Here is a 144,179-nt window from a genome sequence, read left to right as displayed (position 1 = left end):
ATCATCAAACTTTGGCCCTTTGAATCCCAACCCCATCCACAAAGTAACTATATAAATGTTTCTTTCCTATATAATCCTCAGTATGTTTATAGCGGCAGAAATCTTGAAAACAAATTTCAACTCATTTTACCTTTTTTTCTTTCTCTGATGAGGTTTTCTTTCCTTCCAACCTGAAAAAAAAAAAAAAAAAAGAGAGTGCCTATGTAAGGTAAGTAAAGTATCAGGCTTTTCTGTCCTCCCATCTTTAGGACTGATGATGGATCTGTGGTCTGAATGCATGCCTGATGGCCAGCACCTGGGGTAGGGTGTGGGCATATGTAAGTGGGTACACCTGGGCTGAGAAACTGGGCTTATAAGGGCGGCATCACAGGGACGCCAGCAGAAGAAAGAGAACCATCAACAGAACAGCAGAAGGAACAGCAGAGCGAAAGGAGGAGAGAGCAAGGCCACAAGAGAACGCCAGAGAGCCCAGAAAGAGTGAGTGAAGACTTGCTGGGGTCCAGGAGGCCTGCCAACCTCCGGCCCCCAGCACCCCTGCCTGCTGTGTACCGGGTAAAATCCCAATAAAAACCTGCAAAAGCCACTGAGGGCTCCAGGACCCTCCTTTTCCTGTCTGCTTGGATCACAGAGATCCTGCTCTGTGCCTTTCCTGCCCCTTTGCCTATTGTAGGGGCAGGACAGGCCACAGTGCAGGTCTCCGATCCCATGCAGACTGGGTAAAGGAGGAGTCAGAGTCCTCAGTGGTTTTGCAGGTTCTTTATTGGGGTTCACCAGGCATACGGCAGGCAGGGGTGATGGCTGGGGGAGTGGGAGGCTGCCAGGCCTCCCAGCCCCCAGCAAGTCTTCACTCTATCTGAGCTCTCTGGAGTTCGTTCTGCTGCTTCTCGGCTTCTCTTTCGGCTTCGGCTTCGGCTTCGGCTTCGGCTTCGGCTTCGGCTTCGGCTTCGGCTTCGGCTTCGGCTTCGGCTTCGGCTTCGGCTTCGGCTTCGGCTTCGGCTTCGGCTTCTACCGCTGCTGCTGCTGGCGTCCCCGTGACGCCGCCCTTAAAAGCACAGTCTTAGCTCAGCTGAATCCCATCTACCTATGCCCACACCCTATTCCAGGTGCCCGCCATCAGGCATGCATTCAGGACAAGGATCCATCATCTATCCTGATGGCGGGAGGGCAGAAAAGCCTGACATTTTCTTTACCGTACACCTATTAACAGCAGAGTTGGTTTCAGGAGGGCTTTTGGTGTGCTTGCTGTGACTGCCAGGGTAGTGTTGACTAGCATCTCTCAGAATCTTATCTATATTGACTGTGACATGGTCTATGCATATAATTTCAGAGAGAGTCCTTAGAAAGTTAATTAAGCTGGCTAAACCTGAAATTTCTCATTCATTATTAGATAATGGGGATAATCTCTCTAGCATATTGGAAGATTGCAAAATTCCATCAAAATAATTTGTGTGAAATTATTTTGGAAATCTTGGGGTCAAAGTGATGCCAGTAATGATATCAGATGATTTGAGGATTAGGACACTGTTAAATAATAATTTAAAAGCGTTTTAATGTCTTTAGGTCTGGCATGCACTCTTTGACAACAATATCTATCTACCCCACTCAATTGTCATCTATCTCTAATGTCTTACGCATTTATATTATCTGCTTGCATACTGAGAGCATCTGAATTAGTATCCCCTGATGCAAGCCTTAAAGCAGAATTATGGTTACGATATAGACCCTAAGATATACTTTCAACACAGTAAGTTTAAGCTTTTGAAAATTATTTCTATGGACTCGGAAGTTCTATTATCAGATTGCATGTTATTTAATATTTCATTTACTGGTAAATGCTCAGTTTTGTCTTGTTTGCCAAAAAAAAAGACACTAAAGATAAAATAAGGTAATGTATAACATTTGAGTCCCATCATCATGATCCTGAGAAATAATTCTAACCACTACTTTAATATGTAGAAATCTCAATTCAATAAAATTTTCAAAAGATAATTTGTTCCTTGGCAACAAGTATTTGTAAAATCTGATATTAACAATTATAGTATTTACTGAATCCTTTGTATTTGATATGATATTTTGATTTCAAAATATGTAAAAGTTGCTTTTTGAGATTTTGTTTTTATTATAAGGAAGCAATAAATAGGCTCGCTATCCCCAAAATTCAATAGCAATTTGGAAAGAAAGAAATCTGATGCAACCTGAAGTAATTTTAAAGATATATATTTATTTGAACATATAATTAATTCCTATATAGGTAAACTCTTACAGTTTGTATTTTGGATGAATGGGAAAGGAGAAATTTAATTTTGTGTTTTATGTGAAGTTATTGTACCAGAATAAATTTTGTTTAATTGATCTGATGCAAGTAGCTACTATCAAAAATTGCTACTTAAATCATATCTGGTTATTAGTAAAATAACATATTTTCACTAGGTTATCTTGTCTCATTTTATTTTGGCTTTACAGAAAACTTGCTTAAAATATGCAAAATAATTATCTAGGAAAAAATAAGAAAGGGTTTTACAAATGGAGTCAACTTAAAATCCTGTAATTAATAATGAAAACTGGAACTTGGACCTAGGGGGTAGAGCTTCAAATTGGAAACAGTTGAAGTCCTCATATACAATTTTAAGGATTCAAGGGATTTGGGGGAGGGCAAGGAAAAAGTTCTAACCTAAGAGGCAGTAAGACTGTTGGGAAACACTTGGATCAGGGTGCGTGAGAGAAAAAGTTCCAAATAGTAGAAGTCTGGCTATAGGGTATAGTATAGGGGCACTACTCAGGAGAGAGGCAAAGGGACTTCCCAGAAAGAGGAATATCAGAGTGGGTTTGTGTTCAGATGATGTCACATTGCAGCATTGCAGGGAGGAGTTAGGTATGAGAACTCTGAAGAAAAAAAAATCTCCTTTGGGCTATTTTTAAAATATTTGGTTGTGTAAAAATTTGAGTTGGCACTTGCAGGCATTTGAGCTAACGAGTCAGTCTGTAGTGAGAAATAAACAACCTAGGGTTCAATACATGGAGGCCACCTTTGACTCATTGTTTAGAATAAATCAAGACAGAAACATAATGTCTACTCTATAAAGCCACCTCCATGTAACACAGGGGGGACTGAATACTTTGGGTCAAGAAAGTTGAGAATTTTAAAAATGTTCCTTTCTTGAGATGGATGGAGCCACCTGAGAAGAACACACAGCCAGTGAACAGACACCGAGAGAAAGATGTCCTTGGGTGTCAGAGGAAATGAGAAACCTCAGAGTGAGTGGAGAAGAATAGGTGAGAGGGATCACAACCTAAAATTAAACTACATTTGGGAACAGCTCATGTAAGAAATTACAATTTAACGAAGTGAGAGGGAGGGAGGACAAACGGAGGGAAAGAGGTCGGGAGGGGAAAAATCAGACTCACGATCATTTTGCATTTAAATATGCACAATACATGCAGTCATTTTTGAAATCAAGAATGGGAAACCATGTAACTGAGACAGAGGTTCTAGAGTAATATGTGGGAATAGAGGTGCTTGGAATACTGAGCAGGAATTTGGGCCTGATGACTTGAAACACATGTAAGTCAGGGTCTCAAATCAAGAACTATATGTGGACTGAGGATGGAATGTGCTTCCATTGTGAAGTAGAAAGCAAGCCTATACTGAGTGAGGCCCCACATAGCTTGTTCCACTGCCTGGAAAGATAAAGAAATGAGCTACCCACTCTGGTAAGAGTGGAAGGAGATTTCCCTTTATGAGTTCAGAAACCATCAGATCCAAGATTGAACTTCAGATCAACCTTCCTTTATGACCATGGTAAGGGCAATTGTTAGCTGGAGGTGTTTCCCAGTTTGTGTATGTGTGTGCCTGCATCCATGTGTGCAAAATAACATGGCTTCATCAATTTATAAATATTCTGTAGTAGGAAATATTGAAGACATTTTTTTATAAAGTTTACAGCTTTTCAAAAAATGTTGACTTTTGCTATTTCAGAAAGAATCTGATATATTCTTAAATTTCTGTTTCTCTTCTTGAAGTAAACTGCTAGACTTTAGTTTTCCTGCAACAGCAAGCAGTCCTAAAATTATTCCTGTCTTCTTTTCTCATGCTGTTAGTGGAGGCTGCTATCACTTAGGATAAGCTGTCAAAGTGTCTTTGTGTTTGAGTTTATGGACCATCACTGTGCCAATCAGTTAAGATGACCCCAACTTCTATACTCTACATCAACAAAGGGTTTTCAAATAAAATGTTCTTCACATTTCTCACACCCTGTCCTTATTTACAAGGCTCATACTTGCAAGTTATAGATTTACCCTTGATGAATAGGGTCTCCTTACTTGTCTCCAAAGAGACCACACTGCTTTCTTGAAAGGTGAGTAGCTAGTTGCCTGCTGGATTATTTGCTAAGATGTCCATATTAAATGTAGTGTAATTTTTAAAATTTGAGTCAAAGCTTTCCTTATTTTTAGTGCTAATGGATAGTTTCCTTTTTTAAAAACATCTCCATGCTAATTCCTATCAAAATTGAGTATCAAATGGGAGGGGAGGTGGTAATAATGCAACATCTGTAATTATTTGACATCTTTATCTTGAAAAATTTGTTACCTAAAACCATATTTACTAAACTTACTAATTATAGAATTAATTAGAGCATATAAACAAGTGGGAAATTAATTGAAAACTAATAACCAATTTCACACCCTTAAAAAGAGGATATTTGAAAGCAATTTTGTTCTATTGTAAATTAATTGATGTTAATATTACTTTTTATAAGTCCTTGCTTGCACTGTGAATATTGACTACAGTTGATTTTAGAGAGGTTTCAAACGATACGAACATTTTGAAAACACTTTGATACACATTGAAAATTATGTTTTTGATGGACGATATTATTATTTGCTACTCCTTCCTGTAGGAGGATTATACAACTCTGTTTCACTGACATCACTGAAGACTATCACATGCTCTTGCTGGGGGGATTATTCATTATTTGTTAGTATTTCCCTATATCCACAGCAGGTTTGGCCAAGTGACTTGCTATGTAAAAACAACAGATATATGGTCTAGACATAGGGTACTCCAACAGCTTGTGTCCAAAAAGGAAGATAATATGGACCTGAGTTACAGCCAACCCAAAATAGATGGGTAGGGGATGTGAAGAGCAATCATGTGTTTTTTTTTTTTTTTTCAGTTTCTGAGATGCCAGACTATTTATTACCACACCATAACCATTGATTAGCTAGTAAATATATGAGAAGAGCTGTACCAATCTTACTCTAAAAGTAGAGTGTAAGTGTAATGGCTAAGTTTGATGCGTTGACTTGGCTAAGCTATGTGTCCAGTTATTTGGTCAAACAGTAGTCTGGATATTGTGATTTGCTGTGAAGGTACTTTGTAAATGTGCTTAAGATCTACAATGAGTTGACTTAAAATGAAGGAAATTATCTTTGATAATGTGGATAGGTCTTATCCAAATCAGCTGAAGGCCTTAAGAACAAAAGTTGAGATTTGCCCAAGTTTCTAGCCTGCCAAGCTACCCTACAGATTTTGAACTTATCTGCCCCCACATTATATATTCCAGTTTTGTAAATAAATATTATTGGACACAGATATGCTACCCTACAATTGGTTCTACTTTTTGGAGAACTCTTGATGCTACAAGAAGTATCTGAAACTGTGGATTGTGTTTGAATCACTGTTACATAAATTGATTCAAAGAAATGTAGATGATGGATATAGAAAGCTATGCTAAGGCAATATTGAGATAAACCCTGAACAAGTAGCTTAGGTAACATGTTAATTTATTTATTTTTGTAGGTTTTTTTATTTTTTGAAAGATTTATTTATTTTTTTATACAAGCACTGGGTACAGTCAGAAGCGTGGGAGGGTGAGAGAATTCACCAGAGCCAGAGCGGGAGCAGAACAGGCAGACTGACAAAACACTCTGCTGAGGGGAGCAGCGGGTGCAGCAGGAGAGGTCTGCGTGCCATGTGGGACCCTAGCCAGCGGCCAGGGATTGAACCGGCGCTGGCGCTGCAGAGGCTGCGGGCAGCTTCGCAGCCCAGTGCTCGACCACTGTGCCACTGGGGAGGCCCGTAACATGTTAATTTAAACTTAAGTTTAATGTAGTATTTTCAGTACTATAATTGCTCTTTTAGGCTATGAAGAAATACAGAGAACTACCAGTAGTTTATAATGATATGTAAATCTGGTAGAAAAAGCCTAGTGCTGAATTACAGATGGTTGACAATTATTACAGTACATGGGAAAATTCTAAATAAGCTAATAAATAGGAAGTCATAGCCAAAACTGCAGCAAAATAATTTACTTAGCAATGTCAATTTATCTAAGGAATGAAAAGTTTAAACATTAGGAAAATGAGTTTTATGACTATCTTTTCCATTTCCTATGTTCTAGAAAAAAATTTTCTGCATCTTTTTAAACAGATTTATTTATTTATGCATACAAGAATGGGGTACAGGCCAGAAGTGTGGGGGGTGAGAGGATTCACCAGAGACAGAGTGGGGAGCAGAATAGATGGATCTACTGAAATTCACTGCTGAGAGGAATGGCAGGCAAGACAGGCGAGGTCTGCTGGACCATGTGGGTCAGCTCCCTGGTCAGAGATCAAACTCATGCTGCAGTGGCAGCTGATAGCTTCGTAGTGCTAAGACTTAACCCCTTGCACCACCAGGGAGGCCCAAAAATTTTCTGCATCTTACCCTTGAACTTAGACTGAGACTAAAATAGCTCATTAAAAGTGATACACAGGGTAGTCAGATTGGAAGCAGCAGAGAGGATTCTCTGTAGGTGGGGCTCTCCACAGGGCTCACTGACTGTCCTCAAAACATGTTTACTTGCTTTTCTTAGAGCAGCTGATCCACGAAGGAGAGCAAACTATTCTTTTAACCATTAGATATATTGCCACTCAGAAGCTATTTGCCTAGTCTCAAGTCACATGGCATCACTTTTACCACATTCTTTTATTATTAAGGGAGTCACTACTTCCAGCCCATATTCAGTTGGAGAGAAATTACCTTCACCTATTGATGGGAGAATTGCAAATGAATCTAAGGAAACACTTTTTAAATCATTACACACAGGCACATAACAGAGAAGGATTTGTGTGTGTGTGTTTATGCTATGCAATATGCTATAAAAAGTTCTCAAATTCTTTATTTAGCAACATCTGTACTCCTTAGCGTGCTTTCACTTTTGAGATGCAGAGTCTATATGAGAAATGTAAAGGTGTACTGAATCTTGCTTAATAGTGAATTCAAGGGCTTCCCCTGGTGGCGCAGGCAGTTGAGTGCAGTGCTATGAAGCTCTCCGCTGCCTCTGCAGCGTGGATTCGATCCTGGTTCGGTGAGAATCCCGCGTAGCTTGGCAGACCTCTCCTGCCTCGCCCCCTGCTCCCCTCAGCAGTGTATTTCAGTAAGTCTGCCTGTTCTGCTCCCTGCTCTGTCTTTGGTGAATTCCCTCAACCTCCCGCGCATCTGGCCTGTACCCCGGTTCTTGTAAGCATGAATAAATAAATCTTAAAAAAAAAAAGTGGATTCAAGCCTCAGAGTTAAAGTACAGTTGATTTATGTGGTTGTTTTCCATGATTCAGATGTTGCTATAATATCTACCTTCCTCTCTCATTGCCACTCACTTTTAACTCTATAAGATAATCAAAATTTTATGTCAAACAAGTAAACAAAATAAAACACACATTCCCTTCCTCATTTAGGAGTTTGCATATGCTAGTCTCTTCACACAGATTTTTTTTCTCACTTCCTTCACCTAGTTAACTATAACTCATCCTCTTATTCCGCTTGTTATTTTTCTTCCAGAACCTTTCTCTTGTTTTACATCAGGGTCACAGGTAAATACACTCTGACAGTTTGCATGTGGAAATTTATTCGGGGATGCTCTCAGTATCAGTGTATGAAAAGGTGTGAGTAAAGCTGGATTAAACACAAATTGTATGGTTTGGTCATTGCGTCAGAGACCTCAGAGAATCCTACAGAATGTTGTAATGGCCACAGATTAATGTAAAGACGCCAGTTCTTTGTACCCTCCTAATCCACATTGTATTTACACCCAGAGAAGAGTGTAAATATGAGCAAAGAAGCCCTTTGATCAAGGACAATTCTCAAACATGATCGTAACAGTAACCTGTCAGTCGCTGGCATACAGTGGATGATTGAATGGGAGTCTCAGTCCCGAAGGATGTACCTGGGTGTTGTACACAGCATCCTTGTGCTTTCTCTGCCTTTATTGGGTAATTTGTGCCTCCATATAATACCATATATTTCCCCTTTGTAGTACTCTTACACTATTTGAATTGCTGATTTATTTCATGTAATCATGAGCTTTCAGGACTATTCTACCAGCTGCACCAAACTCTCATATGAAGGTTCTTGGTAAATACTGATTAAGTAAAAGAGCAGATAAATCAAGTCACACTGGAGGTGAGATGTGAGATGAATGGGAGGATTTTGTCAGATGCACTAGAAAGGGATGACACACTAAGCAGAGAAGAGAGGAAGTAGTCCCAGAGGCATGAAAACAAGACATATTCAGAAAACTATTAATAAAATGGGTCACTGTGGCTGAGATAAAATGAAAGATGAAGAAGTGGCAGGTAAAAAGGCTTAAGAGTTGGGCAAAGGTCAGAACATAAATGGCCTTGTAAACTACATAAAGGAATTTATATTTGTCCTGTAAAAATCTCCATTGAAATAGCTTTTGAAAAAGTGCCAGTAATCCTGTGTTCATAAATAATAAAACACAACTTCTTTTCCTCCTCTGAACCTGTATTTTGCTCTGTGCTCTCTACACTATTAACATTCAGCACAAGAGCATACAAAAGATAAGATGTAGGGCAATTCAGATGTAGGGCAATAGATATCAACCCAACACTACTACGTTTTAGTAGTGAAAACACATAATGATATATGCTGTATTTTTCATGGAGTGTAGTAGTGGAATTATTTGGGTCAGTTCACACTGACCTATGAACTTGTTATCCCAACCAAATGTCAATGTGATATTGGAATGCTAATTTATTTAAGCAGATCTATGTCAATGTCACCCTGAAACGAAAGCAATTCTATTCCCTTGCCAACAAAAGTGGTTAAAAAAGCAAGAAAACAATAATAAAGCCTCCACACTGACTTCTCTATAAAAATTCCTTGGTAGATGTTTATTTGGATAAAGTGTTCAGAGTATTTGTCAATTGACTGGATGCTACATGATCAGCAATAACTTTAGAGATATTAAATTCATATAGTCAAAATTTAAAAATATCATTTGATAAACCATTTGGTTCTTATCCCCAGAGTAACCATTTGTATTAAAATAATAGCTACATGCTCATAACATTTGCATAAAAATATGATCAAAATGACAGATCTTTGAGCAAATGCACAGCTTCCAGCAGAAATAAACCATGTTCAAGAAATAGACTATATTGTGATTTCCTTGTTGAATTTAAAAACTCAATCTTAGTAATGATTGAAAGTCAGAACATTCTAGGACTATAAAGGACTTTGAGGATAGTTCAGTACAACCCTTATTTTAAAGTTGTGGAAATTAAGGCCTTGAAATATGAAATGTCTTACTCAAGGACTGCAAGTTCACAGTTAATCCAGGAATAAGTATTGAATTCTGAATTTGAATCCAGTTCTCTTTACATTTTCCACATTGCTTCCTAGCCTGCTTTTATAAATAGTTAAGCAAATAAGGGCTTATTCTGAAGGATATGTTACAATTTTTAGCTGGGATAGTTTAGCTGCAAACTATTATCAAGTAAAATTACAGTAATTAGGCATTTCCCACTCATGATGCAATCACTGAAGCAAAAATGCTAATCCACAGTTGACACAGGTCAATGTCAATTAAAATTATGCCAATTTTCAATATGACACATTTCATAGTGTGCCAAATAGGAAGCAAATTGATGATGCTAAGCATGCAAGTATGTTTTAGAGGCATCTGACTGAATTTAATCAGGGTGCAGAAGCCATGAGACCTTTATTTAAATACAGACATTTAAAATCCTCTTGCCTTTTCCCAAAGCTTCAACTGTTCAGTAATGTTTTACTGGCATGCTTTAAAAATGATGCTTATTTAATCTTAGAATGAATAACTTCCTCCATCCCAGGTCAAATTCACCTGGTACTAAAGGCCAGTATCTTTAATTGTAACTACAATGTATGAAAAATGTTTAACTACAAATCAAACACCTAGGAGAAAAATGATTGTAGATGCTAATAAGTGTGAGTTATGGAAGACAACTGAAGCTAGCAGAAGCAATGACCTTAAGTTAGCATAAACAGCAGGTTTCTGCCTAATACTTATAGAACTTTGAGAGGCTAATGATCTCTGGATGACATACTAGCTTTATGAACACAAGATAAAGATTGAGGCTTTTCTCTGGAATATACAATAACCAAATTACATTTATAATATGTGCTATTAATGTGTAGTACACACCTGCTGTTATCCTCATGATGTGCTACCAGGTGATAGAGAAAGGCTAGTACTAAAAAAGGTTTCTAATGACGACATTAGGAGAATATTAAATTTCTAAAACTCTAGACTTGACTTGTTTTCAGGTCTTTATGTGTATATATATATGTATATATACATATATAAAATGAATGTGAATCTTTGAAAATTAGTAAATCGGCTATGAATATGTGAGTGTAACATATCTGAGTGCATTAGATGACTAACTCACTGAAAATCTAGTTGAGTTTTGCACAGTCTGTCAGCATCAAGCATCCATTACCCTATGTCAGATATAATTTACATGAATTCCTTAACTGGTGACCTGCTTCCTAACTTTTCATCTATCCAAGAATCCTAATGAAATAGATTATATTGGTGTCTTCTGTGTCAAAAATGTACTGACTTGGAGACACAAAAGTTATGAAGGTAGTAATAGTAATATTTTTGATATATAGTGAAAGTATGTTCTATTTTAATCTTTTTAATGGATTTTGAGATTTGAGCAATTGCTTTACTTTCTGGAAAACAGCTTGCCATAATGTCTGTCTTGTAAAATTCAAAGAAAATAAAAGCAAATAACAAGATTAACTTTTAAAGGAGATTTTGTATGGAGAACTTTTGATGTGTGTTCCTATTTGCATTCAGTAACTTTGGCCTTTATATTCTTAGATATTGCACTTAGTATTTAAAATTTCATAAAATAGTTATAGTAGGGTTGAAAAGTCTTTAGATTTACTTGAAGCAAACAAATGCAATTAAACTATTTTCTACTATTTGAACTCTTTCATTTTGAAGGGGTTGTGCTTATGTGCATGTATGAAATATCTTTAAGGTGCTCTGTCCCTTAAGGCCCTTGTAATCCTAAATTTCATCCCATTCTTTGAATTAACACTTGTTTTTATTGATGCTAACCAGAACACAGTTCCTAGACACATTAAGGAGTTTTCTGTGTCCCCACTCATTTATTCTTTTAGTTAAAACTGTTTATTGACAAGCTACAATGTGTCAGGTACTGGTTTAGGAGGTATACTGGGTAAAACAGATTATGCCCTTGAATTCTTAATATTAAGTATAGTGAGCAGGGCCTCCCTGGTGGCGCAGTGGTTGAGCTCTGGGCTGCAAAGCTGCCCGCAGCCTCTGCAACAATGGTTCAAGCCCCAGCCACTGGCAAGTGTCCCACATGGCGCACAGACCTCTCCTGCCACTCCCGCTGCTCCCTTCAGCAGTGTGCTTTGTCAGTCTGCTTGTTCTGCTCCCGCTCTGACTCTGGTGAATTCTCTCACTCTCCCGCGCTTCTGACTGTACGCAGTGCTTGTATAAATAAATAAATCTTTTTTAAAAAATAGTGAGCAATAAGGCAATTATAACAGAGTGGAGAGTACTAGAAATTAGAGTGTGATATCCAAATGAATTTTATAGAATGATATGGTTTTAGGCAGAGCAGCAGGGACTGAAGAGCTCCACATTATTGGGCTCCCCACTATCAAAGGCCTAGAGGTGTAAGAGAGCAACGATCCGTTCTAATAAGTGAAAAACGACAACTTTGCTTAGAAGGCAAAGTGTAAAATGGCAGTGGTGAGAAATGTGGCTAGAGAGATGCAGGGGTCAGAGCTTGCTATGGTGTATTGAGAAGCTGAAACTATTAAAAATTTTATTAAAAAGAAATGTATGATGGATACTCAGATTGAAGTTTAAGAAAAAAGTTCTTGCTGCTGTTGAGAGAATCGATTCAAGGGGAAAAGTCTGGAGACAGGTAAAACCAGTTAAGAATCTTAGAATAATCCATTGTGTAGCTCCATTGAGCAAAAATGATAGTGGCTCACATTAAAGATGTAACTGGGGCATAGAGATATGTCAGGTTGGAAAAGAGGATTGAGAAATAGAGTATATGGACTTCTGTGATTTATTGAAACTGGAGAATGACATAATATTGTAAACAGGCTATTACCGAAGTAGATACCCCAGTGTAGGAGAGGGAAATAAAGTTGGAACATTTGGGGACTCCGTGGGTCAAGAAAGCATTTTTGAAATAAAAGAAACTTAAGAATCCTACCCAGATTGCTGTCTGAGGGCTTAAATTGATTAGACATATTGGAATTACAGTCCATTACTGAATTGCATTTTTACTAAGTCAATAGGAACCAACACTTGTATTCTGAAATAAAATGATATCATAGTCATGTTTGTATTGTAATTATTATTAATTCATAGTCATTCTAATTCCAGGATGCTCATGGATCGACAACAAATTGTACAGAGGGTCACTAAAATGTCATAATAATAATATTAAAAAAAGTTATTCCCAAGAAACTTGCTGTAGGAGGCAAGAATGGACACGGTGCAGGTTTTCTAGGATCCAGCAGACCGGGTAAAGGAGGAGTCAGAGTCCTCAGTGGTTTTTTGCAGGTCTTTTATTGGGATTTACCCAGTACAAAGCAGGCAGGGGTGCTGGGGGGCCGGGAGGCTGGCAGGCCTCCCAGCCCCCAGCAAGTCTTCACTCTATCTGGGCACTCCGGCCTTCTCTCTGCTTCTGCTTCTGCTTCTCTTGCTTCTCTCTTGGCTTCTTGGCTTCTGCTGGCGTCCCTGTGATGCCCCCCTTAAAAACACAGTCTTAGCCCAGGTGAATCCCATCTACCTATGCCCACACCCTACTCCAGGTGCCCGCCATCAGGCATACATTCAGGACCGCAAGGATTCGTCATCTATCCTGATGGCGGGAGGGCAGAAAAGCCTGACATTTTTCCTTACCCTACAGTCCACCCCCTCAGGGTTTTCTGCCATACAATCTACATATATACAATTTTCTTAGCAAACATAAACAATGCAGCCATGGCCCACAAAAGCAAATACATCACAATATAACAACAAAATACAACAGAACACAAATAAGTCCAGGCAGGGCCCCAAACTAGTGGCAAAAGACAATTATTGGTACCAGCAGATGAGCCACCACATCTGCTGCCAAAGGCACTGCTCATATGAGGGAGGGGAACCACTCACGGCATCTACTCTAACATGCCAGGAGCCGTCAGGTTTCCTGACCTTCTCTGGCTGTAGTCTTGGCTACAAGCCGCACACCGCATCCACCCACAGGATGCACTCACTCTGGGATTGGGGATTCTATTCTGTTGGGTGTAATCGCCAACCCTCAGGGTTTCTGTCTGCAGTCGCTCCAACACTCGGCCTTCATAGCCATCAACGCGACTCACAGACCCCTGCACTCAGGCCAACCCACTGCACAAGCACATGGGTCGGGGACCCAAACTCTACATTCGGCTTGGGCTCCCCCCCAAGCCACGTTCCCCACCCGTCCCCCAAGGATGTGTTTCTCAGCTCCTCACCCTCACTCGACAACAAGCAGGGCATCACCCACAGGTGATTTTACGAGACTCACAGGTCTTCAGCATACTCAGGCTGCTTAACAGCTGCTCAAGGCTTCCCAAACTTAGCATCAGCACCAGCTTTTGCCTTCAGTTGGCTTTTCTCCTCTGCCTGGCTACTGGGCATACACAGGCTGCTTTTAGCCATCAAGGCCCACTGGCCACCCCCAGATTCTCAAAAAAAAAAAAAAAAACCCAAAAAACCATAACCTGCCAAGGTCCTCCGCCTTCTGGCGGGATTGTCTGTCCAAGAGGCAGGTGGGGATTTAATCGGCACTAAAGAGGCTGCGGACAGCTCTACAGTGCTGCACTCAACAACCTGTGCCACCAGGGAGGCCTTCCAGTTCAACTCTTACAGAAATCTTCCACTCTTCTATCTCTCTTACAGAAATCTTCCACTGAGCCCATTCAGCTGACAAAGTTGGCAGCTTTTCCTGAGCTTACCGTGCTTGGCTGTCAGTGCCTAGGAGTTGTGATCTGTGAAGGTTTCTTGCAAAGCTAGGGCCCCCAACATTTGATTATTTTTCATCATTGAATGAACATATTTTTAGACTTCCCTCACATACCTTTTTATTGGAAATTTCTTTTCTAGGTTCCATTCTACCATATCTATGGCCTTGTTATTTCTAAATATTTTCTGAAATTCATCAGTTCTCATGTTGAATATCTTACTGATTTTTCAGGAGAAATCTCAATTGTACCTCTTCCAGGAAAGTTTTCTTTATCTCCTCAATTAGGTTAATTAACCTTTAAGCAAATATTTAATATATACACAATACACCTTTAATTTATAGCCAAAGTAATGTATTTCACTCAGAATCAGAGCAAAACTTATCAAAATATATTTAAGAGTACTCAATGCATCTATAGTAATAAAACAAATTATAACAGTTGACCCCATTTTTTGATGCACTACGGGTTACAACTATAGTTGAAGGAAAGTTAGAAGGTTGTGCTGTTTTAATTGTCCTAATTCCTCACAAGTGTTCCTGCCCTTTCTGCCTACTCCCCGTAGCTTATATTTCCTTTTCATTCATGCAGGTACTTATTATGCACTCCCAGTTACTAATCTCTCACACACATAGATTTATGAGGTCTTTCTATAGTAAAGAGAACCCAACTCACATTTAAGAGGTACCAATTTTGAACCTGTTTTAAATTCAGACAACGAGTGAGCCAGTCTGAGAAAACATATAATTCATCTAAGTTACATATCTTCCATGAATACAAATCCTACCCCATAGATGTGAACTAGTTCTAAAATTTCCACTTCTGATTCCCAAATGATTTGTCAGCTTGGTCCAAAGAGTCTATAGGAGATGCTTGTTGAAAATACTCACATCACCATATGTACAATTAAGATGATTTATTTCTTCAGTATTGTTCCAAATACAAGGGTTCTAGTTTTGGTGAGGTATTATTTTGTTTGCTTGGCTCTGCATTTGCTTATTTTTGCCTTCTAGATTGCTTCCTAGTCCTCTTGATTTCAGGGTCAACCTGGGGGAATAAATGTGGGAGGGAGATTCTGCACTCCTCTAGACTATTGATAGGATAACCTGCCATTGAATTATCTTGATTGCATTTCCCACCCATATACTAGTGTTGCCTCTAGCTAACCTGAACAATGGCTTTCCAATTGCTCCACATTATTGACTGAAAATTCCTAGAATTATTTCATCAAATATTTTTTCCAGAAATTTCATTAACCTGTAAATCATTTACATATATTTATGAATATATGGTTTTATATGCTTTAACCAGGACTGCATGGACAAGTTGCAGGTGAGCTATGCAAACATGATCTTTAGCTTAGCTAATACTTAGTTATACCAAGAATCTTACATTTGGTACATCCTGTGATGTATGAGTCAATGAAAACAACACCTGTAGTTGAAAGTGTACATTATGGTCTAGAGCTGAAGATCCTTCAGTCTTAGCTCATTTGATGGGTCTTCACATATGTGACTATTGGAGATGATATTTTTGAAGCCAATTTGATCATACATAAGGTTTTATATATTTTCCCCCATGACTAGAATGGGAAATATATATATATATATATATATATATATTTCACAAAATAAAGGCTCAATTGGATCTTCTAATTTTGTTAATCTGGTGGTATGACTACCAAACTTTCTTCCTAATGTGCATATAAGAAATTACTACTCATGGTTCTTAAATTGGATCACTGGAAAATTTATAACTTTTGTCAAAACATATGCTTTCTGATATCTTTAAAATTTTATTTATTCTGTGTAATCTAATGTGAAGTTAATTGTTTCTTGGGACTCAAGAAATCCCTTATGCTGGGGCTTTACCTGGAGGTACTAGAAAAGATGATTCCATGTGGAATCTCTTGGTCAGCATTAATAGAGAAAATCTTTATGAAATCTGTATATAAACAGAATCTGAGAGCTACATGGTGGTGGAAGATAGTAAAAACTCAACCAAAAAAGTGTAATTTATTTCACATCCCTGTACTCATACTTTATATTAGAAGTATACTACAATTAATTTTTTACTGTTTAAAAACTTCTTATGATAAAGAACAGAAGTTTTCAAACTTAAGTGTGTCAAGGAATCACTCAGGATGCTTATTGAAAATGATTATTTGTGTGTTCTGCAACCACACGTTTTGTTTGAAACTTCTTAGAATGGGCTCAGAAATGTATGTTTTAATAAGGACTTCAGTTGATAATTCTGGATACACATGTAGTAGAGAAAAAACTGCCCCAAGCCTTTGAATTAGGATGCAAATGTTCGGAGAAGAGTGGATTTTGCTTCATTATCTGGGGGGACAAATTTGCTCTCTTGTAGGCATTAAATTGTGAATTTTCTCAAAGTTGTACTTACTTATTCGACTCTAGAGATATATTTTTAGTGGAATTTACTTCAAGAATCTAGAGAAAAACTTACCAGGATTATTTCTCAGTACTCTGATGAGATTTCATCTTTCAGTGTCCTCATTGGTTTAGTTATGTGGAAATTTTGAAAAGACTGAGTCAACTGGCTAATTAGATACTATTTTATTTTATTTATTTATTTTTTTTTTTTTTATAGAGGCATGCTTTATTTATTTGTTTGCTGGTTTGTTTGCTTGTTTTGTTTATACATGCACTGGGTACAGTCAGAAGTGCGGGAGGGAGGGTGAGAGAATTCACCAGAGCCAGAGCGGGGAGCAGAGCAGGCAGAAGGACCGAAGTACACTGCTGAGGGGAGCAGCGGGCGGCAGGAGAGGTCTGCGCACCATGTGGGACCCTCCTCCGTTGGCCGGGGAGCAGCCGGGGATTGAACCGGCGCCGCAGAGGCCGCGCGCAGTTTCGCAACCCAGCGCTCAACCGCTGCGCCACCGGGGAGGCCCCTAGATACTATTTTAATCAGAGTCTGATCTCTCTTCCTCTGAAGGTTCTTCCAAGATCACTTTGATAAAAAAAAACATCTCCTATGAGGTAAGTGGACTATTAATGAAGGTATCTTTGCACCTCTTTATAAAGTTGCAGCGAATCATTCAACCCTTTTTCTGAAGGTCAAGCTTCATGCTAAGAAAATGAATGATTTCCATTGCTTCATCAGAGAGCTTTGAAGCCTGGAATAGTGTTTTGGAGACAGCCTCATATTTATTCTAATAACTTTCTTTTACGCCACATCATCACTCAGTGATGCCAACCATGCTTTGAAATATTTCTCTGATGATTCCTGAGAGTAAGTGTCTGGTAGGTAGGGGATTTGAATTGACTTGACGCACAACCCAAAATTATGTGAATGTTTCAAGGTCTGAATCTATTGCCATTAAATAAAAATTGTAAGCATTAAATTTTCACTCATAGGTTTAAGAGCACACAATTATTTTACTCATACATCACTTAATTTTTGTCAAAGCGAAACTATTCTTTCATTGTAAATTCAGGATTATTTATTAATTAAATCTAGTCTATGGCTAAGCATATATCCTTCTTTGGTAGCTCTTGAATGCTTGGACCACATGTTGATCCATAAAGTGAGGAATAAAATCTTTCTTGAAGGAAATGAAATCTCGAACAAAAGATAAATATAGAATTACAAAATGTGAATAAGAGAATTGCACAGATGTAGCAACACTGATGCAATTTTTCTGTTAAATTATGTTCACTTACTAAATCAAATATTTTAATTATGTCTTCAAATAGGTAAAATAGTGATTTAAAAAAAATTAACTCAAGGAATATGAGTATTTTTCTGTTCCCCACAAAATATATTTAGTATTCTGTAAAATTATATGGGATTTTTCTTGAAGTCCACTGAATCACTGACTCTAAAAATAATTAGCTTGAGCTCTGCAGCTTTACAGCAATTTTCCCCACTTTCAAATGAATATAAATTATACAATCAATAAGGAGCTTTATAATAGACCAATCTCATCAATGCTGAAGATGTGTTCAGGAAAATAACACATACTCCTAATTATCTTCACAAATATTCAGTATTCTTTCATGTAGCAGCAAGATGTTGGTGTTACCTTCTCTATTACTTTCACATTTTTATGCATACCATGGCACTTGCTAAAAATTTCAAGTCACCAATTCCCTCCTTGAATTTCTGGTACACTGATGTCTCCTGAAGTTTTAATGAACTCTATACATCCATTTTTCTAGCTGTAGATTATATGTGTATTAAGAAGCATTTTCTAGTCTATCACTTTTATTTAAGTATTTTCTACCTTTTGTCATTTTTCTTACTGTTTATATCATTGAGACTAATACAGAGGCAGTTTTGTTAAATTATTTATGTCATGAGATCTAAAATCTTCATTATATGACTTACAATTTTATGAATCCAAAATAACTTTCAAAAAACTTTGTTCTTTTCATTACAAATAATCTGGTCAGAGGTTCTATTTGCTGTGTATATATATGGAAAAAAGATATATGTTTTTATAGTTATCATACTTTTTTCCTTAGCAATTTCTGTGTTTTTTTTTTTTTTCTCTTATTAACTTGTTCACATGCCTGAGGGGTTGTCATTTATTAACCTGCTATTTTTAAAAATTTAAATAGGGGCCTCCCTGGTAGCCTAGGGGTTAAATCTCAGCGTTATTACCTCTAAGGCCTGAGTTTGATCCCCAACCAGGGAACTAAACCACATATGGCTCAGAAGACCTCTCCTGTCTCGCCTGCTGCTCCCCTTCACTGTGAATTTCAGTAAATCTGCCTGTTCTGCTCCCCACTCTGTATGATGTATCCTCTCACACCCCCACACCTCTGCCCTACACCTCAGTTCCTTGACATATAAATAAAATAAAAATTTAAATAGTATATAATATTATGAATTGTTAAGAAATAAATAGCATAATACATAACATTTACATTTTATGAATGGAAGGGTGCTTTTGGTTGTATGTATACTTTGATAATATTGTAAAATAGTAGGAATGTATATATTCACATCAATGAAGATGGGAAGGAGTTACACTAACATAGTGGAGAAAATACACCTTTTCTTTCTTAATCACCTTTTCTTTCTTAATTTTGCTTATATATATTGTGTAAGTATTTATTCTGGGCATGAGGACTTTTATAAATCAGCATTCTGAGGATGCTGCTGCTGAGCTGGAGCTGTGCTTACTCTGTACACTAATATCCAGAATGGTCCAGAAAATCCAGAAGTTCAGTATTTCAAAAATATCCTCATTTGGGATCATCATGAAGACCACAAAAAAATCTGTAGAGGATGAATTTTACAAACTGATGACAATATACAAGCTTCATACCACAACTGGAGTAGTTTTGTTCATTCTAGAAACTTATCTAACATATGACTTATCTACAACTCTCTTCTCTTAGGTTTCTGCTTATCCCATCAGCAACAAAGATAGTTCTTCTACATTGCTAGAGCAAAATATTTAGGTAGCATATAATAGATGAGGTATTTTTAGAAAAGGACTTGTTTTTGTAAATTGTTCGGCATATGCAGTCAGCTTGCATTTCAAATTAATAGAAATGGCTGAGTGATACCGCAGTTCTCTTTCTCTGTAATAGGCAAGCTTATATCATTATGACTATTTCCTAGAATGTGAATATCATTTGTAGCATGATGTTATTTTCTGTTCTGTGATATCAATACCTAAGCACCACATAACTATGCTTAAGAGAAAGGGAAAAATAGTTTGTGTGGAGTAGGGAGTTCATTACTTTTAAGCTTTTTCTGTGAAAAGTGAAAATACCTATTAAATGAAAAAACAGTCTCTTTAGTCCTTTTTATTTATTCATTTTTTTGACTTATTATATTGATAGTGGCCTAAGGAAACATTTGAAATGAGCTATGGCAAGCTATATTCCTTTGAAGTCTGTCTAAGTACAAAGGATACCCCTGAATCTTTCAAAGCTATTTTTCAACCAAGCCTATTTTTGGGCCATTTGGATAGCATTTAGAGGGTTTTTTCTTTTCACCACTGTGCATTTAAATTGTATAATTTCCATGTAAATTGACATTACTTCTCTAGAAACTCTGTGCACCATGTTATGGTTTGAGTAACAAATTTATATCAGAGGAACCTGGTTCTGCTTGGCTAAATTTTTAATTTTTTAGTTTTTTGCTCCACTGTCCTTACCTAGAGATTAGCTGTACTACAACCAGCCTATCAGAGTCCTAGGAAGAGGGTGCGGTTGGCAGCCATGGATTATCCTTCCAGGAAGATATGCAACTGTGTGGCTATAGCAATATAATAAAAGTAGATCCTTCCTAAGGTGTAACTTATGAATTGCAGAGCTGTGAGTTCATTTAGGCATTCACAAAGTTGAAATGGATTATTATGTGAGAGAGGCTATATGGGAATGGATAGGGTAACTTGGATCATATGTTCTTGAAAAAAGTCAACTTCTAAGCCTTAGGATTGAGAGGTCATTACCTCCTCCTGTGATACCCTTGTTGGCAGGGGTTAATGCAATCTTCTAACATTCTAAAAGCCAGATTGATCTTTGTCTTTTAAATGTCTCCTGGGGCTTCCAAGATCTGAGTTGAGGACTAAAAGGAAACAACAATATATTTTCATGAGAGAGAGTGAATGTGACTGATTGCTAGCACCACAGGTAGAAGAACAAAGGTGAAAATGAAAGTGACTCAGAGGTACATCCCATACAGAAAAATGACTCATTTAGACAGTAACTTAGATTTTTGCACATTCACTCTTTTTTCAGAAATCTTACTGCTAAGGAAAATGTATAAATAAATGAATCCACATATACTTTTAATTTCCAGTAAGATAACTCATAGTTGGGAAAGTTTTAATGTACATGCTAGTGTATAACAGTTGGAGGAGTTTCAAATTTACCACAAACTAAGTGCTACTTAAGGCAAGTCAATGAAACCCTCCAGTTCTTTCTTACCTCTACAATGTAACAGAAAATTTAAAGGATTCCTTTTTCTGAAAGCAGCCAGTCATTCCCAAGTTATCTGGGTGTGTGTTTCTAAGTGTGTGCTTTAATTTACAATGTTGATAAATTACTGAAAGAAGTCTAGTAAAACACAAGGAAACATTCTAAAAAGGAGATCTTGTTTATAGATGCTAATGTACATACTATATTAAGTATATAGGCACATAAATGTTTGTTGTAAATTGATAAATCCATATCAACAGTCCATTTTCAAGAACAAAAAATGTTGGTTAAAAATGTATTTTGAATAAAATGGCTATCTGTATGTACGCCAAACAAGGCCTATGACAGGTGATATATAAATGTTAGAATTCAGTAACATCTCCCATTATTTAGCAATCAACCCTGTACAAGATTATTTATAATCTGTTGTAAATAATTGTTTACATCATAGTAAGCAACAGTCACAGCCCAATTACTTGACTATTATTATTCATCAGAAATAATGATGCTGCCTCCACAATTTCAGTTTTATTCATCCCACTTCCTGACCAACACTTCCTATGTTACTAGCTCATCTGCTGTATTATACCTCTCTCTCATTTGATCCCCACATTTCCTGCTGGATAACATTGCATTTCACTGGTGTTTTATAGTAGCAAAGATTTGAGTACAGTTAGTTTTTTTCATTTCAAAGTCTTCAAACCACTCCAATGTAGCTACAGTCTTATAATGAAGAAAAAAAAAAAAAACACAAAACACCTCGCTTACAGGATTAGTGTGAATATTAAATGACTCAATATTCTAAACTAAGACTTCGAGGGAAATTTAACCTATAGCGAGTCCTCATTAAACATTACTTAAAAATTGTAAAATAATAAACACTGATATAAAATATGTATATATCCATATATAAGTATTAACAAAAAGGAAGAAAAGTAAAAGTCATTTACATAATTATCATTATGTAATCAGAATCACTATTTCTCTTATCAGGATTGTTTTTTGAGTAAAGATCTCCATGTTAGCCAGGATTCCTTAATGAATAATTACCATGTTTATTTATAGTTTTAGTTCTAGTACTGAACATATTCCCTGAAAGATAGTATAAACTCAATACTATTCTAGTAGTTGCGCAAGTGTTCAATTTTCACATTAGCATGTGATATTTATTCATTTGTTAAACATTACCATGAAATGTGATCATTTAAATCAGACTTAGTGATCCCATACCTCTAAGTCATGTACAACATTTTAAGTCAATGTTGTCTCAATAAAAAATTAAAAATAAGTACAAAGACATAAATCAGACATAAATATAGGGTCTTGTAAGATCATGAAAAACAATCTTGAAGTTGAATCTGTTCATAGGATGTTAAGAAAGTCATTTGGGAGAAAAAGCTGTAGTTGCTATTAAAATGGTTTTCAAGGAACAAAAAAAATCAAATATTTGGGAATAAATCTAACAAAAGAGGTAAAGGACCTATACAAAGAAAACTATAAAACACTGTTAAAAGAAATAGAAGAAGACACAAAGAAATGGAAAGACATCCCCTGCTCATGGATTGGAAGAATAAACATTATTAAAATGGCCATCCTACCAAAAGCAATATACAGATTCAATGCTATTACAATCAAAATTTCAATGTCATTCTTCAAAGAAATAGAACAATTATTGATGAAATTCATATGGAATCATCAAAAACCCCAAATAGCCAAAGCTCTACTGAAAAAAAAAAGAAGGAAATGGAGGCATCACACTCCCAGACTTCAAACTATACTACAAAGCCATAATCATCAAAATGGCATGGTATTGGAACAAGAATAGACATACAGACCAATGGAATCGAATAGAAAATCCAGAAATAAACCCACAGATTTATGGTCAACTAATCTTTGACAAAGGAGCAAAGACTATGCATTGGAGCAAAGAAAGTTTGTTCAATAAATGGTGCTGGGAAAACTGGGTCTCTACATGCAAAAGAATGAAGCTTGACCACTACCTCACACCATACCATACACCATACAAAAATCAACTCAAAATGGATTAAAGAACTAGACATAAGACCTGAAACCATAAAATACATAGAAGGAAATATAGGCGAAACACTACGGGATTTGCACATCAAAGACATCTTTACAGACACATCACCCAAAGCAGTGATAGTGAAGACAAAGATAAACAGCTGGGACTACATCAAATTAAAGAGCTTCTGCACAGCAAAAGAGACAATAACAAAAACAAAGAGAAACCCCACCAATTGGGAGAACATTTTTGCACCCAACACTAATGATAAAGGACTGATCACAAAAATCTGCAAAGAGCTGATGAGACCCAGCAACAACAAAGAAAATAATCCAGTCAAAAAATGGGCAGAAGAGCTAAAAAGAAACTTCTCTGAAGAGGAAATGCAAATGGCCAACAGACATATGAAAAAATGTTCAACATCACTTGTAATCAGGGAAATGCAAATCAAAACTACCATGAGATACCATCTCACACCAGTGAGAATGGCACATATTAAAAAAACTAGCAACAACAAATGTTGGCGAGGGTGTGGAGAAAAAGGAACTCTTCTGAACTGTTGGTGGGAGTGCAAACTGGTCCAACCACTATGGAGAGCTGTGTGGAGATTTCTGGACCTACTAAACATAGAGCTTCCATATGATCCAGCAATTCCACTCCTAGGTATTTACCCAAAGGACACAGAAACATCAATTCCAAAGAACACCTGCACCCCTATGTTTATAGCAGCACTGTTTACAATAGCTAAGCTTTGGAAACAACCCAAATGCCCAAAAATAGATGACTGGATCAAGAAGATGTGGTACATATATACCATGGAATATTACTCAGCATTCAAAAAAGATAAACACATGCAATTTGCAGCAACATGGATGGCGCTGGAAGGGATCATGCTCAGCGAAATAAGCCAAAAAGAAAAAGAAAAATACCGGATGGTCTCACTCATAGCAGGAATCTAGAAAACTTAAATAAGGGACCAGGAAAATGAATATAAGAAAGTGAAAAATCAAAATCAACAAAAAACTATGTACCAGAGACACTTTTTGGGGGGTGGGGGGTGGGAGGGGAAGGGTTGGGGTCTGAATGGGGCATTTGCAATTGTATGGGGGAATATAAAAATAAAATTTATTATTTAAAAAAATAAATAAATAAATAAATAAATAAGAAAGGATAAAAAAAATAAAATAAAATGGTTTTCAAGGATGGTACAAGTCCAGACATATGCTGATCTCTTAATAGCACTCTACCAACACACATATTGAACACATTATATAAGTCAAAACTATACTAGGATTGAGAAACAATGGTGAATAATGTGTAATCCTGAGCTGCCAGCAGTTTATCTTCAATTACAGAAGAAACTAGGAATAGACAATTACAACAAAGTGTGATGAATGTGAGGTCTTTGGATTCACACAGTAAAGGCATCAACTGATGATAATGAGGTCCCTTGCTATAAGTGGGAAGTTAGGGAAAAATTATTGACAGAAACAGCAGCATATACAAACATCTCATAATTAGAGGGGAGGATACTTTAACAGGGAGACTACTTATGGATTTGTGTATTTAAAAACTCAAGAGAGTAAGTAATGAGAGAAGAACTTGAAGAAAAAATGTTTTAGTGAAATCAAAGCATGAGGCTTGTCAATGAATTCCAAACTTATCCTGAGGACAACAAGAGTTAGATCAAAGAGTGACAATAGAATTGATGTGTTATAATGAACACTGACAGCGATAATTGTGTATATGTGGGGGGAGAGGAGCAGGCAAGGCAGGAAGCAGAGGAGTTGGGAGGCTGTTGCTGTGATGGAGGCAACAGTGGATGGTTGCTTGAAATAAGGTAGCAGTGGTGGAGATAGAGATAAAAGAATGGATTTGAGAAATACTACAGAGAAATGTCAAGTATTGTGACAGATATTTTATGAATAGTATTGACTTAAGAAAGTCAGGAACTGTAGGAAAGTAGTGATATTCAGGCTATTTTAATAAGCATTACTGGTTGCCAGAGCTGAGGAAAGCGGGAAATCACTTTCAATTCTTATCTGACAACAGTGACTAATGGGAACTGAATAGAAAAGTGCATGTTTATGATTGTGACTGCTAACGGTACTGCCTGCTAAGCAGTTAATATTACAGACACCGGAGCAGGGGCAGTACAGATTGCAATTAGCATATGGTAGACATTAGCTCATTAAAATAGGCAAGCAGATGTACATGTTTCAACAGGTTAGGGAAAATATTAATTTTAAGAATTAAAAACTCAGCCTTTGGAAGTTTTTGAGCTCTTGTTACTCAAATCTCTGTAATGGGGAAATTGCAGGCATTTCATTGACTGTCAGTTCAGATACTTCTGATTATAGCAGACAAACTACAAAATAAGGCAAATCTTGGAGAAAAGAGAATAAGGAGATAAACATGCTGTAAAATCCCTGTAATTATACTTTAAGCATTTGGAATGAAGACACACTACTGCAAGGTCCTCTACCTTTAGAAGACATTTTACATTAAAGATTTTTAAAAAGTCTTAAAAATGAAACTGTGGACATAGATCAAAAGTTATTGTTTGATACTGTGTTCAGAGGGAATGACAAAATCTTATTAATTCCACAATCTATGGCAGACAAACTTTTCTATTGCAACTCTCCTTCTAGGAAAACAAAGCTCAAAGGCAATTTAATGAGAAAATTCCTTAACATTCTAATCAAAATAAAACCATAGAATTTGACAAAGAGTATAAGAATCAGTTTCAAGTCAGTTTTTGTTTAAATCGAAAAAAAAAAAAACATTTTCTATGTGGAAGGGAGATGAATGAGCAAGAGAGAAAGATTAGAAAATAAAGTAAAGGAAGAAAAAAATTGAGGAAGGTAAAAACATTTCCTTATGTACTGTATAAAAGGAAAGAATGATCATTTAACACTAGAAAGCAGAATTTATATTTTAGCATATTTATTCAATTATCATAAATAATAGTGTTTATGAAATAGTACAAAAAGGAGTTGAGATCAGATGAGAGCTGAATACATTTAATTCCCTCACTTACACTAAATATATACATATATGTGCAAAATACATATACACAAACCAAATATACAAACATGTATATATGTATATAGTAATCTATATGGAATTGGGTAAATATTGTCATATTACCTGTCATTTTTATGTTCGTGTGTGAGCATGCATTCACAGTAAATCTAGAAAGAGTATTTTCTTCAATCAATAGACAGCAATTTTGAGGCATCCATCCTTGAAATCAAATAGCAGATGAATCTGATTGTCAGAAACAACCATTGTCAAAAAATGTGCCCTTGAGGGAACTATCTACAATAGGACCAGGATTGAAAGCCCATGTAGCTGGAAAACAAGCCATTTGTATAACTTAAGGAAAATCTACTGATGGACTTTGTAGTAATCTCTAAGACACTAAAGCCAGCAACACTCTAATAAAAAGCACACTGATTTTCAGCAGCACAGGAATTATCATTCAGATGAGGAAATACATTCCAGCCAGTTAAACTGATGAACCTCTACTTTTGTCTATAAATATGAACAGATGATTAAAAATCACCAAATATTTCTGGAAAATAAAAACAATAAACAGAACTAACCCCAAGGGTAAACAGAAGGAAATACTGAATTAAGAGTAGTATCATCGGAGAAGGCATTAATGAATAAAAAATTAACAGATTGCCAAACCAAAAAAAAAAACAAGCAATTAGGTCTCTTTATGACATTATGAACATATTTATTGACAAAAACTTCACTTTAATAGATGGAATGACTAGTAGAATAGAAATAATGGAAAACTGAGTCAGTGAACTGGAACAGGAACCAACATATTCTTTCCGAAGTTGTTCTAAACACAAAGAAGAAAAGGTTGAGACAAAAATAGTTTCAGGAGCTTGAATAGTCATTTAATAGAAAAACCAGAAAGAGAGAACAAATTAAAAATTGAAATAGGGTTGGGGAAATTTGATAATAAAGTAAAATAATAAAATTTCCCTGTAAGAATAAGGAGTCATTTTTTATGTAAGAGCCTTTTAGTTGCAAATGAAATATTAATATGCAATAATAAATTTGAAAATCTCATGCTAGAGCTCTCCTGGTGAAATTTGTCCTCTTAATATTTCAATATACATATTTTTAAAGTCTTATACATGTGTTACACTGCAATTTTAGAAATTCAAACTCATTAAAAATTTCACAGGAAGTAAAATTTAGTGGAAGTAAATTAAAATAAAACAAAAATAAAATGATCTTTAGCTTTACTGTAATCAGGAAAATGCAAATTGAAATGAGAATTTGACCAAAAAAATTTTGTAATATCTTGTGTTGGCAAGAGTGGGATAATCAGGCATATACTGAACACAGCTAGTTGGAAATGAAACGGATAGAGCCAAATAGAGAGACAGACACATATACTCACTCATACCCTGACATAGTTTAACCTCTATGAATCTATCTATAGAGCTACTATACACTGCAACAGAAATACTTTCATATATATATATATATATATATATATATTACATTTGCAAGTTTGTTTCAGCATTCTTTGAAAGGCAAAATGTGAATTTAGAAAAACATGCATTTCTGCCAAAATAATGTTTAAATAAATTTTTTTTAAAGATTTATTTATTTATTTATTTATACAAGCACTGGGTACAGTCAGAAGCGTGGGAGGGTGAGAGAATTTACCAGAGCCAGAGCGGGGAACAGAACAGGCAGGCCTACGAAATATACTGCTGAGGGGAGCAGCGGCCGTGGCAGGAGAGGTCTGCGCGCCATGTGGGACCCTCGCTGGCGGCTGGGGATGGAACCGGTGCTGCAGAGGCTGCGGACAGCTTTGCAACCTAGCGCTCAACCGCTGCACCACCAGAGGAGGCCCTAAATAAAATTTTGATACATACTAGGGAATAATATGCAGCCATTAAAATAAGTGTTCTAGATACTGTGACCTTAAGTGACTTAGTAAGAGACAAAAGTTAGTTGTGGTGTGCTATGAATACCCATATACATGTAAATGAACAGGAAAAAATAGAAAAGATGCAGAGCTGATAGGTAGCTGTGTTCACTTACAGAAAATGAAATGGGATTTGGTGAGTTAAAGGCTGAAGGGAGATATTAGGTAACTAAGAACCTTGAGATTATTCATCAGTCTTTTTTAAAATTAAAACAGGAATTTCAGTTAGTGTCCTACCACAGAGGCTAATGCAAAAGTAATGAATAGAACCATACTTTACTGAACTGTCCCTTCACTGAAAATCAACAATAAGCCAATATATGCATGCGTTTCTCTATCATCTATCTTTTTCCCTCCTTATTTTCTTTCTTAGTTATTCTTTCACTTCCAATCCTTAGATTAGTTTGGGTGCTTAATTGACTTGAAAAGCAGTACACGGATAACTTTCCATCAGAATGCTTCCTGAGAGGATAATTATATTGATTTTATTACTAGGAAATGGAAAATGAATTAGAAAATGTGAGGGTGTCTCATCATACATGTAAAATTTCCTGTTTCCTCAAATATATGCTTTAAATACACAACTACAAATCTTTCTTTCTTCTTTTTCTCTACATCTGAAATCTTCCCTTAACTCAACACCTCTGTTTTTCTTCAAAACAGATTAAATATTGCTTTGACTCCAAGGTTGTCTTTATTTAACCCTTTCAGTTACACTTAAAATTCTACCCCACTTTATTTCTATGGTATTTATATGTCATTAGGTTGCTCATCAAATTCAACCTTATTAAGAAAGTTAAAATAAACTAAGCACTTGTTAAGCACTCACTTCCTGAGTGTCATCTTTTAATCTTCACAAGAGTCCTATGAAATCTGGGTTTAGAATTTATATAACAATATCTTTTCAAATAACGTTTTTTTTTTTTTTTTGTCTTTTGACTCATCTAAGGAAACATAAATGTTCTCTTCATCTTGCTATCCTCCATCTCACTATCTAGCTAAAGTCTGGCCCTAAAGATGCTTATACAGTCTTTGTAGATATCCTCGTTGTCTGCCTTGTGACTGACAAATGCTCCTCTCAGTCACCATAGGAAAGATTGCTCCACAGTATCCCCAGCAGCAGAGCATACAGGTTCTGAACCCATATACTCACCAACAGCTGTTTTCTGATTTAATTATTTTAACCATTCTAGTGGGTATAAAGTGGTAACTTGTGGGTTTGATTTACATTTCCTAATTAATGATATTGATCATCTTTTCAAGTGTATATTGGACATTTATATATATATTCTTTTTCAAAAGTCTTTTCATATCCTTTGCCCATTTTTAAAAATTAGGTTGTCTTTTAAGTAAGGGTTGTTTATATATTCAGATACAAGATATATCGATATATATTGTCAATTATTTTCACTTTCTTGATAGTATCATATGAAACATGAGGGTTTTTAATTTGATAATGTACAATATATCTATTTTTTTGTTACTTGTTCTTTTGGTATCATATCAGAAATTATTTGTCAAATGCATACTTTTACCATACAATTCTCACAAAAACTGGGTGAATTAGATATTACTGATTTCTCTATTATTAAAAAGCAAAACAAAACAAACACAGAGCAAACTCCCAACTTTGAGAAGTTAATAAAGTTGCCCAAGGTCACAAAATTCTGAAGTTCCTGGACAAAAGGATATTTAACATCCTAATTAAATAATAACATACATTTCACTTGCTCTAATGAATATTGAAATAACTTAAATCACAGCCATAAAAAATAATAAAAGTCACATGAGAAATGTGGATTGGCTTACCTGACTTGGAGATTTTTAAAAGTTAATAAAGATAAATATAACATTTTAAAAATCAGATACCAACCATTATCTGTATTATAATTATTTCTCCACCTATAAATTATTTAAAATGATCATTGAATGCCCAACTATCTGAAGTATATAGATTGGGCAATTTGATTACATTTAACTAAGGAAAAGTTCAAAGTTTTGATCCCACAGTTTCATCTTCACAGAGACTTTTGCAGTTTAAAAGGCACAAGAGGCTTTCTTTTCTCCAGTGCATACTCTTGGCTCATCATTGCAGATTAACTACCTATATAAATGTGCATTTATTTCTGGACTCTTAATTCTAATCCATTGGTCTGTGTGTTTACTGCTATTTGAATACCATGTTTTAATTAGTACAGTCTTGTAGTATAGCTTGAAATCTAGAAGCATGATATATTTACTTCTTTTCTATCAACTTGCTTTGCTATGCAGGGTCTTTTGTGGTTCCATATAAATTTCAATAATGTTTGCACTACTTATTTGAAGAATGTTATTGACATTTTCATAGAGATTGCATTGAATCTATATATTGCTTTGTGTAAGGTAGACATTTTAACAATGTTAATTCTTCCAGTTCATGAACATGAAATATCTTTCCATTTCCTTGTCTCTTCTATTTATTTATTTTATTTTTAGCAATATCTTATTGTATTCATTGAATAGGTCTTTCACCTCCTTTGTTAGTTTTATTCCTAGAAGTATTTAATACTTTTTGATGCTACTATAAGTGGGATTGTTTTCTTTCTCTCCTCATGTTATTTGCAGATAGGGATGCAAGAGACTTTTGTGTATTGATTTTATAGTCTGCTTTACTGATTTTACTCTATTGTACATTTTACTGCACTGATTTATTGTTTCTAATAGTTTTTTAATGAAGTATTTAAGATTTTCTCTGTATATGATGATATCATCTAAAGTATTGTAGTTTTAATTCTTTTCAAATTTGGATTCCTTTTAAATCTTTTTCTTGCATAATTGCTCTAGCTAGGATTTCCAGTACTATGTTGGATATAAACGGTGAGAGTGTACATCCTTGTACACCTGATCTTAAGGGAAAGCTTTCAGTTTGTCACCACTGAATATGATGTTATAAATGGGTTTGTCATGTATGGGCTTTATTATATTGAGGTATATTCCTCCTATTCCTAACAGGGCCATTTTAAGCTTGTAATCTCAGAGTGAAGAAAAAAGGTTAAAAGTAACCCTTGACACTTCATTGCAATCTGGCATTATTCACTATGGTCTGGAATCCACATAAGAGTTTTATGGCAATAGTAATGAATAAAATTGTAGAGGTAAAATTCGTTACATTTTCTGGAGTCTTCATACTGTGTATTTCCTTTCGGATTCTGAAATGGTTGTAGGTTGCTGGCAAAATGTTCAGAATTTGAACTCTTGGCCACCTCTCCATATGTTAAACACACAGTATGTTGATCTCATTGAAAATTCTCCAATTCTATTTTTTAAAGACCAACTATCTCTGTTCTCTCATATCATATAATCTTTTAGGACTAAAGGATTCATTAACACACAAAGAAAATAAAAACTGGTTTGGGAAATCACCCAAAAACCCTTGGTGTGCTCTTTTTATAAAGTAACTGAACATGGCACACACTACAATGAAATCTATGCTGAAATTCTAATAGCCAAGGGACAAAATGTATATGTGTGTGTGTGATATGTGACTGTGAGACTGAATTTTCAATTACAGTGTAATTTATAAAATAATATATTCTACTGATATTGTTCTAAGAAGAAACTATATAGTAAGGAATTGCAATTTTTGAAATTATAATTAGTTTAATTTAAACTATAACTCAAAGAAAATTGAACATTTTGGTATAGTATCATTTCTTTTTATTCTTAATTACAACCGGGAAATATTCTGTTATTTTTATATATTGTTCATTATTCTAGGTATTTTGAGAGAAAAATAATAGAATGTAAAAAAGAAATGGGAATAAAGTTCATTAAATACTTATTTTATTTTACTCTATTTTGAAATAATTGGCAATTCTGTGAGTCTCATCTTACTAATGAGGAACACAGTTTATAGTGAATCAATACATTTCACAAAGTTTTGTAATTTTTAAGTAGTAAAAACTAGATTCAATTCCAAGACCGATTTTCTCCTTATCCATTCATTATCCAAAATGAATCTAGGTTTTTAGAAACTTGACTTTTAGAAAATTGAAATTACTAAATAAAACCCAAAGACTATAATGGCAAAGACAGAAAAAGGAAGGATATAATAATAAAAATCACCATTATATATCTACTTATTCTTTTTGGGTGAGGGGAATTTTTTGTTGTTGTTGAGGTAACATTTATTTTCATCTATTCATTCATCTGCTTACGGAATTTTAACTGAATACCTATTATTGTGATCTCTCATCTAAGCATAAAGATGGAATCAAGAATAAGAAATTATTTGTCATAATGAGATTGCATTCTGGTAGGGTAATCAAACGATTAAGATGATAAAATAAGTATATAATATAAACTTCTATATAGGAGCTAAGGAGAAATATCAAGCAGGTACAACACACAGAATGACGCCTAAAATCATAAGAGCCCAAATCTTGAAGATTATTTCTTGCTCATTCTACATGTCTTTCTTTTTTTTCCCTCTCCTTTTTTCTCTACATGTCTTTTCATGTCAGAATCCAGAATGTCCGTACATACACTACCTCAAATTGTGGTAAGTCCAAGGGCAAAAATAATTTTAGGAATGTCTTAAAAAGGCAATTAAAGGACCTCCCTGGTGGTGCAGGGGTTAAAGACAGTGCTATCAAGCTGTAGGCAGCCACTGTAGAACAAGTTAGATCCCTATCCCTCGCCCCGCATGCCAGGGAGCTAACCCACATGGCGCAGCAGACCTCTCCTGTCTCACCTTCTGCTCCCTTCAGCAGTGTATTTCAGTAGATTTGCCTGTTCTGTTCCCCACACTCTCTGGTGAATCCTCTAACCCCATGCACCTCTGGCTTACACCCCAGTTCTTCTATGCACAAATAAATAAATCTTTAAAAAAGGGCAATTGAATCTTCTGACCTGGAAAGAAATAAAACAAATTCATAACACATTGGCCAAAAGTTCATATGTCTTTCCCTCCATACCACAGCACAGGTGTTGAGAAGCACAATGGCTACAATAATGGCAATTGGGAGAATTGGAAACTTTTGGTGCATACCTCTTTGGAGTTGAATTGTATATCTATATCTTGAAACCCTTACCTCTGGTATTTGTGACTTTATTTGGAAATAGAGAGTTTGCAGATATATACAAGCTAAGATGAGACCATCAGAGTAGACTGTAATCCAATATGACTAGTGTCCTTATGAGTCTAATTGGAACACAGAAACACACAAGAAGAATGCTCTATCTGTGTGGGGGAAGACTATTAGAGCACTCCATCTACAAGCCAAAGATTGCCAAGAATAGGCAGCTGTGCCAGATGCTAAGAGAGGCATAGAATATAGTCTCCCACAGACTGTTCTCTAAGAGCCAATCCTGAAGAAACTTGTTTTCCCATTTTAGTCTCTGAAGGTGTGAGGTAATACATTTCTCTTGTTTTATGTCACCCAGCTTGTGGTACTTTGCTCCAGCAGCTGCAGAAAATCTATAAAAGCACTGATTATTATCAAGAGAAAAATATTTAGCACCAAGAACAGGTAATGAGTACTCAGAGAGGTTCACTTTAAGAAGGTGCTATTTAAGCAGAAACCTGAAGAAAGGAAATGAACCTTATTAAAATCTGAGGAAATGTGCATTCAATGTCAATAACTTTGACATTCTTATTAATCAGACTCAATTTACTGCAAAAAATAAGAAATAAAAAAAAGAATCCACAAGCTATATGGTAGAAAAAAGATCTTAAACTTTCTAGACTTGTACATTCCAGGAGGGCTTAGGAGATAAATTGCATTGGTTTGGTTTCTATCTCACAGTCACTGAATTGCTGCTGGTAGATATTAGAGGTCAATTATTGTTTATTCCTTGGGGGTCAAGTATCTCAAATACCTTTGAAGAAACCTTATTTTTTTAATTTAAACAAATTATGATGATGTAAGCCAACCTCATTAAGGGATATGTGCTCCTCAAAAGGCAAAGAAATAATTCATATCTAGTCACCAGAGAATTTGCTCATGTTATTATCAGATAACTCAGGTTGTTGTTGGTATAGTTAGGTTGATATAATGCAGCATCAGACCTTAAGAAGAACAGGATAGTGCCACTGGCTAAGTCAGTGCTATTCAGCCAAGGCAGGAGATTTGCAACTATAATTGTTCCTACTGCTTCTGGCAGGCAGTGCACTGGTTTTTAGGAAAATGTGGTTGTCTACTTATGAGTTACTGTTATTTTTTTTAATTCCACTTACATGCAAGAAAAAATGGTTCCCAGAAACAGAATTTCAGTTCAACAACCTGCTGCAACTCCTTAAATTTTAAAAATAAGATTACATAAGCAATCATTTTCTGCATAAGTGTTTTCTGTAACACAACCTATTTTTTTTTGTGAGTTTCTGTGTTTTAGTGTCAATTCTCATTTTAATTTTTAAAGTTTTGTACTTTTACAATTATATGTTAAAACTGGGATTTTCACTGGTTGGAGTTCCCATAGAGAAATGACTATTCAATAACTATTACAAAGCATGACTGTACTGTATTAAAGCTGCACTGCATTGACCTTTGGGTTATAACTGATGGGGTAGTTATTTCTAAGGATGTCTTGTTAGTTGGTTCTTAAGAAGCCGTGTTTCCTGGTATTCATCTCCTTGAGTCACAAACTGTCCTAGAATTTGGTCTGGGTATATAATGTGCCTCATCGGAAAAGATGTCACAGAGTGAAACTGCCAATTACAGACCTAAACTTCAAATGCCTAGTAGCTTCTACTTTTACACTGTTGGCATCCTCAGCACTCTCATGTGTGAAATTTTTCTATCTTATAAGAGAGACCAACTGATTCAAATAAGCTTTGAAGCTCTGAGAATTTGAAGGAACATGAACAAAAGGATAAGCCCAGCTCCCCAGCATCTCAGTTGAATCTCCTATTAGCTGAGTGAATCCATATAGTGGCCACTGGCTAGAACAAAAACCTGCCCAGTTGAACTCTGATTGCCCAACCATAAGCAAAGAAAACAGTTTAGAACCACAAAAGGGTGTGGGTTTTAGGCAGCAATTGTAAAACAAAACAGCTGCAGTATGGTATTCGAATTTAAGCACAGACACTATGGAATAATTATAAAATCATGAGCAGTCTTTTAGTGGTGTGGGGTGAATGAACTAGTGAGTTACTGTGGATTACAGTCTAGCTGGTAAAGACAGAATTTATCAGAGCAAGCAATGTCCTCATTCATTTATGCCTAACAAATAAATAAATAGATGCCACATAGGTTTTTCTTTGGAGGAGGGGGCAGAATGTCACTTAAAAGAAGATGAAACATGCAGAGATGACTCCTGCCCTTGACAATCTCAACTGTGGGAATGGTACCCAGATGGGATCCATTACACACATCAAAGAACCTGTTCTTTGTTTAAAAATGTGTTTAATGGGATGGTTAAAATGAGAACAGAGATCTATTTGGGTCACAGCATAATAAGGGAAATGATTGAGAAAGCTTGTTCTAGATCTGTGTAGATTTTCTTGTCTAGGGGAGGTAGAAGTCAAAATCTTGAGCCCAGGATGAAACAGATGTTTTCTGCCAAGGACAAGCAAAATGTCTTACAGAGGAGGGTGAAATCCAAGGAAGAGTCAGTGTATCATTATTCCCCAAAAAAGCTTGTTTAGCAGATATTATTTAAGGATAAATACAGTGAATTATTTAAAGCATAAACCATACATATTTTCATTGCACATATCAGGACCTTGATTATTCAATAAAGCATTTAGTATGTGCCTGACAATGCTTTATACTTGGAAAGTGAAAATTTAGAATTGGGAGGAGAGATTTGTGATGATTAACCATTTGGAAATCAATCTATTAGCCAGGGTTATAATTTATAACATTAGAGGAAATACAAAGGGCGTCATAATCAATCTTCTTCAATCTTGGTTGTAGGGTAAATGATTGTCAGGCTTTTCTGCCCTCCTGCCATTAGGATTGATGATGGATCCCTGGGGTCATGAATGCATGCCTGAAGGCAGGAACCTGGAGTAGGGTGTGGGCATACATAGGTGAGTACATCTGGGCTGAAATTGGGCTTATAAGGGCGGCATCACAGAGAACAAGCAGGGAACAAACGGAACCAGCAGAAGAGAGAGAACTAGACCATGAGGGAATGCCAGAGAGCCCAGAAAGAGTGAAGATTTGCCTCGGGATAGGAGGCCTACCAGCCTCTTCCCCGGCACCCCTGCCTGCCGTGTACCTGGTAAAATGGCAATAAAAGTCTGAAAAGCCACCGAGGGCTCCAGGACTCCTTCTTTCCCCGGTCTGCTCCTATCATAGAAATCCTGCCCTGTTGCCTTCCTGCCACTACATTGGTCCAAAATTTCCCCCCCTCAAAACAGTAGATATTTTTCCCATTTATTTCCTTTACTTAGTGATAGAGACACCCCAAGGAAGCCTGATTTGTGTCCTTTTGTAGATAATCAATATTTTGCTGTATGATATTTTTTTCTGTGTCAATGAATAATACAAGAAATAAGCAGCACTGGATCAGAGATACTTTTACCTCATCATGACACCAGCAATCTGACCTCTAAAGAAGCTAGCACATGATATTTTTGCTACAGGTAACTTAAAATCATTTTAATATATCTATATATCAACATCTTGAACCTCTTTAGTAATTTTCCTGCTATGACAGCATTGAATATGCTGCTATTTATATCTACCTATTTGCCTGCATCTGAGTTCTCAAAATATGTAATGATGCCAAAACAGAACAGATAAATTGTCTGCATGTTAAATCTGATATAGACTGTCACCTCCCTTCATTTCAGCACAATTTCCTAAAATTGAAAAGACTGTATGCAATGCTCTTGTTACATTAACTGAGACAGGTAAGTCATTTTCCACTGTTGGTAAACAATTTAGAACATTACTTTGATAATCAAACAGTACATATATAATAGGAAGTTGAGTGAAAGTTTGCATGATTTTTAAGAAAGTAAACATGAGGTACAGTCTGCTGCTTTAGAACATGTCCTCATTCTCTGGGGATATACTTTCATTCCATTTTGCCATTGGGGTTTTTCTATGCAAAATTTGAGAATTGTTCTAATTAAGATCAGCAGACAATAATGCTAATTAATTAAACAAGAAGACCATTATACCAAAATGACTCATGCCTTGGTGGCCTACATAAGCAAACTCAGATCTAAGCCAGTAATTGACTCAAAGTTACATTAGGGACAACTAGTCAGTAACATCCAGCTGAGCTCTAAACTATGGCCAAATGATTTCTTTTCTTTGCTTGGTCACTTTCTCTGTAATTCCTTCACAACTTCCCATCTGCAGCTGCCTCCTTCCCACTATAGGTCTGGTGCTTCCACATTGCAATCAAGGTTTGCTCAGATAAGCTTACCTTGTACCTGTTGTTCTAATGGATTCAGTAATCAGTTGTATTTCATGCACCTCAATTTATCAGGTCCCTAGCTTGTTTTCAGCTGAAATTTGCACCTTGCCTTCTAGTGGTTTTAGGGGTCAGAGGTCAGATTTTTTTTAAACAAGGGTCACATTCAACTCAGAGGTGAAAATGATTTGCTCATGAGACTGCCTGAATGCCAGCCTCACATGCTTTTTCAGATCACCTGGGGTTTTTTTTTTTTTTTAAAGATTTATTTATTTATTTATACAAGCACTGGGTACAGTCAGAAGCACGGGAGGGTGAGAGAATTCACCAGAGCCAGAGCAGGGAGCAGAGCAGGCAGAAGGACCGAAGTACACTGCTGAGGGGAGCAGCGGGTGGCAGGAGAGGTCTGCGCGCCATGTAGGACCCTCATCCGGTGGCCAGGGAGCAGCTGGGGATCGAACCGGCGCTGCAGAGGCTGCGGGCAGCTTCGCAACCCAGTGCTCAACTGCTGCGCCACCAGGGAAGCCCTCACCTGGGGTTTTACAGGTTATGTTGAGAGGCCCCACAGCCTGACCACATTGCTGGCTGGCTAAGTTTATCTGACCCTGATATTCAATTTTTGCAATTGTGGTTGAATTTTTTCCAGACCTCCAGATGGTATTTGATTATATAGATCATAAAGAATAATTGGTAAGTAATCATGCACCTAATGCCTTTTTTACCCTTATTTTGCATGGGACACAAAGATTGGTGCTTCCATCATAATGTAGAAATTAGAAGTACCAAGGCAGAGATAATGTCCTATTCCTGCTTTGAATTAAAATGAGGTTTTGAAGAGAAATGCAGGAATATTCTTAAAGTCCATTTACATATCTCTAAAGGATTGTTTTCCCACTGGATAGGTGTTTTAATATTAATTGATACTCTCTGGATTGGTAAAAAATAGATTAAGAGGATGAAGAAGCATAAGGACCCATTAACTTCCTCCTTATTTATTTCCTCTTAAAAGATATTTGCCACTCCAAACATCATTCTGTATCGACAAGCATTTATTAAACACCTTTCAAGGAGTGGCTCCAGTGATTCAGAATGATGAATCGGACATCCCCTTATGCTTGGGGAGTTTGGTACATAGTAAGGAGGACAGGAATGTAAATAAGTAGGTTCAATATATGACAGATTTGTCCAAAGCCCACATTAGCATGGTTTATTGGACCTAAACCTGAGACCAGAAAAGACTTTATAGAGTGAAGCTGTTTCATGCAGCTTTCTGCAGCGATGGAAAGTTCTCTGCCTGCATTACCCAGGGAGCAATTGGCCTCGCCAAGATATTCAGAACAGGCATCCCCCAAGTGTGCCATATTGGCACATGGATTACTCCAGCTGAGGTCAACTGAGGACCTGCAGGTTCATGAGATACCTTTACAACTATGTTAACTACCTAAAGAATGAAAATTGGGAATCTCATGATAAATTAGGGTTATTAATAGAAATGTGCTTTCTATGTGGGAAACCTATTGTAGAGGCAGGACAGGACACAGTGCAGTTTTCTAGGATCCCATGCAGACCGGGTAAAGGAGGAGTCAGAGTCCTCAGTGGTTTTTTTGCAGGTCTTTTTATTGGGGTTACCAGGTACATGGCAGGCAGGAATGCCTGGGGGCCGGGAGGCTGGCAGGCCTCCCAGCCCCCAGCAAGTTCTTCACTCTATCTGGGCTCTCTTTCTTCTCTCTCAGCTTCTCCTTTGGCTTCTGCTGGCGTCCCCGTGACGCTGCCCTTATAAGCCCAGTCTCAGACCAGGTGAATCCCATCTACCAATGCCCACACCCTATTCCAGGTGCTCGCCATCAGGCATGCATTCAGGACCACAAGGATCCATCATCTATCCTGATGGCAGGAGGGCAGAAAAGCCTGACATTTTTCCTTACCCTACAGTCCACCCCCTCAGGGTTTTCTGCCATACAATCTACATATATACAATTTTCTTAGCAAACATAAACAATGCAGCCATGGCCCACAAAAGCAAATACATCACAATATAACAACAAAATGCAACAGAACACAAATAAGTCCAGGGAGGGCCCCAAACTAGTGGCAAAAGACAATTATTGGTACCAGCAGATGAGCCACCACATCTGCTGCCAAAGGCACTGCTCATACGGGGAGGGGAATCACTCACAGCATCTACTCTAACACGCCAGGAGCCGTCAGGCTTCCTGGCCTTCTTTGGCTGTAGTCTTGGCTACAAGCCACACACCGCATCCACCCACAGGATGCACTCACTCTGGGATTGGCGATTCTATGCTGTTGGGGGTAATTGCCAACCCTCAGGGTTTCTGTCTGCAGTCGCTCCAACATTCGGCCTTCATAGCCACCAACGCGACTCGCAGACCCCTGCACTCAGGCCAACCCACTGCACAAGCACATGGGTCAGGGACCCAAACTCTACATGCGGCCTCTCTCGGGTCCCCTCTTTGGCTTGGGCTCCATCCCAAGCCACGTTCCCCACTTGTCCCCCAAGTACAGGTTCCTCAGCTCCTCACCCTCACTCGACAACAAGCAGGGCATCACCCACAGGTGATTTACGAGACTCACTGGCCTTCAGCATACTCAGGCTGCTTAACAGCCACTCAGGGCTTCTCAACTTAGCATCAGCATCAGCTTTTGCCTTCTCAGTTGGCTTTTCTCCTTCGCCTAGCTGCTGGGCATACACAGGCTGCTTTTGGCCATCCCACTGGCCACCCTGAGATTCCCAAAAGACATAACCTGCCAAGGTCCTCCGCCTTCTGGCAGGATTGTCAGTCCAAGTCCATTAATCCAAGTCCATCAGGCCTCTCCTTGCATTCGCACCAGCGAGCTCCAAATCGTGGTCCTCTCCTCCCTGACTATTCTGCTACCTCAGGGGTTGTTGGCTGGTCCTCTCAGGCGTCTCCTCCTCCAGTCGTGGAGAATAAGAATTCCATAGCTCCCGGACCTTGTCCATCAGTTCCTCCAGGTCTTTGGAGGGCTCCATACCTGTCTGCATGGATCATCCTGCCGACTATGCCAATTGTAAGGTCAGAAATGACCACTGAGCAGGTTTTCTAGGATCCAGCAGACCAGGTAAAGGAGGATTCAGAGTCCTCAGTGGCTTTTTGCAGGTCTTTTATTGGGATTTAGTGGGTACATGGCAGGCAGGAATGCTGGGGGGCCGGGAGGCTGGCAGTCTTCCCAGCCCCCAGCAAATCTTCACTCTATCTGGGCTCTCTGGCGTTCTCTCTGCTTCTGCTTCTCTTGTTTCTCTCGGCTTCTGTTTTGGCTTCTGCTGGCGTCCCCGTGACACCGCCCTTATAAGCCCAGTCTCAGCCCAGGTGAATCCCATCTACCTATGCCCACACCCTACTCCAGGTGCCCGCCATCAGGCATGCATTCAGGACTGCAAGGATCCGTCATCTATCCTGATGGCAGGAGGGCAGAAAAGCCTGACATTTTTCCTTACCCTACACCTATATTAATGGCAGTGCAAACATCTTATCACAGAGCATCTCATCTTCTTATGAATTACCCTCTCGCTCCTCATCCGTGAGTCCCCCTCACATGATCCTCACATTGTCCCTAGGCACCTAATCCATTTGTTAGCTCAGGAGATATACCTCCACACTGCCTCATTGCTTTTGGAATCCTTGTCTATAACTGTTTCCAATACATATGAGATTAATTTTTCCCCTTATCTGTCTGATGCTAATCTAATTATTTTTTCCAGCTGGAGAAGAAACATGGGAAATTTCTCCTTTCCCTGATAGCAATTACCTTTTATTATTGAACACTTGAAATATGCAATTATGACAAAGAAACTTAATTCTTAATTTCATTTAACTTAATTAATGATAATGTAACCTTAAAGAGCTACATATGGCTTATGACTACTGTATTGGATAGTGAGTGATAGGAGATAATCCATGAGTTGAGTTCTTTTTGTCCTAATTGTCATTTCTTCCTTTTTTGTTTTGTAAATATGTATCTAAGGCTTGGCTAGAACTCTCAAGTAGAAGGAAAAAGTTCACTACAATTTAAAAGCCTGTTCTCTGTTTTGTTAAGAAAAAAGTGGTTTGACTATAAATGTCTTCACTGAACTTCACTCTTCTAACTCACTTTACTGGAGGCAGTTCAAATTCCAGTCACCTGGATTCGTTGAGTTCTATTTAATATGGGCAGTACAGTGTCTGACTGGGAATGATTCCAAGATTCCTTATTTCCCATAGCACCATGATTATGTCTCTTCGGGATAGTAGATTCCTTCAAAGTTTAGAAATAATTGCAAGGTGTTACAATCTAGAGAGAAAAATATACTGAAAACTGGAAGTTATTTATATGATTATTCTTACCATCAATTTCAATGGACTTTTGTATTCCTCTTTCTGGCAATGTCTCAAGATTTGGTTCATTGCTGAATCTTGGTATTTTTATTAAATTAAGAACTTCTGAATTTCCTTTGTTATATATGATACAAATATGTTTACAGTTTGTGCTTACATTTTGTCAATGGTGCATTTTTTAATAATAAAATATTTCTAAATGTACCTACTGGTTGTCTAAATCTAGTATCTGATATTTTTCCTCGCTCTGATGTCATGCTTAGACATGTTATACTATACCAAGATTCGATTCCTTTTTAATAACACTTTTTCCAGAAATGGTTTCATTTTTTACATTTAAAGCTTTAATTTATCTGGCACTTACTATTATGTATGATGTGCAGTGTGAATCTAATGTTACTTTTCTCTCCAAATGGCTAACCATTTGTCCCCAAAGCATTCATTAAAATATCCATCATTTTCTCCACAGTGATATAAAATGTCACCTTCATCATAAGCTAAGTTTATTATATTCTTGAGTAGTTTTTGTATTTTCTATCTAGTTTCATTGATCTGCCTTTTTCTTTTCCTGCATCAGATACAACTATGTATTTTTTACTTTATATTTTCAGTGTCAAAGTGAGATGGTATCCTTTCTATCACAAACCTTTTTAAGACAAGTAGTTTGTAATGACTTAATTTTTAAAACATCATTTTCCTTCTCTCCCTTTACATATTCTTCTATGTCTTTTGATACAATATGAATTTTAAATGCATTTAAAAGATACTTTATATTTTCCATTAAAATTAATGTTGGCATTTATATTGATTTTAATTACAAGATTGAGAAAAATTATGTCATGTATATATATGCATATATAAAGTATGTATACAAATACATACACATAATGCTTGTATATAAATATATATGCATGTGTACACACATACAAACATTTCTAGGTTTTGACACTTGTCACAAATCCTTTTAATTCACAATTTCCACTTTATTACATTCATATTTATAGTTCTTTTCATGTTCATATTTCATTGGCTTTATTCAAAAATTATATACAACTGAATTTATTTATACTACTTCCATGTCTAAAAGAATTGTTCATGTAAAATGTACCTTGACTTCACTTAATATTCTTGAATCACAGGCTTTTTTCCATTTAAAGCTGGAGGTGTTTTTTCATATATGTCTCATACTTAGATTCAGTAGAGAACAAAGACGTAAAACTGATTTGTGTACTTTTATAGATAATTTGTATTTGCTCATTTACAAATTTCCTTGGTGGTTCAAGTATTCCAGAATTTAACTGTTTATGATATTTTTTTAAATTGAATTATTATGGGCTATGACAATTCCATACATTTTTTATTGATGGTTTTTTGAATGAAGAACTTCTCACTTATATTTTTGATAATTCTTTCTATCTTGTTTTTTTTTATTTTTTATTTATTTTTTTAAGATTTACTTATCTATGCATACAATAGCTGGGGTATAGGCCCGAGATGTGGCGGGGGGGGGTGAGAGGATTCACCAGAGACAGAATGGGGAACAGAACAGGCAGACTGACTGAAATACACTGCTGAGGGGAGCAGCAGGCAAGACAGGAGAGGTCTGCCTCGCCATGTTGCTCCCTGGCCAGTTGGGGATTGAACTCGTGCTGCAGAGGCTGCGGATTGCATCATAGTGGGTGCTTACCCTCTTGCACCATCAGGTAGGCTCCTTGTTTGTTGTTTTAATTCCCAAAATATTTATGACTCTCCCTTTGTGTTCCTTATTTCATTATCGTATTTCATAATACTCTTTATCTGAATAGATTTTTTTTAAGTTTAATCTTGATTATATAGCTTTTTTAAAAAAATATTTAATTATTTATACAAGAATTGGGGTATAGGCCAGTAGCGTGGGAGGATGAGAGGATTCACCAGAGGCAGAGCAGGGAGCAGAACAGGCAGACGACAGAAATACACTGCTGAGGGGAGCAGCAGGTGAGACAGGAGAGGTCTGCTGCACCATGTGGGATTCTTGCCAGCCAGCATCGAACCCACTCTGCAGAGGCTGCAGACAGCCTCACAGTGTGGCACTCAACCGCCTGCACCACCAGGGAGGCCCCTGAATAGATATTTCATCTGAATTATTCCATTATCAAAACTGTAGCTTGCATGAATAACTCAACAGTCAATAGAATCAATTCCTGTTGACTATTGTTAATATATATGTTAACACTTCTTGCATATTAAGAAATTATTGTTTATCACATAATTCTAATAAAAATGTTTTTATTTCCACATGTGAAAATTAACATTATTCAAGACTGTCTCAGAAACTTAAAAGAATATTTTTCCTCTTTAAGTAATTGCATATACTTTGTCATAATGCTCAGAGTTTTTTGTTATAGTTTCTTTGTTTTGCTTGCCTTATCACTTGCATTTAATCTTAATACAGCTTTTTTATCTAAGCTTTTTCCTGATCATTAAAATATTGTCCCTTATAATATTATGTTTATTTTTATCTAGCTGTTGACAAAAATCATTGAGCATGAAATGAATTTGTACAGACACCTGAATGTTTCTGCATATTTGCAAAATACATGTTATTGTTCTAGGTTCACTGGCAGCCAGCTGAAATGTTTTCATATGCTGGCTGTGCAACAAAATGCTATTTGCTATTTTTTTAATCTAAGGAGTTTCCCTGTGACACAGTGTTCTCATCTTCATGTGAAGCTAATGGGAGTGGCTACCTTTTAGTAGTATTTTGAAGATTAAATAACGTATATAGAACTCTCGTAAACTAGGTGCTCACTAGATATTATCTGTGATTATTTTCCACATACATGTTATGAGATTCTTTCATACATTGATCCAGAACTTATTGTTGAGTACCTACTCTATTACAAGTTTTATTCTAAGCACTAGGCATAGACCATGAATAGAAAAGACCAAATTTCTGTTCTCAGAGTTTATTCATGTCTGGAGGTAAAAAAACAAAAACAAAAACAAAAACAAAAAAACAAAAAAAAACACAATAAAAATTAAAATAAAATTAGGATTCTGTCAGGGCACAGGGGAAAATCCTCTACCTACTCTGCTGACTTCTGGACTAGACAAGTAATCAAAAAGCATCAGATGGGTTAGCAAGGCAAAAATCAATAATATGTACAGAGAATTTACACAATTGTGAATTCTAAAGAAAAATAGAGCAAACCAGGGAACATCAAGGAAAGAAAAAGGAAGCCTTTCCATCACAGACAAGAAGGGGGTGGATCAGATGAAAGACGACAATCTCAGAGAAGGCGTGCTTACAGATAAATCTACACTGGAATGATCTTCCCACAACACATTCTTCTGGATACTGATTACTTTTTTGACTAGGGAAAGAGCACAACCTTTGGGAGCGATCATCTCTTTTTCTATTAGGGAAGGGTGAAGGACTCAGGCAAGGACAAAAGCCTCTCTTTAGTCTTTAGGGATTTTACTACTCTAATCTAAAACTAATCTGTATTCATTAAGTAATAGTAATGTCTTGAGGTTCACAGGGCTTCACTTGACCTTTAGTTCCCATATCAAGGTGATGCTTACTTAGAAGAGGCCTATTCTGGCATATTGAGAAAAATCTACCTGACACTTCTGGGGTAAATGATCCCACAATTACTTCAAGATGCTGAATTTAGTCACAAATACAAGAGGGAAATTGATTCTTTAGCAATTCCTACATATAAGAATTCAACAACTATCACCATTAGCAATGTACTTTGCTATAATCACACCGGAGCACCTTTTTTTGGCAAATTCAGAGGAGTGTGAGTTTGTAACTCTGACTCCTATTCCCACCAAAAGGCGCTTCAAACAGGTCCCTAATGGCCTCTATCAGGCATTATGAACAATGGAGCAATTGTCCAACTAAGAGAAGAAAAACGCAATTCTTCAGAGGCTTTGGGAGCTGTAAGGAAAAGAACATGCACCCAGGAGTAAGGGGGTGCATGAAGAGAGGATAGCAATTCCCTGTAGATGTTCAAAGAAGAGTCAGGGAATCCTGGCATATGGTTGTAACACACAATATGTGCCCTTTTTGCCAGTGAGTGATTGCTGAAGAACGTTTTTTTTATTGAAGTGAATTGTAAAAATTAGCAAGGTTATAGGTGATATGGGAGATATCGCTGATAATAAGGGAAGTTGAGCATCATTTACTGAGGTGTTTGACTTTTTTCTAGATGATCCATCTCGTCACCTTAATTTATTGTGACTATAAAGCATAAGGCCTGAGATCTTACCTCTGTCAAACTACTGAAAATGAACTGTATCATAAAGGAAAACAACTGTTGTTAAGGAATTCATTGACATCATCCTCCATCAGCTGAATGGTAAAGATTAACCCTATCCTAATAGTCCAATCATTTTCAGATACTGTGACAACTTTCCTTGGGAATTCATTGCATTTTAGAGACTAGCAAATAAGAATTATACCTACTCTGGCCACCATGCTTTATAATGGATAAGGGTTTTATTTTGTGTCTTTTAAGATTGTAACTTTTTGAGATAGTAAAATATTTTCTAGATTGTCTGATCCATTTCGTCAACATTCTTGCTCAGAAAGACAAATAGTTGAAAAATGCTTATGTAAGAAAATAAGGTATAGAAAATTAAGATACCAGCAGAATTTTAAAGAGCATATGTTATCAAACACATTTATTCATTCCAAAATAGTCATAAAGAATTCTTCATAAAGAATTCATATTCTTAAAATCTTCAAAACCTGACATGCAGGTATGTAAATAATTGCAATTCATGTAATGATGGCTCTGGGTACTAGAGGGGTTTAGAAGAGGAGGAGTAAGGCAATTTTTTTCAGTGGCCTAAGAAAAGGGATAATATAGATAGAGATCAGTATATGCAAATTATTATCCAAGTAGATTAATATCTAAGTTTAGGTCACTGAAAAGAATGGTGAGCCTGAATTATAGGGTTCATATAAAGAGATTGAGGGAGATGAAAGTCTCAGTGGAAACTTAATTAGTTGGAAAAGTGTATGTCACAATCTCAGTTGTAGGAAGCTACAATGAAGTAACATAAGAACATGTTCATTAGTGAAATGGTTATTGTCTCCCTCACATCTGAACTAAACATATGTGCACATCAGTCAATAAGGAATATCACAATACATTATTTTCTTTGTTAAAAAAATCTTTCATTCCCCCCAATTATGTTAATTTGTCAGTTGTTTACATAATTATATAATGGGGGGGTTACATTTTCATAGCTCTTTATGCATACATGCTTCATTTACTCTCACCAAAACTTTTTTTTTTAAAGATTTATTTATTTATTTATACAAGCACTGGGTACAGTCAGAAGCGCGGAAGGGTGAGAGAATTCACCAGAGATGGAGTGGGGAACAGAACAGGCAGACTGACGAGAAATACACTGCTGAGGGGAGCAGTGGGTCAGACAGGAGAGGTCTGTCCAGCCATGGGGGACCCTCTGCGGTGGCAAGGGATCGAACCAGCACTGCAGAGGCTGTGGGCAGCTTCGCAACCCAGTGTTCAAACACTGTGCCACTAGGGAAGGCCCCACCAAAACTTTTGAAAACACACATTTTCTTGAGACTTCAACAAACAAGATAATTTAATCAATGACTGCTTTTAGATTTTAATGGTATGTACCTTTTTGAATTGTCAATAACATCAGAATAAGAATTGTTCTTACAACTTACTTTCATGTTCACAATGTTCATTGACATATTTTATTTATTTACATCTTGGTTAGTTTTTGAATAGTATTTGGTTTCTCTCCTGAGGTGTAATTCCCATGGTTCTCCCACCACCATATCACCCATAATTCATCACCACAATCCCTTGTGCTCTTCCCCGTCCTGTTGCGACCCCTGAGCCTCTTCCTCCCCTGCTGTATGCCTCAGATAATTTAACTTGTTTCATCATCATTACAATTAAAATGAAAGAAATTTATATTGAGAAGTGCTTACTATCCAGATGTAGCTTGGGTTTATATATAATGTATTGATAATGTTAACCACTATTACATTATTTTTTCTCAGATTCACACAATACATAAGCAGTATATTGATAATCACTTGCCAAATAAAAAAAAAAACCTTAATTTGTACCATTTGTTAATTTCTTTGCTCTATACACTCACACTATGGTGATTTCAAAGTAACAAAAGTTTGACAAATGGTCAGTAAAATTTCAGAGTACTTTCCAATTGTCTCTCCAAAACTGGTATTTAGTTGGTCCAGCACATCAATGCATGTAGGCACAGATTAGAGATAGTAATATTCACAATAAATAATATAATCAGAGTGCTGGTATGTTAAAAACTGTGCTAAGTGCTTTATAGACTTACCACAAAAACCCTATGAAGAGGGGATTATTATCACCACCATTTTTAAGATCAAGACCTATGGTTTAGAGTGATGAAGTAATTGACTATATATGGTATATAGAAGAACAGAATCAGGTTTTTTTTTAAATTAATGATCTACCATTATATAAACCCTTGTTTGTTTAGACTTAGGATTTGAACCCACTGTTGTTTTTTTTTTTAAGATTTATTTATTTTTATACAAGAGCTGGGGTATAGGCCAGAGGTGCGGGAAGGTGAGAGGATTAGCCAGAGACAGAGCAGGGAGCAGAACAGGCAGATGGTCTGAAAGCACTGCTGAGGGGAGCAGCAGGCGAGGCAGGAGAGGTCTGCCATGCCACGTGGGAATCTCCCTGGCCAGCCAGGAATCAAACCCACGCTGCAGAGGCTGCGGACAGCTTCACAGCATGGCTCTCAACCCACTGCACTACGGGGAGGCCCTGAACCCACTGTTAAGGAAACACTGATGAGTCATTATAACTTTTCTCTATCAAAGGTCATGCTAGATAGAAACTGGAAGATCAAATTGCCTGTGTCATATTGTTTATAAATAATGAGAAAAAGACAGAGGGAGAGAGAGAACACAAATAGAGAAACTGTTCTTGCTTAACCAAGTGCATACACAATTTCAAGAAGTATATGGAAAAAGATTTGTAACTTGTCCAGTAGTGAACACACCCTATCCGTGATAGAGAAAAACTGAGGCAACATAGGCAATAACTCTTTCTAACCAGGTAACTAGAGATTCAGAAGATTTGTACTGTCCAATAATGAACCTATACATCTGTATTAGGAAAAAGAAAGCAACAAAGGCAATTATTCTTTGACGTATCAAAACTCCTGGTCCAAACAAGAGGGTGAAGTTCTTTGGAGAGTACAAGTGTATGGTAATGAGGAGTGGAGGTTCAGTTTGTAGGTTTCTGGTTATCACAGGGATATTTATCCAATTACTGAGCTTTGACCTTAGTTTTTTTTTTTTTCCTCCTTTGGATAAAGAGTTATAGATACCCAGGTAGGACAGATAAATCTTTCCCCAAGCTGCCTCATTTCATTCCTTTATGCATTAAAGAGACTGTCAACCTTGCTGGTGAGAATTCCCAAACCCAAGGCAGAGAACAACGTTAGTGATAGCATAAAACATGATTCTTATTTTGATATGCACATCCCAATTCCCACTACACAGTTTCCTGTTTTAAAAGCCTGGATGTCAAGCATGTTTAATGTGATCAGTTCATGCAGGTTAGGAGGAAATTAAAGATCTTGGTAAGGGGCTGAGAGCTATAAGTCTTCATTAGTGACTTAGAACTACCCTGGGGTTACAACAATCTGTTATAATATCCATGAGTTAGAGCCAACTTTATCTTCCTCTTCTCTGAGGAGGCAATTGAAGCTTAGAAAAGTTAAATAACTTTTGCAAAGTCACATAGTAAGAAAATGTCAAAGTGGACAGAAATACAACATCTTCAATATAAAATACAAGGTCTTTAAATTCAAATAACATTCCTTCCTATTCTGGTTCATGGAAACCATAAAAGGATCAATATAGGATACCTTAATGCACATTATTATAATTAATCCCTGGTGAAATTTTTATCCCATAACTATGGGGGCTGAAAATTAAACAGGTTGTGATCAACTTAAATTTGAGGAATTTAAGGTGATTTGATGATATTTTTGTTAGTCTATGTGCTTTTCTGCACCACATTATTGATTTAATAAACACTATTGTGTGGCAGATTTTGTGTCAGAAGCTGATGAATCATACACAAGAAGAAATCAACATTTGGGGCCTCCCCTGGTGGCGCAGAGGTTGAGTGCTGGGCTGCGAAGATGCCTGCAGCCTCTGCAGCGCTGGTTCGATCCCTGGCCGCCGGCGAGGGTACCACATGGAGCGACAGACCTCTTCTGCTGCACCCGCTGCTCCCCTCAGCAGTGTGTTTCACAGTCTGCCTGTTCTGGCTCTGGTGAATTCTCTCACCCTCCCGCGCTTCTGACTATACCCAGTGCTTGTCTAAATAAATAAATAAATAAATCTTAAAAAAAAAAAAAAAAAATCAACATTTGGACATAGATGCCCTTAACAACCACAGGATAATATGGGCTGAAATATATAATTTACAGAATGAGCAAATGGAGAAAATTAGCTTTGCCTTGAGGATTTGAAAAAGACTTCACAGAAGTTATGGCATTAGCCATGGACTGTAGGCAAGGAGGCGGCATCCTTAGAGATGAAGAAAGGGAGTTTCCAGGAATGGTATAGTTAAGGCATGAATGCATCTATGGCAGGAGAAAAGAATTCCTATGATGAAGAATGGGCTGGAGAGTTACTCTGGTTTTGATGAATCTTTTGTACTGCATTAAGGAGTTTGACTATAAACAACGAGACATTAGAAAAGAGTGAAATCATGCTGTTAATTTTTTCCATAGGTATTGCAGTGTTTCTGTTATTGCATGATATATATTAAAATACCACATACCTTATATTTAGAAAAATATGTTGTGCCTTTTCCCAATGCCAAGTATCTACTTTTTTTCTTCCATCTAATGGAAGCACTGAAGTTGCTAGATAGCACTGAAGTTGAGCTAGAATAGAGGAGTACTTGTAAAAGAGAACCTAACATGTTAAAATGCTTCACAATTTTTCTAGAGAGAAATGATGTTAACTAAAATGTAGCATCAGTGGTGGAGATGGAAGGGAGGTCAGCATTAGCTTTTCAGATTTGACTTCCAGAATGTTGAGTGTTAAGGGAAATAAAAACAGAGAATGGTTTTAGCTTCCAAAATTGGAAAATCCTAAGTGCCAGCAATCAAAAAGGGTGGTAAAAATTAAAATGCATATTCTGATCTTAAGATGGTAGGTAAAGATGCAAAAAGTATATTTATTATAGTTTGAGCCTTAAAGGTCTCACATTTTATTGTATGAATGTCTTCCTTCATAAGGTACTTCAAATTAATATCCTATTTATATAAGTTAAATATTTTATGTTATTAATATTTATACTTTGGAGTTAAATGATCAAAATGTATGTTTATGTGGACTCTAATTGAGCAGCAAGTAGGTTCAATATGTAATTAACTTAATGGATTTGGCTATTAAATGAGCCCACCATTAGATGACGAATAAAAGAAGGATCAATTACTTAACACTGAGAATTTTTAATATAATTATGTGAGACCAACTAAAATCTTAGACTAGGTTTTCTGTAAGTGAATAACTATAAAACTGGAAAAATAAATAACTGCTATATTAATTACCCATGGAAAAAATTCAGAAGAAGCATAGATTTTTACTTCACATTTGGACTAGATAATCCCGAAAATGAAACACTTTTGCTTTAAGCTTGGATCCACATTATTGGTCTTAAAAGTCATACTTGTAAACACCTAGTAATTATGTATCTAGTACAGATTGGTGAGGAAGACTGATGAAAATTATGTGTAAACATTGTTAATCAACAAAGCCTTTGGATGGATTTATTCCACAATTAAGTCACACCCAGGATGTTGTGCATTTAATGAAGAAATGCCGCGGACCAGCACAGCAGTAGACGATGAGGCCACCTCAGGGTTGAGAGAAGCGTGCAGGGTGGTCAGGGAGGTGATCTACATAACAAGCAATGACCATTATAGAAGAAAGGAGGGAGTTTAGAAAGACAGATAAGGGATCAAAGTTTGTAGTTCTAGGAAGACGGGATAGGATTTTTAGCATTCTTGTAGTGGTTCTTGGTGGTCATTGTCTTTTGATAAGCTTCTGCCTTTTCAGGGAACTTCTGCTGCACTTCCTCTGCTTCAGGCTGTTCTCCCACCGCGCGCTGGTGCCCAGCCGGATCTAGGGACCGTGGCGAAAGCCATTCGATCTAGGGACCGTGGCGAAAGCCATTCCTAAGATCACTGCGGTGGGAGGTGCAGCAGGTAGGGTTTTGCTGTTCTCCCCCTGCGCGCTGGTTGCCCAGCCGGACCTAGGGACAGTTAGCCCTAAAGGTCACTGCAGGGGGAGGTGCAGCAAAGAAACACTGGTTTAAGAAGCAGAACATCCAGGTTGCAGTAATAGCGCCATTGCTGATTAGCCTAAGATCTTTGTCAAGGTAAAAGCTGTCTGAATCTTAATTACTCCATGTTTAAGTTACAAACAATGATGCCTACCTTACCAACTAAATAGAGACTGCACGCCAAAGTCATCATATATGAAAGTTTGTAGAATTCTAAAAAACACTAGTATGAAATTACAATGAGAATACTGAGCTAGAAGCTCAGGGTCTGGCAAGTATTGGGAGGAGTAATTCCAACTCTTCTTATTTCTGCACTTTCTGGGTTGGTTTGTTTTGTTTTTGCTTTTTAAAAATCTACTAAGATATACTGTCCCGTGTTGACCCTTCTAGACCAAATATTCAATCTTATTGATCCTTTGTACTTTCAGAGGAAAATGATCATTTAGGGCTTATTTGCTTATGTTTTCATTATAGCAAACAAGTTCAGCATGAGAAGTAAATAACAATAATGAGCAATAATTGTAGGTAACTATTGAGTATTTTTTCTATGCAGGTACTAAATATTTCAATATAATAACCAATTATGTTTTCTTTATAACCCAGATTATTGAAAAGATTCACTCTCCACATTCTGTCTTTATGGATGACATTTTTTTTCTGTGTCTTTTGACTTGGGGGTTGGTCCTGCAAATGGCTTTTACCACTAGAATGTTAGCACATGTAATGTGGCCAATGCTTGAAAAGTATTGATTATTGGACTTGCTCTTTCTTTTGCTTCTCTTAAGGGGAGAAAGTTACATGCTGCCTGGTCCTAGGAGGAAGGTAGTAGATGTGGAGAATACCAACAACCCAGATGAGCTGCCACTGGGTCTCATCTAATCAGCCATCTCCCAACTGACCACAGAATGTCAGCTAACTAGATGCTTATTGTACTGTGCACCGTTTATTTTTGTTGCTGTTGTTGATTGTTATGAATCACTATCTTATCAGTGTTAGCTAAAACAGACAGGCACTGTTATTATTCCCATTTAACTGATGAAATTGAGACAGAGATTAAATAATTTGCACAAATCATATAGCTAAAGACAAGCAGAGCTGGAATTTGAACTTAAGTAATTCAGCTCCAGTTCTATGAAAACCAGGAAATTAGTGCATGATATTTGGATTCCACTCTTCTTACTGGATGTGTGCAAACTCATAACCAATTTGTTTATAGATTTTATTTATTTTTCTTTTAGAACTCTTATACTGATTTAAAAAATTCCCCAAAGGATATCAATAAGAAAGACTGATGTAGAATTTACAGAAAGGTGAGGATATGGAGATGCTTTAATATGTAACTAGTATTTGGGATATTATCAGTATAATGATTAAATGTTATATTTACTATTTTAATATTAAATGTTCCTACATTAGTAGGACACTTTTTAACTTACATAGCTATACTTTATATTGTTGTTTTGGATAAATTCAAGTCCAATTTCATTCTTTTTTACTATTTGTCTGCACTATATATATTCATCCATAAAATACTTTGAATTAGTCAATACCCCATTTTTCCTCTTCTTCCCCAGTAGAAAACATAGGATTTTTATTTATTAATAATCTCATTATAATTTTAAGTTAATTTGGGGAAGCCTTTAAGAAACTTAATTTTCTCATCCAGAAAAATAATTTTCTTCATTTGACTTGTTTAGTGTTGTTACATAGTTTTCATAATAAAATTTCACTGAATGTTTATAAAATTTGCTACATTTTAATGTTCATTTGGGGGTTCTCTTCCCTTTCCTTGCTCATTGCTTTATGTCCTTTGTTATTCTTGGTATATAGAAAAACAACTGATGACTCTATATTTGACCTACAACTAGGATGACAAAATCTCCCTCCCATTTTTCTGGCCATAGCACCATATATACCTGCTGTCTTGATGTAATTATTAGATCAGTCCTTTTTACTCACAAAATATTCAGTTTAGATAATAAGTTAGTTAACATCTTACTGATATTTAGTTCCTTAATTTGCCACTGAATACAATTATTATAAAATTATCTTTTTCATAGTTCACATATATTTCTTTGATGTGTCTTACTAGATTAGAGCTATTAATTCAACTATTTTTATGTTATTTTTATTTTTCATTTACTGAACCTATCACTTTCTGCTTAGACTTATTTAGCATATTCTTTATTCATATTAATTATATTTTCTCTCAAAATTGTCATCTTTGATCTTTTTTGCGTTATTGAGCATTCTGGCATTTGTCTTCCATATCACATCTTGGCTTCATCAACTTTGTTCTTGTTTTTACAGTTTCAAATATAGATTGTCATCTTGGCTTTATAGCTTTTATGTACTTGCAATATGTCATCATTTCAAGCTGCTTCTTTCCCCTTCTTTACATTATATTTTTTTCTTGTAATATTTTCTACTCCAAGCCTATTAAATCAATGCCTTCTCATGCTATTGAAATTGACAAGTTCCTGACTTTTTTTCCAGATTCCTTAGTAGATGAGTCCTTAAAGGTATTCATTCTTTTAAATGAAATTTTTGGTAGTTACTGCTCTATTTTCTTTCCATAAACACATTATTTCTTAGTTGTATTCCTTGAACATCTTTGAATGAGGTAAAAAATATACAGATTCAAAGACTGTAGGCTGACTTACATACTCTAAAGTCTATTTGGGTAATTATTGAGTCTGTTTCTCTGATCTAAGGCAAAAGAAATATTTATAATCCACACATTCCAAACTGTTTCCCATTCTACAGTAGCTATATTCATTTAAGTTAACCTTTTGTTCTGAGATGAAATAATCTTGTCTATTTAGTCTTTTCTCTGAAGTTTTACTCTATTAGCAAACATATCTATTATATATAATCATATATGTATGATTTAAGTTATATATAATTTATAAGCATATGTGTATTTTCTATTCCTTATTACTGCTATAATTTTCTGAAATTCTATCCAAAAGGAGATTCCAAATACTATTTGTGATTCTGTTCTGGATCAAGGAGTACATTTTGTTCCTAAAAGTAATCAGAAATTTGATCAGGGAAATGTTTGTCAGCTATCTTTGTAGTCTAACCATGGTTGCCTATACTATCCATATTTCCAATCAGAAGGCAGAAAATGGGTGAGAAAAAAGTGACCTTCAACCTTTTTCCTGAAAATTTCTGTTTTTAAGAAGTGAAATATGTGTTGCCTTGAGCTAAAACCAGTGGCAGTTTTTACTGCCCAGTTCTGTTTGCTTCTTGGTTAGTGTTATTTCCTTCTAGAACCTGGAGTAGAATTTTGCCACGTTAAACTTTTCCCCCCGAAGATAACAGAATACATATTAGTTGAAAAATAGCAGAGGCTGCTTTAGGGCTAGATAGACATTCTGTTAAACTGCAGGTCTGGAGGTGTTTTTAGTATTCTACTAATCTTTTCTAAACTGCAACTCCTGTCTTGTCTTCTATGATTATTGAGTAGAGAAACATTAATTCAGAAATCACATGATTGCATCTGAAGAGCAGAAACATCATTGCTAACGTACATTACTTTAACTGCTTTGGTAGTTCTAGAGGTGAAAAACTAGGAATTAGCAGGTTATCTTCTTCATTTTATAGTTGGGAAAGAGGTAATAGTGAATCATATGATAAAGCAAGTTAGTATCAAATCTGGACACCTAATCATTTAATCCAACTTGATTTGAAGTTCATATGTTTTTTTCCATTGATTGGGTAAATAATACGGGGAAGTAACTCTACTCAGAGGATTAATACTGTGAAAAAGAAGGAGTTTGAGATACATGGAAGGCATGCAAGTGATGAGCATACAACATACTAAATACACTTTGGGAGAACGTTAAATAAGCCTCATCTCTTCTAGTGCTGACAAACGCCCTGTGAAAATAATATTTCTCTATTCAGAACATTCAATCACTTCTTCAAGGTCATACACCAGTGTATTCAAGTCTTATTTTAATCTAGATTTAGAGAATGTGCTGAACTCCATTTCCCATTTTTAGACATTGTTTACTTTGTTAAGTTACATGCACTCCTGAAACTTTACTTTCTGGATTTGTTTAAAAGAAAAGGGATAAAACAAGATTATGAGCTATCTCATAAAATTGTGGCGATGGTGAAATTGGAGAATGAATGTGGAAGTGCTTTTAAAATCATATTGTGCTATACAAATGTTAGATATTATTTATATCCTCTTAAAGTAGTCATCATCACCAGGTTTTACCATCACATTTAGCACTTAAAGGCAGTCAAGCATGACAGAGTTTTGTTCTGACAAGGGAAAGATAACAGCAGGCTAAAATGAATGCTCCCTAATCCCTATCCACTCATCCACGGTTGCTATGAATTGATAATACTCCTCTGAATTTTCCACAGTAGTTTGCTAGCATCAAAAGTCTGATGAACGAGTGAAGCTGTTCAGCCCCAAGCAACATTTATCTGCAGAGGTCCATATCTTTGCGCTTACAAAGTTGTAAAAACAACCTGCCAAGATGAAAGACATAAAATATTGCCTTACATTCAGAGTAGGTTATCCTATGCTGCAGAACCCATTCATGCTGATAGAACACCTGGTGGCCACTGTTAAGTGTGAAAGTGGAGGTTTTGTCAAATCAGGATGGGAGCGCAAGACAGTTTGCTTTTTCTCAAGGGAAATGAATTTAAAAATAAAAATGTGATTAGGCTGTTTTGTGGTGTAAAATAATATTGCTATTTTTAAAGAACAGATGCATGATTATACTTGGCAGGTAAATATAAATATAATTGAGAAAATTCTGAGTAAGGGAGTTTTGTCTAAGGCTTAAAATGATCGTATATATTCTTAAATATGATAAAAATGACAAAAGTAAAAAGGATAAATATTAAAATAATATTAGCAAGATATTTCATATTCTGCAATATATTGAGGAATGCTATTATAGAAAAAGGACAAGTATGTAGTCCTAATAAACATATAAGAAAACTGAGGCTCAGAGAGATGATGTGATTTCTCTATGTCTCACACAATTTTAAATTATGAGTCAGGATTCAAATGTATGCATGGAGAAGAGAGGGAAGAATTTTTATTTACTATACATTTTATATATTCAGAGAATTTTCATTTTGGTAAAACCATTAGGAAGTTAAGCATTTTATACAACCAAATTCCCAGATAATGAATTTTTATCCCTTTATATTCCAGCCACCCAAATCTTTAATTTTAGCACTTAGAAGAAAGTTAACTAGAGATGAGTTTAATAGTTACTTTAACTTTTTCTTGATCGCTCAATGCTATTATCATGACAATGAATGGGCTGCAGTTCAAAATTGCCTTTAGAATCACAAGGGAAGGGCCTCTCCAGTGGCAGGTGGTGCAGCGGGTTGAGTGCAGTGCTGTGAAGCTGTCTGCAGTCTCTGCAATGCAGGTTCGATTCCCGGTCGGCCAGGGAGAAACCCACATGGCACATCAGACCTCTCCTGCCTCATCCACTGCTCCCCTCAACAGTGTCTTCGGTCCATCTGCCTGTTCTGCTCCCTGCTTTGTCTCTGGTGAATTTTCTCACCCTCCCGCGCCTCTGACCTGTATCCCAGTTCTTGTATAAATAAATAAAATCTTTAAAAAAAAATAGAATCACAAGGGAAGCAGAGAGAGATTTGCCCCTACAATGAGTGGTCTGCTGTATTTTTGTATTAAGCTGAAAGTGCTTTTCTGCTGAGTTACTTCTTTTTTCTCTTTTTGACATATAAAAAGGTCCTTGCGTTTATTAAGATGAGAGTGAAATGAGAAACCTGACTGGGTATCTGTCCTGATTTTATTTTTTCCTCCAGGATTGTAACATTGGTTGAAACTACAATAAATGAACAATGCTAAGTTTTTAATTATCTATTTCCTGTATGTCTATTTAGGAATGAACATTCCTCTATCACCACACTGGGATTTCTTTTTTTTTTGTTTAGATTCTTTTTTTTTTTTAATTAATTAATTTATTTATACAAGCACTGGGTACAGTCAGAAGGGCGGGAGAGTGAGAGAATTCACCAGAGCCAGAGCAAGGAACAGAACAGGCAGACTGACGAAATACACTGCTGAGGGGAGCAGTGGGCATGGCAGGAGAGGTCTGTCGTGCCATGTGGGACCCTCGCTGGAGGCCGGGGATCGAACCGGTGCTGCAGAGGCTGCGGGCAGCTTCGCAGTCCAGCGCTCAACTGCTGAGCCACTGGGGAGGCCCCACACTGGGATTTCAATCCAAAGATCTACTAAGTGAAGGCACTGGGGGAAAAGTGTCTCTGAACAATAACAGAAGAGCAGTAAAGGGGAAGGAAGAAAAGCCAGAGAGAAGCATCCTCCAGCCTATGAGAAAAGGAGAGGATGAGCCTGTCTTTCGGGGAGGACTGAATTTCTGACATCTCTGTGATTTGACACTCTAAATAGGTGTAGAAAAATATTAGCAGAAAATATTACGTGTAGTAAAGAAAAGCTTTAATTTTACTTCAGGTTCTGTGGCTGGTCTAATAATTAAGTTGATATATATTAGCAGAGAAAAAATATATTTCATGCATATGGAATTCTCAAAGACATGAGCCCCAAACAGGCCATTATGTTTATGTGCCATCTTGAATTAAAGAAAAAAGGGTAAGGAACTGGGACTTCTAAGGGGAAGAAGACAATTCATAGGAAGATGAGAAGAGCAGATAAGTCTTTCTAATAAAAAATTATGTTTGTGTTAGATCTCCCCTGGTATAGGTACCCTAACTAAATTCTTTTAGGTAGTTAAGGTGAAAAAATAAACAAAAAAAATTTCTTGAGTCAGCTAGTCCTTAGTTATGTAGGGAAGCAAATATCTGCCACCCTAAAATATGTCTTTGGCAAAGGTTGAGTTCATGGGAGGTACTTGAGGGCTATGTGGAGGTTGCCTTCATAAAAGACACTTAAGGGAGTCTCTCCTTTCTGACTGGGAAGACCCATCCCCTTCTTTTTTTTCAATGGAGAGGGCAAAATTTAAATTTCTATACCTTTGTTTATTGTGCCTTCCTTGCTAAACCCCCTGACTTTCCCCTTTCTCCACCCCACCCTCCCTTGTCTTAGCTAAGCTATTTAAGATAGTGTCTGAAACCATATGGCAAGTTATTCAGTCATGCTGGGTCTTCCCCGTGTACACAGGAGTGTACATGTTATTATTAAACTTGTTTTTGCTGTTTTTTTTCTCTTATCAATCTGTCTGGTACTTGTTTGATTATTTGCCAGCCTAGAAGAACCATGAGGGGGTAGAGGATGATTTCTTTCACACACTGACAATTGCCTTCAGCTCAAAATAATCCTCATTCTGCTCCCCCTCAATGAACAAAATCTTATTTCTGCCCAGAAAGTGTACTAACCTTTCAAGGACAGGACGGTGCATAAAGAATGGATTTAAAGTCTTTTAGAAGATATGCAAAATGTCAGGGGGTAGTTGGAGGACTGCCTGCTTGCTCACTGTTTTACTTTTCTACATAAACCTCCATAGAGAATTCAGTCTCTGTAATGACAATCTAATCTGTCCTACCTAGAATTTATTGAGTCTCTTAAGCTTTGCTAAAGAGTTAGATGGATGTTCAGGACACCTTCAGCAATGTAACTATGTGTATCACACAATATTTCACTCTTGCTTACTTCTCCTTTGCTTGTAAGTTTCCTACTATAAGCTCTCAATTTTTATATTTTATATTGTAAAATAACTTTCTCCTTTGACATCTTGGCACTGACAACCATGTCTACTTAAGGAAGACTTTTAAGATAGTTTCCATAAGATGAATTAACATTAACACATTATTTGTTAAAATAATCTTATTTTCCATTTACATTAAAAGAAAAAAAAAGCTATTATGAAAAAGTGCTTACTGATGGGGGGGCATTCTCAGAAGAAGTAAACATAGAGGCCCAGCAAAAAGTATTCATACTGTGAATACTCTGAAATTCCACAGACTCAAACCTTGGAAATACTTCATAAAGTTAATTTAGTAAAGTTAAGGACAGTTTAATAGACTGTGTATCTGTGTAATCGTATGCAATTCCTTTTACATTTTTGCTTAGTTTTTAGTATGAAAATTCTAGAATATGCAAAGTAAATAGTATAATGACCATCATTCAGCTTCAAAACCTTTTGACATTTTCTACAGACATTTTATCTATTGCTCCACTTTTTTCTTTTACTAAGACAGGTCAAAACATTTCATCCTTAAATTCCTCAAACTGCATTTCAAGGAAGGGGTTTTGCAAATCCATATGTGCCCTATAACATCTTAGTTCTTCACAGAAATGGTTAATAACATTTAATACCCAATACATATCTCTAGTTGGTTTAAAACTGTTTCTTTTTCATACAATCAGCATCCAATCAAGGTCCATTATGTCTTCTAATCTGATTCTGTTTTATATATGCAAATTTAACTGTTTTATTTTAGTTTTATATTCTTGAAGTAAATCTGCTGAAGGCAAAATTCACATAGAGCAGAAGGAAGTGCTGTGGATCCCAGAAAAAGAGCCAGTTGTGAAGAGGGGTAAGAGAGAGGAAGTGTATCTTAGAAAGTACAGTGACGGCAAAATACAATTTTAAAGGTGGGAACATTGCCTTAGAACCTGTGCAAATTCCACTGTAGGCTGTTTTTTAAATTTAGAACTTATTTGAAATTCTTTTAGTTCACTTTAACTTTTGGGTTACTGTTTTCATCCTTTTTTATGCCCACATTTTCCAGATGTGCACTACTTTTCTCTTGGGATTTTACTTATTTCAAGGTGAATTTTATTTTTTGGAAGCACATATTTGTTTGATAATCCTAGGATCCTTGACAGCTAAACTGCCTTTAGAAATGTCTGCATTCCCTACCACTCCTTGGCGAGTCTCCTCATTCTTTTTTGTTTATCCCAAACATGGTGCTTGTAAGAACTTTCTTCAAATATTCCCAGTTGTTCTCAGATTCCCACTCCGTATACTATCTTTTGGGGAGGTGAGTACTGGGAATCTTCAAGGAATTTCCCTCTTCCTACTCATTGCTCTCAATACTGTACAGTTGCTCATAAGACTTGAGAAGCTCTGCTCATATTCATCCATATTTAGTTTGTGGTGATTACTTTGTCACCTTTTTCTGCTTCAGATATCATACTTTTTTTATTATTTACACTTTTCTAATTATGAAGAGCATTTTGAGAGACAGATAAAGTGTGAAGTTCCTATCAGTAGAAGTTTCTTGATACAATTCATAAAAATTATTCACACTTTGAGACTATTTGTTAGTTATTTCTGATAGTTCATTAACATGTCCTTAGAGAATACAAGTTTCATGATAAAACATGCCAGAACAGAAACACCTCCAGTCCTCAATCTGTGTGTTTGTGTGTTACCATTGGAGGATATAATAACTATTTTTTTTTAAGTTAAAGTTACTGTTATTCTAACAATGTTAATGTCACATTATAAATTCTAGATAAATAATGACTTTCAGGAATGTCACTGGAAATGACTCTATCACTTTGTTACAACTCTTCCTGTAAGGAAGGAGCAGGACAGAAGTAGAGGCATCTTTTGCCAGAAGTCATGGTGCTGGGCCACAGTTTGATGTCAATATGATCCCTATCAACATTATATGATGAGCAGTTTTCTATCCTCACAGAAATTAGGGGAGATAATGACTTGATATAAATATGGGAGGACAGTGGCAAGATTTAATCTATCAAATGCTCTTACTAAACTACCTATGGATTATAACCAACGATCGATTACTATCACCAATCTCTTCCCTGGGTACTTACTGATATGCCTGCTGATAGGATTTAGGATTGAATCTAGGGTAGCCATGATTAAACATGACTAAAAATAGTTTATGGATGTTTGTCTAAACATTAGTGTCAGTTTTCTACTCATTCTAGTTTGCTTTACTCACACTGGAATCTTTTTGTTTTATTCTAAGCCAAAGACTTCTTTTTTTATAAAGATTTATTTTATTTATACAATAGCTGGGTACAGGCTGGAGGCGCGGGAGGGTGAGAGGATTCACCAGAGACAGAGCAGGGAGCAGAACAGGCAGATGGACTGAAAGCACTGCTGAGGGCAGAGGGCGCTACAGGAGAGGTCTGCTGCACCATGTGGGCCTCTTGCTGGCCGGCTGGGAATCAAACCTGCACTGCAGAGGCTGCGGAGAGCTTCACAGTGCTGAACCCAACCTGTAAGCCCGTTAGCCAAAGACTTTTAAGATGATGGTATAATAGACAGAATCCAGAAAATAGTCTGGGTTATATACCCTGATTAGATGAATTGTTACCATAGTTTTTCTAAGTTTAAGATGCGATTGGCTGATGTTGAGGCAGTATGAAAAGGATTTTGGGCAGTTAGCTTTTGCTTCGCTTTCCACCCCAAGAACATAGAGACACAGACTGATTGCCCCACAAACTTTCAATGCTGTGTCTCATCAAGTCTGAGAGGCCTTAAAAGAACTCCTTCATCACTACTGAAGTCCTCACTCCGTTGATTTCATCAGATATCCCATTTTCCCCCTTTTTTCATAAGGAAAATATTGGTACTTACTTTAAACAAACATTTGTCATTATTTCTCTTGAACAGTTTAAAATGGCTGAGCAACTGTTGGCATAAATGCTCATCACTATCTACCTACTGACCCATTGTTTTTTTGTTGTTTTATCTTTGCATTACATAAATTGTTATGATCACTATGAGTTTCAATTGGTAGCTGAGTATTTCAATCCATTAAAATTTGTATTGAAAATAATGCATATGGAGTTTCAACATCTTAACCCACACACTTAAGTAATAAGCACCTTTGCAAGAATTTAATTCTAAATTCGGATATACCAACTATATCACAACTTTCCTAGTTACTGCACATACATGGTCTTTTGAGAGGGTGTTATTAAGGGCCAAGGAAGTGTAGGGAACTAGATGCTTTATAGGTAGATTACAAAGTAAAGACAAAAAATATATACAAGCAACACACAGTTTCCTTATAATGCCATTTCTTGCCTAGAATTGTGTGAACCATTTTCTACTTGCCTACTTGAATTTATCTGGAGTCTCGGTGCCCATTTAGTGGAATTGTAGATTTTGCATTAAGACTAAGTTATTCTCCAGTTTTTCAGCATTAGAAATTACAGTGAGATGCTTTGTTCAGACTAGGAATTTTATCAGAAAACAAGTATATTCCACAGCCATCAAAGGCAGCCTCCAATTAAAGTTTTTTTTAATAGAGGCATGTTTTATTTATTTATTTATTTGTTTGTTTGTTTTCGTTTTATACATGCACTGGGTACAGTCAGAAGCGCGGGAGGGCGAGAGAATTCACCAGAGCCAGAACGGGGAGCAGAGCAGGCAGAAGGACCGAAGTACACTGCTGAGGGGAGCAGCGGGTGGCAGGAGAGGTCTGCGCGCCATGTGGGACCCTCCTCTGGTGGCCGGGGAGCAGCCGGGGATCGAACCGGCGCCGCAGAGGCCGCGGGCAGTTTCGCAACCCAGCGCTCAACCGCTGCGCCACCGGGGAGGCCCTCCAATTAAAGTTTAAGTAAGGCAGAGAAAAAGGGCTTACTTAACCAATGAAGTAGGCTACTCCTCAAGGCCATCTGTGCTCCTCTCTGGGATGTGGATTAAACTTGTGATATCATAATACCACTGATATATATATATATATATATATATATATATATATATATATATATCCCTTTTCTGGCAAGCTGGATTATTTGAAGACTCAAAGAAGGGAGCAGAAGTGAGGACTACTCAGCCCAAATCCCATATTCCACAGGTAATTAATAGTGAAGATTTACAGCTATTGTTCTCTCTAATGGTAATTCCTGGGAGGAAGTGTCAATTAAGAAAATTAAGAGGATTGAGTAATGAACATATATTTTCTTTGCAACAGGAGTCACTGTTAGGGTTTTATGTTAACAAAGAGATAAATAAGAAATTAAAAGAATATAGAAGGAAGACAAAATTTTACAGGAAGGACCTATCCAAATGCATGAAAATTACTTGACTGATAGCCATAAAGGCATGAGGTAGTATTTAAGATTAAATTAAAGGATGGCAGTACCAAATAGTTGATAATTCTAACAAGAGTATCAAGTGATAAGCCCTAATGTCATTTCCTTCAGTTACTGATTGCTACATTTTTTTTCCCCTAGGAAGGAGGTCATACTCAGAAAGAATTGTGAAATTACAGTAGTTAATTGGATTTGCTACTATTTAATTAAATGCTCAACGTAAATTTTCAATCAGATATGGAAACTATAATTGCTAATTTGATTTGGATTGCTAATGTTGATTTTGGGTATGGGGTCCGGATTATCTCAGCAACTATAGAAGGATGTGGCATCTACATGATGTTTGTTATCTTTCCATGAGTTCTGAGTTCTATAGCATTCAAAATGAATTTAATATCTCTACTTGAATTCACATTTCTTTTTTTTTTTAAGATTTATTTATTTATACAAGCACTGGGTACAGTCAGAAGCGCAGGAGGGTGACAGAATTCACCAGAGCCAGAGTGGGAAACAGTACAGGCAGACCGATGATACATTGCTGAGGGGAGCAGCGGATGGGCAGGAGAGATCTGCGTGCCTTGTGGGACCCTAGCCTGGCGACCCAGGATTGAACCTGCGCTGCAGAGGCTGCAGGCAGCTTCGCAGCCCAGCGCTCAACTGCTGCGCCACTGGGGAGGCCCTGAATTCAGATTTCTTGAACATCTTAAATTCTAGATACTCTTGTAGTCACTGAAAAACTTATATAAAAATAAGCATATCATAGTCTAAAGGGAAACACTTTTAAATATACATTGAATTTATATAAATAGCTTTTGAACTTACAAGCTGGGTAAGAGAGTAAGGGTCCTGGACAGGGATAAAACATTGTTGTTCCTATGTGCCTACTTGGTCAAACAAAAGGTTAAACACACATTTTGATTCTTCACAAAAGATTCAGACATCTGCCATATATTTCTTTGGCCCAGTGTTTTTTATTAGTATTTCTTTCCCCTGCCTGTACATTCCAGAGCTATCTCTTTAAAACTTATTGAGTTCCCTTGTGGTTGCAAAAGAAGGGGGTTACAGACAAGTTCAATCTGGAACTTTGGGTATACACATGTGCACAACCCTCAAGAGATGTTCATAGGCCCTGACTGGTGCCACAATTAGAAACATAAATGGGCCACACTTGGATGAACAAATGGACTTTGGCAAAGTTCAGTTTCCTTGCTTGTTCTGCCAATAAAGTTTAATTTCTTTGTTCTCAAACTCCAGCTCTGAAACCTATATAGACCCCAATCCCTGACAATTCAGGGAGACTCATCTCAAAGAGGTCTCCCTAGACTCTCTCTTTGCTCTTTTACTAATCAATAAATACTGATTCCTTGCCTGTCATCATCAGTATCTGTGCAGTCTTCTTTCAATCTTCACTAAAGTATCATAAAAGTCTCTCACAGGCTTGAGAGCAGGGCCCCTTGGTCTAAGCATCCAATTTCCAGCAGGTAGAGGAGCAGAAAGTGGCTGACTTGCTCTGCACTATTTACTTGGATTTTTGGATGGTAAAATTGGACCCAAGGGACCTCTGGGTCACCTTCCTTGTCTGGTGACATTACATACATATCACATTTAACTCTTAAATGGTTGATTTTTGACCCAACTTCCTGGCCTGTGAAAATAATTTGAAATCCTGATTTTGTTATCCAATATATTAGTTGCTATATCTTTGTTCCTTTTCTCCAACCAGCTTATTTCATCTATAAAACTGATAGCCACTTTATTTGCTATCATTGAAATAAGTGATAAGTAGTTGAACAATATAGTTGTTTGATTTTGTAGCCAAGCAGAATTTCTTTTCCTCAAATTATAATCAGTAAAATGTAAAGAAAATGTACCAAATATTCCTTATTTTCAGTCTGATCATATGCAAAATAGAAAAAAATATCTCTAATGGCTTATATGAAAATTAAATTGATATTCCATTACATTTAAACTACCTGACACATTATAGGAGCTAAATAACTGATTAACTAACCAACAAACTATAGCAGAGGACCAGAATCATGCTTTCTAATTGTTATTGATTCATTATTCAAACATCTATTTGATACCAACTCTATTTTCCAAGTATTATACCAAAGTCTAAGGATCTCAGGAGCATTAAGATGACTTTTCAAATTTACAATTAATTATGTAAGACAAATAATCAAAAAGTCAAATTAAAGTAGTTGTATCATTAAGCAAGATATAACAGCAATCAATTTTATCCATATTTTTTATATCACTCACAAATGTGCTATCAAATGCTTTATAATTTTCAAGAACTTGAGATCTAGGTCCATTATTGAAGTTCAAATTTCATATGGTAAAGATCAAGACCTTTTAAAGTTCAACTTGAACTTATCTTTCAAGCCTTAATATATCCCCCATGCCTTCCATGTAACCTATTCTCTAACCAAACCAACCGTTCACTGTTTCACCTAAAACTATATTCCCTTTTGCACAATTTTTACAATGCACACTTTTCTCTCCATGTCTACAATTCTCTCGCTATCTTTTCTTTGTCTACAAATTCATATTTCAAGAATGAGTTTAAATGTCTCTACTTTTATGAAGTCTGTCTGATTTTCATAGAGAGAGGGGGAGCTTGGCTCTTCTATTGAGAGTGTGTATTTTCTTCTTTTGAGTGTGTCTTTTCTTCTTTTCATATGCCTCTTCTCTAATTAAGACAAATTTTAATTTTTTCTCATGAAAAGTATTCCAACTTATAAATATTTAATTTACCGAATTTTACATTATTATATAATTAAAATTTGCCTTTATTTTTTTTCTTTCATACATATTTCCTCATGTAGTTTTGAGGTAAATGACAAAGGTCGACTTACTTGGTCATCAGTGCATTGTTATTTGTATCTATTTTCTGTCATATTGTTAATTTGGCTGATATTTAAATACATTGAAATATCTCAGACTTGAAAGAAGATAGCCACTTGTGAATAAAACCATATTAATCAAATACAATAATCACCATGTTTCTTTCTTTTAGTCTTAAGTTTGCTTTTCAATATATACAGTGTGTTTAATTTCAGAAGTTGACCATCTGTGTGATATCATCCCAGCAGCTGTTCTATCTTGCTCATTTTGGGTTTGATTTTTCTAAACCAAGAAAGGTTCTATGCAATTAATGATGCACAAACAACATACCCTCCCTTTAAAGCAAAAGTCTTAGAATTTACATCTTTAAATGATTGCCACATCAAAATTTTTATCTTGAATAAATGGTCAAAGATCCAAGGATACTTCCATTACTCAACTAATTTTGGTTTATTTGGACCAATATTTGAAGACCGTTTAAAAATTCATTAATTCACATTTATTCCTCTTCTTTCTGACTAAATAATTTATCACCTCACTGATAACTTGCATTGTAGACCAAGTTGCATTCTAATTGTCCAAAGCTTAAACATACCTGCAAACTCTGAATGCTAAATATATGTCTGAATATGAAGGACTTTCAAAAGAGGATTTTTAATAATCTTTAAGCACCACTGAAGCAAGCAGCATCTTTTAAAAGGACTGCCTAAAAGATGACACAACTCACTTTTTTCATTCATTGTGAATCTACCAAGAAAATCTACTTTATTGTCTTGGTTCTCTATATTTATATGGCATTTCACAGTTTTTAAAGGACTTTCACTTACTGTGTTTCATTTGACCCTCACAAGAGCATTGTAATGTGGATAGTTACTAAACATTCTTATTTTACTAATGATTTTGTGACTCTCAAAGATTTTTGTGCCCATTCTGATATCAAAAGCATGGTAAGCAGTGAAACTGAGATTAGTACTCAGGCTCTTGATTTCTAGTTCAGTTCTCCTCCTCAGACTGTCTCCAAGATGACAGGATCCTTATGTGAAAAAACCTCCAGAATTGTGAATTAATTAATAGAACATAGAAGGAGACTTTGTAAATCTCTATATTTAGTAATAAGAGCTCTCATGATTATAGAGATATATAATAGACTTCATTTTCTACTATTTTCGTATAGTTTCCAGTAGGCAGTATATTATCTTTAATAATGAACTCTAAGGTTTTATTGCATGTGCCAACAACTCACTAAACTTACTGTATTCTGGGGTTTTAAGCACCTTGAATAGTCTTCTGACTAATTAATTATTGAGCTAACTGTTGGTAGTCCCCAAATAAGACTTAGTATCTTTCCAAGTCTTATAACAAAATTTTTATCTAAGGATAAATATAAAAGATTAAGTAGCAAATTGCTTATTGTTTCATGATTCTTAAAATACTGCAGCCACTTAATGGCACTATTTATACAAAATGAGTTAGGACAATTGATTTATTAAGTTCCATTTTTAGGTATGTAACATATTGAATATCTTCAAATAAGGTCCTGCAGGAATAGTCCTACTTAGGATGCTCAGGAAAGTTTGAAATCTCAAAGGCAGCTTTAGAAAGTTCCATGTTATCTCAGATGGCTTTCCAGACTTCTTAAATTTTTTATAAGATTCCCATGACCCTGTGAGGCAGATCAGAAGTTTAAGTTGATTTTGGATCCCTTCTGCTACAGTGTACTTTTGACTTTCACAAACTTGTTTCGATTCAACTTAGCAAACACTTCACACTTAAATGCCAGACCCTGGGTAGGAATGGCAACTTAAAGGTGAATAATACAGGACCCTTGACTTTAAGGATCTTATCATCTAATAAGGGAGATAGTAGGTTAACAAACAAAACAAGTATATGGTGGAAAATAAAGACTGGCAAACCGTACAAAACAACTTCCACACTAGCCCTGCTAATCTCATTTTTTTTAATATGGAGCAATTTGGGACTAGGAATCACATTTATCCCACAAATTGTTCCATTGATTTACAAAGCATCAATATACATACTAGTATGCTGAGGTTTCTTGGAACATAATATTGCCCTAGATTTTTAGACCCTGCAGATAATCAGAACACCCCATTTAAAAGATGCTCTTAAACCCTTGACTTTAGAATTGGATTCCAAAAAAAACATTTTTCCCTTTTGTTAACCATTAGAGATTATCTTTGTATGGTTTCATCAAATATTTCCTTTTAATGTTAGCTTATTTAATGATAGATAGCATAGAAACAAACATTAGTCAGGGTTTAGTTAGAAGTACAGACACATTGTTAGCTATTCTGAATAGAGAGAGAAATTAAAACAGGGAAATAGAAGTTTATGCTGTAGAAATATTGGAAAGGGCTGTAGAAGTAGAGGTGTGGAATGCTACCAGCATATAATCAGCTTTTTGTACTGAAAAAGTGGAAGATTCTCAGGAAAATCCCTGGAAACCTAGGGGAACTACAGTCAGCTTATAGATAACACTTGAAAATAGTGATTTGTCCCTCCTCCTTTGTATTTCTAGGTCTTCTTCAAATGCTTTGCATTGACAGAATCTCAATGGGAACATATAGGAAATGGGATTTCAAGACAACTGGGTCATATTCTCCCTTGCTTTGCAGTAGATATTGTCCAGGGCTTATGCTGTGTTGACAACACCCCCTACTGTGCACCTGTCAGATTACCCCAAATGCATACCTATAACTTAGATTACTAGCTTGCCTTTTATTAATTTTTAATTGTTTGCATATTTATATTGCAATTTTAAACAGAATATATATGGAAAGATAGGCAAGAATTTCCATATAAATGAAAAGCTTAAGAGTTGGCACTTTATTTTTTTGTGGTTAAGTGACAGTATACAAAATGATTCAGAGCAGAAACTAAGATGAGACTAGACCTAGCTTTCAGTTAGTCCCATTTATTAGCTGCATGGCTTTAAGCAAGATATTTAATTTTTTTAATTCATGGCTTTCACATCTTAAAAATAGGGGTAACATTCTTTAAATTGCTTGGGCAGATTATGATAAATAATACATAAAGAGTACTTAGCAGAGAGCCTGGGATGTAGTAAGCACTCAGTAAATGACAGAAGTTATTGTTGTTATCATCATCACCATTATCATATTTGGTGAGCAGAGCATAAATTGTTTGACACTCAACCTCATATGTAATCTGAAAATATGCTAAATTTAAAATAAAATAACAGTCCCTAAGGGAAATTAATGTATTAAGTTGAGGTTTACTTTTTCAGGAGAGTGGGAGTATGGAGACACTGCATAGAATATTTAGCCAATTAAAGAAGTAAGTGTGTGTGTGTGTGTGTGTGTGCATGTTGTAAATGTTTGAAATGCTGTCATAAATATCAAGGAAAGTATGTTCAAGCTCAGAGATGTGTGAGAAGATATTTTGGGGAAACTAGAAATAGTTCAGTTTAGCTGAAGTTTAAAGTTTGATAGAGGATAGTATATTATTGCCAGGGTTTTCCAGAGAAACAGACCAACAGGTGATATATTAAAGTTTATTTTAAGGAACTGGCTCATACAATTATGGAAGCTGAGAATCCCACAATCTCCTATCTCCTTCCTGCACGCTAGAGACGAATGAAAGCTTGTGGTATTAATTACAGTCTGAGAACCAGAAACTTGATGGTATAAATTCTTTTCCAAATGCGGGAGAAGACCAATGTCCCATTTTGAAGATAGACAGGTAGAAAGTGATTATATTTCTCTTCTCTAAATTATGAAGGTCAACCTGATTCATTGCGAAGGACACTCGCTTGACTCTCAAACCTTCAAAAAAGACCTGGATTCCTATTTCCAGAACCAGACATCTGTTCTCTAATTCCAGAATTAGAAGTATTGTCCCATCTCTGCACCATAGTTGAAGTTATTTCAGTTTTTTTTTCCCCCTCCAGGGCTCACAGAGCTGCCAATATTCTTCCTTGTCCTCGTCACTACCCCCTGCTTTCCTCGTTGGTTTCATGCCAAAGTTCCATGATGACTTCTACTCACAAAGGATCCTCTAAGTGCTTCCCCAGAGCATAGATGCAAGCTGATTTTCATGAGTCTGGATATATAGGTGGGGGTTCCACCAAATCAACATCTACCATCTGTTCTTTGGAGTGCATACAACAGCGTAAAAATGTCTAATATTTCCATTTAAGTAATAAGGACAGAAGGCTTATACACATCCTAGTAGCTATAATAGCTAAAACCAAATATTGAGAACCTGAGAAAGTCTATTGTAAGTTGGGTCCCAATTTAATAAAATGGAGGGAGGGATATGCTAGACACAGAGAGATATCATGCCTTTCTGCTACTTCAGTGGGTGTGTGAAACAGAGGTCATACTAGTTCTGGGAGAAGACAGCACAGTTACAACTGCTAGAAAGCATGCCAGAGAGCAAAGTTACAACCACTGAGGGGAAGTCAGTGGGAAGAAAGACTATGAACATCTATACAAAAGAACTCCCTGGTAAATTGAAAGGTATAAAAGTTGAACTGATGGAATAATAATCTTCATCCCTAGAAGTTTAAGCAGAGACACCTGTCAGGAATATTATAGATAGTACTTCTACATTAGATAGTGAGTGTTTGGATAAACTTAAAAAAAAAAACAATTTTTTTAGGTTTTTGATTTAAAGAGTTAATGCAGCATAATGAATCTGGTCTTGAATCAGATAATCTGGCAACAGTTCCTAGTTCTGTAATTAATAGAGTGTGATGTTGAGAAGTCATGTAGGATCACAGGACCTCATTTCTTTCATCTATAAAATGATGATAATAACATCTACCCACTGGGGCATGGGTAAAATTACAGAGTGTGTGAGGCACATGGCACATGGTAGGTACTGAACAGATCTTTTTATTAGTTCTTCAGGTGTTGATTCTGTAACAGTTTTCACTGAAGCAACAATCTAAACTCAGGAGAAAGACAGAGTGCAGGAAAAGTAAGATTTTCAGGAGACCATTGGCAGTAAGTACTCCTCGACACTACCGTGTGGATTTTCTATTTCTAATCCTACCTGTGCCAAGATAAAATCGACAAAGTCAGGACAGGCAGATTCCTTGTACTTTTAGTTCAGATGCCAGCTACTGAATTAACCATAAGGCAATAGATATGCATCAGACATGCAGTTCATAAACTTGCTGAGTGCCTTCAAGGAGCCAAACACAGTATCCCAGCCCTAATAAACACAGGCAATAATACCTATATCTCAGATGCAGCATGTAGAATAATGAGTTAAGTTTATAAAGTTTATCTCAAATTTGGGATGCTTTTCTTGAAATTTAAAATAATCTTATTCTTGCTTTCAACATCTTCTTGGAGATCATTACAAGTGTGCATCATGCTTAATTACTTTAAAACTGCCTTTTTGTAGGCAGCACATTAATATGTATTATTCCACAGTTGTCCTCAAAGTGAAAATGAAAGTTTTACCTGGTTTTCTTCTTGTTATCAGAGTGAATTTTTAACAGATTTTTTTTTTTGTTGTTGTTGTTTTTCCTTTAAAAGTACACAAATGCTTAGGGAGAAATTTAGCATAACGAGTTCACAAGTTCTCAGCAAATTTGTTAGGAAATATTCCAAAAAAAGACTTTCTACTATTTTTTTTTTTTTTTACTATCGGCAAAATACATCACATAAAATTATGTTTATGTCTTTTAAAGACGGTATCTGTAGGGACCCAGTCAGGACTCAAACCACAGATTAGTTTGAGCAGGAACTTTTATATGAAGGACGATATGATTAACCAATTAACAGACAATTAACTATATGTGGGGATGATAATTCCAAAATACATAAGAAAAGCAGATGTAGAAACAGTATGCACCTTAGGGCTGATGCAGAATAATCAAGGAAAGAAAAAATGTAGACAAGACCACCCCCAAGACTGAGATCCAGGTCTCATAGAAGTGGCTGTGGTCCACTGAAGGTGCTGCAGGTTGAGACTGGCAAAACAGGGACTGGGCCCCTAATGCCAACAAAACTTCCTAGGAGGCTGTTTCAGGAGCACTGCTGCATTGCTAGTGCAAGCTGGCACTAGGGCACCTTCAAGACTGGCAGGGAGGGAAGCCAGTGGCGGTGCCAGTGGGATTTGCTGGGAACCGTACTGTGGAATTGGTACTGAACTTCCTGGGAATAGATAGTGGAGCTGGTGGAATTTTCTGAGAAGTCTGCCTACTGGAATTGCACTGAACTCTCTAGATGCCAGCGGGGGTACTGACAGAACTCTGGGATGTAAAAACCACTGGGAGGAAAACACCACTGCGTCCTTCTGCTGCGGCCAGTGTCCTGCATACTGACCTCTGAAGCAAGAGAGGAGCACAGTAAGATCAGAAAGAGAAGCCTCTTCCTCTGTAGTGTCCTTCCAGCATTCTCTGATGACAGAGTTTAACATCATGCCAGCTGGCAAAAGAGAAATCTTTACAGGGTCTGACTCTGTTATAACAAAGCAGGACAATAAAGAATGGATTTGTTGCTGAGAGGCAAAACATTGATAACTGGCATAAAGGCCATTAATAACTTTCATCTTCAGAAATGTGGGTTGGTTGCAATGAATTTTGCAAATTAACAGAAGTCTGCAGTCTGAGAAATAGAATAAATTTAGAGCTAAAACAAGAATATTGAGTACAGGTAATGCTGAAAGATTAACCTTGCCAAAAGAGAAGGTTGGCCTTTGCTCCTGTCTCCTTGGGAGGCACCTTTAAGCCGCTGAGACATCCTGCTCAGTAAGTGTCTTTGTTTATCTAGGGGCCCTGGGCCACACTGGTAATTCTATGCTAACAATATGATTTATGTTGGCAGCCTTAAGTCAAACAGTATTAGCTTGACCTCTGGAGAAGATGGAGACTAAGGTCAGTCAGGCAGGCAGTTCTCATGTCTATGTGGCTACCCCCTAGTAAATTTCTAGACACCAAGGACTGGATAAATTTCTGTGGCTGACAGTACTATGTGCATATTGTCATACATCATTGAAGGGAGAAATAAACACTGTTCACACAACTCTACTGGGAACAACTTAAAAGCTGCTCTGCACCTGGCCTTACCTGGACAACATCCCAGGTACCTTTCCTCATTGCCAATTTTAATTTGTATCCTTTTGTTATAATAAATCATAGCTATGAACACAATAGCTCAAGTTGAGGGGAGGTCACTGACTTTCAAAATACATATTTATTAGTTATCTGTTGTTTCATAACAAACGCTCAAAATTTAGAAGTTAAAAAATATATTTATTATTTCACAAATTCTTTGGGGCAGGAGTTTGAGCGTGGATTAACTGAGTCCTTGGTCTAACAAAAGGCAAAACAGATATGTGTTAAGGTTCCATGGTCTCAATTGAAGACTCACTTAGTTTCCCAGTTAGTTCACATGACTCTTTACAGCATTAATTTTAGCAAGCATTGTTAGAATGAGGGCCACAGATTCTCACTGACTGTTGGACTGTTGGAGAAGCCACCTCTGTTTTATTCTTTTTTTTTTTTTTGCTTTTAACCATACTTTATTTATTTGTTTATACAAGAACTGGGTACAGGTCAGAGGCACGGAAGGGTGAGAGAATTCCCCAGAGACAGAGGAGAACAAGCAGACGTACCAAAGACACTGCTGAGGGGAGCAACAGGTGAGGCAGGAGAGGACTGCCGCGCCATGTGGGTATCTCACTGGCTGGCCAGGAATGGAACCCGTGCTGCAGAGGCTGCAGATAGCTTCACAGCGTGGCGCTCAACCCACCGTGCCACTGGGGAGGCCCCACCTCTGTTTCTTATCACATGGCTTCTCCTGCCACATTGAACTGAAAACATGGCATCTTGCCTCATCAGTGCAAGCCATTTGAGAAGAGTCAGAGAGTGAAGACCAGGGGGAGGAAGTTCACAGTATTTTAGAATCTAATTTTGAAACTGATATTTTATATTTTTGTCATATTCTATTAATTTGACGCAAGTCACTATTCCAGCTCACAAAAAGGGAGAGGCTTACACAAAAGCATGAGGAGAGGGAGATTATCGGAAGCCCTTTCAAAAATTGTCTATCCCCATTACTGCCCCTGCCTACCACCTATCTTATGATTGAATAACATAATGGCTATAAAATATTTAATATAGAAGGTGCTTTTGATAATCCTTAGGGTTATTAGTTCCACAAGATACAGTTTTTTCCTCTGATCTCTAATTTGAATTTATGTGCAAGTAAATTACCTGGTTCTCCCATCCCATTTTATAATTGAAGTTCAGTTGACTCTGGCCAGTCAGTCACTCTGGGGATTCCTACAAACCCCCTGAATACTAAGCATGTAGATTTACGCAATTATTTCTAATATCAGGCATTTCAGATTCTGTCTGCCATCCCATTACTGTCTTATTTATTGGTTTTGCCACTGGCTCTGTCCCAGAGTCAACCATTTGCTGAACCACTGGAGACCATACCTTGTCTATTAAGCCAAATTCCTATGGTGAGCCTTTTGTGAAAGTACCTACTTAACTGAAGACTTATTCCCCTGTAATTAGAGTTTGTGTCCTGGGGTTTGGGGAGACTTATGCCAAGCCATATTCCTACCCTCTGTTTAACCAATGTTCTAGAATTAGACCTCCTTGCTTGTGGCAAAATGGATAACCAAATGATTTTTAATTCAATGTTTCAGACAGAGAAATGTAGGATGAATCAGTGGAACTGAACACACATACACACACACACAGCACCTTTTGTTTAACAGTTTCTCTCTCAATTCATCTTCCTTGCCACATATTACTATAAGTAGCAAAAAGAAACCAGGTAGCACCTTTACACACTTTGTTTGGAAATCTTAGCTACTGAACCAATTTCCTTTTCTCATATGTATATATATAAGAGACTAGGAGAGGGAGGAAAAAGCACACGTAGGTTTTAAGAAAAATAATTGGTGGTTCTGAATCAAATTTTATGTGTCTTAATTGAGAAATTTTGCCATGGAATTTAAGAATGACTATGAAGTTGGGAAGATGGTTCAACAAAGGAAAATATTCAGAATGATTAACAGGTTTTTCTATAAAAAGTAAATCCAGTCTCTCGTGCTTCTGGAACTTTGTCATTCTCAAGGTCAATTCCATTAACCCTGCTCTCTTTATTCCATGCTAGACAATTGTTCTCCACAGCAGGACAGGAATTTGTAATGTGCAATAGCTTATGAAGATTCAGTCACATAATTGGAACTTTACATGCATGTGGAGTTCCTTATCCCACTCACAGTTCTAAGAACATAATCCTCTATGGTTGTAGAGGATTTCTTTAGTTTGTAGAGCTTTCTTTAGTTTGTTGTATGATTGTAATAATTTTAATAATATCCTCCTTTCTCAGCTCAAATTTCATACCATTGTTTAATATACACTGAAAACAAATTTCTGATTATTTAAGTTATGAATGACAAGGATTCAAACTTTGGCAAGATTTTAAAAATATTTACAAGGAGGGCCTCCCCAGTGGCTCAGGTGGTTGAGTGCTGGGCTGCGAAGCTGCCTGCAGCCTCTGCAGCGCCAGTTCGATTCCCGGCCTCCGGGGGAGGGTACCACATAGCGTGAGAGACCTCTCCTGCTGCCTGCTGCTCCCCTCAGCAGTGTACCTTATCAGTCTGCCTGTTCTGCTCTCCAATCTGCCTCTGGTGAATTCTCTCACCCTCCTGCACTTCTGACTGTACCCAGTGCTAGTATAAATAAATAAATAAATCTTTAAAAAAATAAAAAATATTTACAAGGATATTTTCTCACTCTGCTACTCACGGCTTGGTTTTTGCTTTTCTGGACTTACTCTGACAAGGGCTACAGGAATGATGCTTCTGGTATTAAGGGATACATTTGACTGATTAAAGAAAAAATGAGTCTTTCTTGAACCCTTTCCACCTTGTTAGAATCCAAGTCAAATTACTCCAGTAAACCAGGCTACTAATAAATTCAGGAAAAAGAAATGATTCATTCCTTTGTTGAAAAGAACACCATCCCACTTTTCTCCTGCAGTTATGTGGTAAACAAGGAAATTGGTTCTGTGGCTAAGAAGATTTCCAAACAAAGTTTTTGAAGCTGCTACTGATTTTTTCTTGCTGCTTATGGTAATATGTGGCAGGGAAGATGAATTGAGGTACCAACTGTTAAATAAAAGGTGTTAAGACCAGATAATTTTGAAAATTCTCTGCCTTTCTGGATATCAAAAGATAGTAAGAGCCAAAAATGTCAACTGAAATGGTGGCATAAAGAAAAGTCTGAGTGTGTATCTATACAATCTTTTGCTAAAACTTCTGAAAGATCAAAGGTCAGAATATGCAGTCACATAAAAGGCCCTTTCCTTGAAATTAAGTGCATATCTTTCACAGAATCTTCAATCAAACCAGATGACCACTAGGAAATTTAAGTGCATTTAACCCTCAGCCATCACAGTAGGAGACAGACAGAGGAAGTAATATTTTGAAAAGATTTGTGGATATGACTTTTGTAAAATGGAATGAAACTTAGTGAAAATCCACACAAGAGTCTCAGACTTCTTGAGAAAACTCTTTCAATAGAAGACTGCCAACCTGAACTAAAAAGGGCAGGTAGTAAAATTAATGGAGACTGTCAGAATTCCAAGATTCTTCTAGAAGGAAACAGGCTACTAAAAGGAATGACCCCGATCAGATTCAAGAGTCCTAAGGGTGAAACTCAAAATCATGGAGGATAATTTCCAGGATTTGAAACCTGGTCAAAGAACTCTTGATTTCAGAACTGCCATGGATCCCTTCTGACATCCATTTTTGTAATTTTTTAATTGGAATGCTCAAAGCTACTATTTCATGTTTATTTTGTCTTACCATTATATGTTCACCATTGGGGGTTGGTATCATGTAACTTTAGTTTCACAGTGTGGAAATAGAGAGGACTTGAGTCCCAGGCATTATACCTAATATTACATCAGAGTTGGGTAGAGGCTCATTAATCACCTGGATATGAGTCAGAGCATGAAATTTTGAACTTTTGCTTAATGCTAAAATGGGATGAGGTTCTTAAGAACCTTTGGATAAACGTATTTTGCATGTATGAGGGCTAGGAACCATGGGTTCTAGAGTCTGGACTTTTATAGGCAAAATTCTAAGATGACCTTCAAGATTTCAGTCCCTAAGGTAAAAACTCTGTAGAGTATCCTTCCTTGAATGTGAGCAGGACCTGTGTTCAGATGGCTAACACTTTCATTAATAGATTATAATATATGGTGAAGATCAAGGAATTTTTAAAGAAGTAATTAAAATTAGGTCAGCCTGACCTAATCAATCAATTTCTTTAAAAGAGGGTCTTAAACGTGAAAGAGATTCTGCTATTGATCTTAAAAATATAAGGTGCTAGGTTGTGACCTCAAGTTGCTGAGAGCAGCAAGAAATGGCTAGCAAGAAAATGGGGACATTGGTTTTATAATTGAAAAGAAGTGAATCCTACTAATCACCATACGAAATGGAACCATAATGAAGGCGGCCTGATAATACCTTGATTTCATCCTTATGAGACTCTAGCAGAAAAACTTAGACTGTGCCTGACTCCTTGTACACAGAAATTGTGAAATGATAAATGTATGTTTTTTTAAGTCATGACTTTTGTGTTTGTTCCATGGCAATAGGAAACTAGTTCTATATAAGAATTCAACCAGAGGAGCAGAAGCAGGTTAATTTGGTTTATGCAATAGTGGGGGATGGGAAAACAAATCTGTAGGACAGGCAAGCAGGAAGGGGAGATCATGAATCAGATTGAAAACATGTATTGAAAATGTCATCTCCCACTCTGTGGCTTGTCTTTTCATCTCTTGATGAAATTGATCCTTTTTTTCTTAATGGTTAGTGCTTTTTGTGACCTATTTTTGATATCTTTGCCTGGTCATCTTTTATATATGTTGCCTTAAAAATTTTTATTTTACCTTTCACATTTTGATGTATACTTCATCTAGAATTTGTTTTTGCATATTATGAGATAGCAATACTATTGTTTTCCAAGTGTTCATTCAATTTGTCTGATACCATTTTACTAAGAAGAAGGTTGTTTTTTAGTATTATACTGAAGTGATGTGTTTGTCATAAAAGACCAGTTGGTCGTGTACATGTGTGCCTACTTCTAGCATTTATATGATGTTCCTCATGACTATGTGTCCATCTTCATGTTACTGTCTTAATTACTATAATTTTGTAATGTGTCTGATAACTATCAGTGTGTATCCTACAGCTGTGTTACAGTTAAGATAGTCTTGGTTATCATTGGCTCTCTGTATTTTCATGTCAATTTGTCAACTTCTACAGAATATGTTGGGGTTTTGCTGGGTTTTACAATGAAGCTAAAAGATCATTTTGGGGATATTTTACATCTTCATAATGTTGAATTCATGAAAGTGATATATCCTATTTATTCAGCTATTTGTTCAATTCTCTCAAAGTTTTATAACTTCTAGTTTTCTGGTCTTATGTGACTTTTTTTTTTTTTAAAGATTTATTTATTTATGCATACAAGAGCTGAGGTACAGGACAGAGATGTGGGGAATGAGAAGATTCACCAAAGACAGAGTGGGGAACAGAACAGGCAGATTGATTGAAGTACACTGCTGAGGGAAGCAGCGGGCAAGTCAGGAGAGGTCTGCTGCACCATGTGGGTTGCTCCCTGGCTGGCCAGAGATCGAACTTGTGCTGCAGAAGCTGTGGATTGCTTCATAGTGTGGTGGTTAACCCCTTGCGCCACCAGGGAGGCCCAGTCTTATGTGACTTTTTAAAGATTTATTTCTAGGTATTTTGTGTTGTTGATATCTGTAATTGGTACAATTTAATTTTTTAATTTTTTATTTTATTACCTATTTATAATTGTACAATTTAGTTATACATGTACCACTTGTAATAGTTAAACCATATTTTTTTGTTTGCTTGTTTTTTGTTTTTTAAGATTTATTTATTTATTTATATAAGCACTGGGTACAGTCAGAAGCACGGGAGGGTGACAGAATTCACCAGAGCCAGAGTGGGAAACAGTACAGGCAGACCGATGATACGTTGCTGAGGGGAGCAGCGGGCGGCAGGAGAGATCTGCGCGCCATGAGGGACCCTCACCTGGCGGCAGGGGATTGAAGTGGTGCTGCAGAGGCTGTGGGCAGCTTCGCAGCCCAGCACTCAACTGCTGTGCCACCGGGGAGGCCCCATATGTTCTTTTGGATATATTACTATAAGAGTATTCTTGAATGATGTGCAGTAAGTCAGTTGCATTCAAAGACACCAAACTGAGAGAATAAGTGAGGCTCTGTGGTTATGATTTGTCTTTCACTTGCAGGAGGGGGGCACAAAAAGTACAGAATAAATAAAAATAATGATAAAAATCATTAAAAAATCATATAGCTCTATGCTAATAAGTTGAAATCCAGGAAAATAACAGGATTTTGTGGGACATATGTGTGTTCCAAAATTGGCTTAAGGATTTCTGGTAGCTTACCAGGTATGAGTCATGTCAGCAGGAGCTGGTTTAAAGATACACCAGGTACTAAATTTCACCATTCATAACAAGGCTACTTCACTAATATGTATGCTTCCTTTGTTGTAGAGTAGCATAGATGTTTTTTCCTCCTACTCCTCCACTTCCTACCCATATATATATATATATATATATATATATATATATATATATGTAATACTTAGGGGTGGGGCTGTTTTTATTGTGATCAGGTGGTGGTGCATGTAGCTCACCTATACACTTCAACTATTAGGTTATTGCTACTTCAGAGAATTGTGTGCTTTAGGCTATTTACCTACTGCTAAGTTCTCATCTGATAAACCCTATTTTGTATGTACAATGCATGTAGAATTGGTGGATTAGCAAATAAAACTGAGAACTGCCAGTTCAATTTGAATTTTAGCTAAATAATTTACAATACATTTTCAGATAAAGCACAAAAAGGACCTTTTATTATATACATGTCCATGCAATATTTAAGATAAATGTGCTAAAAAAATTGTTTATTTGAAATTTAAATTTAATGGGGCATCTTATATTTTATCTTGCAATCTTAACTACATGGCTATAGTGCTATGTGGCTTCAGCCTTTTATATGAAATGATACCACATACCCTCTTTCTTATTTCCATTTTTGAGTATTTGGCTTGTGTTTATTGATAGATGAGTTATTATTTCATTTTAAATTTATGATTTGTTTATTTTCAATATACTATCCATCGATTCGATGAATGAATTCCACTCTTTTATACTGTCTCTTTCTTTTGTGTCTTATTATTGATTTCTTCTCTTATTCTTTGATTCTTATATTTTGTTACTACTTCTATATTTGCAGATTTAATTCATTTTTAAAAATGTTTTATTCATTAATAAAAGTATTTCCTATCAAGAACTGTTTCATCATATATTTATATATTCATTTCAGTTAGATTTTGATAGACTTTTGGAATTCATTTTCTCTTAAATATTTTATTTTTGTGATTTTACTTTCTCTTTTCCTCAGCTAGAGCTGAGGTTAATTTTAACAGAGATAATTATCACATTTAATACTTATTCTTTTTTGAAAACACAATCTAATGAGATAATTTAAATTTATTATTACTTAGATAATTCTTATCATTATATATTTGGTATGGATAATACAAATTGCTAAAGAAATTTCTATCCTTGGCTAATATTATCTAGAATAGATGACTTACTGGTCATCTTTTATATATTTCTAAGAACAGACTACATAAACTCCTTCGATGTCTCCAAATTAATACTTTTTAATAGTACTGTCTCTGGTAATTCAGCTATATACTCCCAAATGGCACTTTGGTATTGCCTAAATAGTTAATGAAGAAGGAAAAATCTACTAGGTTGATTCTTTTTGTGTAAAAGTCAATTTTCTTCCTTTTCCCACATTTTAGTGTTGTGTATGACTTTACTGTTTTCAAAGCTTTTTAATCTCATGTCATCATCAATGAAAATGAGCAGGGAGGAATGAGTGAACCAAGATTAAGTGAGAGAAGAGAATCTGCCCAAGGTATCCAGGTAATTATCAAACTTACTAATATGGTGTCTACCATAGTAGCCTGCCTCATGCTACTCCTTTATATAATTTCAGGAGTCAGTTCTTTGAGCAATTTTTAATAATAGCGATAAAGAGCTATTTCTCAGAAAAATGACTAGAAGCTAACACTCAGCAAATTCGTAGTTTAGCTTGTTGCTTTTTTTGTTTGTTTGTTAACTAGACTGCTACACTTAAAATTAAATCCTCTCCTGGGCTCACAGCTGGTTCTGCAAACACTGCTAATTGGACAGACTGAAGTGTGAAACTAAATATACATGTTGTCATTTTACTCAACAGTTTCTGGAAAATGTATTGCAGGTAAATCAGCAGGCGTTAGCAAAGCTTTCAAGAAAGTGTACACGAGCATATTAAACCTTATGATGGATATGTTTCCTTGCTGGAGCAAAGCAAGCATCTGACTTTTGTGGCCATTACTGAAGCAGCATAGATTTGTCACTCTGAAAATGAATGAGAATTTTCCCTGATGCAATTTTGAATGTTTTGATTGATTTTTGGATAATAGCCTTCCAATTTCTTCCTGACTTTTATTCTCCTTCAACATTATGTTTCCCTCCCTGTCCTAGTATTCCTCTTATCAAATAATTCAAAAATATGGTTTTAAATGCCTTTCATTATGTCAATTATGTCAAGGAGGAACTTGTGAAATATGTGCCAAATGGCCAAGTAAATAGATAACTGTATTTTATTCACTTTGTTTTTCACTGTGGAATCTTACTCAGTGAGACAGAATACTGGGAATCAGGCAACTAAATACTTAAAAGGAAACAAAAGTCTCATCAGTGTTCCTTTGGGACCCAGTGTGAGATCTACTAATGTGATAAGATTTTTCTTTTCCAAATCTTTTTAACTATTTTTAACTTCCAACTGAAATATATCACCGACTCACTTTTAACTTAGAAGAGATCAAAGTTAATGGCAATGCTAGTTTTTTTCCATGTGACAATCTTGATTCATTTTCATTCTTTTCTGCCCTGCTCTGTAGTATTTAAGAAAAAAAAAAAAATAAAAGGCAGCATGCAGGCTCTCTCAACTTCTGCATCCATTTGGTTTTATCCAGGAATATGCATTGGCAAAAGAGTAAAAGGCAGGAAACAAAATTGACTGGGCATTTGTTCCTTCTCTATCAGGCCGGTTTTAACATTGGTCCTATTCATCTAGCAGACTTAGTCTTTATAACAACTCCCACTCCCATCAGACTGAATCCCAGCTTCTTCCCCTTGCCCAGTCAGGCATAGTGATACTACAAAGTCAAGGCATTGCTAATATCTGAGCACTTTACCATTTGTCATTGTTTCCTTTTTTTTTTTATAAATTTATTTATTTATGCATTCAAGAGCTGGGGTACAGGCCAGAGGTGGGGGTGGTGAGAGGATTCATGGGGATCAAACTCATGCTGCAGAGGCTGCAGATTGCTTCACAGTGTGGTGCTTAACCCCTTGTGCCACCAGGGAGGCCCACCTGTACTCCTCCCCATGTATCTATGAAATAGTTGCATTATACTTCCTTTAATTAAAATTTGAATGTGAAATCTGATTTCTGATAAAATTCTGATAAATAATTGGTAGCATGGTTCACACAAGAACCAAATGCTCAATATGGGATTCTGGGTTTTGTTGTATGTATGACAATGGTAATTTATGTTCTGTAGCGGTAACGATTTTTTAAAAAATAATCACTTGGTGGGCCTCCCCGGGGGCGCAGCGGTTGAGCATGGGTTGCGAAGCTGCCCATGGCCTCTGCGGCACCGGTTCGATCCCCGGCTGCTCCCCGGCCACCAGAGGAGGGTCCCACATGGCGCGCAGACCTCTCCTGCCGCCCGCTGCTCCCCTCAGCAGTGTACTTCGGTCCTTCTGCCTGCTCTGCTCCCCGCTCTGGCTCTGGTGAATTCTCTCACCCTCCCGCGCTTCTGACTGTACCCAGTGCATGTATAAACAAACAAACAAACAAATAAATAAAATACATGCCTCTTTAAAAAAAAATAATCACTTGGTAGCATCTAATGGAAAATAGGTAGAGGGTAGGCCACTGGAACTACAGTGACAAAGTAGGTTACACATTTATATTTCCTTTGTTCTCAACATGATAGTTTTTAAAAAAATTAAATAAAAGAGTGATGATAGAATTTGAATGGCAAAAAGACTGGGCTATACTGACTCTTTTCCAGTTCACCTGCCTATCTTTAATTTGTCCTTCTGTACACTGCCCTGTGTTTTAGGAGACTGACTTCTACAGATTAACCACCAGCTCTCCTTGCCAGGTGGCTATTGTTTGGGTTCAGCTGATAAGGGGCATTAGTAGAAGCTCAGAGGGTAAAGAAGAGAGAGGTTGGGTGTTTATGTTTTATATCTTCCCTATTGGCTATGTCTTATCAATGGCTACATTTGTCTGCTACTCCAATTTGTCTCTGAGGCTTTTCTTCCATAGTATAGAATCTTCCAGGTTCTCAAACCTATTCTCTAACTTTCAGGCCAGTGGGTGGTAGCACTATGGCAAATCCCTTTGTGCTGCATGACCTCTTGCTGTCTCCCTCAACTCTGTGATTCAGCTCTATTGCTATCCTTTCACTGAATTCTCTTTGATTAATTTCTCTTATATGCTATTTCTGTCTGCTCCCTGACTGATAAGAGCGAAGTCCCAAACCTACAAGATGGAAACATTGGATCTTCTTGACTTTGCTAGTTGGTAATCTACATTATATTAGGAGACAGTGAGCCTGATGTCAAGTATTGCTCCCTCCTTTGGGTAATTACTCTGTGTCTTCATTTTGTTTTCTGTTAGCAATGGGCCCCTATCATACATCCACTTCCAAAATTTGGTATGGGAGCCAGCCAGCAGAGAACAACAGTGACAAAAACTCCTTTACTGCAAGAAATCAGTTTTTAAAACTGTGGCCATACCATTTTTTAAAATTAGTGATATATTCCAAGAAAGAAGAGAACATGCCTAGAAATAAGAGATAAACAAGATTCTGTATTTTAGTTCTGGACACTGACTGACAACTGGTGAGGAAGAAAAACTCTGAATCTGGCAAAAGTAGAGGTTTCATGTCCCAGTCCCATGAAACATTTTTCAAGTTGCAAGAAAAAGAGTATGCTGTGAAAAGATAAGGAAGTCTTTCCTTTTGCAGTGTATGAGAATCATAACAGCTTAGAACAAACCATTCTGAAAACCAACATTGGTAACAGCAAGAAGAGTCAATAGTATAGCAGTAGGGGCCTCTTATCCCTTGGTGGCGCAGGGATTAAAGACAGTGCTATCAAACTACTGCCAGCCATTACAGCCTGAGTTCGATTCCTGGCCTGCCAGGGAGCTAACCCACCTGGCGCAGCAGACCTCTCCTTCTCCCCTCAGCAGTGTATTTCAGAAGATCATCCTGTTCTACTCTCCACTCTCTCTGGTGAATTCTCTCACCTCCCCCCACCCCTGGCTTACACCCCAGTTCTTATATGCATAAATAAATCATTAAAAAATAGTATAGCAGTAGTAGGATGGTACAATTTTGGTACTGGCAAATTGGTATTGGCACTAGCAAATGGAAAAATCAACAAGGACATAAAGCAAGCATAAGCTGCAAATACCCATTGCAAAAGGAAAACTCCCAGTAAGCTGTAGTGCTCTATCTGTAATACTGTTGGAGGGAACAGAGTAAACATTACCACTTTTGGTATGGCCTGGGGATAATGTTCTAGATATTGATCATTACTACTGTACTAGTGTATGACACTTGGTATACTTTTTAAAGTGCTTTATGTGGAGGGGGCGGAGCAACATGGCGGCGAGGAGACGCTGCGAGTAAGATCTCCCATTAAAAAAAGTTAATAGGGAGGAAAAGCGGCAGGTCCCAGTGAGAAATGGGACACGGAAGATAAACGGACGACTCCAGCAAACTGCCCAAAGAAGAAAGTTGCCATAAAAGAGGACCAGAAGGGAGGGAAGCGCAGAACCCTGCTCCCCTCCCCCGCCCACAAAGTCGGCACTCTCCAACCGGCAGAGAAGAGGGAAACAAAAACCAAAACGGCCAACAAGAACAACGAACGCAGCAAGTGGGAATGTGAGTGGAAAGGAACTATTTCAGCCACCACACCCCGTGAACGGGAGCTGTGGAGAACCCTGCAGGATCCGCCCCGGAGGTGAGCTCCAGGCGCCATTAAAGAGAGCCCCGCCCCCCAGGAGGAGACCAGCACCAGCACACAGCCCGGGCCGCCCAGTAAGCTTGCGCAGAAAGCGGCACGCTGAAAAAGCAGACACGGATCCTGATCGGATCGCAGCTGCCCAGGTACCCGCGCCTGCGACCTAGGCTTGCAGGGAGACGCGCGGAGGCCCTCCCTGAGTGAGCAGGAACCAGGCGCCCAGGCAGGGGAGCGGGATTCAAAAGGCGCCATTCCCGCGCCACTGATCTGGGCTACAGCCCGCGTCCTGGAACTGAGGGCTTTGGAACTGAGACCCGGGGCACGAAATTAGGGGCGTGGGTTCCCTACGACGGTGGGGCACAAGGCAGACACAGCACCCCAAAGCCATTGAGGTGTACCCTACCATCCCTGCTCTGCTCCCTGTCCCACGGGGTGGAAAATCAGCTCCCCAAGGGCTCTAGGAGAGATCTCTGGCACCACCTAGCGACTTGAAGCCAGCAGAGGCTCCTGAAGGAGCTAGTGGCCAGCTGGGGAGTTAGCCCACACCGGGCCCCTTCCGAACAAGTAGTCTGAGCCCACAGGGAGAGCGAGCACCCACAGCCGGGGCAGACCAGGCGCGCAGAAGAGTGTGCCTGAGACCAGACGCGCAGGGAGTGTGTCCCACATCACCATTTTAGAACAGGGACATTTCTTCAGTAAAGACTACCTGCAGAAGGCTTCCTCAGGAGCCAGAGGTGAGCGGGGGAAGTTCGCCCACGCCAGACCCCCTCTGGCCTGCAGTCCAAGCCCAGAGGGGAGCAGGAACCCACCGCCGGGGCAGACCAGGCGCACAGGGGAGTGTGTCCCCACATCAGCATTTTAGAACAGGGACCTTTCTCCAGTAAAGACTGCTTGAAACTGACAGATGACTCCTGGAGGAACCAGAGAGGAACAGAGAAGCCCACCCAAGATGCCGGCCAGTCCCAACAACACAGTGTCCCAACGCATACGGCAAATTAGAAAACAGACAGTAGGGAGGAGAAGAACCACACGCAACCTAGCAACTCTCCAGAGAAAAAGCACACCACAAAAAGAAAGCCAGCCCCCAGATTGCAACGACAATAACTTGGAAGAATTTCTGAGCCTTCCAGAAAGAGAATTTAAAATTGCCGTGATTAAAAAACTGACAGAAGTCATAAAGGAAAACAATGATAAGGGAAAAATAATCAACGATCAGAAGAATGCAATTGAGTCCCTAGAGAGGGAAAACAATGGTCAGAAGAAAGAAATTGAGTCCCTAAATAGGGAAGTAAAAGAAATGCAGGAGATCAAAGAATTAATGGAAGAACTAAAGAATTCTGGGAAAAGCAATGAAAGCAGAATAGATGAAATGGAAGAACGAATAAGTAATCTTGAAGACACAGAAATAAAAAGAACCAAAACAGAAAAGGAAAGAGAAGTACGAAGGAAAAAGAACGAAGAAAGACTTCGGGAACTATCTGACTCCATGAGGAAAGGAAATATAAGAGTTATAGGAATACCAGAAGGAGAGGAGAGAGATGTAGGAACAGAGAAAATATTCAAAGAGATAATTGAAGAGAACTTCCCAAATGTGAAGAAGGAGCTGAAAATTGATATACAAGAAGCAAGAAGAACACCAAACCTCCACGACGAAAGGAAAAATACAGCAAGACACATAATAGTAAAGCTCCCAAGAATCCAGGACAAGGAAAAAATAATGAAGCTGGCAAGAGGGAAGAAACAGATAACATTCAAAGGAAAACCAATCAGGCTGACATCAGACTTCTCCGAAGAAACACTACGGGCAAGGAGAGAGTGGAGGGACATAGTCAACAGACTCCAAGAAAACAGATGCCAACCAAGAATACTCTATCCCGCAAAGCTCTCCTTCCTCTTTGAAGAAAGAATATGGACCTTCCCAGACAAACAGAAACTCCGGAATTTCATTGCAACTAAACCCCCACTCCAAAAAATACTACAAGGAGTCCTAAAGCCAGAACCTCAGAGGGACGAATAACAATGAAAGAAGGCCAAAAAAAAAAAAAGTTATTAAAAGAATAAATAAATAAAATCAAAGGAAAGACAAACACAATGGCAAATACAGATGTTAACATATCAATATTAACTCTAAATGTAAATGGACTAAACTCTTCAATAAAAAGACACAGAGTTGCAGCCTGGATTAAGAAACAAAACCCAACCTTTTGCTGTCTCCAGGAAACACATTTAGCTACAAAAGATAAAAATAGGCTCAAAGTTAAAGGATGGAAAACAATCCTACAAGCAAATGGACCAAAAAAGAAAGCAGGAACAGCTATACTTATATCAGATAAAACAGATTTCAAACTCAAAAAGATAAAAAGAGACCCCAATGGTCACTACATTATGATCAAGGGGACAATACTTCAAGAAGAAATAACACTCATTAACATATACTCACCAAACGAAGGAGCACCAAAATATATCAGACAACTGTTGTCCTCTCTGAAAACAGACATCAGAGAAAATATATATGTAGTGGGAGACTTCAACACACCACTATCAACAATGGATAGATCAACAAGACAAAAAATAAGTAAAGAAACCAAAGCTCTAAATAAGGACCTAGAGCAATTGGGCTTAACAGACATCTATAGAACACTAAACCCCCAAAAAACAGAGTACACATTTTTCTCAAGCGCACACGGATCATTCTCCAGGATCGATCACATACTGGGGCACAAGACAAACATCAACAGATACACCAAGATTGAAATCATATCAACCATCTTTTCTGACCATGAAGGCATCAAACTAGAAATAAACCATAAAAAGAAGGCAAGGAACTTTCCTACCTCATGGAGATTAAAAACCACACTACTGGAAGACCATTGGACTAATGAGGAGATCAAAGAATAAATTAAAAAATTTTTTGAATTGAACGACAAGGAGGACACCAATATCCTAAATGTATGGGATGCAGCAAAAGCAGTAATAAGAGGAAAATATATAGCAATAGAAGCTCACATCAAGAAACAAGAAAGAACGCAAAGAAACAACCTAATCTCGAAGCTCAAAGATCTAGAAAAAGAACAACAAAAAAACCCCAAAACCAGTAGAAGAAAAGAAATAATAAAAACCAAAGCAGAAATAAATGAAATTGAAACTAAAAAAACAATCCAAAAGATCAATGAAACCAAGAGCTGGTTCTTTGAAAAAATCAATAAAATAGACAAACCCCTAGCCAGGCTCACAAAGGAAAAAAGGGAGAAAGCACAAATAAACAGGATCATCAATGAAAGAGGAGAAATCACAACGGACACAGCAGAAATCAAAAGAATAATCAGTAACTACTATGAACAGTTATATGGAAACAAGTTTAACAATCTAGAGGAGATGGACAAATTCCTACAACTCTACAATCACCCAAAGCTAGATAAAGAAGAAATAGAACACCTAAACAGACCATTTACAATTAGCGAAATTGAATTGGTAATCAAAAACCTCCCCCAAAACAAAAGCCCAGGACCTGATGGATTTACAAATGAATTCTACCAAACATTCAGAGATGAATTAGTGCCTATCCTTCACAAACTCTTCCAAAAAATTGAGAAGGAAGGGACAATACCAAACACGTTCTATGAAGCCAACATTACACTAATACCAAAACCGAACAAGGACAACACAAAAAAGGAAAACTACAGGCCAATCTCCCTAATGAACACTGATGCAAAAATCCTCAATAAAATTTTAGCTATCAGAATCCAACAATGTATCCATAAGATAATTCACCACGACCAAGTAGGATTCATTCCAGGGACACAAGGATGGTTTAACATCTGAAAATCAATCAATGTTATCCAACAATCAACAAAAAGAAATATAAAAACCATATGATAATATCAATAGATGCTGAGAAAGCTTTCGACAAAGTGCAACACCCATTCATGATAAAAGCCCTTGAAATTCTTCTGATACAAGGAACATACCTCAACATCATAAAGGCCATCTATGACAAGCCAACAGCCAGTATCATTCTCAATGGTGAAAAGCTGAAAGCAATTCCATTAAGATCTGGAGCAAGACAAGGATGTCCACTCTCACCACTGCTTTTCAATATAATACTGGAAGTCCTAGCCAGGGCAATAAGACAAGAGAAAGACATCCAAGGAATCCAAATAGGAAAAGTAGAAGTCAAACTATCACTATTTGCAGACGATATGATATTATACATAGAGAACCCCAAAAACTCCACAGAAAAGCTAATTCAACTCATCAATCAGTTCAGTAAAGTGGCAGGATACAAAATCAACACCCAAAAGTCAGTAGCCTTCCTATACACAAACAATAAATCTGAAGAAGAAGAAATCAAAAAAACCCATCCCTTTTGTTATTGAAACAAAAAAAAATCAAATATTTGGGCATAAATCTAACAAAAGAGGTAAAGGACCTATACAAAGAAAACTATAAAACACTGTTAAAAGAAATGGAAGAAGACACAAAGAAATGGAGAGACATCCCCTGCTCATGGATTGGAAGAATAAACATTATTAAAATGGCCATCCTTCCAAAAGCAATATACAGATTCAATGCTATTCCAATCAAAATTTCAATGTCATTCTTCAAAGAAATAGAACAATTATTGATGAAATTCATATGGAATCACAAAAAACCCCGAATAGCCAAAGCTCTCCTGAAAAAAAAAGAAGGGAATGGAGGCATCACACTCCCAGACTTCAAACTATACTACAAAGCCATAATCATCAAAACTGCATGGTATTGGAACAAGAACAGACATACAGACCAATGGAATCGAATAGAAAATCCAGAAATAAACCCACAGATTTATGGTCAACTAATCTTTGACAAAGGAGCAAAGAATATGCATTGGAGCAAAGAAAGTTTGTTCAATAAATGGTGCTGGGAAAACTGGGTCGCTACATGCAAAAGAATGAAGCTTGACCACTACTTCACACCATACCAAAAACCAACTCAAAATGGATTAAAGAACTAGACATAAGACCTGAAACCATAAAATATATAGAAGGAAATATAGGCGAAACACTACGTGATTTGCACATCAAAGACATCTTTACAGACACATCACCCAAAGCAGTGATAGTGAAGGCAAAGATAAACAGCTGGGACTACATCAAATTAAAGAGTTATTGCACAGCAAAAGAGACAATAACAAAAACAAAGAGAAACCCCACCAACTGGGAGAACATTTTTGCACTCAACACTAATGATAAAGGACTGATCACAAAAATCTGCAAAGAGCTGATGAGACTCAACAACAACAAAGAAAATAATCCAGTCAAAAAATGGGCAGAAGAGCTAAAAAGAAACTTCTCTGAAGAGGAAATACAAATGGCCAACAGGCATATGAAAAAATGTTCAACATCACTTGTCATCAGGGAAATGCAAATCAAAACTACCATGAGATACCATCTTACACCAGTGAGAATGGCACATATTAAAAAAACTAGCAACAACAAATGTTGGCGAGGGTGTGGAGAAAAAGGAACTCTTCTGCACTGTTGGTGGGAGTGCAAACTGGTCCAACCACTATGGAGAGCTGTGTGGAGATTTCTGGACCTACTAAACATAGAGCTTCCATATGATCCAGCAATTCCACTCCTAGGTATTTACCCAAAGGACACAGAAACATTAATTCCATACAACACCTGCACCCCTATGTTTATAGCAGCACTGTTTACAATAGCTAAGCTTTGGAAACAACCCAAATGCCCAAAAATAGATGACTGGATCAAGAAGATGTGGTACATATATACCATGGAATATTACTCAGCATTCAAAAAAGATAAACACATGGAATTTGCAGCAACATGGATGGCGCTGGAAGGGATCATGCTCAGCGAAATAAGCCAAAAAGAAAAAGAAAAATACCGGATGGTCTCACTCATAGCAGGAATCTAGAAAACTTAAATAAGGGACCAGGAAAATGAATAACTATAAGAAAGTGAAAATCAAAATCAACAAAAAACTATGAACCAGAGACACTTTTAGGGGGGCGGAGTTGGGAGGGGATGGATTGGGGTCAGAATGGGGGGGCTGCAATTGTATGGGGAATATAACAATAAAATTCATAAAAAAAATTAAAACATAATTATGGTGGTTGTACTAACTGAAAAAAAAATAAAGTGCTTTATGTGCATTTTATTATAGATATTAAGTAAACAAAATATACTTTACCTTGTAATCAGAACCATGTACCTCTATATAAGATGCTTTAAAATCTCTCTTGAGATTTAGCACAAACTCTAACATTAGGATTAGAGCTCTTGATGGGTTTTCCCATTTAAAGACCTTTCAAAGGCCTGACAGTCTGTCCTTGAAAATGTCAAATCTATGCCTGAGGTCTCACGCCCTACCTTTAGTATTATAATTGGTAATCAAACTTTTATCTTTCTGTTTTTTCTAAAACTCTCCTGATTTTCTGATTACTATTGTACTTCCTTTTCCACTAGTCACAAAACATTCAAATATTTTGGGGCTATGACATCATCTTTTGATTCAACTACCATTAACCACAATTGACTTGATATCTTCTGTGCATGAGGTATCCAAATAAATATATTATTGTTCTCTGTGCTATTCCTGCCTCTTACTCTGCCATTGACTCTTTCCAATGTTCTGTGTCAACATTTATGCCATATATGCACTTTTTTCTCCATAAAATTCTTCTTGGCATTCTGTTAGTACTTCACTCAAATAAAAACATGACTTATCTTCTCTACTAGTGGAAAAGAGTCATTCCAGGAAATAACCCATATCATAAGTGTACAGTTTGCTCAGTTTTCACAAATCAAATATACCTATCCAACTAGCACCTAAAGTAAGAAACAGAACATTCACAATACTAAAAAAAAATAAAATTTAAGGGCAAACCAAAAAAATAAACCTCTAATTATATCCTGTGATTCATGGTTGTTTAATAAAATGTTATAAAAACTTAATTTTCTTTTGATTTTTCATTTTGCAAAAGCACCAAAATGTGTGTGTGTGCGTATGTGTGTATGTATGTGCATGCACACACATGTGTGCATTATATCATGGGAGGCTAGCATTTTAATTGATCTGATTTTATGCTCTTGGTTTCTTCTGACAATGTGTATTACATATTCAAATTCATAATGTTCAGAAGGAATTCAAATATTCCTTGTTATGTTTTCTTTTTTACTGAATTCACATTCTTTTTATTAAAAATATTTTTCTGTCAGTCAAACAAAAAAGTGCTAGTTCAGCAAAGCAACTATAGTGAACTCAGTGCGGCAATTAGTGAACCAAAATTTATTTGTCTGATTTTTATTGAATTGGCTTAATTGCTTGAATGTCTTGTTATCATGTAGAAATAGCCTCTAAATTTATGGACCAAGCTTTCTTTCTAACAGCTTCTGTGCTGCATTCTATGTGTGAAATGTGACCAGAAAGGTAATTACATAAAAATCACTTTTTCAAAGGACAGTACACTTTCTAACCCATCATAAGTGAGTGGTAATGGTCCATTATTTATTACCTAGTTTCTATAATTAATTGTTTAATCCAGGTATGGCTTAAAGTTCCTACCAACAAATTGAATTTCATGTTTACAAACATTTCATACTGATTTAGGAAACATTTTCTAATAAACTTCTACATATATTTAAAATTCCCAACTAAGTTCTGGATTATGATTTTTCATTAAATGGAAGTCTAATAAATATGAGGCAAAATATGAATCTGTAAATTGCCTATTAGTTAGCATAGCTCCGGGCACACTGGGACATTGATTAAATATTGTTTGATATCAAAATCAAAAATATTGATTTTGAGCTGGAAATAAGAAGGAATTGAATAATATATAACTCAGTAATTGAAACGATAATACTTTAATATAGAATAAATTATTTGTCATATAACAATAATTAGCACTTGTATATTATTATATTATTATACAATGTATATTATTATACAATGATGATGGAACATTTCACATTTTCCAGCCCATTTTCTATCATTATTATTATAACACCATTTTACAGATGAAGAAACAAGCTCAGTAAGGTATTATAATTTCAGTATCTGTGCTCTGTCCACATTATAATAAGTGGCAAAGTTTCATTTTAATTAGACATACCCACGATTACTTCTACAATAGCACAGCAAAATGACAGATACTTAAATTGCAAAACCCTGCAGAATGAAGGAAAGAAGAAAACAATCCCTAGCTTAAGGCATTGAATTAGCCTATTTCCACCTGGAATAATTATGCTTTTTAATAAATGCGAGTTGAAAATAAAATGTTACAATTAAATAAATTCTAGATTGTTTACCAATTCCAGGAAAAAGGATATAGAGAAAATGTAGAAAATATCTCCAAATAAAATCAGTCTTGTTTCATTCCTCTGTAATTTTTTGTGCCCAACGGGAGTCTGTAATATTAATGAGATTAACCAGAAAAAAGAACTTTTACGAGTATAATTAATTTATTTAATCCAGTCTGTCAAACAACCATTCTTCCACTAGTTTTGATTGATCTATGGTCTTTGAAGGGTATAGAACATTATGTCTTAAAACATACAGTTCTTCAACTATCAAGTATACAATTCTTTCAACTAAGTTAAGGGTAACAAGAAATGTCAGTGTCTTATGGAATTTACATTTAAATTTTATTATATGAAACACATCTCTTAAGTTTTTTCAATATTTTGCTCAATTATGTGCTACACTGCCAAAGAAAACAGCACAATCAAGAAATAATGGTTTACAAGTCACATAAAATGAATACACAAATACCCTATGAATACAAAATTAGGAATTATGAAATATAAGAGAAAAGGGATTGCCTTTATAGATTTATAGGAAACAGGTAAGTCATAAAATAGTAAAACATAAATTTAGTAAGTAAAATTTGAGGTCTTAGTAAGGACAATTACTAAATTACAAGAAGAAACAAAAATAAATTTGAATAATTGTAGAGCCACACACATTTTTGAAAGGGACAAGAAATACATTTTTTTTCCTCACATTTGTATATAGATTTATTTCAAGTCAAGCACCAGTGATACTGAAGCTATCCAAAGGAAAAAATAAGGGCGAATAAACATAACCAAGATTATATTCAAAAGAAAACAGATAATGGGGAAGTAAACATAAATTAATAAAGATATTTTAAGTTTTAATAATAGAGCATACAAATCATTTCTTGGTCTGTTTATGATCTTATGCATTGTGAAGGATGCATTTCATAAGAATAAGAAGAATAATTCAATAGTAGGAGCTCAAGCAAAATATTTAAAGGAAAATCTATTTAGAGCATAATATCTTATTAATAATTTCAGATAAGTTAGTAACATTTAAAAGAGATTAAATTTTTTCATTAAAAATATGGGAAACTGACATTTCAGGTATTTCGTGTGAGATCAATGAAAAAGATTGCTATATTTGTCTTCATAACGTTTAACATACTTCCATCATCAAAAGCCCCAGATTCCTGGAAGTTGACACTTGGCACATAATGGGCACATAATTCTGATTCTTTTGTTTTGCTATTGATTTCAGCTAAGTTAACTAGAAACAAAGTTCATTAATAGAACCTGAAGGAATTTCTCCCAACACATCTATCTTTTCTGTTTTCTGTGAAGACTGATTCCTGAGGAAAATCGCCCTTGGTGATGGCACTGTAGACCAGGATTTCAATTCAGAATAGATGAATATTAACTCATTAACTGAGATGAAGGAGATCACATTTATCAAGGATAGATTTGTCTCATTATAAAGGACTTAATGGGAGAAAGCAGAGGCCATAAGATAAAACAAACAAAATATTTACAATGCGTCATCTATCTGGAATATACTGAAAAAATGTAGTAATATTAGCTCCCAGGTCACTCTTCCTTTTTTCCCACTCTACCTTTTCTTCTGCCACTTTAGTAAAAATCAAATTTCAGGGGTTAAAAGTGGAATTTTAGATATTCAAAAATTAAAGAACTTTCTTTACTTCAAAACAGGATGAACACAAAAGCATTGTACAAAATAAAAAAGATATTCAAAACTTCAGCAAGTAAATTTTATTATTGCTACGCTTTACATATTAGATTCAAATTTTTCTTCACAGTTTTTCAGAGTCCTGTGAATTTAAAGAGGATAAAGCAAACAAAGAAAATAGGTTTTCATATTTTAAATGAACCTGAGAATATTTGTTCAGTTATTTTCCAATCAATGTAGTTAGTACCTAAGGTATACAATAGTATAATGGTTCTCAAACTAAAGTGTGCCTCAAAATCACCTGGTATACAGGCTAAAACCCAGATTGCTGAGCCCCATCCCTAGAATTTCTGATTAAGGTGGTAGGGATTCCTTGACATCTTTGTTTGAAACTCTAATAGGAATCTGTATTAATATGGTCAAAAATAACATTTTATCTTCCATTTTTTTGAGGCATACCTGAGAAATAAATTGAATATTCACAGATGCAATTTGATGATTTGCTATACATACATGTATACATATACACAAATCTTTTCTGTGCCTCTTATGATAGAGTCTCTGCTGATCCTGAGTCACAATGTATATTTACACTGATACAGTGAGATAAACATTCTACTTGATACCAAATCTATTTAAGCTTCATTTTCATATTTGTGAAAAGGATAAAATAATACCTATAACAAGGGCCTGTTATGAGACTTGACTTAGGGTAACATATACTTAAAACACTTAGCACAGTGTTTAAAAATGTTAGCATATGTTATACATTTTACTTCCCCCTTCCTTTAGAGTAATCAAAATTACAATGTTTTGTACTGTATCTTATATTTCAGTGAGTATTAACTTTCTTTTCCATTATATTATTAGTGGTTTTCTCAATTACTAGTTCTCGAATTCATATTAGGAAATTCTTTTTCCAGATGAAGAAACCAAATAACTTTAAGTGTCTTAAAGTTGTTTGTCAGTACTGTATCATACTTGAAAAGTCAAGTTTTATCATAGTTGTTAAGCCTGAAGTGCATGTACAACACTGCATCATTTACAGACTATTTTCTTCAATTTCGCTAATACACATGAGATTTTAAATAATTTTCTTTCCAGCATTCTAGCCCTCATTTTTAAATTGGTTAGATTCATACATAAGAAACAATTTAAAAACAACTAGAAAAAACTTCACAAATCTATAAATGGACAGATTTATCATAGACATAGAGGAGGATTTTCTTTAGAGAAAATTTTGAAACCCTCTTTATTTTAAATTTATATTTTAAAAACGTTCTTAAACTGATGTTTTTATTTAATCATTCCCAACCAGCTTATTTTGAAAACAGAAAAAAATTAACAAAAGAAAACTATTTTCTATTCACTTTTAAGTTTATGTCATTCAAGTTTTTCTCTTCTGTGTGTGTGTTTTGAGATAATAGAGAAGCCAGAGAGAGACAATTAATTATATTTATTGGATAAGGGTCAGTTTTATTGGCAAATTTGAGAAAGTCAGTTTAATCACAGAATCATAAAATTACAGATGACCTTGTTCGGCAACAAAAGCGGAGGCTCCTTGCTTTGATTCCCAAAGGAATATCTAACAATTGACCAGAGGGGGCATGAAGGACATTATACTGAGAGTTCCCCAGGGTGAGTGTATAGCACACCTGAAGCTCAGGATCAGCAGTGACTACAGCAGAAGAGACAAAGAAAAGATTCACATATTTGTATATACATGAATGTGTATGTGTCTATGTGTATGTGTATGGATATCAAATCATCACATTGTGCATGTTGCATATATTCAATTTATTTGTCAAGTATGCCTTAGTAAAAGTGGGGGGCAAATGTCCCGACCAGCAGGGTTCGAAGAGGGGCTGGGGTTGAAATGAGAGGCTGACTCTTTGTGATGTGCTGCAAAGCGGAACCTTTATTTCCTACTGCACCCTGTTTATATACCCTCTGCTGCGCCTGCGCTTTCCCTGTTCCCTCTTTCTGGATGGTGTGGTGCTTTCCTATTTGCTGACTGCCCTCGTGTACACTTTTCATTGGCGGTTGGATAACGATATGCATTTCAAGCTGCGCAATGCCTGCCGTGGCCCCGGACAGGCAAAAAGTTATGCTTGGGCTTGCCCTGGTGGCACAGAGGTTGAGCGCTGGGCTGCGAAGCTGCCCGCAGCCTCTGCAGCACCGGTTTGATACCCGGCCGCCAGCGAGGGTCCCACATGGCGTGCAGACCTCTCCTGCCACACCCACTGTTCCCCTCAGCAGTGTATTTCGTCAGTCTGCCTGTTCTGTTCCCCACTCTGGCTCCAGTGAATTCTCTCACCTGCCCGCACTTCTGACTGTACCCAGTGCTTGTATAAATAAATAAATAAATAAATCTTTAAAAGAAAAAAAAAGTTATGCTTTTGACCATGTTAATTTTGAAATATCTGTTAGTGTTCCAAACAAAGATGTTAAGTATGCCATTGGTTATCGATTTGGAATTATGGTTCACTGAGGCAATCAATGGAAGGGGAAATTAGTTTCAGGGATATAACCACACTGAAGCCACAGCATGGGAAGAGAAATGGAATTTATTGTGAAATATTAGCACTCTTGTCAGAGGCAAAGTTAAATAAAGCATCCAATTCATTGGAATAGTAAGAGTCAACCCCTAAATCTCTAGAGTTCTGTTGCAGGATTGTCAGAAAGAATAATTTATCAATGAGATACTATGTGCGTTATCACAATATCCCTTAAATGTCAGTACATTCCTACAATGCATGATAATGAGATTGTCACAAGACAGTAAGAGGTAATTTGTACTGAACTTCATCTTTACAGCTTGATATTTTATTTATAAATGTAATAAATGTGTTGTATGTGAATATTTTAATTAAATATATATTTTCAAGATTTATTTATTTATCCATACAAGCACTGGGTACAGTCAGAAGCACGGAGGGTGAGAGAACTCACCAGAGCCAAAGCGGGGAGCAGAACAGGCAGACTGACGAAACACATTGCTGATTGGAGCAGCGGGCGCGGCAGGAGAGGTCTGTCGCGCCATTTGGGACTCTCGCCGGTAGCCGGGGATCAAACCGGCGCTGCAGAGGCTGCGGGCACCTTCGCAGCCCAGCGCTCAACCGCTGCGCCACCAGGGGAGGCCCCTAAATATAATTTTTTTCATTCTTACCTATGGAAAATAAACTGTTACTGTTTTCAATGTATTGGATAAAATAATTAAATTGGTAAATTTAGGAGGCTATGATACACAAAATTCCAAGGGCTCCACTGGGCAATAGCAGCCCAAACTATTTATCATCTAGTTGCCTCGGTGGCAACTGCTGCATTGAATTCTTCCCATAAACTTGTTATTTATCAACCATTATGCATTGGCATCTGTAGGCCAACCATTACTGAACTTCAGAAATAGAGGTCATCACCCAGATGTGAACAGAGAAGTTTCCTTGTTTCATTGACAAAATGAACATTTGATAGTTACCTAGAGGCACACTAAAATTCCCAAAGCTCGGTGAGACTGAAATACCACTTGTATGTCAGAGACCAGCATATACTGCATCAAGGAGAGATACAGATTTCATGCTTCATTGGACAGGAGGTAGCAGAGAGAAATAACTAGATGCTGTGGTCTGGGGGGAAGGGGACACAGACAGGAGGTCTGCCAGGCAGCCAGGGACTCTGGGAAGGCAAGAGCAAGAATATGTTCAGGCACACACTTTGATCTAGGAGAAACCTATACAAAGGAGTGTGGATGCTCCACACAGGCCAGGTCCCTAGTAGAGGAAAGAACAGCATGTGGTCTAGATTTCACTGCTCCCTCCACCACAACTCAGGACTGGTACTGACCTCATGAAAAGCACTCACAGTGGACAAAGAGCTGAATATCAGATCTGAAAGCTCAGAAAAGAAGGGTATCAGTGTGCCACAAACACAAGCCAGCTTGCCTATCCCCTCCAATATATTAACATTAGTGGTGAGACTCCATAAGGTCTCACCATCCATAAGACTCCTCACCATCCTTGTTGGCTCATTAAGTGAACCCCCCCAAAACAAAACAAAACAAAACAGAAAATTCAGCAAAGGCAAAAGACCAAAAAATAAAAATGAAAACAACAAACCAGTTCAAATAAAACCACCTGTACCAACTGCTACAGATAGTATAGAAATAGAGAAATTAAAAGTGACAATTGGCAGACAAAAAAGAACACATGGTGACTTGAGACATCAAGGAATATGACATTATAAGGAGAGAACAATGTTCCAGAATCCAATGACAAAAAAGTGGTTAATTAGATCTCCCATCAGATAGCAAACTCAAAATTGCTGTAAGTTCAAATAAATAGATGAAAACTCAGAAAGGTAAATCAAGATGATACGAGGTAACTCAGAAAAACTAATCAAAGAGCTAAAACAAAACTCAGGAAAAAATTGAGTTCAGAAATAAAATTTATAAATAGAATGTTGAAATTAACACTTTAAAGAAGAAAATAACAAAGATTCATGATGTAAAGAGATAGTAAATAGGATCAAGAAATTTAGGAAAAGTTTTGGGAGGAAAAAGACCAAATGGACCATCAAATCAATGACTTCAAAGAAAGTAATGCCCAAAAGATTCAGGTGGAAAGAGAGAAAAGACAACAAGTGTTGGAGAGGATATGGACAGAAGATTAGAGGAAATGTAAATTGGTGCAGGCAATATGGAGAAGAGTATGGAGATTACCCAAAAGATTAAAATAGAAGTTGCATATGATCCAGTTATCCCACTGCTGAGTTTTAAACCCCATTAATAAAAAATACCAATTCAAAGAGATATATGTACACTCATGTTCCTTGCAGTTTTATTTACAATGGCCAAGAATAAGAAACAACCTAAAACCCATCAACTGATAAATAAAGAATATGTGGTATTTAAACAGAAAGGAATATATTCAGCTATAAAATAATGATGAAATTCTGCCATTTGCAACAACATGGCTTGTCTAGAGGGAATTATGCTTAGTGAAATAAGGCAGACAGAGTAAGACAAACCATATGATTTCACTCATATGAGGTACATAAAGAAAACAAACAGATGAACTAAATAAAACAAAAATAAACTTTCGGACTATAAGACCAATTAGTTTTTACCAAAAGGAAAGGGGTGGGTAAGTGGGGAGAAAGGGAACAATGTTAAAGTGAAGTATAGAATGGGACTTTTAGTGGTGAACTTAATGTTATATATACATTTTGATTTTCAAAAATGAAACTTGAAACATATGTACTATGCCATGTTACTTTAACAGAAAATTCAGTGAAAAATATGCTTTTTCTTTCAAATTAAATTCAGTTATGCATGTTCATTGATTAGGCCACACCTTGATATATTCCGAACATTTAAGCTGATCCAGTGAATTTCATTGTTTTTCTAAAGCCACATTCCTAGTGCATCCTCTAGAAAACCAAATTCAGGTTTTAAGATGGAGTGTAAATTGAAAGAGAAATACAAATACAGAATCCTAAATTTTGTATCATTTATCAAATTTTTTGCATAGCACTCAACTCATTTTATGAAATCATTAAATGATGTCTTTGGGACTTTGTATAGCATTCAACTTAGACCTCATAGAAATGAAAATTTTTCACCTGAATATTTTAACATCTTGCATAAGGTCTTATTAAATTATATCATCAAAATAGTAAGTATATTACATGATACATTAATTACAATGCTATTTTTTAAAGTCATCAATAGAAGATTTACTATATCACAAATATTTAATGGCTACTGTCACGTATTGTACAAAATTCTTCACTCTTAAAATTTCTTATTTTGATAAATTATTTGGTGTTTATGTTTTGTTCAGTAACTTGCTGATATGCAATGATGGTATGCTTTTCAATGCCTTATATAGCTGAGATTGTTTTCCCTGTGTAACTTGTATAGACAGGTTAATTTGGTTTTGTTACGCTAAATAAATATCTTTATTTTATAATATCTTTCATCGTTTAGCTCTATAGAAAAGGAAATATCTTTTGGTTTTCAGAATTTCCATGGATATTTCAAAATACAGACATATTTCTCTGTAGATAGTCTAATTTTTCTTCCCAGATTAAAATAATAACGTGTTATTTTGAAGATGTTTTATATGTATTTCAAGTATTATAATAATATGTATTCACATACACATATACTTATCTATATATAATGCTTTTAAACCAACAAATATGTCTAAGTATAGCTGTGTTTAAATTTGCCTTATTCTTATTTATGTATGCTCATCTTTTTTGAGAGTTGTTATACTGTACAGCTTTAGCGTATACTACAGAGTCTGTCAGCTTCAGGTTTAATCCAGTTTCTACCACAGAGCAACTGTGATCTGAGGCAGTTGATGTCTAGGTGTTTTGGTTTTCTTCTCTTAAAATAGACATGATAATCCTAGCCCTCAACTGTAGGGTTGTTGTGAGGATTAACTGAACTAATAAACCAATATGTTTAGAGCAACAGGACTGTGACAGGCGGCATATAAGCCATAAGCATGAAGTCAGTATAAACTCTATTTCTTTGCCTTATGAACATGTATTTTTTTCAATATTATCTACTTTCTTCTTATGCTTTATCTCCATCTGTTCTTAATGCCTCTTAATTATCTGCTCATGTTTGAAATTTTCTCTGATTTGGATTTTTTTGCAGTGTCCACTTCTCTGTTTAGTACTTTGAACTTAATTTGGTATTCGTGCTTTTCATTTTTATGCTCTCTTTTCACATTTCAGATTTTCCTTCCCCATGACTGCATACTTTATTTCAAGTAATGGTACTCTCTCAAATGTTATTCATTATATGAATTTTTAATTTTAATCTATTTTTTAAAAGTTTGCAATAAATATTTTAAGACATAACAGTAGAAACTGAAGAATGACACCCAAATGCCAGAAATCAATGAATTTTGATCAAGATATATGCAAATGAAACTTAAAGGAAAAGGTGAGTCATAAAATGCAATAAAAAAAAAGCTTTATTGAAAACAAATTAAAGGGGATCTTTGCATTCTCAGCCAAAATGTGTAACAGTAAATGACTGAAATGCTGATGGAATATGAAACAGTGGAAGCATTCAAAATTTTATAGTATAATATGGAATATCAGATTTATCTGATTAAATAAATAAATGTTACCATAATTATTTCAAAGTAATTTAATTGATTTCCATGTTAACTAACAGTCATCATTCTCACTTTTAAAATTTTGTTTTGGGTTGTTAAGGAAGATAGTGGATAGACAGAATCCTTGAGCTTTCATTTCTTCAGGAATAGATATCTAGAACATATGGAACATAGCTAGTATGTGCGGACCGGTGTCTCAACAAAAAGGAGAGATGGAAATCATCAGAAAGGGCAGGAAGGACTAAAATCAGTAAGGAAGGAATGGTCTCAATTTATCACAAGTGATACTTCTGTATATGGTGTGAATAAAAATGTCTTATTTTCCCCTCACTTTACCTTCTCACTCTGATTAGAGAATATTTCTCTTTGGTACTGGCAGATGATGAATCAATACACTCACTTTCTAATGCTATTGCAATTGTGTTTCCATCTATTGATTTTGTGAGTGGTTCAATAGGAAAATGGGAAAGGATAACAACTAGAGAAACCCCATTGCAACCTAATTCTGACATAATTCTTAATAAATCAGAAAAAATCCTTTACCCTTCAGAAAATTAACTTGTTGAAATATTTACTTCTATGTTCTTTTAAGTCCAATGACAATGTGGTAATAATCTTTGCTACCTCCTCATTTATCCTGAGTAAACATTTAACTTACACTCAACCTGTACATCACATACTACAGAACATCAGCGGGTGGGCCAATAATACTATCTCCTAATTTTTTCTTAATTTAAACATCTTGTTCATTTGATTTTCATTATGTTTCTCCATAGAGAAGTGATCTTAAGGGATTTTTTTCCTCAATAAAATGCAACAAAAGAAGTAATTAAATCTATGAATTAATCACACCATTATGTTTGGTAGTTAGGCATAGTATATCATTTCTTTGATGTGAACCACTATTGAGAATAATCTATCTTATCTGTCATTGCAATGAATTTTATTAAAATTAAAAGTCTCCAAACTATAATAAAGCTAAAGATCAAGGGCATGTCTAATAATATGTTATTCACACTGCAGCTGTGCTTTGGCCTTTAAATATTTTACCCGCATACTAGTGTGCCATTTTAAGATTATAGATGCTATTTTAGACTCAAGTCTCTGTAGAGAAACAACTCAGAAATAATAGTTTATGTTTAAGCATTTTGTTATGAAATAGTTAAAAGGAAGACATTTTCTTAATAACTACAATGATATATTTAGCAAGGTGATACGAAGTGACACCATAAAAATATTGAACAGCATTTTCATGATCATAAAACAAATTGCAAAATTGTATTAAATCCTTAATAAGAGCCTAGGGATATCTACCCTGGTGTGATATCATGAGACAACACAAGATTAATTCAAGACTCTGACTTGAAGGAAGAGTGTGCCCCAGAGAACATTCTTTGAATTTAGAGCATGCCTTTTCATGGAGTGACCCCAGAGAAAGCTAAAAAAAAGTATATAATGACTTCTGGCACTGTTTCAGGTGTCTTTTCAAATATAAGTTAATTCCTTGTAAATCACAATGTATAAGGGACAGGAGTATTCATTAATTCAAACAACACAATGCGATTTGCTGAGCTGTTCCCTAGAGACATAAAGAAAGCACAACCTCTGCTTTAAGGAGTTCGCAGTCTAGATGAGAAGAACATTTTCTCATCTAGGGAACATTTTCAATAGAATTTGTAAGTACACATAATAGAAATTGCAAAAGTTCAAGATTCAATTTATTATTAAAACTTAGTAGTCACTGAATGGTTTTGTTGTTGTTGTTGTTGGGTGTTGGGGGTGGCCAGGAACTGGCAGTCTTCATATCTGAATAAATACTATGTGGCTAATATTACTGTTAACAAATCACAAAGAGGAAAATAGAGTTTCAGAAAGTTTTAGGAACTTGGCCATATGTCAGAGCTAGTCAAGTGATGGAGCTAGAGAATCAATCAAATTATATTACTTGGATGCTCATAAACCTCTTATATTTTTTCTATACCTTTTCTAGACAGGACAGAATAAAGGAGGAGCACCTGCCTGGCCAGAGGTACAAAAAATAACTTCTGGAGAAGATGTAATATGACTGAGTTCTAAAAGATGAGCAGGAGTTACCAACCTGCTACAGTGGGAATGGGCATTTCAAATAGTTGGTTTTATAATATGAAACCTCAGGCACATGAAGAAGCAAAATGCAGGATATGTGGACAGTAAAAGAAATGAGCAAATGAGGATAAAATAATGTGTGGAGTAGGTCATCTGTGGACAATTCATGTTATTTGAAGACAAAGGGAGGCATTCAGATATTTTTAAGTTAATGAATTTATATATATAAATTTTCCACTTTTCCCTCAAATGATACAGACTAAAATTATGGAGAGAAGTGATGGAATAATTTTAGGAAAAATGATTAGATGTGATTGTTTGATTTAAGTTGCAATAATTGAAAGGCAACAGTTTGCCAACATTTTTCAGGTGAGTGGTGGAAAAATCCGTCTATGAGCAAAACTGAATAGACAAATGAAAAATGGAAAGAAGAATTTGCTTTGAGGTTGCTTCCAGGAGTTGAATAGTAAATTGGAAATCAGACCTAGGTCTGAATTCATCATCTATTATAGTTGGTAAATCTTGAATAAATGCTCAGATTCTAAGTGATGGGTGGTACAGATGGGTAAGAAGGCAAAAAAGAATATGGCTTGAGAAATAATATAAATGAAGAATTCATTGTGAAAAAGGAAATAAATGATTGCGAAGGAAATTTCTATAGAGTTAAATTTATTTGGCCCTGTATTATGAAAGAACATTTCTCCCATTTTTCTATATTTTAATGTCAACATTGTTTTTTTTAAATTGAAATTACCATGACAACAGTGGTTGAGATTACTCATTCCTTTTTTAAAAAATCTTAATTAGCAAAGTAAAAGGTAGCACCTGTGTGCCAGTACTTCGATCTTTTATTTTTTTTTGATCCAGGAATGCTAAAGTATGGGACTCTTGCTCTAAAGTAAATTACAGAGAAATTTTAAAAGTGTATGGGAAAAGGTCACTAATTTTCCAGCATTACAGTCCATGAGACGTGGGGCTGCCTAGCCATTGTTTTTCACAGAAGACCAGGTTACAAAAGATTATTTGATCAAAAAATAAAATTCTGAAGAAGGGCATCTTAATTACAGTTTTGATAGTTGTTGCTATCCCTGCCTTTCTTAGGACTTCAAACAAACCTAACCCAAATGGGTATCAGATAATGAGACTGTTAGTGTGGATAGGTCTTCAATTAAAGGTTTATGAGCAGGAAAAAACAGATGTTATCTAATAACACCTGCTCAAGGAACAGTCTGGGGAAAACCTGCAGCCTTTTTGTGGCACCTGCTGAAAGTAGCATCTGGAGGAGCCACCTTTACATTTAGATGCACACAGCCTATATGACAGGCTAACATATCTAAATAATACTCATGATCAACAATGTTCCATTTTGTACAAATCCAATCTTTTGGAGAAAATTAGCATATCTCTTATAAGTTCATTTTCTAATCAAGCATTCGTATTAAACTTGTCACTAGTTAGTAAGAAATGGTTAATGAATTTAGTAAATGTTCTATTGTGTCATTTTTATCTACATAGTTTGTATGCAAAAACCTGCCCAACTCAGCTCCCAGAATGTAATGCTTTTTCTCCAACCTCATAGCAATAGCAGTGAGGTTAGAGTCACATCTTTTCCTATTCACAGTTCCAGACCTGTCCTGGATAGTCTCAAGAAGCCCTGAGGGCTAACCATGCCTTGGAGGAAGGAGTCTGGCTATTTCTACAGTCCAAGGACACTATTTCTAATAGTCCAAGGGCTATTTCTACAGTCCATTATAGCAGAGGGGCATAAGCAGCTGAAAATAGACTACGAGTGAATCATGGCTTCTGGGGCTGTCTTCTTTAAAAAAAAAAAAAAGAAAATAAATAAAATGCTGAAAAATTAACATTGTGATGTTTAGCTCTAACTAGGATGGTGAGATTATTGTCCCTCCCAGAATCCTCTACCACCTCACTAATCACAGTGCAATCTCTGGGTGGCAGCATCTGAGAGCTTGTAAGAAATGCAGACTCAGAATCAGTGATTCATATAAATATTAAGCTCACAGCAGTTTGAGGAGACTGCTTTATCATACCTTTTCTATTTTCTGAATCCCAGTTCACTTTATTTCCTACTCTTTCATACTGTACCCTGTGATGGCTTAACTGCTCTCATTTTCTGACTCGGGTCTCTGCATTAAGAGAATGTGGGCAACAGGTGTTTAGCAAGGTTTCTCTTCGACTAGACTTCATTTTCCCCCATCCTTCCCAAGCAAGTCCAATTAGCCCATCATTTCAGCTCAGTTCTCATTATGGCAAATTTTGTAATAGTATTTCCACAGCACAACTTCATTGCATCATGGAATTTAATCCCATGAGCAAGTTGTTTCAAGATCTGTTTTACATCTCTGCTAGGAGATAACCTCAGCTCTATCTAGGATCATGTTCCAATCATTCAGTCCTTGGCAGCACAGAGAGCCATATTGCTAAAACTTTTTCTGGGTCATCTACAGGCATGCTAATTTGCTATGTCCCAGGAGGTAATTTGTTGATTTGCCACAGCTATCTTGTTTGTGACCATCTGCCACCTTAGTGGCATATTAGAATTAATTTCCTGTCAGGGCTGTGTATCTGCTCGGGAAGCTATTTTAGGAGGGAGGATCCTAACTATCCTCATGCCTCTAAGGCTTTAAGCATAAGGAATGTGAATTATGACATGATTATCAACTCCCACATTCCAGTTCTGAGTTTGGGTCTGTCCTAATGGGTTCTTCTGTTTTGGGATGTTCTCTAAGATCAGGCAATGTTACCACTTTCTTTTCCTCTACTCCTAACAGGGAGAATGAAGGGTGAAGATTCCTGCACATCTCCTATGCCGAAAGAGCCTTTGTAGCAGAATTTTACTTAAATAATTTTGTTATTTGCTCTAATCAAGACTAGTTCTTTCTTTTCTGCAAAAGCTGCTTTTATAGAGCTCTTTGTAAAAGCTTGTCACAAGTGAAGAATATTTTTCTTTTTTCTGTTATTGGATAGGTGTACACCACAGGTGTTCCCCATTATATTCAATATTCATTTGATTGCAGCTCAGCAGCTAGTTGCATACTCTGAAGCATTTGCTATTTTAATGTTGTAAATAGCTTTCAAGGCCTGGGAGGTTCCTTAATAATCTTTTTCACTGCTCTACCTCATAGTCCTGTTAGGATTGTAATCTCTCTGTGGCATGATCTAGTCATAATTTTCTGGCAACTCGGTTGCTAAGACTATCCGGTTTCAGACGGTTTGTAGTCTCTACTTGGAGCTTTATCAACAATAGAAATCTGTGTTCCAGGGAGTATTTCTCAGTAAATAAAGCAAAATATATATCTTTAACTATGAGTTTAAAATTTCTTATCCCCTTCATTTAAGAACTTTGATTTTTAAAAGGAACTTTGTATCATAACATAATGTTTTCACACCATCTTCCTGGGTGCTTTTTTACTTCTTGTATTTAGGGAAATTTTGTTAGCTAATTACACCCAGCAACCATGAATACTGCTAAACCCTCTACTTGGAACTTCTAATCAAAAACACCAACATAAGTGCCTTAAAGTTCAACTAAGAAAAGCTTCTAAAATCTTCTTTAGAGTTAAAGGTGTTCTTTTGCAAAATAACAAGATCAATATTGTAAACATTAAGTTTTTTTCCTCACCTTTCATCTAGTAATTTAGCAGTCATTTATGAGAATAAAATCTTATAACAAATGTTAGGCATAATTTAGTCTTGGATATGGATGGGCTTAACATTGGAGTCTAAAACAACCCTTAACACATCCCATTTGCAGCCAACATGTTAGCTGGGTTCACTGAACCCTTCAGGATTCCAATTAAATTGGAAATTTCTGTTTCCATTTAAACTGTATGTATAAAATTGCAACAGAATATGGCACTACTCTTTATGAGACTGATTAGGAGAACCTAAAAAATCACTAAAAATTTCATCAGAGAAGAGAAGTCACAAAGAAACCTACAAAACTAAAATTCAGAAACTGGCGATTTCTTTTAGGCAAAAGAAAAGACACAGAACATTCATTATTAAGTGATGAGATTGCGGGAGGAACATGCTTCTATAGTTGAGATTAGAAGGGATGGACTATCTAAAAGACTGGGTGTGTGCCATCCCTGCGAGCAGACGCAGGAGAATCTACACACAGTCACGTTTCTTTCTGGTAAAATACACACATATCAAAAAGTGGAGGCAGGAGAATTGATTTATTCTTTATGGCACATGTATCCCTGATGGACTGAAGTATTTTCTTACTTCTTCAGATTCTTCACATTTTTTAATTGAACACCAAAATTATATGTGATGAGACATTAAAGGTTAAAGTAAATGATCATTATGTTCAAAAATCAGCATGCTTCTTTTACTACTAGGCTTCAAGTGAGGGATGGGGGATAGGGGTATTCAATGTGGTTTGTATTGAGCTATAACTAAACTTTGTGGTAGCTTTAATTAAATTCAATTCACTATAGACTTCAGATTATTTGGTAATGGAATCAAATCCTCTCCCGTGGCCAAGGTGGAACACTGGATGCCTTGAGGGCTTTCATTTCTCTTAACTTTCCCTCTACCTTCAGTAGACTCTTGTACCTCAGGGATATCTCTTGTTGCCTTGACTCTCCCTCTTATCCACTGTAAGGTATAGAATGCCTAGAGGAATATATCCTTTGACAAGAGATTAAAAACTGTCAATAGAGGAAGAGCAGGCAAGAGGCAGATAAAATGTGAGAAGATATTTTTGTAGATTGATTTGGAAATAAATGTGTGTTATATATGTACATATGTATGAAAATATATATACACACATATATATGTATATGTAAGATATGTAATATATATCTTTCTATTTATTTATTTATTTATTTATTTATTTATTTATTTATTTATTTATTTATTTAATTTATACAAGCACTGGGTACAGTCAGAAGCGCAGGAGGGTGAGAGAATTCACCAGAGCCAGAGCAGGGAGCAGAGCAGGCAGAAGGACCGAAGTACACTGCTGAGGGGAGCAGCAGGCGGCAGAAGAGGTCTGTGCACCATGTGGGACCCTCCTCTGGTGGCCGGAGAGCAGCCAGGGATGAACCGGCGCTGCAGAGGCCGCGGGCAGCTTCGGAACCCAGCGCTCAACCGCTGCGCCACCGGAGAGGCCCTGTAATATATATCTTAACTCTATCTGCTGAAAAGGTATAGCAGCAATGTCACCCCAGTAGCAATGAGTACAGTGAGTGCTAAGATCTTTGTTTCTAAATACCAGCCTCCACCAATAAAAACAAGGGCTCCTTGGAAAAGTAGATGATTCTAGGACTGAGTCAGGGAAAGGATAAGATGAAGTTGGCTCACATTATGCAAACATAAGGCAATGCTGAAAGAAGATGAGACCATACCAAAAGGATATAGGAACCATCCTGAAAGAGAGTTCATTGACTAAATTTGAAAAAAAATTGTCCATCGAAATGTACTTTATAATATATTCAGAAATTGTTAGTGGATTCTATGGCTGGAGGATGGGTTTAATGAGGAAAAGGATATTGGCATAGGCTTAGAGTATTTCCCACAAAATATTTAATTAAGAAAGAAATCATAATTACTTTGTGGTAGAGAAACCTAGCTGACAACTAGACCAGGAGGTCAAGGATAACAAAACCTGAAGGGAGGGTCAGCAGGTTGAATAGGTTGTGCCTCCTGAGATGATACCCTGAGAAGAAGAAATCATTTCTATCGTGTCCCTGCCCAGCGCATACTGTCTGACACTGGACATGAGGAAACGTCAGAAGGACTCTGGCTGATGGTCATTTTATAGAATGAGCTTATATTCTTTAAAACTGTCCCATTGTGAACATAGAAAACCCGGAGGAACTGTTCACTACCAAAGAAGACTAGGGAAACAAAAAATTTAATGCCATGCATGGTCCTGGATCAGTTCCTGGACCAGAACGGAAAAAGAAACATTAACTGACATTTGGTTTCTCTAAATTGAGTTACGTGATCTGGGTTGCAATATGCAATTGGAACTGATTTCCTGATTGGGAGGACGTAAGAGATGTTATATATAAGTGCCTTATTTGGAGAAAATATATTTTGGCACGTTATGAAAAATGGACATATAGGAAAATGTTCACAGTTCTTGAAACTTTTCTGGAAGTTTGAAATTAATTCAAGATAGACTACAAAATAAGTAACACAATTAAAAGTAACTTCTATGATTTTTTTTGATTGTTATTAAATTTGCTGGAATAAAGTACTCACAAAGTAGGCTAGATAAACCAAGCTATGATATATGACAAAATCAAGCAATTAAATATGATAAAATAAATTAGTAAATATCGCTTTCCACTAAGCAGGTTTGTTGGGCAGTAAAATAAAAATAAATTTAGATAAATACATGTGTATATTTAAATTGTAAAATATCTCTCTCTAGCCTTTGGACTTTTTGATTAAAAATTATATTTTAAAATAGTTGTGAGTAGAACTAAAGAACTCACATTTAAAAATTAGAAGGCATGGCTTGGAGTTTATCCCTGACAACAGAACTGAAGGCAATATGTTCCAGTGACTTAGCACTGAATTTAGCTTTTGTTTCCACATGCATTATTTTACTTGTTAATTGGCCAACCACTTCAAAGTACACTAAACCATCATATTCTCAGTGTCAGAAACGATAGAAGAAAATTAATGAACTCTGCCAAACAATCCTATTTGCTACGTGATGCTAATTAGCAATAGGCAGATATTTTTCCCCATCAGATTCATCAAATTAGAGGAGAGTTTTAAAACAAGGCACCATCTTTACATTTAGTTGCTAAAGTTATTAAGAACTGGGTAAAGGAGTTCAAAAACAATGTGTTCAATAAGGAAATGAGTTTGGAGAAAACTAGGAAAGGTAAAATATTATATTGATTTAAAATATAAGAAACAGGATCTGACAGTGGTCTAGAATATGAAATGAATAAGATTAAACTGGACCCTGGATTTGTGTATCCGTGAAACATGAAATTCATTAGCAATTTTTTTAAATGAGATGTGATACAAAGCCTACTATTAAAAAATGACAAAACAAGATATTGTTTTTGTATTTTCAAGATGTCAATACAAATTTAATAAATATTTGCTACAAATATCAATACTTATAATTGTGAAAAATACATGAGGTACATTATGCATGATACTTTATAGATTATTTTTAATTAAAATGTAGAAAGTGGGAGTGATATTAAATGACAAAAGGATAAGAATGGATTTTTTCTTAATAAAAAGAAAACATTTCTTGTTCTGAGGTTAGGAAAAAATAGTGGAAAGGTATCCCCTAAGACTTCAGCCAACAACTGGGCATCAGTGCCCTATGGGGTTAATTCAGTGTAATACGTAACCTTTACTATGCAAAGATGATAGAATTTAGTCATTTTTAAAAAATATTTATTTATGCATACAAGAGCTGGGGTACAGGCCAGAGGTGGGGGGGGGAGGGGTGAGAGGATTCACCAGAGACAGAGTGGGGGAGAGAACAGGCAGACTGACCAAAATACACTACTGAGGGGAGCAGCAGACGAGACAGGAGAGGTCTGCCTCGCCATGTGGGTTTCTCCCTGGCCGGCCAGGGATCAAACTCACGCTGCTGAGGCTGTGGATTGCGTCATAGTGCAGTTCCCTAACCCCTTGTGCTACCAGGGAGGCCCGAATTAAGTCATTATTAAAGTGCATGTGGCTGAGTCTTTGATATAGTAATGGCTGTTGACTGGTAATTGTGCAACCACACTCTTTTGTCTCAACTTTAAATCAGTTACACTCATCTGTTAAATAACATATTAGGATCTCAGCTCTTCTGGCTATTTTTTAGGAAAAAAACTATGGTTGAACTCCATTGGACTGCTCTGTAAATGGGTTGAACTGATTATCATAGAACACAATATGGCAGTGGTGCTAAAATACAATTCAAAGACTGGATATGTCATTTCCACTACCTGGGAACTTATTAAATGAAAACTCTCAGACTTTCCTTGAGCTTTCCTGAATTGAAACACTAGGACTGGATCAGCAATCTGTAATTAATAAGCCCTCCTTGTGATTCTGATGTGCACTCAACTTTGAGAAACAGTAGTCTAAGATAACTTATTTGTTTTTGAAGAAGTGGAGGAAGTAAGTAAGCTGGCCATCCTTGAAAATACTTCTTACTTATGTGAATTCATGATAATTATGCTGGCACAAATCAAGCATTAAATTTTAGTGTGAGACTGGTCTCTCTCTAAAAGGATCAGTTGGGTTTTGTCAAAATGTTCAGAGTAGGTCTTTTCCAATACATGCCACCTTGGTACATGGAACTAAGGTCAATAAATGCTTTGTGGGCCTCCAGAGAAAATTTTACCAGAAAAAATTTTCATTATTTAAAGAATGGAGATTACTTAGATTTAGGGATATTGCCATAAAGAACCCTTTTGTGGGAAAAATCTATCTTAAATCAGGGCAAACATCTAGAAGGAAGGTTTTATCATATGAAGTCATATGACAATATAATTTGTTCCATAGGTTGAAGGGGGAAAGCCCCCACCCCTCTGGTTTTTTCTGAGGCTATATAATTAACAAATTAACATTAGGCAGATTAGTAGGAGGAAAAGTAAAAATTTTATAACATGCATATGGAGAATTTATGTGGCTGTAAATTCTAAAGTAAATTGGAATAAAACATAGGTTTATATCCGTGTGCTAAGGGAGCTGGATTACAAAGAGAGAGGAGGGGGGGTCTCACATGACATCTGTGTTTTAAAGATCCACCCAATTGCTTAGCTCTGCCTCTAGATTCCAGCAGCAACTCTGCTGAGGAAGCCTGGTTTATGGCATACTGGGAGTTATAATACAAGGTGATGGGTGGAGTTAATTCAGGACATCATTTACTGGCTGGGACATTGCTCTTCACTGTTCATCTGACAATAGCAGAGCCCGAGTCAGCAGATATAGGCCTGTGAAAAGCTCTGCAATAAGTCCTGTCCTGGAGCTACCAGAAGACCCAGCAATTCCACTCCTAGGGATTTGCCCAATGGACACAAAAACATTGATTCAAAAGAATACTTGTACTCCTATGTTTATTATTGCAGCACTATTTATAATAAGTAAAACCTGGAAGCAACCCAAATGCCCCAAAATAGATGACTGGGTCAAGAAGATGTGGTACATATATACAATGGAATACTATTCAGCAATCAAAAAAGATAAACTAATGTAATTCACAGAAACATGGATAGAGCTAGAAGGAATCATGCTCAGTGAAATAACTCAGGAAGAAAAAGAAAAATATCAGATGGTTTCACTTATAGGAGAAATATAAGGGAACCAAATAAAATATCTCAGGGGAAAAATAATAATAGTACAAAACACAACAAAACAAAACAAAAACAGACAATTATAAACTGGAGAGATTGAGCAGGGGAAGGGGAGGGAGAGGGATCGGAAGGGGGGAGGGAGGGAGGAGCACAGGGGACTGTGGTGATGGTGCAAGGGAGAACTGGTGGAGGAAATTCTATGGGGAATACACCTGAGGAAAAAAAAAAGCAAACATTGTTTGAAAAGGAACAATGATGTAAAATATATATAAATAAATTAAAAAAAAAATCCCTGGGGCCTTCCTGGTGGCACAGCGGTTGAGCGCTGGGTTGCGAAGCTGCCCGCAGCCTCTGCAGTGCTGGTTCGGTCCCCTGCTGCTCCCCGGCCACCGGAGGAGGGTCCCACATGGCACGCAGACCTCTCCTGCCGCCCGCTGCTCCCCTCAGCAGTGTACTTCGGTCCTTCTGCCTGCTCTGCTCCCTGCTCTGGCTCTGGTGAATTCTCTCACCCTCCCCCGCCTCTGACTGTACCCAGTGCTTGTATAAATAAAAAATAAATCTTTAAAAAAAGAAATCCCTGTCCTCACCTATCAGCCATTACCAATGAAGCACTGCCTGAAGTCCTATACCTGGATTGACCAAAAGATACCCAATAAAAAGGCATTTTCTCAGGATAAATTAAATAATTGATAAACTATTTAATTATAAATTATAAATAATTTATACATAATTAATTAATTCTCTAAATTCTTGCCTTTCTCACATGCAAATTACCTGCGAAAGATTATAATTTAAGGTATGCATATTGCCCAAGCCAACAACATGCCCATGGAAATGATGCCCTAGAAAACAAGATCTTTGTTAGTCATATGTAACCTCAGCGTAAACTCCTTTCTCTCAGTGTAACCTCCTTTCCTTAGTAAATCCTGCCTATCTCCATACCATACCAAATATATGCATGTACACACCATACATATATCTCAGACTCCACATGGATGCATGGGTAGGTAGGGGATGAAAAACAGATGGCCAGGACCCTTTTCCACCCAGTCTCTTAATTTTTCTCATTTTCACATCCAAGAATAAATATTTTGATCTCTATATAGTGCTGTATATTTATTAACACAAGGGAGGCACGGGACTTAACCAAAAAGAAAGAAGACTGGAAAAATAAGAATTATCTGTAAAGAAAACTACAAACACATTTATGAGATCAGTAGGAGTATAAGTGCTTAGTGAATATAATAATTATTACCTTGGAGAATATTTAAAAATTGAAATGTAAAAATATATAGTAGAGAAAACCAAATATTCAAACATCTGAAGGATTTCCCCTTCATTTTATGGTAATATATGAATGTAATAAAGAACCATATAGAATACCAAAGAGAAAAAGATCATAAACTATTTCATAGACTTTAAAATAAGTTAAATGTCAAGCTAGTCTTTCTGCTTAGAAAATTTATTCCCAAACAAAATTTATTTGTATGTTTCTTTCTCCATGTGTCATGCATATTTTGTTTAGAAATCTACATCTTCTTCTACTTGCTTTTAGATTCCTCTTTTCTCTTCCCCTGATCTCATTATAGGCAACAGTGTACCTTGGATTTAGAAAAAAAAATAATTACTATATCCTTAGTAAATATTTAAAATAAGATAGTTTAAAAAATGAAAACATAGCTTGTTTCTAGAATGTTCTGAAATACTTTTTACTGGAATTATGTCCTGAGCTTATCACTTACTGTATGATCTTGGAAATATTACTTGACCACTTTGTACATGAGTTCTTTCTTCTATAAAATGGGGAGAATAGTAGTTTCTAATTCATAATTTTATTATGAGGTGTAATAGTGTTAAAAATGTCAAATCCTTAAAATAGTGAGTATGGCATTATAAATTTTCAATAGGCCCTCCTGATGGTGCAGGGGGTTGAGCACAGCACTGTGAGGCTGTCCGAAGCCTCTGCAGCATGAGTTGGATCCCCAGCAGGCCAGGGAGCTACTCACATAGTGCAGCAGATCTCTCCTGTCTCACCCGCTGCTCCCCTCAGCAGTGAATTTCAGTTAGTCTGCCTGTTCTATTCCCCATTCTGTCTCTGGTGAATCCTCTCACTCCCCGCACCTCTGGCCTGTTCCACTTCTTGTGTGCATAAATAAATACATTTTAAAAATTCTCAATAAATGTTAGCTACTATTACTGTTATTATGACTTGTTGAGGTGCAGCGAAAATTTCCCCCAACCCTCTAGGTTCTTCTGGGTTTGGAAACACAAACAAACTAACATCAAACAGATTAGATTTTGGACTATAAATTATAAAGTAAATGGGACAGACTTGGGGTTTACATTCTATCCTGAGAATAGTGTGTCTGGGGCATCAAGGGGAGAAGAGAGGGTCTCACATCTAAGGAGGAAATGAGTCCATATGACAGACTCTTGCTGTAGATGTTTGCCCTGCCTTCAAATAAGTTTCTCCAATAAAAAGATTCTTACTGGAGTCCCTAATCCAGGCAATCTGCATTTCTGAGGGCCATGGTAACAATTTCTGCAGAGACCCACAGGAATCTCGATAGTTCCACACACCAAAGTGACAGTATTGGAAGAAGCCTATTCTGGCTTCATTGACACATAGCAGAGGACTATAAACTATTACCTTAGCTAATTTAAGGAACTTGATGAACTTGATTTTTGTATTTTAGAATGAGGGTTGCAAGTATCTTTAGATAGCACGATATACTTAGTGACATATGGGGTTAACTTACTGTACAAATAGTCAAAAAGTCAATAATATAAAGCCAAAACTTCACAGCCTTTGCCTTGAACTTATTTCTCCAGTTCTGTGTAATTAGGATCAATTGATGTTCCTACATATAGGCTGATATGCCAGTCAACCAAGAAGGGGTCATTTATCCTAACCCCAATCAGTTATTTCCTGATCTGAGGGATGGGATGGGCTAGCTACTATAAGATTTCTGTACTGCTCCCTCCACACAACAAAATCTACTTCATGCCAATTGAAAGCACAACTTCAAACAAACCAACCATCAACTAATGTGAACCTGAATAACCTGGAAGCTGCAAATATGCTGCGCTACGATACATACTTTCATTGCTAGAATGTGCTTCTGCCTAGATTCTTTCTCTTTAGTTTTGGTCCAGTGACTCTGCCTACTTACACAAAAATAGTTAAGTAGTTGAAGCTTTCACTTAAATATCCCCCAGAGTCTCACATGCTAAAAGTCATGTTATTCTTTGTTTACATCAGCCATCTTCCTTAAACCAGAAAATTGTTGGAAACTAGTTGGAAGTCTGGAGTCTTAAGTACCCTGTTCTCCTAGCACTCAGTAGACCTGATTCCTAAACTTTACCTTTTGCTTGAGTTTTCCATTACCTTCCTGTCTTTTTAACAGAATCACGTTGTCAACAAAATGATAGGAGTATAGTTTAAAACTCCTCTAGAGATCATGGATGGTCATGATTTTTCTCTTTCCTCCTTATAGAACACAAGTGTCATTTGCTCAGGTTTTGGAGCACTTGTCCAAGACTTGGGCATATATATCCCCACCCGTTCCTTTTAGCTATTGACTTCACGTTGCCAGGAATACATACTGTTATGTGACATAGTTTAAATAAAACAAAAAAAAAAAGCCACAGTCAGTATATTAAATATTTCTTACACTCTTCCTACTAATAGTGGCCCAATGTCACTAAGAAACTTAATTTGCACCATCTTTGTTACTTTTGATTATGGAATGGAGGTATTATTCTTGCTGAAAAACCAGATTATTTTAATGTCCATAAAATGAATTTAATGTAAATATTTCAAAACAATATGCAAGAACACTAAGATTGAAAAATATGCTCATAAGCTGATAAAGACCTGGTATATGATATTATGTAAACTGCCTCTGGTCACTAGAGTCTTAGCAGCTACTAGCTGAGCTTATGCCCAGCAGGCATTCAACAACAGCTCATTCAATGGCAGAATGAACATTAGTCTCAGTTTAAGATCTGGTGCTCTATTCAGAACATTACCCAATTGTGTCTTTTGGGCATGTTCTTTGCAAACACAGCAGCAATCCCTAAATGTAATTATAGTTTGAAGCATGTGGGGAAGGAAATTTTTCACTTTTAATTAAAGAGTATGAGTCTCTGTTAAGGATCAGCAGGATAACTGTCTCTCATTCACAGAAATTTAAATCATGACTTATTTTAACTTAGAGGAAGAACTAAGATCTCAGGGAAAGAAAGTTAAAATAGTTAGCTGTCCTAGGAACCTGGCTGACAAATGTTAGAAGATGTATGCAGATCAAACAAAAGCTCACACACATTGTTAGCCCTTTGGGAAGTATGCAAATATGTATCAATTGGGGAGTTAAAATTATTGGAGTTAAAAGTGTACCATGTTTTCCTCTTGCCAAATCTGCCCTATCTATATGTCCAAGTTAACACTGGCACTGCTAAAATTGTGAAAGACAAAATCTTACATGTCATCAATGAGGGGGAATTAGAGAGTTAACAATCTCAGCCCTAGACTTTCTGTCATACTTGGCCTAAGTTATCTCAGTAGGGAAACCATTTATTTCCGTGCTTTAAAATACAGCATATGGATCATCTATTTTTTTTTTTTCCTGCTTCTTTCTTTTTTCTTTTTTTTTTTTTTTTTATAAATTTTATTGTTATATTCCCCATACAATTGCAGCCCCCCATTCTGACCCCAATCCCTCCCCTCCCGCCCCCACCCCCCTAAAAGTGTCTCTGGTTCATAGTTTTTTGTTGATTTTGATTTTCACTTTCTTATAGTTATTCATTTTCCTGGTCCCTTATTTAAGTTTTCTAGATTCCTGCTATGAGTGAGACCATCCGGTATTTTTCTTTTTCTTTTTGGCTTATTTCGCTGAGCATGATCCCTTCCAGCGCCATCCATGTTGCAGCAAATTGCATGTGTTTATCTTTTTTGAATGCTGAGTAATATTCCATGGTATATATGTACCACATCTTCTTGATCCAGTCATCTATTTTTGGGCATTTGGGTTGTTTCCAAAGCTTAGCTATTGTAAACAGTGCTGCTATAAACATAGGGGTGCAGGTGTTCTTTGGAATTGATGTTTCTGTGTCCTTTGGGTAAATACCTAGGAGTGGAATTGCTGGGTCATATGGAAGCTCTATGTTTAGTAGGTCCAGAAATCTCCACACAGCTTTCCACAGTGGTTGGACCAGTTTGCACTCCCACCAACAGTGCAGAAGAGTTCCTTTTTCTCCACACCCTCGCCAACATTTGTTGTTGCTAGTTTTTTTAATATGTGCCATTCTCACTGGTGTAAGATGGTATCTCATGGTAGTTTTGATTTGCATTTCCCTGATGACCAGTGATGTTGAACATTTTTTCATATGCCTGTTGGCCATTTGCATTTCCTCTTCAGAGAAGTTTCTTTTAAGCTCTTCTGCCCATTTTTTGACTGGATTATTTTCTTTGTTGTTGTTGAGTCTCATCAGCTCTTTGCAGATTTTTGTGATCAGTCCTTTATCATTAGTGTTGGGTGCAAAAATGTTCTCCCAGTTGGTGGGGTTTCTCTTTGTTTTTGTTATTGTCTCTTTTGCTGTGCAAAAGCTCTTTAATTTGATATAGTCCCAGCTGTTTATCTTTGCCTTCACTATCACTGCTTTGGGTGATGTGTCTGTAAAGATGTCTTTGATGTGCAAATCACGTAGTGTTTTGCCTATATTTCCTTCTATATATTTTATGGTTTCAGGTCTTATGTCTAGTTCTTTAATCCATTTTGAGTTGATTTTTGTGTATGGTGTGAGGTGGTGGTCAAGCTTCATTCTTTTGCATGTAGCGACCCAGTTTTCCCAGCACCATTTATTGAACAAACTTTCTTTGCTCCAATGCATAGTCTTTGCTCCTTTGTCAAAGATTAGTTGACCATAAATCTGTGGGTTTATTTCTGGATTTTCTATTCGATTCCATTGGTCTGTATGTCTGTTCTTGTTCCAATACCATGCAGTTTTGATGATTATGGCTTTGTAGTATAGTTTGAAGTCTGGGAGTCTGATGCCTCCATTCCCTTCTTTTTTTTTCAGGAGAGCTTTGGCTATTCGGGGTTTTTTGTGATTCCATATGAATTTCATCAATAATTGTTCTATTTCTTTGAAGAATGACATTGAAATTTTGATTGGAATAGCATTGAATCGGTATATTGCTTTTGGTAGGATGGCCATTTTAATAATGTTTATTCTTCCAATCCATGAGCAGGGGATGTCTCTCCATTTCTTTGTGTCTTCTTCTATTTCTTTTAACAGTGTTTTATAGTTTTCTTTGTATAGGTCCTTTACCTCTTTTGTTAGATTTATTCCCAAATATTTGATTTTTTTTGTTTCAATAACAAAAGGGATGGTCTTTTTGATTTCTTCTTCTTCAGATTTATTGTTTGTGTATAGGAAGGCTACTGACTTTTGCGTGTTGATTTTGTATCCTGCCACTTTACTGAACTGATTGATGAGTTGAATTAGCTTTTCTGTGGAGTTTTTGGGGTTCTCTATGTATAATATCATATCGTCTGCAAATAGTGATAGTTTGACTTCTTCTTTTCCTATTTGGATTCCTTGGATGTCTTTCTCTTGTCTTATTGCCCTGGCTAGGACTTCCAGTATTATATTGAAAAGCAATGGTGAGAGTGGACATCCTTGTCTTGTTCCAGATCTTAATGGAATTGCTTTCAGCTTTTCACCATTGAGAATGATACTGGCTGTTGGCTTGTCATAGATGGCCTTTATGATGTTGAGGTATGTTCCTTGTATCCCAAGAATTTCAAGGGCTTTTATCATGAATGGGTGTTGCACTTTGTCGAAAGCTTTCTCAGCATCTATTGATATTATCATATGGTTTTTATATATCTTTTTGTTGATGTGTTGGATAACGTTGATTGATTTTCGGATGTTAAACCATCCTTGTGCCCCTGGAATGAATCCAACTTGGTCGTGGTGAATTATCTTATGGATACATTGTTGGATTCTGATAGCTAAAATTTTATTGAGGATTTTTGCATCAGTGTTCATTAGGGAGATTGGCCTGTAGTTTTCCTTTTTTGTGTTGTCCTTGTTCGGTTTTGGTATTAGTGTAATGTTGGCTTCATAGAACGTGTTTGGTATTGTCCCTTCCTTCTCAATTTTTTGGAAGAGTTTGTGAAGGATAGGCACTAATTCGTCTCTGAATGTTTGGTAGAATTCATTTGTAAATCCATCAGGTCCTGGGCTTTTGTTTTTGGGGAGGTTTTTGATTACCATTTCAATTTCGCTAATTGTAATTGGTCTGTTTAGGTGTTCTATTTCTTCTTTATCTAGCTTTGGGTGATTGTAGAGTTGTAGGAATTTGTCCATCTCCTCTAGATTGTTAAACTTGCTTCCATATAACTGTTCATAGTAGTTACTGATTATTCTTTTGATTTCTGCTGTGTCCGTTGTGATTTCTCCTCTTTCATTGAGGATCATCTATTTTTTTTTTTTTCTTTCCTTCATAATTTACACCCAAAGCACGAAGTTCCCATGGCCCTACTTTCAAAATATATATCAAGTTAATCTCTTCATTTTGTTATCTCTACAACTGCCCTAATGCAAACTACTACTCTCTTTTGGAGAACACTGCAAAGCCTCCTAACTGATCTCACTTCTTCTATTCTTTCTCTAATAAAGTTTATTGTCTTTAGCAAAAAATACTAAAAATCACAGTAAACTAACAAATCATGCTATATAACTCCCCTGTTAAAAGCCACCAATGATTTATTACATTTACAAAAAAAATCTAAATTCCTTACACTGACCTACAAAATTTTATATGATCTTGCCTCTGCTTATCTTACTTATATAATTTCTTACCGCTTACTCTTTGACTTTTGCCTTTTGCCTCAGCCATAGTGCCTTCTAGAAAGAAGCATGGCAAACATGTTCCTAATCTACATTCATTGGTTTTTCTACCAGAAAAACTCTAATTAGATACTGAAAACTGTCTTCTTTCAAACAATAGAAAATCACTGAAGCTCTGTTATCTCCAGTCATTATATATTGTGACACCCTGTTTCATTTTCCTTATAGCACTTTCTGAATTGTCTTATTCTCTGTCAACACATTCTAGGAAGTTAGTATTATTGATTTTGATACCTTCTATGTCTTGTTTATTCAACTACCCACAGAATTCACAATAGGACCTGGGATCAAGTATGTAATCAATATTTAGTTTTGAATCAATTAATTAGAGGTATGTCTGTGAGTCCTATTGATCCTGGATCTTCTCATTCTTCATAGTTTATAAAGAAGTGTTGTAGGGTCTCCCTGGTGGTGCAGGTGGTTGAGTACAGCACTGTGAAGCTGTCTGCAGCCTCTGCAATATGGGTTTGATCACGGCCAGCTGGGGAGATACCCACATGGCATGGCAGACCTCTCCTGTCTCTCCCGCTGCTCCCCTCAGCAATGTATTTCAGAGAGTCTGCTTGTTCTGTTCCCAGCTCTGTCTCTGGTGAGTCATCTCACCTTCCTGCACATCTGGCCTTTACCCAGGTTCTTGTATAAATAAGTAAATCTTTAAAAAAATATTGTAAACTATCTTTTGCTATTTCATTTCTAACTATATAACTAATATGTGTATGATTCAGTTGTTACTAATCACTATTAAGGTATCTCCGGTTTTTGAGTTTTTTTTGGAGGGGTTCAGCAAAGGAAGTGTTTGGCAGTTTGCCATCACCTTCATAAGATTCCAGGTTACTACTTTTGTACTTATACATATTGTGGGAATATTGTGATGGAGTTCTGTATGTAGACTACCTGCAGGTGAAGTTCTGTTACTGATGAAGTCATATTTTCTTTTTTTTTAAGATTTATTTATTTATTCATGCATACAAGAACTGGGGTACAGGCCAGATGTGTGGGAGGGTGAGAGGACTCACCAGAGACAGAGCAGGGAACAGAACAGGCAGACTGAAATACACTGCTGAGGGGAGCAGTGGGCGAGACAGGAGAGGTCTGCCTCGCCATTTGGGTTGCTCCCCGACCGGCGGGGATTGAACTGGCATTGCAGAGGCTGGGGACAGCTTCACAGCACTGTGCTCAACCGCCTGTGCCACCAGGGGAGGCCCCATATTTTCTTTTTTTAAAAAAAAGGTTTATTTATTTATTTATGCATACAGGAACTGGGGTGTAAGCCAGAAGTATGGGGGGGTGAGAGGATTCACCAAACACAGAGTGGGAAACAGAAGAGGCAGATCTACTGAAATACACTGCTGAGCTGGGGATGAGACAGGAGAGGTCTGCTGAGCCATGTGGGTTGCTCCCTGGAGGGCCAGGGATCAAACTGGTGCTCAGCAGCTGGCAATAGCTTGATATCACTGTCTTTAAGCCATGTGCACCAGGGAGGCCCTGAAGTCATGTTTTCTTAAGTCAGAGAAGAGAAGATCAACTGAATGTAGACAATGGAAATTTCTTCTTTTCTTCTTCTGAAGGCTAAGGGTAGGCCTATAAAAAGTTGGACTTCTACCAGTCTTTCAGAAACTCAATTCCATTTGCCCTGTTTTTCAATAGGCAAGACATGTGACTTTCCAAGTATAATTGCAGCACAACCTACTCAGCATGAGCTCCCACCTCTCTATTTTAAATTCCCCACTCCACCTTAGTGATCTTTTGGGTTCTGAGTCAAACACATTATTCCTATACTCAGGAAAACATTACTAAATAGACAACTCATAACCTCACTGTCCTCTTGTTTTTTTCATAGCTGCCTTATTGTTTTATTATATTTATAGCCACAAGTAATCAAAACATAGTTCCTATTTACTCAAAGCCAGATAGCATAAAACACTCCAGAAGGTGAAGGGAATATTTTTGCATTACAGTTTTCTAAAGTAGCAAAATAAATAAAAATAAATCAGTCTGTTTTATTAAAAAATTCATATTTTATATTTCAGACATAGTAAAACCCACAGAATTCACAATAAGAAAAATGTCATATTAAAAATGTCGTATTTTATATTTCAGACATAGTAAAATAGGCTGAACATTATGTTATTAAAAACTACTTCCCCCTCAGTGTTGAAGAAAAGGAAGAAGTGGGAAAGGCAGTAGAGAAGAAAAATAATTTAGTCCTGCCCTCATAGAGAGTTGTGTAGTTGAGTGTTCCTTAAAGAGTTTCTTTTTTGTTAATTTTTTTAGAAATTTTTTTTTCATTTATCATAAAACAACTGGTGTGTAGGCCAGAGGTGTGGGGTAAGAGGATTCACCTAGACAGAGTGGGGAGCAGAACAGGCAGATCTACTGAAATACACTGCTAAGAGGAGCAGTGGGCAAGACAGGAGAGGTCTGCTGCACAATATGGGTTAGCTCCCTGGCCAGGGATCAAACTCATGCTGCATTGGCTGGCAATAGTTTGATAGCACTGAGACTTTAACCCCTGCCCCACCAGTGAGGCCCTCTTAAATGGTTTCTTAAAGAAGACTACCTTGTCCCATTTGTGAGATTTCAGAATATCATTGGAAGGTGTCAATTATCTCTGTATAAAATGTATGTTAAAAAACCTTGATCCACAGGAAACCCAGCAGAAACACATTTAAAATGACCCTGCATTCCTAATTCAGAAGATAAGTGTGACTAAAGCAAAACAGACAACTCAGCAGTTCCTGCTCTCTTGGTTTCCCTGCGAGGGTCTTCCTAAAGGAGACTGACTCTTTGGAAATGGAATTTGACTGGGGCATGATGCTACACCACATTATATCATGGTAAACAGGCAGGGACCTTTCCGAGGGGCTTGTTTTAATATTATCATGCCAGGCAATGCTTTACAGCACACATTCCCTCAGGAAGTTAAATAAAGGTTTAGTAATAAAACACTTTCATGCAGATCCTCACTGTTTTTTTAAATGTCTTCTATCAATAACTATCATATAGTAGAACAGAGAAGGGGTGTGGCAAGATAGCTCTGTATCAGGACCCATCCTCGCCCCTTTGTCGATTGTCATGGCCAAGTCATTCAATTTTGCTGTACTCTAGTTTCCTTACCTATAATAAGAATAATAGGAATGATCATTCTCACACAATGTTGGTGTGAAAATTAAACATTACCTAAAAATGTGTGTGCTCTCAATAATCTTACAATTGTCATTTTTAAAGATTTATTTATTTATTTATTTGTTTGTTTGTTCATTTATTTATTTATTTATTCATTTATTTATTTGTTTATTTATACAAGCACTGGGTACAGTCAGAAGCGAGGGAGGGTGAGAGAATTCTCCAGAGCCAGAGCGGGGAGCAGAGCAGGCAGAAGGACCGAAGTACATTGCTGAGGGGAGCAGTGGGAGGCAGGAGAGGTCTGCAAGCCATGTGGGACCCTCCTCCGGTGGCCGGGGAGCAGCTGGGGATTGATCCAGCGCTGCAGAGGCTGCGGGCAGCTTCGCAACCCAGCGCTCAACCGCTGCGCCACCAGGGAGGCCCTACAATTGTCATTTTTTATTGTTACTTCTGATATCTCCACTAATGTCCTTTAAGTTCAGAATATAGTAACTAGAGTCTCCATATGTGGTCTATAGTGTATTACTGTGTGAAGATCCCTGAACTTCACTCTTAGAGTGGAAATGTTCTTGAGCATCTTCTATTCAAAGCACTCATTCAGTGGTTCAATCTTGTCTACAAAGTGCCTAGCAATCAGCTACTTGAAACTCTTCAGTGATGGAACTCACTATTTAAGACTCTAGTCATTTGTAAGCATTGCCCTCTAACTCACAGTCATATTAGTACTACTCCTGTAGTTAATATATTCGGTATGTTTTATATTAGTCTTCCAACTATAGAGTAAAAACTGCTTTTCAAGAGCATATTAGTGGTTAATTAATATGCTGAAATTTTTAGGAAGACAATACACTTTTACTTCTAATACACTTCTAATAAGATTTGGGAAAGCACAGTCTTAGTGCATACAGCTTTATTCTGGGGATAAGAATTCAAGCAGTTATGTTCATAACTGAGAAGACATAGGAAAGGGACTATAAAATGTCCTGACCTTTCTTCACTTTTATACAAAGATGATAGAATGCTGAATAAATTATGCTTGTGTATTTGACTGAATAGTTAATTTTGTGACTTGAAAATAGTCATTTTTGGGAATCTCAATTTCCATGTGTAAACTGGTCAAGTTGGAGTGATTGCCAGCACCGAAATGAGTTTTGGGATGTTATTTATTTTAATAAATACTAAACATACAAAAATAAGTATTAATTTCAAGTATTATCACAAACACAGATGGACAAGTAATTAATTCCCAAGGAATTTATTACTTCAAATTAAGAAAAATGGAGGCTAAAATTACATTTTCTTATATCTTCCTATCTTACAGATGAGAAAATCTCAAAATAGTTATGTCACTTTCTAAGCTTATATGGCCAGTTAGTGAAGGAGTTGTCAATCAAACAAATAACTTCTCAATATAAAAATTATTGTCCAACACTGCTTTGTAGGCAAGGAGATATACATATATATATAGAGTCATAAATCATATGACATATACATGTCATAAATATATACATATATATCTTCTTGATTTATGATATATATATTTGATATATATATATTTGATTTATGACAACCTTATTACATATGACTCAAGCATACATCCTTTTCTTACATCAACAGTCCAATTTGCCTTTATTTGGTAGTGAAGAACTAACCAGGGACAAATTCTTTCTACCCTTACCAGGTTTATTAATGCAATAGGAAGTTCCCTTGTGTTAATACTCCTGATACTGTTCTATGGAGACATAGAAATAATGAAAAAAATAGACATTAAATTTATAGTGTAGTATGGAAGGTAAGAGAGAGCATTTGAAAGGCCCAGGTCATTTGATTTTTATTGATAACTTATCTGAAATATTCCAAACCTAACTTAAAAACTGAGCAAAAAAGATATTTCAAAGCAAAATAATTTAGTCCATTAATTCTCATCCATTCAGAGTCAAATTGTAAGGATACAATGATTTATGCTTCATCTATCTTGGCCCTTGTTTATTAAAGGGATATATACAGTATTCTATCCTAAAGACATTTTTTTAGATAACATTTAATGGCTCTTCTTTTCAACAATGCACTATACCAAAATTATAAATACATTAAAACCTAATACTGTGTTTTACCTTGAGACTGAGGTAAAACTCAAACTAGAAGATACTTCAATGTAAAGTTGAAATAAATAGCTTTCCATAAATCATATACTATAATACATAGTGTATCATTTTTCTTTTCATTTAATTCACCTATGTGAAACAGTGCACTTTTCAGCAGTGGGAGCAATAGAAATAAATTAATAGCAGAATTGAATAATACAACATTTTATCTCTGACTATTATAAATATAGTCCATCTGTTCTTTTGTGGGTTAAATATACCCTTATTTTAACTGCAGCTAGGCAGAGGAAAATAAATTGTCTTTTCCCATCACCATTTTACTTCTGGGCTTTTTTCTGTCCTGTTTCAAAACAGGTTCAGATATGTGACTTTTAACTCCATTCTTTCTACAATAAAATGCTAAATCTGGTTTAGTGTGATATTATAAGTCTGGAGATACAACCACATTTTCTCAAGAACTTATTAAATTCAGCCAACAGCAACTTATCATTAAATGCCTCAAAATAAAATGTAGTCAGCCTTAAAATGCATAAGCATCTTGTGTGTATAGCAAACCTTAAATATAATATAAATATTGATGAGAGTAATATAAACCAAGCTGCTTTTAGTCAGGCAACCTTTAGTAAACACTCTACTTCCCATTTCTCACATCATCACATTTGAATATCTACAAGGAGAATATTCTTTCAATGTTTTCCATTTAACTTGTTCAATTTCTATAGAGATATTTAATGACATATCTTCCATATTATCTGGTTTGTTTAAAGTCAACTTAAAAATTTTGTCCTAATACTATCTCAATTTAAAAGAAATTAAGCAAATTCATCCTATATTAATAAATGTATAACAGTGAAAAAGAATGTTTTGAACATATAAAAATATTTTAACCAATGAATGAATATAGAAATAAATTAGATCCATACATGCAGCAATTTATAAGTTTAGTGATGCATTTTGAAATTCCAGTTTGAAATATTCTTTTATTCATAAATTTAACTAGTTTTCTCAAAAAATAAATTAATTATAAATTTGTGAATATCACAAAATTACATTTACTAGGTAACTTTTGTCAACACCCAGAAGGGTAGGGGTAGGGGGTGGTTGTGTACAAAGAGGGGAGGGAGAACAATCAAATATTTAAAATTTAAAATAGCTGATTTAAAGTCTTTGTCTAGTAAGACTAACACATTTGTGCCACCGGTTTCTTTTGACTGATTTTTTTCCCTCCATGTATGGGCCATATTTTCTTTTTTCTTGCATTGTTGTAAATTTTTCACTTGAAAGTTGGACATTTTAGAAAACATAATGTTATGACTCTGGGACTTTGGTCCCATCCTCCCCGTATTTGTTGCTGTTTCTCTTTTGTTGTTGTTATTCCTGTTTGTTCTGTGACTAATTGAACAAATTGAGCTTATGATTAAACAGAGGTTATTTTATTCTACTCAGACAATTATGTTTTATAGTTTTCAATGGTTGTTTTCAGTAATGTCTTGTGCTAGGACTAGCCTTACTGAGGAGGCTCCAAGAAAGATTAAGCAATAACAACATACTGAGCATGGGGATTTTCCACAAAGTGCCATGGTAAATCAAACACAAGCACTCCATCTCAATGCTCTAGAGATGGAACTTTTTGAGGAGTTCTAATCTTGGTGGTTGTAGGTATGAGGTTGATGTTTTCCATACCTTCCAGAACTTTGAACCCTTTGGTATTTCATGGAAATAAGGAGTGGAAGATTGGAATAGAACAAGTCAAAAAGTCACAAACAATGTTGTTCTGATCGAGGTTTAGCAGTTTTAATATATTAAAGGGTCCTTGGGTTGTTGGCTACCTTTGTTTAAAATTGCAATCTTGAAAAAGTTGACTTTGAGAGAATCTATATCAGCATGGCAGCAAGGAAACACTGCGAGTAAGAACTCCCATTAAAAAAAAAAAAAAATGTTAATAGGGAGGAAAAGCGGCAGGTCCCTGTGAGAACTGGGACACGGAAGGTAAACAGGAGACTCTGGCAAACTGTCCGAAGAAGAAAGTTGCCATAAAAGAGGACTAGAAGGGAGGAAAGCTCAGAACCCTGCTACCCTCCCCCAACCACAAAGTCAGCACTCTCCAAACAACAGAAAGGAGGAAAAAAAAAACCAAAAAACCTAAAACAACCAACAAGAACAAACTTGAAAGTTGGGACGCATCAAATGGGACTGTGAGGGACTGTGAGTGGAAAGGAACTATTTCAGCCACTGTACCCTGTGAACTGGAACTGTGGAGAACTGTGCAGGAATCTCCTCGGAGGTGAGCGAATGGCTCCAGGCACCATTAGAGAGAGACAAAGACTCCCAGGAGATCTATAAATAGCCCAAGGACAGCTGGTAAGCTTGTGCAGAAAAGTGGCATGCTTGAAAAGCACACACGGATCGCAGCTGCCCAGGTCCCCGCGCCTGCGACCTAGGCTTGCAGGGAGACATGCGGGAGCACTCATTGAGGTGAATGTCCCTCCCTCAGTAATCAGAAACCAGGAACCTGGACACGGGAGCGGGGTGCAAAAGGCACCATTTCTGCGGACACTGAACCGGGCTACAGCCCACATCCTGGACCTGAGGACTTTGGAACTGAGACCCAGGGCACAAAATTTGGGGCGTGGGATCCCCACGACGGTGGGGCACAGGGCAGACACAGCACCCCCACGCCGTTGAGGCACTCCACGCCACTTCCATTCTTTTCCCCTGACCTACGGGGTAAAAAAACAGTTCCCGAAGGACACTAGGAAATATCTCTGGCTACCTAGTGACCAGAAAAAAATCACCAACACCTTATAGTTGGAAACCAGGGATCCCAAAAAACACCCTCAGGCACTGAGAGAGGGTGGGCAATGAAAACGGGGGTAAGGAGGGAAATAAGGCATGGAACAAGACCCCATCCTGGAACTGAAAGCCAGGCACAGGATCCGGGACGTGGGACAGGCCATAGCAGCGGGCACTGCACAGGGTGACAGCCAGCGTTTTGGATCTGATAGCCCTGGAACTGAGATCGAGTGCAGAATTCAGGGCGCAGGATCCATACAGCTGCGGGCACAACACCAGTGTGAACAGGAGGCAGACACAGCACCCAGCTTGAATAAGAGCCCTGTGTTGAGGGGCTCCCCTGCACCCCCCCCGCCCCCCCTACTCAGAGAACCACTGGGAAAAAGCACAGGTCAGTAAGTACGGGTCTCTGGCGCCACCTTGTGACCAGAACTAAATCACCAACTAGTTGATTCCCTGTTGGAACTGAGTAAATACAGAGGGAGGGAACTATAAGGGACAGAGCCCAGCAGCATCAACACCCTGGTGGAGTTTTGGCCTACCAGTGCTGGTCTCAGTCTGGTAAACAGTTTTTGACACCCCTAAAGGAGCACTCCAAAGATGCCTGCCAACACCAGTGGCACAGCATCCCAACGCATAGAACTAATTAGAAAGCAAACAACAAGGGAGAAGAAAAAATATAAATAACCAAGCAACCCAGCAGGAGGACACACCACAAAAAGAAATACAGTCACCAGAGCTCAACAATGACATGGAAGAGCTTCTCAGCCTATCAGATATGGAATTAATAATCATCCTGATTAAAAAGCAGAAAGAAAACAAAAGGAAAAAAATGATTTGAGACAAATAATCACTGAACTGAAGAATGAAATTGAGACCTTAAGAAAGGAAAGAAAAGAAACGCAGGAGATAAAGATTACTCGAGGAGATAAAGAACTCTGGGAAAAGCAATGAAAACAGAATCAATGAAATGGAAGAACAGAGCAGTACTATCAAAGATACAGAAATAAAAAGAGCCAAAAGAGAAAAGGAGAGAGAACTGCAAATGAAGCAATATGAGGAGACTCTTAGACAATTATCAGACCCCATGAAGAGAGGAAATGTAAGAGTTATAGGCATTCCAGAAGGTGAGGAGAGAGACAAAGGAACTGAGACATTATTCAAGGAGATAATTGAAGAAAACTTCCCAAGCATGAAAAATGAGATGAATATAGACATACAAGAAGCAAGAAGAATCCCCAATTACCATAATGAAAAGAAAACTACAGCAAGACACCTAATAGTAAAGTTTGCAAGAGTCCAAGACAAGGAAAAAATAATGAAACTGGCAAGGGGGAAGAAACAGATAACCAATCAGGTTAACTTCTGACTTCTCCGAAGAAACATTACGGGCAAGAAGAGAATGGAGTAAGACATTCAGCAAACCTCAAGACAGCAAATGCCAACCAAGAATACTTTACCCTGCAAAGCTCTCCTTCCTCTACAAAGAAAAAATATGGACCTTCTCAGACAAACAGAAACTCCAGAAATTCATTACAACTAAACCCCCACTCCAAAAAATTCTACAAGAAGTCCTAAAGCCAAAACCAGCAGAGGAATGAACAAGAAGAACAGAATAAAGCAAGGAATAACAAGTTGACTTTGACTATTCTTTTGGCAGTATTGTCATTGTTCTTATGGAGACAAGTAATTGCAAAGACCACTGTGCTGCAATTTCAGAAGTTCTTCCCAATAACAGAGATTCTTTAGTTAGGCTATACTTTGTAAGAAGTCCTCATTTGGTGAAAAATACGAATAAATTTAGTTTTATTAGAAAGTACAAATTTTCTTGGCATAAAAGTTTATTACAGATTATATTTTATTGACAATTTAGAGTAATTTTCTTACTATTATCTCATTAAGAAGAATAATGAACATTTATAATTTGAGTATGCCTCATACTCAAATTATAATTCCTGTGTTGTTTTCCTGACAACAACATTCTCTTTAAAATCTGATTTTCACTTATTCCTATCAGTGTTCTTTTGAGTGTTACCAACTCCATTACTTGCTTCCCTTGAGTGTGGGAGTCTAACTAGAATTTAACATTGCTGCTTGAGTAATAATTTATATGGATAACATATAAAACCACGATGGTTTTAAACATGACTAGCAACTCAGAAAGACAAGAGTTGTGTATATTAATTATCTGAACTACTGACAAGAATGATATTTACATAGATTTAACAAGAGAAAAATAATGCAAAAGTGTATATGCTGATTAAGATCTGTTTCCCCAGAAAAAGTGTTAGTCAGTGTCTGAGGGGAGAGGAGGAGCTATGGTTTACATGAAAGCTAAATAGGAACAGTTATAAGATGATTTGATTAAGAATAATTAGATTTAGTACAGATACCATAGTATGTCACATGTGAGAGCAATACTTTCTGTGAAAAGAATAGGTAGAGAATAGTTGTCCAAAGGAAGCCTGATAATATGGAGAAAAGGCTAGTGATTTAGATGCATTCCTTTTTTCTCAAGCTGTATCAGTCATGGGAAAAATCAAATGCCTAAAGTTTGATCAGAGTGTTTCCAAAGAACCATACCACTGCCCTTCATTATGAGAAATTTATGACACAGAAGCAATTTTTTTATCTACAGTCTTATAAAATGCTTTCATCCACATCTCTAATAGTTAAACCCTACTCTGACTGTCCTCCTCAAGGATTATGGTTCTCAGTGCTTGTGGTGTCAGTTGTGGATCTTCTATGGTTGACCTCCCTTTAATTAAAAATTTGGTGGCCTGTTTTCTAAGTCATTTAAAATCCTTAGGGATCCTTGAAAATTAACCTTGATTTCTGAGCTTCATTACACATTTTTAAGGGTGTTACTTTCCAGAAGTTGAACATTTCTCTTTACTAAACACTAAGTGCTGTTCTCGCCACTTAAATGGAGTGACAGTGTTTTGCATGATGGCATGTTTTTATTATTTTTCCCTTACATGAACAATTAAGTATTCTATTAGATATTAAAGATGACTATCAATATTCCATATTGAAACAGCAGGGAATAGCATGTCAGCATTTCCTTGAAGTTAAGTGTGACCATGTGACTTGTTTGGCCAACAAAATGTAAGTAGTAGCCTAATATATGTCTCTTCTTCTTCTTTCTCTTTTAGTGGTCATGAAGTTTTGGATGACAGGGTGCAAGCCCTTGTCCATAAATAGTTACATGAAATAAAAAAATGATCTCTTTTGCTTTAAGTCATCAGAATTTCATAGTTGTTTTAAATATAGCAAAGTCTAGCATTATTTGACCGACTGATTATAAAGATGAACCTTAAAATCTTTTAAATATAATCTTAATTGATTTAAATTTAGAAAGACCAAGAGTATCCATAATACATGATCTTTGAACACAGACTATTAAACAGTAATGATGTAAGTTGTGTTTGCCAGGGAAATATTTAGGATATATAGGAGCTGACATAGTGCTATGTCTTGGGGCAGTTCATTTTCATCACAGGATCCAGAAATTTGTACTTTTCATTGAAGATAATTGAGGATAAGACAATCACAATTTATATCCTAGTAACCACACAAATGAAAAGAAAAACCTATATTATTTCTGAATTTCCTGTTTATCTTCTCTGAGCATTGTCACAAATTCCTTAATGATGAAGTTGATTTAAGATGAGAGTAATACTAAATAATTACCCTTTTCTAAGGAACACACCTCTTTTTGTTTTTTGCTGTGGTAAGAACAATTGACATGCGATCTACTCTCTTAAAAAAAATCATTACATGCACAGCACAAAATTAAATCTTGTACATTGGTGGTGGGAATGTAAAATGGTATAACCACTATAGAAAACAATATAATGATTCCTCAAAAAGTAAAAATAGAAATACAATAAATTGTATTGTATTTCTATTTTTATTTTTAATCCAGTAATAGATTAAAATGCTTTTAATCTATTTTTACTTTTTTAATCCAATTTTCTCACTTCTGCATATATATCCAAAAGGTTTTAATTCAGAATCCGAAGAAGTATTTGAACTACCATGCTGAATTTTGTCAAATCCTTTTTCAGCATCTATTGAGATGATCAAGTTGTTTCTTGATAATGTGAAAGGAGATGTGTACTGGAAATATATAAATACACATACACATATATAGAGAGATATATAATGTTGCCTATTTTATTCAAACCTCATTCAACCATTTAGGTAATATTTGATGCCCCTATATGTAGATAATTTATGTATTCTATATCATCTAATTGTTTACATTAACCTATAAAGAAGATGTTGAGACCATAACAATGGTATGGATAGTCACAGGAGTGCAAATATAGATAGGGGTGAGGATTTTTAAATTAACTCCAATTTTAGAGTTCAGGTTGAAGAAGAATCAATCACACAGAGAGTATTATAGGAAAGGCAGGAGACTGGTGAATTAGTAGTCAAAGGTGCATGATTTAAGATGAAAGAAATAGAGTTTAGATGATTTAGAAAGGATTAGATAGAATATAAAATGTAGAAGTTTATATTTTCTAAATTAATTTGTAATAGCTGAAACAATTAAATAAATGAATTAATAAATTAAAGACAGAAATTAAAGACTGTGTATTCTGTAATTTTAATTTAGCAATTTGGAGAGGCCAGAGAAAGTAAGACACTTGATTGGGAGATTTTATTATAAGGTATTCTTGAGAATATTTATAGTTTTAAAAAAGGTGGCAGTATGAAAGAAAGGAATATGAGTATGTAAAAAGATTAGATTCTAGATCAAATAAATAAGCAGGATTAGAGAAAGAATTGGAGGGTTAAGAAAGTGAAGGGCAGGTATGAAAACAGAAAATATTTCAGGAATGGTAGAATAAAAGGAGAATCATGGTTAAAGCCAAATGATTTCCCCACCAATCTCAGCTTTTAATGAGAAAGTCCTTAACATCAAAATGCTTACTTTCCATGTTTTATAGCATTTTAAAGTAGCATATGAGCTATCAAATTAAGTTTTAAACATATGTTCAAATAAGTTTGGAAGTTGAAGTCCATTACTCTCATTCTTTGCAGGTAAAATGAAATACAAAAATGTTCTTAAATCTAGTAGCAAATATGAAGCTTTCAAATATGGTTCAATTTACTAAAAGTTTATATCTAAGTAATGTTTACTTTAATTAAATATTCTATGGAATACAGTGAATAAAGTAGAAATATAGTATTTGCATAGAAAAATTGATTTATACCTTGTAAATATAAACAATTTTAATTGTAATTGGGTTGTGGGATCTCAGTGAATTGTTTAAAGAAGCTGTTCACCAAATGATCTTTTGAGACCTAATTGTAGAGTCACATCTTTAAAACTGCAAGAAAGGTAATTTGCATTAATTTTTTGAATTAGATTATCCCTTATACTATGTAACTACCTTTCAAAAATGAGACTAAGATAACTGTCAAGCTTTGCATTTCAGCATATTCTAAATCACTCAACAGTAACTCCAAGAGTAGGCTGACATTCTACTAGGAAATAAAATCATGACTTTCTTCAGTATGTACATATTTAAAATACCTGGGTAGTAAAAAAACATAAATGGCCTGGAAAAATTTAAAAAAAGAAATGTTTAATATCTCATGCTAGAGAAATCTCCAAACACATATCAAGGAGGCATTCTGAACTTTTTCCTTCACATTTCACAGAGTTAGTCTTTGGTTAAGTGTGGTGATACTAAAAAAGTATATACTTTCAAATTAAAAATACAGTGTAATAGAGGGCCCCCCCTGGTGGCACAGGCAGTTGAGCACCGTGCTATGAAGCTGTCTATAGCCTCTGCAGCTCCGGTTCGATCCCTGCCAGCTGGCGAGGGTCCCACATGGCATGGCAGACCTCTCCTGTCGTGCCTGCTACTCCCCTCAGCAGTGTATTTCATCGGTCTGCCTGTTCTGTTCCCCATTCTGTCTCTGGTGAATCCTCTCACCCTCCCGCACATCTGGCCTGTACCCTGGTTATTGTATAAATAAACAAATAAATCTTAAAAAAATACAGTGCAATAGTTATGTTAACTATTTTTATGTCATTCATAGCTTTATAAGTAAAAGAAAAATCTGGTGATTTACCATGATGATCTTTAACCCACAAATATTAACAAATATAAAAATTTACTGTTAGAAAAATTCAATACAAATATATCACTAATGATTTAATGACACAATTGAATTCTGTTTATTATTGCCCCCCCACACACACTTAAGTACTGTTCACTACAGAAAAAAATTCAATACGTTCAATACAAAATAAATGATATCTACTGAAGAAAGATTAGAAGTTCTATTTATAAGAGTTCATTTAAGGTACTTTATTAACATGGCATGCCCATATAATTTTTATGGGAATTCCCTGTAAAATTCCTATTTGATTTTTTAAGTATTCAAAACAGTCTGTATTTCATTTGTAAAGACCGAAAAACTATAATTCTGTGTGTTCACAAGTGTTAGATTTTATACTAGTTGATCTATAAATTTCTAGCTTTGTTTTATACATGTAGACTAAAGAAAATGAAAATGTTCTGCACAGATGATTTTCTAAATTTTGGATGATGAGTTTCAAGCCTGTGTCTCATAGAGATATATATAAACCAAAATGACTGCTTGTTTTAGTAAATTAACCAGTCTGACAGGGAGAAAATTGTTAAATAATTGACATAGTGTGGAATTGCTTGTTTTCTTTCTTCTATCCCTAGAATAAAAACACTTCAAAGCATAATTCCATCTACATTCGATCTCACATTAACCCTAATCTGTCTTGAACTTGACAAAGTAGGTACTTTTAAGTAGCTTCATTTTCTTCTTCCACGCTCATTCCCAAATGAAACTCAAAATAGTATCAAAGGCAAAAATATAAAATTCTTAGTCCCTAAAAGAGTAAGCACTCATTAAATACTGGTGAAAGAATGACTCATTTGTTCTCTAGTCAAATGGGAATACTTATTCCCTTAAACACAATGAATGCTTTTATTTTCATATCCTTACACAAGTTATACCCCTATGGTGATGGCCTGTCTATCTACCTCCACATCATAAAGACACATAATTAAAGACACCTCCACTGTAATAATATTTAAAGCTCTTCTTAATCACCCCGACTTAAAGTTAGATCTCTTTCCTTTCAATTCTTATAATACTTTGCATCATTTTTATAGAACCTATAATACTAGGCTCTTAAGAGTAACTTTAAAAATTACTTGTCTCGGGCCTCCCCTGTGGCGCAGCGGTTGAGCGCTGGGTTGTGAAGCTGCCCGGCCTCTGCGGCACCGGTTCGATCCCCGGCTGCTCCCCGGCCACCGGAGGAGGGTCCCACATGGTGCGCGGACCTCTCCTGCCGCCCGCTGCTCCCCTCAGCAGTGTGCTTCGTTCCTTCTGCCTGCTCTGCTCCCCGCTCTAGTGAATTCTCTCGCCCTCCCGCACTTCTGACTGTACCCAGTGCATGTATAAACAAAACAAACGAACAAAACAAGTAAATAAATAAATAACATGCCTCTATAAAAAAAAAAAATTACTTGTCTTGTTCTTGATAAGGTACTATATTCTTTGAGGCTAGAAGCTGTGATTTAGATATCATTGGAACCTTAACATTTAATAGAATAGCATGCTAATGGCAAACATTCAATGCATATTTATTGAATATCAGATTGGGAATTATTTTCTGCTCAACATATATATGGCAGAATAAGACAGCATTTACCATGCATGAAAATGTCAAAGGATATTGTGCTTGTTTTTCTTCCAGCAGATTAACTGTGTCTTCCAATAAACAATTGAGCTACTATCCCTGGGAACTAAGAAAATAATTTTATGAACATTTACCAGTGTAAACAACCTCTATGACTTGTTTAACACTGTATTAATTATTTTTAGATAGAACTTATTAAGGAAGGTTTGTCCTATTCAGGAAAAATTGAAATTCATGCTATGGAAATATAAGTGGAGTAGGGTTGATATTGCTACCTAGTCTGAATTTCAGTTTGGATACTTAGCATGTTAATTTATACAAATGTATTCCAAATTAATGTGTCACATATCCAGAAGGTTTTGAAAAAGTTATGAGAATGTGTTCTTTGTTAGATTTATAAAGCAAATATGTAAATGCCTATACGTACACAACAATAGGGGAGAAGTAAGTGTGGCATGAGGCGACCTTCATAAAATGGGGTTACATTCTTGAAAACTGCTGAAAACCTGTAGTTTTTTCATGATACATATAGATAAGATACACTAAATTGGTCCAGAAACCACAGTGCAGTTTGGTATAAGAAGCAAAGCTTGAAGATAAAATAGATCTGTGTTCACACCATAGCCATAATGTGCCTATCTTCCAGGATGATTCAAGATTTCATTAGTAAAGTGGCTATCTAAATTTAATCAAACAATTAATGTTAGTTTCTGCAATTTGAGGTGTGAATGGGGCCTTTTTAGGGAATATAGGAGATGATGCAGTGGTTATCAACATTTCAAAGTATAAAGCTTCCTTTCAAAAGCAGTGGTAGATTCCTAATTTTTACATTTTAATGCTAAATTTAAAATTAAATATTTTGATGAAAGGTTACTATGACTTATAATGCTTAAAGTGAATTTTATTTCATTTAATTGTTACCATACCAATATGACTTTTTTCTTTATGAGACAACACTCGTTTACAATGATGTATATGATCAGAGGTATAGGATAACACCCTTTAGGGTGCATGCCACCAGACCACACCCACTACCAAGACTGAAAAAGTAGTAATATATATTGTTATTAAGATGCTATTTTTCCTGTTAGTAGGTATTTGCCACAATATTAGGATTATCCTAATATACTAAGAAATTCAATAATGCTAAATTATTCTTTCACAAGGAGCTACAACATATAATAAGTTCTTATGACTCCTCCAAATCATGGTGAAAATCTCTTTCTTGAGAGAGCTAGTATACAAAATTATTTACAGTCAGTTTTGGGTAGCAGTGGTTAAGTGCATGAACATGGCTGTTACTGATAAAGTTGGTAATGTTAACTCTTTCAGTGAACCCTCCAAAAATTCAGTTTTCCCACATACAGTTAAAACAAGAATGCAATTTCTTATTAAGGGGAAACATTTATATTTCCCAAGTAATGGACTTCCATTGTGGCATCCTAAATATATCAAATCCAAATGATAATTTAAGAGTTTGGTTTTTTTATTTCCACATGTCATTGTTTAAACCAGCTGCAGATGAATTTGGCTGGATGCCCATAAGTGAAAGAAAAAAGAAAATAACAGTTTAAAATATTTCCTTTATAATGACATTTTGTCAGCTGATTAATCTTTTTTGTTACACAGCTAAATAACACCATATGTTAACTGTGAGTTTATTGCTCTAAGATACAAGAGAGATCTACCTCATGATAAATGATTTGGATATTTTCTAGCTGAAAGTGAAAGAGGGGGGAATGCTATTGGAATCTTGTTTCCAAAATCATATAGGTAGTTTGATTATATGAAATATATCATAGAAATGAGTTTGTCTTCAGAGATCAGAGCAACACTTTGTAAGCTGGCCCTTCTGAATCTAACACATGTGGGAGAACACAACTTTCCTTTACATCTAGGTAGATTATGTTTTGACAACATGAAACATTCTTTGCAACACTAGCTACTTGAAATTTAATTAAATACTTATATTTAAACAATAACAAAAATCCAAAATACATCCTTGTTCGACTGTATATTAATGCCAAAAGAAGTTGGAGAATTATTGTGCTATTTTATTCTCAAGATACTTTGTATTTAAAATACAATTAGTAAACAACATCAGTGAAAAAGAAAAACTTGGTAGTCTGGAAATCATTTTTCTATTACACTATTTTTATTTGATTTAGTCAAGTGATTCAAAGTTTACTTATTGAGTGCCTACTGTGTACCTACTATTTTATAGATTCTCAGGATACAAAAGCAGTCAAAAACAGTTAAATCCTTGTTCTTTTAGAAATTATATTCTTTTAAAGAAAGATACATTATAAATGAATGAATAAATAACTTTATCCGTATAACATGACATAATATTATCCAATGATTACCATTCACTTTTTCTTAAAAGATTTATTTATTTTTATATAAGAGGTGGGGTTCAGGACAGATGTGCAGAAGGGTGAGAGGATTCACCAGAGACAGAGTGGGGAATAGAATAGGCAGACAGACTGAAAACACTGCTGAGGGGAGCAGCGGGAGAGACAGGAGAGGTCTGCCGCGCCATGTGGGAATCTCCCTGGCTGGCTGGACGAACCCGCACTGTAGAGGCTGCAGATAGCTTCACAGCACTGCGCTCAACCCACTGAGCCACCGGGGAGGCCCACAATTGACTTTTTAATAGAGTAGTGCCACAAGGAATTTTAAATAATGGAATTGAAATGCATAAATGCTAAAAACCTCAAAATTAAAAATAAATAAATGAAATAAAATTTAAACAGTCCAGGAAAGTTCTTTTTCCATTCCATCCAATTGTAGTGTAAGATACTTGAACCTGCATTTACTCCGATTCTTAGTTTAAGCAACATGCAGTACTGAGAGTATTTCTATTAATTTGTACTTATATTTTATCATTGAGGTAACATTGGTTTATAGCACTGTATAGGACTCAGGGGAATAGGGTCACACATCCTCAGATCTACCTCACCACATCCTACCCACACCCAAATATTCATATATAACTTGATCATATACCACTGAGCCTTCTCACACTTTTCCTTCCCCACTTTCCCTTTTATTAACCTCAAATTTACAGTCATATTTTTAGGCTTTGTTTTGGTTTAGCTTTTTCAGCTCCCTTGTTTTGTTTCTCTATATTCCATATATGTATATAAGTGAAATCATCTGCTATTTGTCTTTTTCCCTCTGGCTAATTTCACTTAGCACACTCATACTCCCTTCCAATTGCAAATGGTAAGAGTTCATCTTTTTTTTTAACAGCTTAATAGTATTCCATGGAGCAAATCAGACCACATTTTCTTAATCCAATTATCTATCATTGGGCCTGGGTTGTTTCTATAACTTGGCTATTGTAAATAATGCTGCAATGAACATGGGAGTGCATGTATCCCTTCAAATTAGTGTTTTTCCATTCTTCAGATAGATATCTAAGAGTGGAAATGCTGGATCATATAGTAGATACATTTTTAATATTTTGAGACATCTCCATACTACTTTCTTTCTCTTTTTTTTAAAAAAGATTGATTTATTAATGTATACAAGAACCTGAGTATAAGCCAGAGGTGCAGGTGGAGAGAGTATTTACCAGAGACAGAGTGGGGAACAGAACAGGCAGATCTACTATAATACACTGCAGAGGGAAGCAGTGGGCAAGATAGGAGATGTCTGCTGTGCCATGTGGGTAGCTCCATGGACAGCTTGGGATCGAATTCATGTTGCAGAGCCTGCAGATACTTAACAGTGCTGGCCTTAACCCCTTTTGGCACCAGGGAGCCCCTCCATACTATTCTATATAGGTGCTGATCAGATTACATTTCTAGCAACAGTGTGCAAGGGTTCCCTTTTCTCCACTGTTTATAGTCACTTGTATGTGACATATAGAGAAACAAAATGTCAGATAAAACCAAGCCAATGACAAACCCTGAGTTTGTATTTAAAAATTAATTCAATATTTTCATATACTCATGTAAAAATCATTTTACAGGTAGATAGTTTAATTTCCATATTGTTGTCCATGTAAAGAGTCAACATAATGGGGCCTCCCTGGTGACACAGTGGTTGAGCGCTGGGCTGCGAAGCTGCCCGCAGCCTCTGCAGCACCGGTTCTATCCCCAGCTGCTGGCGAGGGTCCCACATGGCGCGCAGACCTCTCCTGTCCCGCCCACTGCTCCCCTCGGCAGTGTATTTCCTCGGAATTCTCTCACCCTCCCATGCTTCTTCTTCTTCTTCTTTTTTTTTTAAAGATTTATCTATGTATGTATGTATGTATGTATGTATGTATTTATTTATTTATTTATTTATACAAGCACTCTGTACAGTCAGAAGCGCGGGAGGGTGAAAGAATTCACCAGAGCCAGAGTGGGGAACAGAACAGGCAGACTGACAAAAATACATTGCTGAGGGACCAGCAGGCGGTAGGAGAGGTCTGCGCACCGTGTGGGATGGTGGCTGGTGGCCAGGGATCGAACTGGCGCTGCAGAGGCTGAGAGCAGCTTCCCAGCCCAGTGCTCAACCACTGCACCACCAGGGGAGGCCCACCCCTCCTGTGCTTCTGACTGTGCCCCGTGCTTGTGTAAATAAGTAAATAAATCTTTAAGAAAAAAAAAAAGTCAACATAATGAATGCCAAGAGTATTTTTTTGTCTTTGGTAAAAAATATACCTTGTACCATCTCAGGACTTGAGCCATTTTTGTACACATGAGAAAGGATTAACCTTGCAATTCTATCATTGCAATTCATTTTTATCTCTACTGTTTAGGGCTCCAAGTGAAAGAGCATGGAAATCCATCAACCTTCAGGAAATTAACATCTGAAATGTATGAGCTGCTTTCGGTGATGATCAGGTGCCTATCTGAGAGGGAAGAAACCCTGATTTGTAAAAATTTCCTGATTTTATAGTGTATATTGTAATTATAGTGAACTGTGAATTCTTGTGTGATAGTAGGGGACTGCAGGAGGCAGTAAGAGCATAGGATTTAATCAAATGGTATGTGGAACAGTTTGGAATATCTAAATGCAGGAGATCCTTAAATCATGGTTCCACTTACAATTTTTCAACTTCATGTCGGTGTGAAAGTCATACACATTCAACAGCAGCCATCTTTTTTTGATCATTTCCTGGACTAGCGGTATGTGGTGCTCTATTGTCTCCTGATAGTGGGCAGTGGCAGCAAGCTGCAGCTCCCAGTGAGTCATGAGATCCCAAGAGTAAAATGATCGATACCCTAAAGTGTATTCTGTTGCCGGCATTTTTTATCATATGATATTTCCAATTTATGGTGGGTTTATTAGCAACTAATTCCATCCTAAATTGAGGAAGATGCATAGTAAATTGTGAAGACTGCAGCAGGTCATGAAAATAATGAAGTTTGGGTAAACTTACCGAAGAGGCCAGTTGTCATATCAAAAAATTGGCATTTGTTTAAAAATAATGAGTTAACAAAGGATTTAAAAAGATGTGACAAAGTCTGATTTGCCAATTAGAAAACTACTTGTCTGACACTTATGTGGAATACAGATTTAAAAAGATGAATTTAGGAGCAAAAAGACAACTGAGTGACTTCAAACATGACAGAAGAAAGGCTAGTTTAAAAATCTTATTAGTGTAATGCAATGGAGAAAACTGTCCCGAATTACTGTTGAACATTCAAGGCTTCATAAACGTACTGCCTTTTGGCACTTTTCTGGTTCCTCTTTTCCCCTCGCCATCCTATTAGGTG

The sequence above is a fragment of the Talpa europaea genome (assembly GCF_964194135.1).
Source record: "Talpa europaea genome assembly, chromosome: 7".
Classification (NCBI taxonomy): Eukaryota; Metazoa; Chordata; class Mammalia; order Eulipotyphla; family Talpidae; genus Talpa; species Talpa europaea.
Note: the sequence above shows the minus strand (reverse complement) of the source record.